The sequence below is a fragment of the Schistosoma haematobium genome, chromosome 5 (genome assembly GCF_000699445.3).
Source record: "Schistosoma haematobium chromosome 5, whole genome shotgun sequence".
Taxonomy (NCBI): Eukaryota; Metazoa; Platyhelminthes; class Trematoda; order Strigeidida; family Schistosomatidae; genus Schistosoma; species Schistosoma haematobium.
In genome coordinates, this window is record NC_067200.1 from 8,309,654 (window position 1) to 8,425,180 (window position 115,527).

A 115,527-nucleotide genomic window follows, 5' to 3' on the forward strand; every position below is an offset into this window, starting at 1 on the left:
TACTCGCTGGAAAATTTATCAATGATACTCAGCATGAATTTCTTAAAAATCGTTCTTGCATGACATGTCATTTTGACTTCTTTAATTTAGTCTATTCTCTACGTAGCCAAGGATATCTAGTCTTAGTGCTATATCTGGACATTTCTAAAGCCTTTGACATGGTTAGCCACCATCTTCTTATAGTTAAGCTCGCATCTTATATAGTTCAAAATCCTTTGCTTGCTTGGTTTGATTCCTTTCTCAGCAATCGACATCAAATAGTTAAAATTAACTCTTCATTGTCTAACGCTGTCCCTGTTAGAAGTGGTGTAATACAAGGTAGTGTCTTAGGTCCTTTGCTCCTTTTAGTGTTTATGAATGATATTTGTTAAAGTTTTTGTGTCGGTTAGCCCCTTCTATATGCAGATGATCTTAAAGTAGTATATTCATTTTCTCCACGTATTCTAATGTGCAAAGTTTGTGCTCGACCTCTTCTGGAATACTGCACGTTTATTCTTAGAAGTGCGCGCATAAAGGATAAATTAAGGCTGGAATCAGTACAGAGACGATTTACACTTCGTATTCTTGGAGTTGATTGTACCTTAACTTATAATTCTAGATGTAATAAACCTGAGCTAGACATTTATGGGAGAAGAGACTCAAACTAAATCTTATCTTTTTCTTCAAATTACTCAAAAAAATATCATTCACATCCAATCACGTGATTCAATACGCAGAAACTTCTCATTATGACATCCTTAATTCCTAGTCACTAGTGAAACAAACTTATTCTAAATCATCTCTTTATATGAATTACTTTACCTGTAAATTTTCTAGACTCTGGAATAACCTACCACAATCTATCCGCACGATAAAATCATTCCCATTATTTGTTCGCTGCATCGATGCATACTGCTCCTCTGAAAATGCATTGAATGGTCTAGCGCCTTTAAGTGTATCTCATTCCACAAGTGATATTTTAGGAACCTTAAATGTTTAGCCATTCTTATTACTGAATTCCCTAAGTAAAAACACCTACTTGCTGTCACTTTATGTTAACACCGTCTCTAACAAGTTTGACTAATTTGAATAACATCAACAGTATATCACTGTGTCACATGCATTTTGGTAGACCTGATTGACATATTTTAGTAATTATTGTTTTGTTGCTCCGTGCTCTCTGTTTTCGTTTTAATTTCTCTAGTTGTAGATAATTATCATTAATTCGATCTGGCACACGAAATGACCCTAATTACTCCGTTCATAAATCAACAGGCTGTCCATTTAAGAAAAATTAAAAGTCCCCGGCTGATGCACTGGATCGCTGTAATATATATACTACATAAACAACTGCCGAACTAGTATACTTAAAACTTTCTTTTATCACATGTTTGTTCTGCACGTCTAATGTTATTATTTATATCAAATTGATCATGCCTGTAAACTGGCGTGAATTCTGTAATTATTATTATTTTTCACAATATAAATTATTATTATTATTAAGTTTTTAATCATTTCTGTACGCTGATATCAAGTTTTAATATTCATGATTCAGTCACACGGAATTGATTTTAGTCAATCTTTTTAATAACAGTCTCTCTACCACAATAATCTGTTAGAAATTCAATTGATAGTCAGTACCTGATATGGACACGTAATCATTTAAAAGGCATGTGTTATGTAACCTTCAATGGGTTATTGAAGCCCACTCGTTGCAAAACCTGTAAAATATGTTTGCATTTGATGAAATACACAATTGTTACTTACCTACTTAATAAATCAATGTCCATTGTCCGGATACCATCAGCAACAGCCTACTGTGGGAGAGAATAAACCAGGTTCCAGATGAGGAGGAAATTAGGAAAAGATGTTGGAATTGGATAGGAAAAACATCGAGGAAATCATCAAACTGCATCACGACGCAAGCGCTCACTTGGAATCGTGAAGCGAAAATAAGTTTTAAAATTCATGACAAAATTATTACGAAATGGATTTTAGTCAATCTATTTTATAACAGATTCTCTCTATCACCATAATCTATTAGAAATTCAGCAGGTTTGGTAGATTTAACAGATATAAAGTTATGCAATCGGCTAATTGTACAACCCTGTTAGGTAAATATGTGAATTATGGCACATTCTGCCACTTCCGTTGCCAAATAACTATTGTGTATGCAAACGTTCTATTCATTCCCTAGAAAAATGACTTCAATTCTTATGATCATTTAAAGAATCAATTAAGCTCATTGGTTTTATTATGTTACGTTTCGGCAAATTACTTTCTTAACACATGTCTCTATTCGTGAAATTGTTTTCACTTTTCCCTGCTTTTGGCTTGTTTTTACGCTGTACTAGACGTTTATGGACTCCAGACACTGGTGGATCTAACCTACCTGCATTGAATGAATTACTTCGACCATTTAACATTGAATTGGGGTGAGAATTTTCTCATTCTGTTCATCTATCGTTGGATCCTTCGTGATTATCATTTCTATTCCATTCTTATCAATTATTGATAAGTGAAAAATATTTAGTTTAACTGCATCGAATTGTAATCAGTTCAGATATTAGTCAGTCTGTCATAATCAGCATAGAGCGTAGCACAAATGTTTGTTTGTGTTGAAATGTCATAATCACGAGCAACAGTATGTTTATAGAAATGTTTTACATTTCTTTTCATTACATTGGAATGAGTAAGCGTCCAGTTTAATTGACAGCTTGTATGTGTTGTCGCGCGGACTATATTTATCATGGCTGTACATCAAGGATATTATTAAGGGTTTGTGACCAGTACATAATGTGAAAGACTTGCCTTCTAACAAATACCGGAAGTGTTTGATGGCTAAATAGACAGCCAACAATGCCTACCGAACGTGCCTTATTTTGTTCGCGTCTTGTTGAGTTTATTTTGAGAAAAACGCACGGGATGCCATTTTTGATTGACACGTTGCTGAAGTACGGCACCTAGTACTATCTTAGAGGCGTCGGTCGTTACTGCTAAAGGTGCATCAACCTTTCATCGTACCAGAAAGGCCTCAAAGCCTAAATCGTTTTTCAACTGTTCAAATGCTTAAATTGCTTGCGGTGTCATCGCCAATGATTTAGCGCGTCCCCTTAATACATCAGTTAGTGGTTTCAACACTTTTGAATAAAACGTTGGTGAAAGTTGATCATCCAAAGGAAAATTCTTAGTTTCTTGAGTGAATTGGTTCAAGGATTATTTTCTATGACTTGTGTTTCCTCAGGAAGCGGTTTGATAATTATCGAGTACGCATCTTGCAGTTTTAGTTTGAGCCACGAGTGTTTTCCAAAGTTTAGTTTGTTTATTTCATTGAACACATAAATATTGCTACAAAAGGGAACCGAATACATATGCGCCACACAAATCACTTGATTTGCATGTTGGCTATGATACTGCCCGTGTGATCAAACCGAAGTAGGTGGTTATCTTAGGGGGCCATACTCGAAGCCTTCGACCTAAAGGTCTGATCCACAAGGCAGTGGAACAGTGTCAGGAGATGCAGTCCCATGATAGTCGGTGGCCAATAGTTGGTTCTTACGTCATTTGTTCCCTCAGAATCCTGAACCGCATATGCACCATTAGTTCAGAATCAGGGTTTTCCAACTCCCTAGGTAGGTCCTCCATATCCACCAACCCTCTTAAAGCGCCGGACATTAGCTTTTTGTCCCCTCAATTTCGTGAACAACAGCCCTTTTCATTTTGCTTCTCCACAGTAGTCTGCATCATGAGTAGTTCTGTAGGTCTTTATCTTCTATTTCATTTTTGCTTACTAGTACTACTAGGTGCAGAAACCTGAGTAGGAGTATGACCCATATTAGTTGTTTGAAAACCCGGTCTCAGTGTTTGAGTCGAGTGATGTATACAATACTCCGAGGTTCCCTATCTACCTTTACTAGTGGTCCTGGCTGTTTAAATGTAAGTACTAGCGGCAATCCTATTACTGTACATGTTAGTCAAAAGAATAAAAGTTAGGTGATACGCAAGATGTATTATGTGGTACTACCTTAACCTGTGTCTCAGTGTCGACTAAGAATCGACTTCCGTTTCTTTTGCCTGTGACATATAACAAACGGCTGTCTTGAGAGTTGACTGCAGTCACCACTAGTCGTCAGGCTTGACGTTCTCTTTGCCGTGTGCTATGAAATTTACAGGGAGGAGCACTTGTTTTAACTGGTCTGCCGTACGTTCCATGGTGCTAACGAATACTATGTCTGGTGGTGCTTGGGCTACAACGTCTACGGTATCTGGACCTCCCTCTACACTTGAAGTGGTGGGAATTCAAAAATTGGAGCTGGGCTATCTGTTAGGTGAGTGTGTCGATCGTTTGTCATTACTCGGTGATCTCGTCAGTTTCGTTTGTTTGTATATGTGATACCCAGTGTGTTCTAGTCCACTCGTAACTTCTATCGGCTATGCCCGCTAGCCTATCCAAATCAACACCATCGTCTTCAGTTGCCAGTATTTGCTGGATGTTTTGCCGGATACGACTGAGCCACAATTGATATAATCGACGTTTATCTACTACACGATCCCCCAATTCATCTGTCATGTGGCGTTTCGTTTGAGACGGTATGTGTTACCTAGCTGTGAATTGGCTAAAAGTTGGTCAGTTGTCTGCTAGCCAGTGAAATATGTAACACGGATGACCTCTCTTTTTAAGCAATGGTATGGTCAGTCTGGATACGGCTTTTAAATGAGGTCAGGCACTTGATCAATAACGTCACCCACAGCAACGAGTTTGCGTAACTAAATTTGGTACTGTGACTTGTGATTCTGTTTGCAACAAAAAGCTTTCTAAGCGTGCAAACCAGAGTTCAGTCTTTTGAGGGTTAAGGACAGGTAAATATGCAGAGATGGCACGCTCGGAAACAGACTAAGGTGGAAGGCCTGGTGGATTTCCTGGTAACATGATACGAATAAATAATAAGAATAGCAATAATAATGGGCTGATGATTGAAATATACAATATGAAGGCTTAAAAAATAAAGCATGAAATATATATAAGAGGCTCACTGAAAATGAAAATTTCACTTTGGGTTTAAATATGCGATATACATCAATTATTCCAAAGGAAGGATGCATTGAGTGAATTTATTATGACTGTCAGTGAAATGCCAATATTTGTAACAGTAATTCCTATGTGAAATTCTTCATGATATGACTGGAGAATATGCAGCAGACGTTGTAGCGTAATGCGTGCTCCAATTGCGGGTCACTTACTTTGTTGAGGTGACTTTCCTCTATATCTGACTCCAATAAATAGTATCCCCTTAAATGATTATTTAACCCAGGCTTAATCGCCTGGTATAATTATGGATTTACTTGAGATTATTCAAAATCCAGAACACCAGTTGTGGGGATAGTTTATTGTTAAAGATTAGTAAAATCCGCAAGCATGCAGGAAGCAGGCACATAGGGAAACGAGTGGGTGTGTATGTCAATGTTAAATATCCGTATATAATCATGAGTGTTAACTGGTTGTGGATAAATTATTGATTGATTGTGTATTACAACCAATGAGAGAATAGATTGTAGATGTTACAGCCTCTCACACTAACAACCATGCGGTTTGGTCTGATTGTGTATAAACCAAGTATGTCTGAAATACATGATTCATACAGTGGAAGCGGAGATTGCGTTCTGAACTCAAACGGAAAAGCTAGGCGAGAAGGACAGAAAATAGCTGCGAGTTGACTCTAGTCTGCTCGTACTGGTTAACGTGTCAGTGGTTAGGCACAGTGCCAAGGTTGTATAAGTCGGTGTTCTTGCTGGCAAATTAGTCGCATGATATTCGACGAGGCTTAGGACATAACAAGTAGGATAGGCAATGCACACACATGTGCTCATATGATGACATTCAAAGTGTTAATAAGAGACTGATTGACAAGGTCAAAATGCGACTAACTAAGAATAAGTAAACCGATCGGTTTCAATGCTAGAATAACGCATGTAGGCCTGACATACTAGTTTTGATCTTTCCATTGTTTCTCACATGCTCATCCAATTTTTCGGGTTTTTCATTTTGACGTTTACTCCATTTTCTTCCATAACATTTTCGTAGTGATTCTGCTTTCTCTGCAAATTACGTAATAGGACATCGAACTGACAGGTTGACGTGCTAGTCGTGTGTAATAACGCGTTAAATTACATTTCGTTTTAGTTTGAAACTATTTTCCGTACGTCCATTCATTAGACGTTGAGTGTATTGGATTTTGAAGATTTTTTATTCTCGTACTGTGTTTCGTCTGTATTTTGTATTGTTTTAATGTTAGTTGACTAATTGTGCCCCAACAGTAATATCTCAGACTACATCCAGGTTCACGAGGAACACTAGTTCCTGAAGGATAGTACGTACAGCTTACCGAAGAGTACCAACTAGCATGAGACGTTAATTCAGACTGTCCTCTCGACTAATTGTAGCCATCTAACTACAAAATATGCGTTTGATGTTGAGTCACTTAAACTAAGGGCCATATAACAACTTCATTGATTAAATTAAGTTCATTTGTTCAAAGACATCCACCAACAGATACTTTTATTCTGCACATTTAAACCAGCTTTTAACGCCATACGTATTTCATGGTCATAACGTGTTACAATGCTTAATTTGTGAGTGAAAACATCTAACGAAATCACTCTACTCTATGCTGAGGTTTTGATTATATGACATTTTACGTTTCTCAAAACAGAAAAATCACTATAAAACACTCATTATGATATAGTATATTTGAAATATTCTGCATTTTTGTCAGAATCAATACACTACAATGCTTTTTTGTTGAATTCCATGATGAATTTTATTTGAATATAGTGAAATTGCAAAATTTATAAACAAGACAAAAAGTGCAGATTTTGCACAAACAAGGAGATTTCACCGAATTCACGTATTCGAAACTTTATTGCCATAATTTGATATATGTTACGTTCGCGTTATGTTATTGTCGTTTAAGAATTTGTTCGGATGGGAGTTTGCGATGATTGTAGTTGTTTTCCTTGATGTTTGAATTTATGATTGGGCTTGAGGTGGACCACCATTGCAAACTTGATAGCATTTAACACTCACTTCGTCCTGGTAAAAGACTCCTCAGTAAAGCCTCACGGTTCGATAGACGAAACCGATGGTCGTTAGTTTGAGTTCCACATGCGGTATCGTGGATGCGTGCTTCAGAAGTGTCCCATTCTATGACGAAACGGTCATCCAAGTTCTCAATAGTGGTTAAGCCTAAATCGACTGATGAATCCAACGATTAGGAATTTATTTTAAAATATTTTCTACGATGTGATCTTCATATTGTTACAGTAATGAATGGCTTTATTCTTCACAGAGAACGTCATTTATGCTTGTTGCACAAAATTACTTATTGAGCGTGAAATCGTGTAAAAACAAATCGTTGTATGAACAGAGCTATTTTTCAGAGTACTTTACAATGTCTCACATGCATTCAATTTTTTTAATTAGTTTCCAGGTTGAGTATTTCTCTGTACATCCCCTTCCATTGAAATCGTGGACCGATTTAATTTAGTTCATGATTGGAAACCAGGAAGCACTGGTCGATCATTTCGTACTATTATTGGACTCTTCAGCAGTGCTTATACACGATTGCTTTATGTCCACTGGCCACGGCTTCTCATTGGAATTCGGGAAATTTCCTATTGACTCTAGTCACCACTAATCACATAATAATTGCTAGTATGGTGTTGATGACATATCATCGATTCATGTACTACTTAGATCCTTTTGCTACTATTCTTAAAATTTCACCTGTGTGTTATGATTTGATAACATGTTTTCTCTTACATTATTTATACTTTGGCTATATGTGATTGACTGACTGACTGACTTATTGTTTCAATATGTTCTTATGCAAATTTATATGTTAGTTGGTTGTCAATGTAATTTGTCTCAAATTCAATAGATTGAAAGTTTAGTTCTAAATATATATATATATTGCTGTGAACAAGAACACATGTTGGGGACAACCAATTTATTCTTCAATGCAAGATTACAGCATATCTTCGCACAATATGAGGATCACACATTCAGTACTACATTTGCAACACTTCCATCAATTTTCCTTTAGATTCTGTATGACTCTTTCAATTCGTAATTCCTCTTTGTTAACCTTTTTTGTTTTCTTCAACTCGATTTTCTAAGCCTTCTTCTGTCGATCATTCCACTTCTGACTGGTGTTACATACTACTTATATTGAAAGATATAAGTAGCATACACCACAACGTATATTTCAATCAGATCTTCATCGCATGTTCATCAGATGTATTTGTCACATCACCGTTTGTCATGATTAAACTACTAAATATATTTCATGTTGTTAACGCCGTTCGTGTGAAATCAATTTCTGCACTCCCTGTTTCCTAGTTGCATACCATTCAGGTAGCAGTTTAAGAAAATTTCCTAGTCAAGCTGTTGCTCATTATACTGGTCGAACTGTACTAGTAAAGTTAGTCTGGTCGATATTGGAAATCCGTTTATTCAACATGTCAAAAAGTATTTAACCTCAAACGGTAAGTGAATATTCTCAAAATAGTAGTCCATGTGAATATATAATTGACAACACCAGCGCCAGCGTCTGCAGTCTGATTCGTTGACGTTATACATTTTCTGCGCCGACTAGACCCACTGAACAGATGGACGATTTGAAATGAATAGAAAGGTTTAATAATCAAACCGAATTTTAATGCACACAAATCATAGACATTTTCGCGTATACCTAGTTACCTTTTGCAATATTATATAAATATTATTAATATATATGCGCCACACTTCATTGTTGCATTTGTGTGAGAGCTGAGATAATTCCCGGGTGCTAAAATTAAAGCACTTGGTTTTCTCAAGGAGCACTCCGCAAGTCTTTGACCCAGGTATCAAGTCCACAAGGCAGTGAAGCAACGTAAGTAGATGAGGTCTCGTGGCATCCTATGACAGACAAAAGGTTCATACGCTATTTGTTTCCTCTGGATTTTGTAGCTTATGTGTACCATGGGTTTCTAATTAAGATTTTCCAACTCCTTGAAATGGACTCTTTGAATCCACCAAATCGGTTAAAGAGCCAAACATTCGCTTTGTTTCCTCTTGGCTTTGTAAACAATACCAAGACCTTCAATGCGAGTAGTCAGTGAATAGAACTTCTCTAACTGAGAGCGCTTAACATCCGTTTCGTCTTGGAATAGGACTTGTGAGCAGCGCGCATCCATAATTATTTGTCACTTACAAGGACGGTAAAACACATATCATATATAATGGTAAGTGACTGTGAAATAGTCTTCAGTTTTTCGTCTTTTATACTTATCCTGTTGTATCTAATGCTCATCTCCAGTGGTTAAGTATCGCTCAAAATGTTCTATTTCTTTTTTCTCTCTGTAAATAAAGATTGCTTTTGGCTGTTAGATGCATTGCTTCAATTCTCAACCAGTAGTATGGAACGAATACCACGAATTTGTTCAATCCACCTTTTCTAATATATGCTTTTTTCCATATTTGAAAGCAACTGACTAAACGTTTTCGTGTAGGCTGGTTAGCAACTGAACCATCTTTATGAGTAGTTTGGATTGTGATCAAATATTTTGTTGCTTGAATTCTCTATATTGTTTGACATATTGCCATCTATTTCCTATATGAACACCAATATAATGTTATTCAACTAATCGAAGTGAAGCATATTGAAAGGCGTTACCCTTGATTCTTCATTTATTATGAGTTACGTATTCTTAATAGTTATTTTCTATTTACGCTTGACTTTATTTGTTCCTGTGGACGTTTCTCACTACCAGATTCCGGCACTTTGAAAGGATAGTTATAAAGGTACCTGTAAACCAACAGATTGTAAGCCATCTCGTTAACCTATTAGCGTGTGGTAGTAGCACAAAGTGACATTCATATATGACCTAATTTCAGTGGTACCTGATGGGTTACCTTCGCACACTTGAAGCTTTTTCGTCATTGACATCAATTCTTGAAGTATGGAGAGATGTTCGGCCTTCATGGTTGACCCTTTTATGCTTATGCAAAAAATCTGTATCGCTCCAAACGCTGGTTGGATTGAGAGAACATTTTACTGCCGTCACACTCTAGTATAGTTGTTAGTACAGATTCACTCCCAGACCCTGATTCACTGATCTTAGTCTTATACCTCGTCAACTGACCTATCTCATGTGGCATAACAAAGAAAGAACAATTATTTCAGCCAAAATAACAGGATTTTGTTATACTCATTACGTAAACCCAACCATCACAAAAATGTTCTCGTTGGTAATCAATACATCTTTATAATCACGCCTGAATTCGATCAGTGTTTATGTTTTTCTCCTTTCGATTTTATTTTGCTAGATTCTCAAATGAATCTGTGTAGTAATGTGATAGGAAATGGATGGAATTTATCTACGTTGGATGCTAGTTATATAACATTTGAAGCTTATGATTCTATGAAACCATGTTATACCGCTCCAATAGTTTACGCATCGATAGAGAAAGATGAACCGAATGAGTAAGTCTGAATTATCATTGTTGTTTCTGTTAAAGGGTTATATGGAGTTAGCACCTACGTCAAGTGGTATCAGCACACAAGCCTGCACAAATGCATTTTTCCAATAAATGCAAGTGTATTATTAATATTTTTGGCTTCATTCAATATTATATTTTAAGTAAAACATAGAATTCTCAGCATTTCAACAAGTCTCCTTTTATTTCGTGTTCGGATCTGGTGATAAATACTGAGTTCTATCCAGTTAGATGTTAGCAGTTCTGCAATTAACATCTGGATAATGTCGATTATTTTTAATGCCTATTGCCTGACCACCCCAATATCTCCGCTCGTAATGCTTTGCAACCTGACCAGCGAAAGATGATAAGCTTCTCATAAACGCCGCTCATTTGAATATATCTAGATCGAAGGAACAGGTTGTGATGATATATTTAAGCAGGCTGCCTACAATCACATGTCTGTTTTCTCAAACAATAGAAGTTTTTCTAAAAGCATAGGATTTGGATCTTAAATTTTCGAGGACAGAATTTGTCTTTGTTGTTAAGGTTTACCCATGGATATCCATCGACTTCATCAGTACTGCTTAGGAGAAATAATCTGCATAGGTGGCCGGGTTAAAACAGTAGTAATTAGAAGTTATTCAGTGTTATTTCAATTAGATTTTTCACTGGTTGTGTTCTGTCATTTGGATGGTATATGGTGAAGACGAATTTCGGGCTGTATATAGTGGAAAATCTTCTCCAGATATTTTCTTGATTTCGCTCAAACTTAAATTAAATGAAAAAATATTATGATCACGTGTTTCATCTAGTTTCTTCGACAATTTTGAAATCATTACAGTTATACTTCAATAAACTGACTAGATATCTGATCGCATCATGAATATTTCGAATTCCTATCAGTATGAATCCCGTCTTTCCTGAAATAAGGCAAAAATATTGTTTTATCTACATAGAGAAGTGCCTTTCATCTATACCTTTTGCTATTCGAACTTTCTAAAATAATTCTGACTAAACCAAACAGTATTCCTTCAGTCTCTATTGAAAACTTCTGCAAACGCTCACTATCAATGCCTTCAAAAATGCTATTGATTATGGAATTCTTCTTGACTTACAATGCATTCTCATAGAACGCCCTGACAACTAGCTCTCCGAAGGTGAAAATGCCATTCAAACCATCTCTTCAGAAAGGCATTTGCTATCGTATTCTGCTTTCAACTACACACAACCTTTTTAAGACAGGCGTCAGCTACTCTAAAATTCGAACCATTGTTTCCAAACATATGTGATGGGTGACCACTTCCAGCAGTGAATCTTGAGATAGCGCATAAAAATGAGTCAGTGTCCAAGTTGTAAGCATCTACAGTGTGAACAATCAAGTAAAAAATACAGCTATATCGTTTTTCATAGACTCGCTTTCTCTTGACCCAAAGTGGTCTAAAATAATATAAACCAACAGAATTGAATGACGGTTCGTAATCTTCCAAGCGACGTTTGAGTAGTGAAGCCATAATCTGTGTGCACCACTTAATATTGAGTCTCATGCATAAGAAGCACCTTTTCAGAATTCTTCGGATAACTTTCAGAGTCTTAGTAATCCAGAACACTTCGTGAAGACTGTTCAGGGTGTAAGTAATACAAGAGCTGTTTATTTAGAGCAAATATTCTCAGCATTTTCGACCAGGTCTTACACATATTAAATTGATGTAAACATGTGTCCAAATAACTCTCCACTGAGATTTTGCCTAGTTCTTCCGCAAACAAATGCTCTAAAACATTGCTCTCCTTCTTGAGTGAATTCGGCTTGCCAACTTCCTTCTGCCATAAAACGTTCGGTCCATGAAACCAATCATTTCGTTCAATGATATCATCTAACTACAGTCCACGTGAAGCATGATTATCAGGAATCTGTTTTCCTACAACAAATCTACATTGGTTCGCTGTAGAATCTCTAAATCTTTTGGTTGTGTTTCTTACACAATGAAGTATGATTAGTGAATCCGTCCAATAAGTGACAGAAGGGATAAAAATAAGCAATTGTTGTCTCATGTGTTTTCCAATTCTAGCACATGGTACAACAGCCAATAATCCCATTCTGGGAATAGATAAGGGTTTCAGTGTGCGACCCTGGTCTTAGCTGATAGAAGGGAACAATGAACTTGACGGGAGACATCTTCGAAACGGATATAAGCCATAACACCACATGCAAATTCCAAGGCACCTGCAAAGCAGTGGGTTTTAGTAGCCACTGGCTTGTAGGTTTCTGGTACGAGACGTTTGGGAAGAAACAGTTCACTTAGGTGCCCAATACCTCCGAGCCATTAGTTATTTCACAATAGGCACTATCTATGAAGCTATGTATCCCATGCTAGATTTTGGCAACACTTATCTTGAAAAATAATCTACATGGTAAAACAACTGAAGATAAAATTCACCTTGAGTCGAATATAGTAGGAGGTAAATACGACGAAACGGTTCTCCTTGTATAAGTCGTCACACATTTGCACACTCTGAAGTAGATTTTATACGTTTGAGCATCAAACTCGCTTCCTAGAGTCCTTTCTTTTCTATACATAGTCAAGCAAGCATCCAACATGAAGTAGTTTTTCTAGCGCATGGTTTTTTAGGGTTTCTCCATTCTCTTCTCTTTTACCTCATATGGCTCACGTAAATTACACCCTATCAGTTCTTCATCGACTTTGTTGTCAACTCTTGAAAGGGTCACACTGTGCAAGTGAGACCACGATGCTATCCGAGATGTTATTACTATTTTACGTGGCACTGTTTGTCTCTCGAGTAACCATACTTCTGGAATTCTGAGTGGTGAAGAAAATCTAAAGAAAAAACCTCTAGTTGAAATGTGGAATAGATATCCGGCGTTTTCAATAAAAGCGTGATGGACTCTCCCGCTAAACTAAGCCTTCTAGCTCGATCTTCCGAAATAATCGAAGCGTATAAGCCGCTATCTAGGAGAGCGCAGATCTGTACCAGTCCTTCTCCATTTTTACAAATACAGGCATTATTGTAAATGCTACTTGTCTCTGTTCATGTTCAGCACTTCCCTTCGTACAGATTTGAGTATAATTGCAGCAATTACTATTACTATCTCTCCGCTCTTCCCGTTTCCTGTGTGACATGGTGTAAATTCTCCAGCCAAATGCTTCAACGATACATGACCCCGGTGCTTGACAGTTTCTTGATATTTGGTTCGCCTTAAAACAGAAGATGCACAACCCTGTTAGTGCAAACTCCATCTTTTCATTAAAATTCTTATCTCTAGACAATTCACATTGGTCTAAAGGGTTGTTTTCAGTATATGACAACCTAAGAGTGTTTGGTCATATGTGTGTAACAACATCTGACCTACTCTTGTTGGCGAACGACACTCTTGCCTTATACTCTGAATCGAGATGTTTTTATGCACCAACAACCGAATGCGTTTGGTCAATATTAGAGGGATCTCCACTGACAAATAATCCGTATGTGGTATAAGCAATATCCGATCGCTCTTTCAAAAATTCGCATAGGTTTCTAAATAAAGGCTCTCTACCCGCCTTAAGAATCACACATGTCCCTTCCATCGATGTGTAAAGGGAGTTTTAAGAACATACTCCCGATGTCTTTGTAGAATTCAGATCGGATAATTAGTTCTTCTGTGCGAATATTATCTCACCTTACGACAGCCTTCTTATTTGAGCGAGTCACGACGAACAATAGTAGACTCAGCTTCATTGTCACAACAGTGAATCATATAGCTCAACCAAAATCAGGTTTCAGCACTTTCACCAAAACAGTCTTCGAAATTGCATATGAAACTCTAATAAATCGTGAGATTACCATCAAACTTTATAATCTCCCTTAGTAAGCCTGAAGCTTTAGATATCATTGTCATCCAGCCTTTTCCAGGAGAATCGCCAACAGAAAGTGAGTCAGAAAAACACTTGTACAGCATCCCCATATCAGTCCTCCAGGTAGCCTTTCCAACTCAATTTCTCTATCTGTCTGAACTGAGAGTACTTTAGCTAACTCTAACTGTAACAAGGGACCCATTCAGTAGCCGTTCCATTCAACTATTTATATTACTACGATCTCCACAAAACCGATTCCCATCATAGGGTTTATATCAAGTAATCAAATGTAAAAGATATTCATCTGTGCTTATATTCATCACGGATGAGTATAAACATGGTGTAACCGAACGCCTTGTCTTCACATTTGAATAATATTCAAAAATATCAGTAGTATGGACACACGTTCATTAACTTTCTCCCACAAAACACTTTTCTCACTCTCTTCATACACTAATTCAAGGATTTAACTTCCTCTGTTAGAGACATTTTCCAACTGTTTTCGTGCTTATTTCGTTTTGTGAGGTTCATTGTTTAGAACTATTTATTTTAATTGATCCACCTACTTGTTTTCTCGAACTGCTAAAATCTACACCCTACATTTAAATATTTGTGCTTCCTCCTGGATAATCACTTGGTATGTCGATCTTATCTTATTCTCCAATTCGAATGATGGACCTCTAGATAGATGTGGTTTCAGAAGCGAAAACAGCAAATTGACAATTTGTGAAACCGAATGCCAGTGTGGGTACTGTGACTAACATTATGCAGCCATTCATACGTATCATTGTATGAAGTTCAAATAACTGCCAAAAATAAGTAAGATTATATCATATTGATTTCGGAATTAAGGTTAACGTGTATTTGGAATACAAAATACTTGACGATTTTGATATAATTTTTATTCAACAGTGTTTCTACATCTAAACTAATTGATCAAAGAAGGTAACGGAATCTGAAAAATAATGAAGTAAGAATTTATTATATTTAAATTATTTCTGCCTATTGAGATTGAAGTCATACTCAGCAAAGAATGAACTAACGACGGCGGCTTTCCTACACAGAAGATGAGTGCAGTGATTTATATTAGAAATATATGACTAGTTCGTACATATATATAATTTGAATGCATTCAGAACAAATTGGGTTTTCATACGCTTTGTGACTCAAAGTAAATCAATTCTCCAGAGAATAAATGACCTAGATAAATTAAACGAAGTTTAAATAGTTCAAAGTGACAAATCTAGCCGCCATTCATCCCTCTTTAAAATGCTTGTGGCTTAAACTAGTATCAAAGTAGTGAGCAGAGGATGTACATGTGCCAATAAGAAACTGGTCAATTGCAGTCCTAAACACCAATGATAAATTTCAAACGGACAATACGAAATGAATTAAAACCTCGCTCCAATAAACAGGCTAGTGACTACCTAGACTCGGTAGGTTAGTGGATCACGCAATCGTTCTTGAAGTCACTCTCGGAGTGAACATCAACTACAAGATGCAGTTAGATCCAGATGACAAGTCCCAAATAGGATGAAGAATGCAACCGAGATTCCACTAAGGGTCGCCATCCACTTATACACATCGCTTCACATATGGTTGTATACAACTGATAAGAATACACGAAATATGATGAATTCATATCATTCTACCTCAATAATTTTTCGACTTTATTCAAATTCATACAGGTTACCAATTGCATGAAATTTGTAATTACTGTCTATTAATAATATTGAACACTAGAAATTTTTCGAACAATTAAATTTGCTTAATAAATCAAATTATTGATGCTCTCACGCTACCAAGCTATTCTTGTCCTTCGATTAATTTCCACTTTCGAATCTACGATCTCCTAGAGAATGATATAAATGTACATAGGTAATCAGCAGGATTATATACTTGTAGGCAAATCACATCTATGCGATATAATGATAAGTGATAAGATACTACATCAAATGATAATGTAAATGAGCAAAGGGATAGTGAGAAAATATAAAGTTAAACTGTCAAGATGTTCAAAAGTTCGCAAAGATGGTTTTGAACAGTTCACTTGATGATGATTCTTATCACACACTTGATTTAAATAAGCTCACTGTAGTATGAATAACGTGAGTGAAACTGATTTATCGTCTAAACAGATCAATATGAAATCAACAAAGTTTGTTGAAATATACAAAACAAATCAACACAAGGTTATGATGAATAAGGAATCAGAGACTGAAGGAAAAGTGAAATTCTCTTGACTGCAAAGTTGAATAACATAAGACAATAATCCGTATTGTCAAATCCATAAAAACGAAGTGAAATCAATGAACAACAAACTGGAATATTAAGTGAAATGCTGGAAAATTCGAATGCAACAAACTGAAGTGACTAGACAGACTATTGTTAACACCTAACAAAATATGATGCTACATGAATCGGCGAAGCCTACGACCATCAGTGAAGTGATCTGGCAGTAGCATATTCGAACTGTGAAAGAATCATAGCCAGTCGTATAGAAAAGTATGGAGTTCTGAGTAGTTCACATCAAAAACAAAGTTGCCTTAAGAAATCAACGCAAATTCATGCAATGAACGTGCAGAAAGGGTAATGTTAAACATCACCTTTATTCATGTATCACAAGGTCACAAATATTGAAAGTCATCCATCTATGTTTGATGGAGAAAACCATCGACACTGAGATGTGGTTGAGGTTTATTTTCTAGCACTATGTCAAGCTCACATGTGCCATTTTAGCTTTCGGACAGACCACTTTCTTCACTCTTCTTGAGTCACATTTTGAGTTTGTCTATTATCGGTACGTTAACACACTGACTGCTTTTAATATGTGTACATAGCTTACCCTATTCACATTACATTAGTTTATGTTTGTCAGGTTATAAATATTCAGTCACGTTTTATCAGAACCAGTTGACGTCCTCTCTCTGCTTTCCCACTTCTTTCTCTAAATGTCTGTCTGGATAAAGTGGTGCTTGAAATAAATTCATCCAACGAAATCCGTATTCGGCCTCTTGTTATGACCTTCGCACAAACGGGGTTAGTCTAGGTGATATACATAGTCAAATTTTAGATCTATTTTCTTGGCAGATTTGAACGTTCATCCAAGTTGGAGTCAGATTAAATAGTCATTAAACAGCTACTTCGATTATTATGGTTCTTCCATTTACTTTTGAGGGTCTATGATTGGAAGATTATGGAAATCTGTGTCAAGATGATCAGTTGGGGGTGTTTCAAATGTACGCGATTGTGTTCAATCTGTTTTGTCTAATGAAACGGAATCTGAAATATTGAGTGAAAATTTGACAACGTATGTGGATAGATATTTGAAACATACTGTTGGAACACATGTAAGTGTCGTGTCAATTACTAAACAGATACATCTTATCGACGATTGTATCAACAAACGTATGCATCCTTCCTCTTTTAAATGTTTAACACTCCGCAATCCGTGTTGATTTTCACTCATAATCTCGTAAGAGGTGATGCACATGATATCTGTGTTATCACATCATCCAACGTCAATATATCGGAACGTAGAAAAAAACTTACAAACATGAACTTAATCTCATCACATTTGCCTCTACAATCAACATGGATGTCAAAAAGTCAAATGAATTCAAATATGCGATTTGGTCAACAAACTAGTTTTTCATGCAATCGCTTGTCCAGCAGAATCCATGTATCTCGATTTTTTCAAAGTAATGCCTGTATTGTGTTTTCAATTAAATTCACTGGTGAACAAGACCCCTTCCTTTAGAAAAGTCGCCACGAAACTACGATAAAAGTTTGATAATGTGAATGAAGCACGAATTCCACGTGCGTCGTTAAAACACACCACGATCGACTTGCTAAGTCTGCACTGCCATACGTGAACTTGAAGACAATGTTGAGCGATCGACTTAAAATACTGAGTAGCATCAATCACAGAAAACCGATTTTGTTCAAGCAACCATTGGAGACCACCAAGCACAACACAGATGTTTTGTTCTAGTATGAGACTACTCAGAAGTGCACACTTGTGACTTCAACGCGGATCGCACACGCGAATTTCGTGTCGCCTATCGAGCACAAAAACATTCACCACAATTCACACACATATATTGACTAATAAATTTATATTCATTTCAAATACTATTGTGTAGATCAAAACAGAGTGAGAAGACTTGCCCTACTTCATTTAACGTCTTATGTTAAGTCAGATTTGAAGTTAGACAGAGCAAACAAGAGATTAAATCCAACTTACTAATACTTGAGTTGTTCATGCAGTCATTTATATGAGGTTGAACTGAAAGTTAAGAGAATGAAAATCATCAGATTCACCGTTCAGTGAATATCGTCATTCAATCGAGCGTGCTATACTTACAGAATTCATATATGAATGAGCATTTTCGCTGTTTTTGGAATTCTAAATTAAGAGTAGAAAAAACTGACTAAATTTGTCAAAAGGAGAGAAAAATTGATTTACTGCGGTTAAGACCATTAATAAAATGAAAAACAATAAACGTTTATTAAAATTATGAAACGATTAGCCAGAAAAAATGAGTATACTTCTCTCAGTTGATAAATTATCATCACGTTAATACAAACTATACACCATCATTGAATTGCTCACAAATAATGTAAGCCATCTATTAGTGTTCCGTGTCAAGTGAGTTGGTGATCAATGAATGTTGACAGTAATTAGATGACGAAAGTTCGTCTGTTCTCTGTCCTGGGTTCTTCAGTAGAATGTTGTGAGTGTCGGTGTCTACGTGCTCACTTTGAAGCTGCTTCGCATTTACTCGTTTGTAATAAACTGTCATATCCACTGTACTGGAATCCATATTAATCAGTGAGGATTTGATAACGCATTTAAATTGGTATTTAAAATGAATTCCTCAAACATATATGGATGCCGCATTGTCTCCGTCACAGTCATTGTCGTGAAATTACAAGTGATATCCGAGTCATTATGAAATCAGTTATTAGAAGAAAGTAAAAACCATATAATCGAGGCGTTTTGTCGACATTTGCTTACCGAAAGAAATGTCCCCTGTAACACCTGGATCATTGTCATCTACAAATGTCGGAACAAACAACACTCAGTTCGTGTTCATTCTTGTTATCGCGTGTTTACGTCGAAAGCATTCACTTTACAATCATTTCTGTAGTTAAGTAGCAGACAACTGACGCATAATTACAATTCAATGCATTGAGGAAAAACTGAAAACTCGGTAGATTTGTCCGGTTCATAACCAAATTTGTGGTTATCCATAAAACATTTGAACTCTCATAACTTGTTGATCGTGGCCGATTTCCCAACAGCATCTCCACACATTACATCAATAAGCGTAGTCTACATTTTTCGGTTAATGAAGGTAGACATGTGGGAGTGTGAAGTGCATAATTTATTACGTTTAATTGTCCATTTGCCAAATTACATAAAGCTTGAAATAAATCACTATCCATCCTGTTTCTTAGGTTATTGCATTGCACTTTCTCTGCCTACTGAAAAGTATCCACACTGCAGTCACTTCATACCATCTTGTCAGGAATACAGATACATAAGTTTATTCCAAGGCGTGGTTTATCTGAACGTCATGTATTATGATGCGTATCTTCATAAACCTCACTTCTCACTTTATTTAACGTGTTTCGTAAGTCATGATACACCTCCCCATAGATTCACGGCATTTATGTAGCTGATTGCTGATGTCTTTTATTCCATGCTGACATATATGCGTGCGTGCATTTGTTGTAACTGTATTTCATATGTTGACTTCTAGTAAGGCGATGTTCACGAATCCTCGTCAGTTTCTCCTCGCATATTCAATGCACATGTGTATCTGTTTTTGACTGAACCTTTAGATAGATAGATCGATTTGTGTGTGTCGATTCTCCTCAAACAAAGTTGACCAAATAAAACATCATTACAGTAATAGGGAGAAATTCAGCTTACGATTATCGGTGACATTATTTTGACCAGGATGACTGCCGAAGGCTTTAAAATAATAAATCGAAAAACGATGGGTTCATCAAAATGTCGACAAGATTTATTCATGCTATTCGTGGTTGGTCACTACTAATCATTGTCCACAAAAGCTCTAGACATTGACAGCGAAATGCTGTTTCAATTTTTCAAAACAAATCGAGTCGAATGTTCGTCTGCAGTGAGAGAGACAATGTGAGGTGAGAAACGACGCTCACATTGACTTCCTCCTCTAATCTGACTTGCGAATGACTTTCATTCACATTGATTAGAAATATTTTCACTCCCCTTAAATCAATAAGTGAGCTTGATGTAAGCTTCCTCTATTATAACGATTATTGGTGATTCCAGAAAGTGACTATCGAATGTGTGTCACATCCTTGTGGTCACCCTACTTGAAAGAGTTCTTGATACCTGCAATATAATAATTGAATGATGCTACACAGCACCTTTAAACATGACCTAATTCGCTATTGAATTGTTGTGAATTTTATACACACAGTTTTTGTCACAACCTTCTCATATGGACCTACTTGGTGTATCTTGTTTTTGTTACCAGAGATTTACTGGATATTTGGATCCTATCTCACATGTGCTAAACATCCTTGCATGTTTACCTACTTTTAAACCATAATTATTTGATCGGAAAAAGCAATATATTTGTTGAGCCATTATCAAATTTTTGAATCAAGTTGGGCTCGTTGAACTTAATTAAAAGTGTTATCATGACTTACACATCTGGTGAAATGCTGAGTTCACGTCATTTTCACCAACAGCTAGATAATTGATAGATGAAGAATTGTTAGAGCTGTTCGAATGTGAATAAGATTTATTTACTTGTTTTCTGTACAGTGGTATTTTGTAGCAAATCGCATTTGACACTTTTCATCTTCTAGTTTAAATAATCAACCGATTTTGTTCAAGCAACCATTGGAGACCACCAAGCACAACACAGATGTTTTGTTCTAGTATGAGACTACTCAGAAGTGCACACTTGTGACTTCAACGCGGATCGCACACGCGAATTTCGTGTCGCCTATCGAGCACAAAAACATTCACCACAATTCACACACATATATTGACTAATAAATTTATATTCATTTCAAATACTATTGTGTAGATCAAAACAGAGTGAGAAGACTTGCCCTACTTCATTTAACGTCTTATGTTAAGTCAGATTTGAAGTTAGACAGAGCAAACAAGAGATTAAATCCAACTTACTAATACTTGAGTTGTTCATGCAATTACCTTCATATATTTCTTCTGAGTATTATAAAAATGAAAATCATCAGATTCACCGTTCAGTGAATATTGTCATTCAATCAAGGATAAAGTACTTACTCAGTGTAATAAACATTGTACAGAGTGTTTCTGAATCTAAAGCCGTATTAAAAAAAGACGAACGACGATTGGAATTTTCATAATGTACATATTTTTAAAATGCCTGTTTGCTTCACATCTAGTTATGCGTTGAATTCTATCAGAAAGCAATCGTTTAAATGAAACACACTTAACGTGGATCGCATTTATGCATCTATCAGCCAGAACAAATGCGTATGCTGTGTTCAGTCGATCAGGAACCATAGACATTCATAATAAAATACTAAAAATTCTATATCGTTGAAAGCAAAATTTCACACTTATGATATTATTCTAGGATCTCGACTATTGTTTTGCACTCATAATTTTAATATATATATGGATCGTTATTATTAATGATCGTTACACTCAAACGTGTTCATACATGAAAATAACAAAATCACAACATATGACCACTTTCGTCTGACACTTGAAATCCTAGAGCACTTGCAATACCTGGGAAATAAAAACAACCTTCCGTGACACGTTATGTAGACTGATAAAAATCCTGTGCGACATAACAGCGAAATGAATTGATTCTTTAATCCAACTAGATCTGACAACAATGATATGGTGTATATTATCGAGCATCTTCATTCACGATTTCCCACTTCACATGATATTGTGCTAATTCTAGCAGTCATGCCTAACGTGCCACTTGATTTCAGAGAGAGTGTGACGAAAACACATCAATTTCATAGGAGCAATACAACATCAATGAATTGCTCACAAATAATGTAAGCCATCTATTAGTGTTCCGTGTCAAGTGAGTTGGTGATCAATGAATGTTGACAGTAATTAGATGACGAAAGTTCGTCTGTTCTCTGTCCTGGGTTCTTCAGTAGAATGTTGTGAGTGTCGGTGTCTACGTGCTCACTTTGAAGCTGCTTCGCATTTACTCGTTTGTAATAAACTGTCATATCCACTGTACTGGAATCCATATTAATCAGTGAGGATTTGATAACGCATTTAAATCGGTATTTAAAATGAATTCCTCAAACATATATGGATGCCGCATTGTCTCCGTCACAGTCATTGTCGTGAAATTACAAGTGATATCCGAGTCATTATGAAATCAGTTATTAGAAGAAAGTAAAAACCATATACTCGAGGCGTTTTGTCGACATTCGCTTACTGAAAGAAATGTCCCCTGTAACACCTGGATCATTGTCATCTACAAATGTCAGAACAAAAACACTCACTGCATGTCCATGTTCATTGGATATCGTCTTCGAAAGCTTATCATGTTAAGATGCATAAACTTCGTGAAAACAACAACCTGTGCTGTCAACTCAACGTTAGACATTGACTTGTCGAGAAATTCTCTATTTGCATTTGGAGCTTGTAATGCATAATGTTTGCGTGTATATGACTACTTACGTACGAATTTGTGCACAAATCAAATTTATAAAAAGGTTTTATCAACCAACCGTCGTTGAATCATTGTCAGTATTTACAAAAAACAATTAATCCTGAATGGTCATCCAACTAATTCATCAGTGTAATACGGTGGTAAAATAATAATAATACTTACGGAAGGCGTTTGTTCCTGCGTTTGTGTCACTTTCATTAACAGCTAAATCATTCACAGACAAAAGCTTGTCAAATGGTTACAATGTAAATGCAGTTCATCCTCATAATTGTTAGAAACTGATATTTTGTGGTGAATTTCATCAGAAACCAATCGTTGAAATAGAACGCATTTAACATTATTCTGATTAGTAATTTTAATGGCAGTGATGGTAAGAAGACTAAATTTGTTCGACTGATGTAATTACATAATGAGAAACAAACATTTAAATGCTTTGAACGAGTGTGGACGTTTTCTACTACATATCTACATTGGTTATTCAAATGTCTACCTCAATGGAAATGAGTTTGTCGAATTTATATTTTGATTTACAAATGTAAACATTCGTCAGTATTTTTAAGCTGTACATTACTGGAGAAATGCCTGTTCTTCTTTTCGCCTGGAATCGGGATGGTGGAAATTAACTAACGTTAGTTCTATCATGTTATACAAATTCAATAGATCAGAATATTGAAACAACTCACAAACTTGAACTTACGTCTGTCAAGATCACCTGTACGATAAGCGTGAATGCCTAAAATATAAATGAAACGATATCTTTTCATATCATCACACTGAAAATTTATGTCATCAGTTCTATCGATAACATGTTATGAATTAAGATTAACTAAATCAGTAACATGAAATCAATTAATTTCACTTTCTTTGTTATAAATCACTCATTTGCACACCGATTTGTCCAAATAACTTGTAGGTATTTTTGTGTCCTGCGTTAGTGTCTTTTGGCTCACTAGTGGAAACTTAAGTTAACAATGACAATGATGATCATAATGATAAAATGGCTGAAAACGGTATTATGAATGTGTAAAGTAATACGAATTGGTACTCTCCACCACGGGAACAAATGACGTTTGGATGTTACACTGTATGTGCAATTGTAATAAATCAGATTCATTTGTGTAGATCAAAAAGTGTAAATTTGAACTACAGCACACAAAGCAAAACACGTTTACTTCAACGTACACATTTTTTCAACTACATATGTTGAAAATCAAGAATAAATCAGTCAATAGAGGAATTGAATGTGGTTCATTCAAAGTAACTTCCTTATCGACGATGATACTTGGGTCACATACACAATCATATTTGTAATTAAGCTTCACACAAACAAGTCTTCAATAAAAGGGGTGAATGTTGTGCCACTTTGTTAAACGTTCATGAGTCTGTCTTAAGCATTAGAGTATCCAATGCAAGTTGTAAACTGACTTCAAAAGTAATGGGAAGTCATCATTCATGCAAAGAAAATGTAGGGGGTGAATAATGTGCCATAGAATCAAATGAATCGTTTACTAACAAGTCATGATAATATTTGATAAATTTGAAAGATTACTTAGAACTTCATATGCATGAGATAACATATATCTCTTTCAAGCGGAGAATTATGACTTACAAGAGCCTTTCGATGAAAACACATTTCTTTCAAAATATTTATTATATCCACTATTGCCTTGCTGCTTATATTTAACGATTGTTTGTGAGAACAGTTTCATAACGCTCATTTGCTGAAAGTAGTTGAAGGTAGACTTTAGAGCATCTTAATTCACCTACATTTCAAATTGGTTGGCACTGGTTGGAAAAAAGTAAATGTAATCCACAAAGTACTACTGATAAATGGTGGACTTGAACCAGCATCACACTACATCAATAGTTTACCATTCACTTGTTATTGGCAAAAAATTACTTAACCATGAAATTACATACATTAACAAGCAACACTTACCGGTAATACTGGCAGTAAACACAATGGCTAAAAGCAAATGTAAAAGATTCGCATTCATTTTACTCGGTTTGTGTCGTTCTGTAACATTGAAATTCTGTGTGTGTATATATACCTTTTACTCTGGCTAAATGGAATGTAAAATTCACTTAATCAGAAAACGATTCGTTGAATACTTCTGAATGTGTGTATATGATGTGTTTGTATGTGTCTCTGTTCCAATAAGAATACATCCAGGTGTAAATGCAGATAACTTTTAATTGATTACAGAAAATATTTCTTCTAACACATCAAAAGTCATAGTTGAATAACAATTGCATGCCAAATATAATTTTCACCACGGACGTCTTTTGGATGAAATTCGTACTGAGAAAGGTCTTGACATCACATTTCATTAAATTCCGATTTCTACTAGTAATAATGAAATGAAGGTGAGTCGTTTATTTTCTTTACCTAGATTAGCAATACTTGAGTACCAGTTACGGATTACGTCTTGTTATTTATCCATTTCCGATAAGATTAAGCGAGGCACATGTTGAATAATTTGAGCGAATTATTTTTCATCATGGTCTGATATAAACCAACCACAAATGAAGACTCTAAAACAATGGAAGTCCTTTATTTTCAACCAGAAGGGAATTTTTATGTGACAGTATCGTGCTGACAAAAATTAGGGCAATCGGAATTCCTGTTTAGCCACCTTGTTCATACACGACGCATAATACTCCTTACTTCATCACTGATGAATGTCGGCTTACAGTGATACGTCCGTGTAAATAAATTAGGTGCGAAATAATAATTGTAAAACTAATACTTTTTATTAGATAATTATGTTGAAATTCATTTTATGTTGATAAAGTAATGTTCTGTGAAGAACGACAATAAAGGTTCCTACAAAGAGAATATCTGAACCGAGATGTGAAAATAAGTTCGGTTAAGATATCGTTTATGCAAAATAAAAAGTCTCCTCAGCATTTACAACATGTTAACATGATTACTGAAATAAACACCAATCACAATATGTTGAGTATTAACATTTAAGTTGGAGCTAGTCTACAGGAAATCACGAACTTAGATTTCATGCTATTTGACACTCACCAACATAGTATGACAGCTCTGGAGGTTTCGATCTTCATGAGACTGATAAATGCGCACCTGAATAAGTTATACAGACAATTAACAAAATAGCCTATTAAAACGAACGAGAAAACAGATACCTTGTTGAAATATCTAGATGACAGGAACAGGTAGCACTCATATTCAAGCAGGTCGCCAATGTAATTGAAATTACAGACACACATTGATAACCAGTGTAGATAAGCACTAAACGTAGTTAGACTATCATCTGTCAACTACTACAAACGTGCAGATTACTCAGATGAACAGACTGAAATTCCTGCTAAAAAAACTAAATTAGTCACATTATTATCAGTAGGTCAGTGAGGACTGGATAATTAAAAACGCGTTCTGTCGTTAAATTAGTTAAATCCGATCTGTTTCTCAAACTCTGTTTTAAAGCAGTCATTATGGATAAAATTTTGAAGACTGACTTCCTAAAACGCCTCAACATATCAATTGATTTTCCAACTTTCGAAATTTCTCATTGCAGTTACACATGAACGGGAATTTTATTATTGCATATGACTGCATCAATATTTCCACTGTCAGTCGTGGTATTTAAGGTGGCGTCCACTGCAGATAAACATTGTACACATCTGTCGAGAAGGGCTGAAAATAAGGCTTATTCGGACAACTAGAAAGATCCACCACAATTTCAATGTGTTAAGTGTATTTACTTTATAAGTTATTCGACAAGTTTATCCACACATGTGATATATGTGATATACAAAAGGGGTAAAAGAAGAGGATGTTGATGATGATGTGTGAGCGCAATTGTTCGTATCATGTGCTTGCACTTTGGTCAACAGTTATCTTATTTATTCATCTCTGTTTAAATTGAATCAGTATATGTGACTCATGAAATCGAATGATGAACTTCATCTTCTGACTAAAGTCATATCTCACGTTCGGATGGATCTCAATTTCAGAATATTGATATTGTACATATTTCAGATTTCAGTATAAACAAGACATAAATTTAAATAGCTTATCCAGTAGACAAATGTTATTGACGTTCGTTAAGGACGATGAAATAAGGTCATGGCAATCTGAACTTATAAAGTGGGTGTAAATTACACTACAGTTTGAAGCAAATGTGCATATCTGTGGGTCTAGAATTTGTTATCGAAACTCGAATCCACACATTTCAATTCAAACCTTCCTAAAAAGATCAAACTTTGATTTCCAGTTTCAATGTCGATCACAATGCGACTTTACGGCAAGTACATGTGTGAATATGTACATATCGAGTCACTGATGCACACTGAACCAAATGCTTAGAATGATGGTGAAAGCCGATCGAGAATTTCAGCAACAAGGTGATACAAGTGTTTTCTGTCAATTTCTAGTTATCTATTTTCCTGAAAATGTTTCTCAACACTGCTTCTTGTAAGTAAACTGCATTAGTCAGACTGAAATCAATTGTATAGGCTGCATAATGCAAACTCCCTGATGAAAACATCAGCATTCTGAATTATTAGTTATAATTACTCTGTTTTCAGTTGAGCCTTTGTCATTTCATATTTGATGACTTCGTTTGATTCCTGGTCATCAGATTAGAGTATATACCACTAGCACTATCGGTACAGTACCATCTGAGAAGTTCAAATCTGAGGGTCAGTAATGCTTTTGTCCTCATGCAGTCTCCACCCCGTTCTGCAAACACGTAGTGATGTCTTTGTAATAAGGCGTTCTCCTCGTCCCTCTTTATCGGGGTCGCGGTTCTGATCCGCATGTAAATTTTTAATGGAATAGTCTGATCATTTTGGTGTTTCCACCAGATATAATCACAATAAATTGAGTCCTGAATAGTCTGTAAGGTATAATGTTGTGTTCGTAGCTGTATTCCTCTTGGAAACAGTGCAAGATGATTCCACAATCAATGTTCAACTTTCTACCAGAATCTTGTGTGCTAGTTAAGTTGACGGGCAAACTAGAGGTCTCTAAATATTCTTCTTAGTTTTTGAGCTGATAAGAGCTATGCCAATCGCTGTATCGAGTTGAATACAAATACTTCTTACGAAGTTGGTCATTGTTTAATTCTGCCCTAACAACATACAATTATATAATTATACAAAAATTTCATGTTTATAATTTAGTTAACAATAAACAACCATTTATAAAAACTATTCAGTAATTTTAAAAAAGAATTGACCCTCAATATTCTAAGAAATCGGATTATCCATTAGAATATATTACTGTGTAGGTTTTGTTGTGAGAATTTTTTTGCAAACTTCCTTTCTTTTTTTCATCTGTGTATCTGAAGTCATATACCAGGGTAGTCATATAATCACGTTCTCTGCCGTTAATGAGTTTAAACCAGAATTAATTAAACATTTCAATAATACGGTGTGCTAATAAATCACCGTATGTCAAGGTATGAAAGAACAAAATATGTGTCGTATTTGATATGATTTAAGTTCATAATAAATAAAAACACTGTTTTACATTCTTATGTGAATAAACAAGAAATATGAGGTAACTGATGATCAGTTCTAAAATTGACTTAAATATTAGAATGAATTGAAGGAAGTTAGTGTTGGCCGACTGTGGAATACACTTTCACAAATTCAGTACATGAATAGTAAATAAATATACAGTGACTGGACACATCTGTTAATTAACGAAGGATCGAATTGAGCGAAGAAATTTCCTTTGAATTAGTTTTTCATCATTGCTCTACACTAATATATATAAGTACGATTTACAATAATGATATAATACTCATCTAGTGGATACATTACGTAACAATTACATAGTGAAATTTAAATTAACATTGAGTAATTGGCAGAAAGAGGATTGATAATTATCAAAGTAACTATTCGAAGATCAAGAAGTTGCTACGTTGCGTAATATAAGAAACAGAGAAGGAACAGAATTTTTTATATTGGATGGTCAATAAAATAGTAGTTACGTAAGAATCAAGGGATGAATGTTGAAAATTTATAAAGTTCAAAAACAAAATTACAAAAATTTTCAAAAAAACCAAATGGAAGAAGTGTGAAATAAAGTTCTGTTGAAGGGAATCTTATACCGATGGCAAAGTCAGCGAAAGTGGTTGTACAAATTTCTTTTGTATGCAGAGGTTAGGTTTGTGAACATAGATTGTGATGGCTTCCGCAATGTGCAAAAGGCGAACTCGTAAACCATGTGGCAAATTAGATGGGATGTTGTAGATAACCTTAAAAGCTTTATTCAATTCAACTTGATGATCTGTGTCAACCAAGTGAAAGATAATAGAACTTTTAATCACTTTTACCTGTCCTTTGCTTAACCACGACGGATGATGTTCTGTAATACGATGACGAACTTGCCGAATTGTACGCCGTATATAACTGGCTCCACAGAAACAGTTGAGTTGATAAATACACATGGATGTGGTGAATTCAGGCGGTCTGTCTTTATTGGCCGTCCTTATTTTGGGCTGTTTGTAGAAGATAGCATTTAATCTGTCTGGAAAACCGGGAATTTTCACTATATTGAAACGTTCTGAGCAAACATTTGCGTTAAAGGTTCTCAACGAGTATCTGAAGTATAGCGCAAGGCTCAGTGAGGCGATGACAAATGTTGATTTTAGGAAGGAGTGCATAGAAACCAACTTGTATCCAAAACTGTATTGGAAATCTTTACGTCACTCTCGAGTTCGACCTTAACCAAATCGATTCTCTAAACTCATACATTGTCGAGATGGTAAAAAATATGAACGAGAAAATTTACGCGGTAGGAGATCTCCCTGATAAATTAAGAGAACAATATCTGGACTATGTTGAGATGGTTGTTAACTCAAGAAAAGAAAAGAAAAGAGTAAAACTTAAGAAAAATCTAAACAAACAGATTCCAGAAATGAAATTTTCTTCTAATCCAGGTCAGTACGTACACAATTTTTCTAGTGTTATGCTGGATAAAACCGAGTTAGAAGCGTTATCATTAGGCCCTAAGTTTTGTGACTTTAAGGAAACAGTCAATAAAATGGACGTTGAAATTCAATTCGAAAATCTTTGTGCTCAAACGGCAGAACCAGTAACTTCATCAAAAGATAATGTCGAAAGATTTATATCAACACTAGTTGACTGTTGCTTTAAATACTTAGATCATGAACATAACACGAAAGGGATTTTGACGAAAAAACATACCGAAGCTTTAAGAAAGCCCTTTAAAGTGATAAAAGCAAATTTCAGAAACTGGCTGTGAAGAACGACATAGCAGATAAGATTGAAAAGCAATTAACAGATTCACTGAAAGAAATTAAACAATAAGGTTTTATTTCAGAAAATTTGTTCGAAATGTTGAAACCTACAGGAACGATTACACCAAGAATATATGGCCTGCCGAAAACAAACAAAAGTGGCTTGCCCCTTCGACCAGTATTAGATATGAATAACCCAGCGTATCATACTATAGCAAAATGGTTGGTGCAAATTCTTAAACCATTACACAAAGAAATTGTCAAGCATAGTGTCAAGGATGCCTTTGAATTTGTTGAGAACATAAAAAATCTATCAGTCAAGAATAATTTCATGTTATCACTTGATGTATCATCCTTATTCACTAACATTCCACTACTTGAAACGATTGATTTTATTTACGATGAACTAACAGTGAGGTGCATAGAAACTCCAAGTCCCGCATCCGTGATAAACAGTTAATTCTTAGATGCGCAATGAATTTCTAATTCAGATTTGACAACGAGTACTATAGACAACTAGATGTAGTTGTCATGGCATCACCATTGGGCTCTCTACTGGCTGATATTTTCGTAGAGAAACTGGAAAATTAACCAATTAAAGGCATAATTAGCCATTTACCAACTTATTATCGCTACATAGACGATACTTTCATAGTATCAGAAAAAGAAAATGATAAGGACAATTTACTTAATATATTTAATAACGTTCATCCATCAATTAATTTTACATCAAAAGATGAACAGAACAATAGCATATCATTTCTAGATGTCCAACTAACTAGAAGAGAAGACGGAACTTTAAAAGAGGGGTACACAGAAAGTCAGCAACAGGACAATACACTCATTTCTATAGTGCAGTTGCAATCAGATACAAAAGGAACTTGATAAAGATGTTGACTCATCGTGCCAGAATGATTTGCTCGGAAGACACCATTGAAGATGAATTGGTTAATATTCGGAACTTACTAAGTATGAATGGGTACCCTAGGAAATTCATCGACAAACACATGATGAGTTCGATCAGATTAAACATTTAGGAAAATATGAATGATAAAATGTCAAACTATATCGTCGGAGTTCATACATTTGGAAAAATCATTTGAAGATCTTATGTTTGATTTCATTTTGATGAAATTTGTCGGGTAAATAAATGACTAGAAATTGACAGATAACATTTGTATTACCTCGTTGCTGATATTCTCGATCTGCTTTGATCATCATTCTAAGCACTTTGTTCAGTGTGTGTGGGCGACTCGATATGTATATATTGATCAAGGATGTAGGAGTATTTATAGACAATTTTCTACGTAAGATACCGAATGTTCGTTGGTCGGGTACCATCAGCAACATCCTACCATGAGACAGAACAAAGGAGGTCGCAGATAAGAAGGAAGTTAGGAAAAGATGTTGGAAGTGCATAGAACACACACTGAGGAAATCATCATACTGCATCAGGAAGCAAGCACCAACTTCGAATCATGAAGGGAACCGAAAAAGACGAAGGCCAAAATACACAGTGTGCTAAAAATTGGTAGCAGACATCAAAAGGATGAATAATAACTAGAAAAAAGAATGTCTTGGACAGAGGTGTATGGAGAATGCTGATGAGCGGTCTATGCTTCTTCACGAGGAGTAACAGCAGTGAATAAGTAAGTATGTCAGAGGCTAAAAGTGAGACGAGTTTTACGTTGAATTACAAACAAAACATATCCAGCAAAATCATCACAACTTTAACTGGTAAAAACAAATTATAAAATTATGTATACATTGAAATTGTTAAGAATATTTAAGAATCTTCAAGTCTTAGAGCGTTCCTGTTATTAATGAACGGTTTCAATTGCTTCATTGAAATGTTCAGTTAAAAGTTGATTGATTCGACTGTGTATTACTTAAATAATTTGATATAATCAAAGTTAGACTACTTTTAGTAGACTCATAAACCCTAAAAAAATAACCGAAAATCATTGATTGATTTATCAATTAATTAATTGAATAATCGAATTTACCAAATTATGTTCGAGGTTTCTAAGTTCAAATCCACTTGTCTAAAGTAGGCTTACTTACAATTAAAATTTAAATGATAAATATCTGAAACTCAGATATTTACTTATTCGCCTGATCTCTCCATTAGTCAATGAATCATCCCAAATTATGTTAAACATTACTTCGAAGGCAACTGACATCAAATACTGACAACCTATGAATATGTTATATTATGGAGAACTATGTTGAAGATTACAAACAATAAATGTAATACTGCCTATATTATTAATATTATTATTATTATTATTATCAGAATGGGTTTTGTGGAGATTTTAGAAATTTCACAGGTTGAAATCAGAGTCAATTGAACTAGACCACCATGGAAAACCTGGAAGCACTGGAAGACAGTTTCGTCCTAATATGGGACTTCTCAGCAGTGCGCATCCACGATCCCGAACCCTGCGGGATTCGAACCCAGTACCTACTGATTTCTCGCGCGAGCACTTGACCAATAGACCACTGAGCCGGCATCCAACGGTGTTAATGTCTAACCTCAACCAATCCACGAAGTTGCGCTACCGTACACCATTGTCTTCAGTGAGTTCCTGTCTCACGACAGGCCTGGTCTACTAGTTAAGTGCTCGCGCGAGAAATCAGTAGGTACCGGGTTCGAATCCCGCGGGTTCGGGATCGTGGATGCGCACTGCTGAGAAGTCCCATACTAGGACGAAACTGTCTTCCAGTGCTTCCAGGTTTTCCATGGTGGTCTAGCTTCAATTGACTCATGATTTCAACCGGTGATATTTTTTTATTATTATTATTATTATTATTATTATTATTACTCACCATATTCAGTAGTCAATCAAATTGTTGGAATTACCTACATCATGTCATTAATAACTAATCACCTTTAATTGAATAACTTATAAGTAATAAAAATTATTGATTAATAGGTTTTAATTTAATATTCATTTATTTAATGTTATTAGAAATCGATACAAAATTTGATATCCATCCTAAAGGGTGGCGATTAAAAGGGTGAGCATGAAAAAAAAAGAAACGGCGAATATTGAAAAAGATGATTGAGTATCGAAAGGGATGAAATATGTTCATTTTACTCTCTATTTTGGAAGATCTTCCTAAAAAGAACAATGTTGTAGAAAGGTGATATTGTAATGAACGAGAACATTGGCGAGGACAACTAAAACAGAAAATGTATTTCAACACATAACTACAGAAACTATTAGTAAGATATAAGAAACAAACAGTAAATGCTTCATTTGCAAAATGTCAATCAATTGTCTTGGACTTGATTATTCCTTCGTTTCCACATCAATCATTCTCTGTTCCTATTCTCTTTTCGTAGATCTTCTTAACCTTTTGCCGCCAGACATTTCACTTTCGATTGATGGTACATATTACTTACATCTGTCAACATCAGTAGTACATAACACTGTATAGAGGTATTACTCAACTTATTGGCACTCTCCATGCAAATATATTAAAACTTATTGATGCTCTGAAAAAGAGAAAGAGTCTAAATAGATTGAGAATAAAAGAGTCTGCTGCAGAAATCCAACAGCAACAAAAATCTTAAAAAGAAAATATAAGGAAGTAGCAGTACGTATCAAACTGGTTGTAGATTATTATGAAAGTAAATCAGTAGTAGACTATCTACGTGGAATAACACATAACTTTTTGATTTTATAAGAAAGTCATATTTTGAGTATTTCAAACTAATTCAAACTAAAATTCACCAAACATTTCTTAAGCATTTTCGAAACATCCCTCTAAATAGACTATCCGTTAGTTGTTTGAAATAGACATACGAGATAACATGACCACAGCAGCAATTTGAAAGACTCTCTCAGTCTCCCACATTGTACGAGTATTCCATGCACCTATATAAATGGTTGCTCTGGATGTCAGAAGGGGCATCAGCCTCGTGACTTCTGAAGGAACTCGGTTTTCATCATGAGGCGTCATAAATCTTCTAAATGAAGACCTTCTAACTCTCAGGGCAGAGTTTAAATGAAATTATAATCAAATAACTATTCAAAATTTCTTTAGTGAAGATCTTTTAACACAACGCTTGACTATAAAACGCAAAGTATTTTCACAGTTAGAATCATGAGTTGATCTATGCTAGGCCACCATTTAAAAACTCAGAAGTAATGGACAACCGTTTCATTATTATTATTATTATTATTATTATTATTATTATTATTAGCTTTATTCAATATTATATTTTTGGCACAATATAGAATTCTCAGCACAAAGTACTTCAACAAGTTTCCGTTTCTTTCTTCTTGGTCGGTCCTGGCGAGAAATATTGAGTAATCGCCAGTTAGATATTAGCAGTTCAGTAAGTGAACATCTGAATAATGTGCATTCTTCTCGTTGTATATTGCCAGCAACCACATTGCCTCTCATTGAGTTTTTTGTAACTTTGACAACGAAAGGTTGTACACTTTTCAGAAACGCAGCAGGATAGGTTATGCGATTAATAAACATAATGATATATTAAAACAAACAAAAATAGATAACTTGTTGAAATATCTAGATAGCAGGAACAGGTAGCCCAGATGCTCAAGCAGGCCGCCCTTTATCCTAGTATATGACTCCTCAACAGTGTACATCCACGATCCTGAACACAAGAATCGAATCCAGAACCTTCAGTCTCATGATTGAAGTTTAACCTTTAGACTACTGAACCCGAGCAACTCTTCATCTATTGCTTGAAGTAGATAACTGTCTCACATTCCCACTGGTTATGGCTTCTCATTAGAACTTCAGGAATATTATCACCACCACCACCACCACCACCAACAACAACAACAACAACAACAACAAAAATGTATAAGAATACAAGACAATATGAGATGATTTCACAGGTTGAAATCAGAGTCAATTGAAGCTAGACCACCATGGAAAACCTGGAAGCACTGGAAGACAGTTTCGTCCTAGTACGGGACTCCCCATCAGTGAGCATCCACGAACCCGCCCCCCGCGGGATTCGAAACCAGGACCTACTGGCCTCGCGCGCGAGCACTTAACCATTAGACCACTGAGCCGGCATCCAACGGTCTTAATGTCTAACTTCAACCAATCCACGAAGTTGAGGAGTCCCATACTAGGACGAAACGACCGTCCAGTGCTTCCAGTTTTCAATGGTGGTCTAGCTTCAACTGACTCATGATTTCAACCTGTGAAATTTACTAAAATCTCCACACAATTCATTCTGACAATATGAAATGATTTGTACAAATCAAAACGTTTATTTTTTTTCTTCAAATTATGTATACAAACTAAAATACAAATACTTAACTAAATGAAACATTCCCTTTTAATGATAATAATGTTTTGTTTTGTTTTAATGACTACATTCCATTTACAAAATGTTCAAATAAACTTATCCTAACAATCATATTTCTTTAGTTATATACTAAAAAATTCATATGGAAACAAAGTTCTGCTTTTCTTATTTATTAAATAAAAGTAAAAAGAAAGAAAAAACAGAGAGGAAAAGAAAAGAAGAGAGATCAAAATACCAAAAAACAACAATAATGAGCATGAAAAGAAGAAAGAAAAATGGACGGAAAACTATTCCATTCATTTCAATGATGATAGTTTTTCTTTCTTTCTTTTCCCTTCCTTCCTCCCTCCCTCTCTCTTTCTTTCTGTCTGTGATATTTTTAAATGATAAAGGTTGGACCTCTATGAAAAAAATTATTATCGAAGAGGAATAATGAGTTTGTGAATGTACATGTTAAATGGAAAAACAAAAAGAAAACAGTGAACAACAAAATTCAACTATGTAAATGCGTTGACTTTAGAAATAAATAGTTTAAATGGGTTAAAAATGTTTGTTTTTTCTATGGAAATGCATTTTTCATTTTGGATAATGTCATACTATTTATTTGATGACTGTGTGTGTGTATGTGCGTAGGTGGGTGGGTGCGTGGATTAATTTTCTTTTTTATTCATTCTGTCCCATATCTTCATCATCTTTTATAATGTCAATTTCTAGTTCTGGTACACGATGACCTAAAATATCTTTTAATGTGAATTCTTTGCCAAGTTCTTTAATTTTAGGATTTGTGTAGAATTCATCATTTTGAATAGTACTATTATCTTCTTCTTCTTCTTCTTCATGTTCCAAATCTATATTACGGAAGGATTCATCATGTTGAATATCACCGCTATCATCATTATCATTATCATCATAGTATTCGTTATTATCTCTTTTTAATCTGTTACTTACATTAGAATTATCATCATTCTCTGAAATTTGACTACCAGATTGAATAGGACTATTGTTTGAATCAATGTTGAAATTATTCAGTTTACGATACAATCCGAACTGTAGTGATTGAAAACATAACATAAATGAATTTGTTATCTTTGATATTACAAAAGTGGACAGTTAGTAAAAGAGTTTAGATAGCTAATCAACAGTTCTTAGTCATTCAGTGATGTCTAGATACAAAAACAATAAGTTACCAGATTTTACAACTTTAATGTGTATCAACAAATTTAGGTAGTCTTATGAAAAAAGCTACATCAGGCAGCCTAACTGAATGTCTTCCAGTCTCATCTGAAAAAAAAACTTAATAAAAACAATATCTTGCTCCATTTCGTCACGCGTGGTCAACAATGCTCATGTGCTCAATAAATCTACATCATTTAAAATGATGTAAAGTATGCCATTTTTGTGTCTGAATTTTCGTTTATGCAAAAAATTATTACTTATTTATTAGAACAAAACGTGATAAGAATCTAACTCATAACAATTCTGTACACTGATATATAATTGAAGGCAGACATCGAAAGAATGAATCACAATCGGAAACAACTGGAAAGAATAGCTCAAGATAGACGTGGACAGAAATTTCTGGTTGGCAACCTCAGAAGTGGATGTCAATAAGTTTATCACTAACAATTCTTTTAATAAACGCTTATTGTTCTGTAGTTTCCGTTTATTTTCTCTTCCAAAGACGATGAAGTCAGAAAATAAGACAACCAGTCAACTTAACACCGAGTTTTGTCACAACTTTCATGGATGCTGTGATCAGTGATAGCCGAAAAAGGATAAGTGTTTCGTTAAATATAAGAGAAACTGTTATCGGATGGAATAAGATTGACAATGAGTCATATATTGTTTTTTTAAAACGTTTATAATCTCATTATAAGGTGAGATGGTAGTGGCTAACAGTGGAATCCAGAACACGTGTTTCGTCCTATTTGAAACGCGTCAGCTGGGTCCAATCGCTAAGTGGATAACGTGATGGCATTTGAGGCGAACGGTGCTAAGTTCAAGTCTCAATGTAAACGTCTACTTTGGGATTCGGGTACATCCAGATGACCAGTCCCAAATAGGATGAAACACTCGTCCTGGATTCTCCTGCTAGTCACCATCCATCTCCACTTATAATTCTTGGGACTTCAGGCAATATCGAGGCAATCCTCACAGTATGCACATATGCTAATAAGTGACTGATCAATTGCAGTCCTTAACATCAGTGAGAAGATTCAAGTAACTAATACAAAAATGAGTTTATGCTTTCAGTTAGTATAGTGACTGAACAAGTTATGCATATATAAGCAAAATATAGATTCATTATTCATTAAACTACGTACACTGAGATTAGGAGCTTAATACTTGTTGAACAAATACTTAGTCAAGATTTCCGTGATATGGAAAGCCACTATTAATTTATAGAATTTGTTCATCTTGTATTGATTACTTGAATCCTTCAATTGATGTTTAGGATTGCAATTGATCAGTCTAATTTTAATAAATGTACATTTTGTGTGGTTTGTTTCGATAAAGCCATTATTTCACAAGCATTTTTGGACAGACATGGTCAAATAAAGTCCTAAATATCAATGGTAAGATTTAAACAACCAATACTAAATCAACTCCACCTCATCCTATTGCACATGTTGGTGGCTATCTGGACTCAGAAGCTAAATGGATAACGCAATGACGTTTGAAGCGAACCTTACTGGGTTTGAGTACATTTATCTGACGAGTCCTAAATGCGTCTTAAATTCCACAGCAAAAAATCATTCATCTTGCATATAGATGATAATGAGTATTTATTATTTTAAGAGAAAATTAGAAAAATGGTTAAAACAGTAAAACGAACGAGAAGTTAGAAATCTCAGCATTTTTTTTTCCCTCAAAACTAACTTTACGCTTGAATTGACAAACTCTTAAAACCTCTGGTTTAGTTCATTTGAAGTTTATTGCTTCAACAATGTAGAGAAAATTCGGTAAGAGATTCCGCAAAGATTCATGTCACCTTAGTCAATGATATTAAAAAATCAGACATTAAAATGTTTTCGCTTTCCGATTTTGATAACTAACTAAGGTGTTGTTTAGAAAAGAGCGACCTTTATGCCTCTGAATTTGTTAGGACCCGTGAAACATAATGAATGGTAATTTTACGATCCTTTTATGGACCAATACTAAACGTACAACTTTATCGTATAATTGTTAAATAACGAAACTATTCATATTCATGTTCCTCTTTTTATAAGCTTTATTTTCACTCATAAACTATTATTATATGTTTTACCATTTTTGAGTTATACCCAGTATATTAATTACTACCTCCCTCATTCACAACCATATCTGGCTAATTCTTGTACAAATGTTGTTTCATATTTTATTGATACGTTGTGGTCTGTTTGATTGGTATATAAACTCAGTATGTTTGAAATATAAGGATTCATATCGCAGAGGCTGAGACCTGTGTTCTGGACTTAACTGGCTGGGCTAGGCAGGAAGCAGGGTCAACCAGGACTCTAGGCTGCTCACACATGTTTTACACGTCATCGATCCGATCGATAAGCCACTGCTCTTTAATCGGCGGTCACAAGTTATGACAGAATTAATCTATTCTATTACGATAATAACACTGATAGGTACCTCATAATGAGACAGTCAATCTTGTTATTTAACTTACATCTAAACTACGCTGTTGAACCAAACGATATGAAATTCGTTCTGCAGCAGTACGATCTACAACAGACGATCGTGATTCATGATTTTTACTCATATTTATATCTTCATCTAATTCACCAGGTCTACAAACTCCATGTTCATCACGAATAAATGCACGTTTCTTTTCGGATTTTCCAGATTTTTCAGATTCAATTCGATCATTTTCATCTTCTTCGTCAACTGATTCATTGGTTTGATGTTTTGTATCTAAACTGCTACTTCTCTGAACTGATGAATATATTCATAAAAAGTAATATCACGTAAATACGCCTTAGATAAATAAAACTATAAGAATTATAAATATTATGGAATTTAACTGAGAAATCCTATTTATTACAACAATCAACCAGTGAACAAACACATGGTTAAAGTAAGCCAATTAACTTCATTGTACAAAATTACACACTGCATTTGTAAAATATGTAAGCAATACATTGAATTTGATTTTTATTTATTTGAACACATAAATACTGGCCAGGTCTGATCCACAAGACAGTGGAGCAACGTGAGGAGATACAGTCCCATGGTAGACGGTGAAGAACGATTGGTTCATACGCCATTTGTTCCTTCAGGATACTGGGGCCCATGTTCACCATTGGTTTGGAATCAGGGTTTTCCAACTCCACTAAGTGGACTTTCCGTGTCCACCAACCCGAGTAAAGCGCCGGACATTCGCTTTTCGTCCTCTCAATTTCGTAAACAGCATCCCCGCCATAAGAAGGCAATGAGTAGGACTTCCCTGGCAGAGGCTTTAAACGTATGGCCGTGTGTGAGCATTTCAAGAAGGAGAGCGGACACTCCCCACTTTCGGCCGTACCAGGGCATTTGGGGTACAACTTCCTTGAATAGTCTCTTCCGAGATTCATCATTCTTAAACTCCAGTTGCTAATTTGACTATTTTCGTTTTTTTCTTCTGTTCACAATTTTTTCTGCTGCAGGTAAGAATCCTACTCCTAATATATACTACTTATATCTGCCCATATAAACAGCACACACCATAGAGGTATTTGAGAAAAATTGAGAAATATCAAATTTCAATTGATGTATGATGTAGATTTGTTTCATTTGCCCTTCCATCATTAAAACTATCTCAGATAGCTATCAAAGAATTGATTCTTTATCGACATTATAGTCTTCTCAAAGATCATTTCTAATGCAGTATACAGAATGTTATCATTTCACGAGCTTCTAGTAAACGGTGGGGGGGACGTTTAAGTACAATGCGACTATTTATTTATTTACTGATTATGATATTCAAAACTTGAAATCTTCTGATAATTTTTTAACACAACTTCATTTTTATAGACTTAAACACTTGGTAATTCAATACATTTCACTGTATTTGATAACTTTGTTTATTGATGCAACATTCACCTACTTTCATTTATATACAAAGATTGTTTGAGTCTTTCCACTGTTGATGTTGATAACTGTTGATGATTAGTCTTATTTTGACATATATCCATCCTGTGTAGATTGCCTTGATTTTACCATTAGGTAACAAGCATTTATAAACACATATGAATAGTGTTGAGTAACAGAATGCAGGACGCGTATTTTGTCCTCTCTCGGAACTCATTAGCTGGTTATACCTGTATTTCAGAGTTGAAATTCGTCCTAGAACTAAAACTTCATTGAAAAAAAAACCAGGAGCTATACTGAATTACTAGTTAGTTGGATAACGTGATAACGTTAGAAGCGAACAATTGAAGATTCAAATTCCAAAGTGAATATCAACTCTGGAATTCAGGTACATTGAGTTAATAAATCTCAAAGAGAACAAAACTCACTCCATGAATTCCATTCCTAACTACTAATCATTCCTGCCTAAAACGTTTACTTAATAATTCCCACCACTAATAACATTAGTAAATCAGTTCATTTATTTGGTAAACTAATCATTCGTTTTATTTCATTGATAGCATTATGATTAATTTACCAACAGTTTGTTGTGTAAATGTTACGCTTCCTTTATTTCCACAGTCATGTTACTTATATTAAAAAAAACAGGAATGTCTGCAATCCCAACAATGTTAAAGGAAAACATGAAGACTAGTCAAAAAGAAGAATTTCTAACTCTTTATCAAAACAAGCCTCTCTAATATGTCATCATCATTTACATACTGATTTTTATACATACCTAAGAATCTCATGTGTAACAAAAAATATATATACAGTTATGTGTAAGAACACATTGAATGTAGTTCATCTGAATCGATACAAAGGATATAAATATCACTCTGAATAAACATTCAAATAAATCATATCCAACGAAGTTCATAGTGAATTGATAAAAGAATATTGAAATCAAGAGTCAATTGAAGTTTGACCACTATAGAAAACCTGGAAGCACTGGACGGTCGTTTCGTCCTACTATGAGACTCCTCAGCAGTGCGCATTCATGATCCCGACACCGTGAGATTTGAACTCGGAACCTATCGGTCCACAAAACCCCTTCTGGTAAAAAAAAATATTGATCTAAAATAGGATTACCATTTAACTTTATAATATAACAGGCACAGATTAATGGGGGAGGGTTAAGGCTCAAATTACATTTTAAATATGTGAAGTAATACTAACCAGTTACCTAAATGAAATTAGATAGAAATTGAGATTTCAGAATACTTCTTAAACTATGTATTAGATGAAAAAGAAATTTTTTTTAATTTTATGCAATTAATTATTGATAGTTTAGTATCTATGCTACTAATGTGTTTCCAAGTTAAATTCGGATATCTGGATGAATTATTCACATATGATATACATATAAAGTTAACAAACATTAGACAACAGATACTGTAGTGAATGAGAACACAAGTAAAGATAACCAAATGAATTTGAACATAAAATTACAGTAAAATTTGAAAACTATGTTGTATATACTTCCTTTATAAAATGGTAATCAATTATCTCAGACTTGATTGTTCCTTTGTTTCCACACCAATTATTCTCTGTTCTCGTTCTCTTTTCTTCAATCTTCTTGACCTTGTGGCATCAGGCATTTCACTTTCGATTGATGATACATACTACTTATATCTGTCGATATTAGTAGTACACATCATAACACATCTTATCAATTATCAATACCATTTGAAATATGGGAGAAACTTCCTTAAAACAAATTTTGATCAACTGTTCTTAAATAAGTTACTTGCTTAGATCATACAAAAAGAGTCATATACTATCAAATAGCCCATTGTATCGGAAAGCGAATGTAAAAAACACTAAAAAGAAGTTTGTAAGTTATGCTTATCGTAAATGATAAATAAGAAAAGAGAAAATATTCAGATTTATGTAAGACTGATTGACATAATACAACATGACAACAAGTACCCACAACAGTATAAGAAGAACTAAAAATATGGTATGTAAAATAAGATTGAAAATAGAATATAAAAGTTCTTGAAATAAGAAGGACAATAAGACTATACAACGAGTAGATATATCTGTGGGATTGCCAATAATTCACAAAACCTTGAAGCTAGTGCTAACTATAATCCAATTTATTACAACTATATAGATTAGGTCAAACACAACTCTCAATCAATTTGTAAATCGATAGTACAGCTTGGTTCGACCACTAACAACTATACACCAGTTCACTACAACTCAACATTACATCACATATCGAGATGGTTGGCGACTACACATATGTAACACATATTTCAACAACCTCACATGATCGACATTCACTAACTCACCAAACGATTCACCATTCTACACAGTATCTGTTTCTTACCTCACTATTGTTCACTCAACCATCCCAACATACATGAGCATTACTTCGAAAGCATTTGACATCAAATACTAACGACTCACGAATATGTTGTATTATGGAAGACCATGTTTCAGTCACAGTGGTAAATAAGATTAGATCGAACTCGAACTGTTCAGTACTACACTTGTCTATTGATTAACGAATTGACAAATTCCGAAGGTTATAATTGACTTAAGTTAATCAAACACAAGTGGGTTTTCTGAAGCTTATTCCAAATTACTACTGATACTTAGTCACTTCGGTTAACTTGACATTCAAGATGAGTGGAGTAGTTGACACGGTCAACTGTTTTACTTTTGATTATAATTCTAGACGTTGATGTAGACAATTCCTGTGGTTCTATTTTAAAGTTTAGACGGCGAGAAACGCATTTCAATTATTTCTTGATTGTTATTCAAGGTAACCAGAAGATTGAAGCTCATTACATCTACAGTCTAATTAGGCGAGTTTGTCGTTAACTTTCAGAACTTCAATATTTAATGTTAGAGAAGGAACAGTCATTACCAGAATTGAATAAAGCTAGTCTAATGATCCATTGTATTTCATTTTTTAATATACCAATCAACATTATAAACTACTAACTATATGTTAAAAACTTGACTGATCAATTTCAAGTTATTTGGGAATAAACTGTAATAGATACTTTTATAGTCACCATTCTAACAAATCCAATAATGATCATTTACACATTTAAATTATAACTAACAATGAAATCGAAGACAATCGTTTCTTCATTCACCAGTTAGATGTACCTGCATCCTATAGAATGTATCAGTTTCTTAGAGATTGCAATTATGACTTTTTGATGAATACTAATTAGCGCATAGCATCTACATTAAATAAGATTTTCTAAACACAGATTTCAATCATATAACATTTAAACTTAATGTATTCGGTATCATATCACTTAGACTAATAGTAACCAGATTGATCAGTATTAAAAGATTATCCAAGCATAATAGTAGTTAGGGTAATTGATCAATTTTTCAAGAATTATAAAAGATTAGAAATCAATATATCGATAAATGATTTAAAGTATACTACATAATCATATTTACTAGATTACACATACTTTCAATACTTAAACAATGACAAATGTTCCATTGGAAACAAATTACATAACATTAAAAATACAAAAAAAAACTCCCCTAAAATTACCATCAAACTACATTGAAAAAAACAAAAAAAATGAACTAAAAATTTCTTTCTGATAAAAACGAATGGATTCCTTCTAGTTTGTTTTTAATGTTGAAAAAAAAGGCAATCAAAAATCCTTTATCAATCAATAAAATGAGTTTTTGTTGTAATCTTACAATTTAAATATGGACAAATGTATAAGGTTACAACATTGGTTATTGTTAGAACTTGTGCCCGCCAACTAGAGAACAGAGATTTATTGATCGGATCAATGACCCATAAAACTTGTACGAGTAGTCTAGAGTCTTTATTGGTCCTGCTTCTTGCCTAGCTTAGCCTGTTAAGTTCAGAACATCAATCTCATTCTCTGTGATATTAATTAGGTATTGCAAACATACTGGGTTTATATACCAACCAAACAGACAACATCGTACCATAAAATAGAAAATAACATTTACACAAGACTTAGCCAAATGTGGCTGTGAATGTGAGAGACAGTAATTGATAGACTGGGCACAACTCAAGAATGGTAAATAGTATAACAATAGTTCATGGATCAAAATAAAGCTTATGAACACGAATATGAACAGTTTAGTTATTTAACAATTATACGACAAAAATATACGTTTAGTATTAGTCCAGAAATAGATCCCGACAGTTAAGATTGATTATTTTCATCGGGATATAATAGTTATATTGAACACCAAGTAAGCCCAGGCCAGCTTGTTTGTTTGTTTATTCTATGAATACAATGTGAAATTGATAATAAACTTTTATTGACCATATAGAATCAGCCATAATAAACACAATGATAATTAAGAATTAATTCTATTAGCATGCTAAAGTTTATGTCATGATTTTCATTTAGGTAACCAGCGAAAACCAAGAGAGATTAATCTACAAATCAAAACTAAGACTTGTAGACGTATTGACGAGCGATTAAATGACAAAACAATGAGTTTACATCCCGTGGTTTATATATCTAAATCTAAACTATTACCGGCATTGCTTAAAGGAGAAAAGAGAACAGAAGAGATCCTAATACAATGTAACGAATATTTCAAGTCAGCATCCGAGAATCAAACAGAAAACCTCCATTGTCACTCCTAATCGTTTAAGTTCTAGACCACTGAACCGAAAAACAAAGTTTTATATATCCACCTTTAATTAATTTACATTACTGCACAACTGTCTTGCAGTATTTAAAATAGATACCTGTCTCATACTTGACATGATTAAACTCAACTGTTCACAGCTTCTCAGTAGAACTCAATGTTATATCTCGACGAGAATTACAAATGGTAACTTTTAAGAACTATTTATGGACCAATACAATACACATATTTTTATTGTATAATTGTTAAGTAGCTAAACTATGCATATTCATATTCCTCTTACTATAAGCTTTATTTTGACCCATAGACTATTATTGTACGAATTACTGTTCTTGAGTTATGTCCAGTTTATTATTTATAGTCTCCCACATTCACAGCTACTTTTGGCTAGATCTTGTACAAATGTTATTTTCTATTTTATGGTACAGTTTGATCTGGTTGGTTTGTATATAAACCCAGTATTTTTGAAGTACATGATTTGTATCGCGGAGGCTGACATTGGTGTTCTGGAATTAACAGGTAGAGCTAGGCAGGATGAAGGACCAATAAATACTCTTAACTGCTCATACGAGTATACGCGTCATTGATTCGGTCGACAAATCAACTATACTCTAATTGACGGAATCATTACGTTATATATAGCCTCACTGTAATTTTCTTTCAGAATCAATACATATGAGAGTTGAAGTTTTGTAAATATTTATAAACTAGAATACATCATTCAACACTATGCATGAATCCCATTCATTATGAAATTTATATTCAATAATTAGTGTATTGGAAAGTATTTCTAACCAATTTAAAGAGATATTAGGAATATATACCATTGTATATATTTTGGTATTATTAAATCTAATTGTGATTATTTACGATAGAAATTGTAGTTCATATTGATTTGCTTTTTGAGAATACTTTATGGTAGCAAGCAAGAAACTATGTGGTTAATCCAGGACATGTCTACATCAACATCTAGAATAATAATCAAAAGTAAAACAGTTGACCGTGTCAACTACTCCACTCATCTTGAATGCCAAGTTAACCGAAGTAACTAAGTATCAGTAGTAATTTGGAATAAGCTTCAGAAAACCCACTTGTGTTTGATTAACTTAAGTCAATTATAACCTTCGGAATTTGTCAATTCGTTAATCAATAGACAAGTGTAGTACTGAACAGTTCGAGTTCGATCTAATCTTATTTACCACTGTGACTGAAACATGGTCTTCCATAATACAACATATTCGTGAGTCGTTAGTATTTGATGTCAAATGCTTTCGAAGTAATGCTCATGTATGTTGGGATGGTTGAGTGAACAATAGTGAGGTAAGAAACAGATACTGTGTAGAATGGTGAATCGTTTGATGAGTTAGTGAATGTCGATCATGTGAGGTTGTTGAAATATGTGTTACATATGTGTAGTCGCCAACCATCTCGATATGTGATGTAATGTTGAGTTGTAGTGAACTGGTGTATAGTTGTTAGTGGTCAAATCAAGCTGTAGCATCGCTTTAAAAATTGATTGAGTGTGGGACTTCGTAAAACTGCCTAAAGAATTATATAGCTGTTTGTCATGATTCATAAATTTGTTCGGTAAGAATTAGATTAATGATTGTTGATAAAACGATGTATTACAGTGTATATTCAGACACGTTCACGTGGAATGTAAATATCACTGAATGAATACTTAATTAATAGAATATCTGGCAAAACTCTAATTTGTGGACGAGCCAGTCAGAAGCATTTGAGGGATTTCAAGGTCACTACGCCAATTTCAGTACCTGATGCTCATGTACGATCGGTTTTCAGCGAATTTTAGAGAATACCTGACTATTGAGCGGCTACAACAAATGGGACTAGCAAGAAGTTCTTTTATTTGTGACTGAGGTAATCAAATGACTGCAGTACCGTGTTCAGACTACCGTGATAACATTGTCATTATGTTAGAGAAAGAAGTCTGCTTAAACGGGAACCTTCTTTGCTCGATCGCGATTGAGACGAAGACAAACCATGGTAAATGTTGCAAAGTGGATTATAAAAGCACCAGTAACACTGGCTGCAGTATTTGCAGACGTTACTGAAACTTCAGCCATCCATTAGTATGAGTTTTTTCAACAGATGAGATCATGAGTCAATTGAAACTAGACCAACATGGGAAAACTGGAAGCACTGGTCGGACGTTTCGTCCTATTGTGGGATGTGTGCAATGAAAATGACACGTTTACACGGGTCGTTCGGAGGAGATGGGAGTATTGTTGAAATGGATAAAACAGTAAATTGGAAGACTGACTAAGTAGAACTTCCGTAAAAATACAAAATGTTGCTTCAGGATTGGGTTGCATTGACACCCGAACTAATGATAGGGAGTAAAGTAAATGAGCGTGTCGATCGCTTCACTTATCTTGGAAGTCTCATCAGCTCTTGTGGTCTGGTGTGTGACGAAATTTCAGCACGGATCCCAAAGGCTCGACTAGCTTTTATCAACTTGCGTCATTTATGGCGTAGGCGAGATATCCGTCTATCAACCAAAGGACGTGTTTACTGCGCAGCAGTTCGTTCCGTCCTACTTTATGGCAGTGAAACATGGCCGGTAAGAGTAGAGGATATCCGTGGGTTACTGGTATTTGGTCATAGATGTCTTCGAAATATTGCTCGTACGTCCTGGGACCATCGAGTAAGTAATGCAGTTGTTAGGAAACGGGTACTAGGTAAAGATGGCAAATCAATTGACGAAGTAATGAAACTTCATAAGTTGAGATGGCTGGGACATGTGTTACGTCCGCCAACCACTGACCGCCTCGATGTGCGATGTTTTGTTGTATAGGAGTAGGTTGGAAGAAAGCTAGGGGCGGCCAGACCAAAACATGACACAAGTCCATGAAGTCAAAACAGGTAGACTGAGTCATATTGGTAGGTGTAGACTACCTGGTTGGGGACCGCGAGATGATGGCAACCGATATTTAGAGACCTTGAATGGCATGGCTCAAAAACGTTTGCAATGGCGCAGGCGTATACACTCTTTGACTTTTCCCAAATTCTAATCTCCTGAATTCTTCATGTCGCTTTTTTATCATTCCGAATTTATTTCCCTGGATTATACTTTGTGAATAACATCTTCAAACCATAATCATTACGATTACTTCTTATACTTTTACTCCTTCTACCACTATGGGATTTGAATCGACCATTGTATCACTGTGCTAATATGGTATGGCGACTCGAACTGATGTACGTACGTACGAAGTTCTACGTTGTTACTGACTGACTTACCAGGCTAAAAGAGTTTTTTAAGACCCTATAACGTCTCAAGAGGTCGACTATTATGGAGCCATATGGATGAGTTCCTATACATTATGCACTACGATTTCAGAACCTCTGATCCTCTTTCAAACTTTAATAAGTTTTTTAACCATCTAAAAAAAGAATGTCAACTTTAATTCTTTAGTTTTTTATAATATAATTTTACTTTATACTAACTGTCTTTTGATTGGCTAATATTTCTCAAGGTCACTTGAGACTCGTTCAAAGGTCGTCCATAAATTAGAGTCTCCCTCAACTCTTTCCTCGAATCATAGTGTATCACCGAAGTCTAAACCTAGAAAATTTCAGATTTCGCAACTAGCGTTTAACTTCCAAGGCTTTACACTTCATACTTAAATAAATTCGCTACATAGTGAGCCTATCACCGAATACTATTATTGAGTAACTACTGAACACGAAACTAAGTTTTAGTTTAATAGTTACGGTTTCTAATTAGAACTCTTGAAATCATCTCACGAGTTCAATCACTAATGAGTAAGTGATTTTTGTTAGCATAAAGAGTTTCCAGAGATTTTTAATCACACTGGATAACCTGATGTACAGTTTTTATATAATGCATAATTTCTATTTACAGGTGTCTTAAAATTATTTCCGCCAGAATGAGGGTTTGTGAGAATTGTAGTAATTAAATGGTTGAATTCATGATTCGATTCAAGTTAGACCACCCTGGAAAACCTGGAAACAATAGACGCCCGTTTCGTCCTAGAACGAGACTCCTCAGTGGTGTACATCCACTCCATGGTGATCTGACTTAAGTCAACTCATGAATTCAACTATGAGATTAAAATTAGTTCTTTCTAATATATTTTATTGTCCATTTAAAAATTTCGAAGAAATTGGATAAGGTAGGCAAAAATTACATTATGATTGGTTGTTTTATGAGGTTCATTTTTTATGCATGTTACATGACCAGCGGAGTTCAACCAGGTCTATTGTGAGATAGTAACCCACTGAACAAAATAGTGGACAGCGGCTCAATTTCGTGGATTGGTTGAAATTGAACACTAACACCACTGGATACCGGGCGGCTCAGTGATCTAGAGATTAAACGTTCGCGTGCGAAACCCATAACTTCTGGGTCCGAATCTCGTGGTGTGGGGTAGATGCGCACTGCTGAGGATTTCCACACTAGAATGAAAAGGCCATCCATTACTTCCAGGTTTTCCATGGTGGTCTAGCTTTAATTGACTCGTGAAATCAACTATTAAACAATATATTTTGTTCGCTATAAAGCTTCCATTTGTTAAACTATCCGATCAGTCGGTCAGTAAGTTTAGTCATATGAAGTCTGTTTGGTAAAAGATCTATATGAAATATTTTATAGATAAGTAAATAATCTAATTATCTTTGTAATTTGACGAACTGGCTGTTACGTAATAAGATTATAGTGTTTGATAATTTGTAAGAATCATTTACTTCTCTACAAAACAGTTATTTTTGTGTAAGACTGAGGGTTCTAAGTTTGATTGTCAGCTGTCACACTACATCCAGTATAAGTAGAAGACAGAAAAGATTAGATAAGTAAATCATTGAAGTTAATATTAACTTCAACAGTTGAGAACATGAGTAAATTGAAGCTAGACCAACATGGAGAACCTGGAGGTACTGGATGGCCACTTCGTCCTATTGTGGGACTCCCCAGCAGTGCACATCCACGACCCTGCCCCGCGGGATTCGAACCCAGGACCTACCAGTCTCGCGCCAGGCGCTTAACCAACTAGACCACTAAACCGGTATCCAACGGTGTTAATGTTTAACTTCAACTAATCCATGAAATTGAGCGACACATCCACCATTGTCATCAGTGAGTTACTATCTCACAACTGACCCAGTTGAACTCCACTGGTCACTGCTTCTTACTAGAACTCCAGGATATATATCTTTATATTTGAAGTGAAATTTAATCATTTCAGCAATCAGATAAATGTCACTAATACCGATTTAATGACGATTACGTAAAACTGTACACTGATCGAAGTTATGAATGAAAGTCAATCAGGATTAACTTAGAGGTCTGAATGTCGTGGGTTCGATTCCTGCTGAGATAGTAGATAAGCATTCTTGAATAGCTAAACACTATGATGAAATGATAGTTTAATGCTTCTTAGCTTTCTAAGGTTATTGAATTAAAGTTGATTTTTTAGTGTGAACTATAAAATTCTACAATCTCAATCCCACCCCCTTCCACTGAATTAAGTAACTACTAGGGAATTCAATATCAAGAATAAACACCTTTCTAGTGTTTAATTACCTGAAAATAAGTATTAAGTCAATTTAAGTCTAATAATGAGGTGGGTTTTTAAAAAAATCAAAACAAAACAAACATTCATGATTGATTTAATAACCTCCTAAATTATACTCAACACTGTTTAAAATAAGTATCTCAGTTAGTTAATCCAGTTATAGGTAATGTGAATTTTTAAGATGTGAATTATTCTCTTAGCTTTGTATAGTTTAGTTATAAAGCTTTCATTGTCTTTCTCGATAATATCATCAGTTATTAAGTTTTCTTTACAAATGACTAATATCTTGTTTTGTTGACCCAGAGTTTGGTTGGTAATTGTTCATTGATTTGTGAACTTGGCATGTATTCAATGTTGTAAATGAACAATTCATTATCATGGGTATCTGTAATATAATCATAACTCATCATTGTACTTTTTTGGTTGATCGGCATTCTGTTCACTTAGTTTAACAATTATAAATTTTAAGCAAGGATGGATAATGGGTAGCAGTGGAATCCAGGACATGCGTTTCGTTCTATTTGGGACTCATCAGCTGGATGTACCTACATCTCGGAGTTAATGTTCACTCTGAGACTCGAACCTAACACCGTTCGCTTCAAATGTCAACACGTTATCCACTTAGCTTCTGATTTCTGATAGTTACTTCCTTGTGCAATGGGGTGAAGTTTAGATTCACTTGTTATCGTTTACTACAATCTTCACATTGATGTTTAAGACTGTAATTTATCATTCTCTATTGGCAAATGTACATTCTGTGTTAATCGCTTCAATATTTTCATTTTTAAGCAGAGGTGGATGGTGTTCAAATCTAATGGTACTGTGGTTCCAGTCCTGAAGTGGTTATCAAACTTAGCAACCATGTACATACAGCTAACAATTCTTAGATAGTACGGAACGCGCGTTCTGGATTCCATTGCTAACCACTATCTGTCTCAACTTAGTTTTTTTATGTGTTCGACATACTTTTAAAGGATGATGTATGTCATAGTTCAAGGGTCAATAGTGTCCAAGTCTTCCGTTTACTTGAAATATACAGAAAAATCGAAATAAAACCGTTATAAACAAATCATTAACTAATGTCAGTCAGTGATGTGATATAAAATATTCGACTACCCCTCTAATCCTACTATACTAATATTAGGTGTATATTTTTCTTACGGAGAAAATTCCACTCGACATAAATCAGTTAAAATATTCATGAAATTTCGAAATATTTTCTACTTTAAGTTTGTTATGATGTGTGCTCGACTATACGGATCTACTGACTTCTGTGAATCTTTCAAGTATAAAATAGAATGAAACATTCAACTCTGATTCTACTGCTAGCCATTATCCAAATTAAGTCCAAAACAGGACGAAACGCGCAACCCGGATTCCACTGTTAGCCACTAGCCATCTTTGCTCATACACTATTTTAGTTTAAAAAAAAAGACAATGTAGATTTCAGTTGTTTATTAGGTCTTCTGAAGAATAAGGCTGACAAAAGGATTAGTTATCATCCCTAACAAAAGATTATTCAACTATGGATGAGGATAGACTCCATTCTTGTTCCCAATTTAGACCTTACAACTGGCAATCTACCGAAATGAAGCACGGACTATTATTTACACTAACATAATTCATAATGAAGAGCATGTTTCGTTCTCTGTCGAGAAAAATGTAAATACCACTTAATCATGCTATGGACGTGTCAAGTATAGTGCAGTCAGATATTACAGAGGAAAAATTACAACTTAGCAAAAGATATACCTCCAATTATATAATAACAATTATTTCAATATCTACAACTGAGTGACTAAATAAACGAAAACATGACCGTAATTACTGACTACGACTGACTTATATTACTTGGAAACGTAGAGTTTATCACCAGCCTTAAAATACTGACGGATCTATCATTTATCATCTGGTGAAACTTAACGTCTTTTATCGTTTTGTTCATGCGAATAAGTAGACATTTTGCCACTGTTATGATTACTACTACTGTGTACTACTACAACGTAAGAACTGCTAATAACAACAATACTAGTATTGTGGTGTGTACGCTACTTATGCTAACAGATATCAGTAGTATGTAGCAGCAATCGGAGATCGAATACTTGTTAGCAGAAGACTACTGTGAGCAGAAAAGGAAAACAGAATGCTTACTTACTTACTTACTTACACGTGTTACTCCCAGTGGAGCATTGGCTGTCTTTCTAGTCCTACCCAATTGTTGTTCATTTTTCTCATGTCTATTTCCATTTCTCGGCGCAATATGTTCTTTCGCCTTCTACTCCTCCTTTGGCCTTGCGGGTTCCAGGTGAGGGCTTGCATTAAGACACAGTTGGGTGCTTTCCTCAATGTGTGTCCCATCCACTTCCAGTGCCTCTTCTTGATTTCTCCCTCCGCTGGGACCTGATTTGTTTTCTCTCACAGTACGTTGTCGCTGATAATGTCTGGCCAACGGATCCGAAGTATTTTGCGTAGACAACTGTTAATAAACAGTTGTATCTTCTGGATGATAGCTTCCTTAGTCCTCCAAGTTTCCGCATCATACAGTATAACTGTGTTGGCATTTGTATTGAAATTTCTGACTTTAGTGTTGGTCAACAGTTGTTTTGAGTTTCAGATATTCTTCAAATGTAGATATGCTGCTGTTACTTTGCCGATCCACACCTTCATATCTGTATCAGATCCACCGTACTCATCGATCATGCTGCCTAGATATGTAAAGGTTTTTAAAATCCTCTGAAACTTCTCCGTCAAGTATGATTTGATTGATACAATTAAAATAAAAACTGAATTGGAAGAATCATAAAGTATGTAAAGAATAATCGAAGGAAGATGTGCAAATAATGTGTTTATTTTTTTGATTGGAATCATGAGTCAATTGAAGCTAGACCACTATAGAAAACCTGGAAGCACTGGACGGCCGTTCCCTTCTAGTAAGGGACTCTTCAGCAGTGCGTATCCACGATCCCGCACCCTCATTAACGCCATTGGATGCCGGCTCAGTGGTCCAGTTGGTTAAGCGCCTGGTGAGAGACTGATAGGTCCTGGGTCCGAATCTCGCGGGGTGCGAGATCGTGGATGTGCACTGCGGAGGAGTCCCATACCAGGACGAAGACGTTAATTAAGTAGCCTGGACATAAACAATTCAGTCTATCAGTTAGTGATTTTATGGACTGATATTATACATTGGTCCTAGTGTCCTTCAGTTTTTCCCATTCGGGCATATGTAGCATATCTCAATTGCCGCAGATAAAGATTCACGACCTAGTCAACTTGTTTACTATCTTTACCTTATACTTCATGTTTAATATTACCATTGTTCACTCAGTTGTTCCACGATAAGTGAGCTATTTCCAAAAATAGCACATGTCTTCAGTTCTCATTATTTTAATTTCGTTTTATTACTATTCATCACTTTCTGTTCCTGATTTCAAACTTACTTTTCCAATGTGATTTCTTTTGCTTACATTTTCACGAAAACTTATTTTGTGTTTCAAAGTTAATACTGATATGAACAATAGCAATTTGAATTCATGTTAAGTGGTCGGAGATAATCAACGAGAAAAACTTTTCAAGAGGTATATCCTGGAGTTCTAGTAAGAAGTAGTGACCAGTGGAGTTCAACCAGGTCCGTTGTGAGATAGTAACTCACTGAAGACAATGGTGAATGTATCGCTCAATTTCATGGATTAGTTGAAGTTAAACATTAACACTGTTGGATGCCGGATCAGTGGTCTAGTGGCTGAGTGCTAGGGCGTGAAGCCAGTGGGTCCCGGGTTCGAATCCCGCGGGGGGCGAGGTCGTGGGTGCGCACTGGTGAGGAGTCCCGCAATAGGACGAAACGGTCGTCCAGTACTTCCAGGTTTTCCATGGTGGTCTAGCTTGAACTGACTCATGATCTTAACCATTGATAATGTGTTTATTGTTTGATTTTCATACTTTTTACATCAGACAATAAATCAATTTCCTCCATCTTACCTAACTTGAATTACAGTACTACTACTATTATCCATCATTATCTCTCATTTTAATTCGTACATTTTAACTACACTAAAATTTATACTATTCCATTTTAAATTAAAACAAACAAATAAAACCAGACAACAACAGATAGATTGACAAAATATTTATTATGATTGTATCCTACCACCACCATCACCCCTGACAACGACAATACAAAAAAAGACAAAAATTTGATTCCCTATCCCCATTTAATTTTTTAATTATTCAATTGTATTAAATGGAAACAATATTGGAATGAAATTAGAAATTGTGACCAAGTAATTCCATTTGTATTTGTTGATCTGTACGCATATCAAGTTCCATTATTGTTTTTCTCATTTGAATGCAACAATTGAAAATATTAGGTTTGAATTTTTTATAAAAATGATCATTGGAATTGATATTACTGATAATAATAATAATAATAACATTCATTTTGTATTGTATGTTTGTATCTTCCTATTGATGTTTAGGTCTGAAATTGATCAGTCTCTTTTATTGGCATATGTACATTCTGTGAGGATTGCTTCGATATTGCTTTAAATCACAAGAATTATAAGCAGAGATGGATGGTGGCTAGTAGTTAGTCAGTCAGCAACAACGTAGAATTTCGTAAGTATGTACGTACATCAGTTCGAGTTGCCATACCATATTAGCACAGTGATACAATGGTCGATTCAAATCCCATAGTGGTAGAAGGAGTAAAAGTATAAGAAGTAATCGTAATGATTAGGGTTTGAAGAGGTTATTCAAAAAGTATAGTCCAGGGAAATAAATTTGGAAAGAGAAAAAAGAAAAAGACATGAAGAATTCAGGAGATTAGAATTTGGGAGAACACAAAGAGTGTAGGCACGATTTTGAGCCATGTCATTCAAGGTCTCTAACAATCTGTTGCTATCGTCTTGAGGATCCCAAACAGGTAGTCTACATCTATCAACATGGCTCAGTCCATTTGTCAATGACTTCATGGAATTGTGCCATGTTTTGGATGAGCGTTTCGTCTTATTTGAGACTCATCAGCTGAATGAACCTGCATCCGGGATTCCATTGTTAGCCACCATTCATCTTTGCTTATGATAATAATAATTATTATCAGTATAGGGATTGTGGAGATTGTTAAGTTTTTGATTGCTAAATAAATCATTTTTCAGTTACAAGCACATTTGTTTAAATAACTGTTATACACCTCTTTATTTCATTAAGGCACTCAAAGAATAATTCTGGAAGTATTCTGTCCCCTGAGCTGCATGGTTTATTCTGGAGGCTTTCAAGGTCTTTCTAGACAAAATCATTAGCATTTACTTCAACAGAACAACTTGGTCGTCAATTGTGGAAGAGTTCTAGTAGCTCAAAGTTTTTTTCTGAACTTTGTACTGATGGTGCAGTTTAAAAAAAAACAATTAAAGCTTTACAACAGAACCATCTAGCTAATAGAAGACAGTACATTCACAACTATCATTCTGAACTATAAATATTCACCATTCAATTATTAGCTCATCTAATATATGCTGGAAGTGATACATCGTGTAGTATCAATTTTAAAGAAACGAAAACTCTATAAATAAGCATAGATCCATGTGAATACACTTTGTCATTTGATAATAGATATTTTGAAGCTAGATATATGAAAGTTGATATCAGTAAAGTGAATAAGAATTTAGACAGGTAAATTGACAGTTATATAGTTTAATTTAAACAGTGGATCTGATGGAAGAATTCAATTTTTTGGCATTTTATTAAAATAAACAACAATATAGTTATAGACAACAAAATGTTATTTCGTTTCAATGATGAGACTTTTCACTGGTAGAATGTAGTAAAATTGTGATATTCTATTTAAAAGTAGTACGAAAATACAGTTAGTAGTATATTTTTATATTTGGACTGTAGACATCAACTTCCAACTGTTTCATGTTAACACACAAATCTGTCGTACTTAAAGTACAAACGGGAGGTGAAGATCGGAATTATGAAAACAAGTCTTATTTCTTATGTTAGATTACGTGTATGTAACCTAAAACGTTTAAATTGATTAAGAAAAAATTATTCAAACCATGAAAAACAGCCCATCGTTTTTCTTAAGTATTCAAGGAAGTTTTCTATTCAACACAGATTGTATGAAGACTTCTTAGTCTTAATCTGAAGGTTTTTTTTCTGAGGACTTATTTAGGAATCATATCAGTCAGACAAGATATTGATTTGAGTTTAAAAACAATGGAACTTTCTGTTATAAATTATAGACATATTTACAGTAGTAGGTAAACTAATCAGTGAATGATCAACTTTTGTCTAAATTTATATCGATGGAACATGCACCAAACATCTTTATCTGCCATACACACGAACGTTATGTATCGGTTGTAGTTCAAGATGGGAGTTATGTTTGAATGACCAGTTCACTAGTTATGTTAAATGATCGTAGTTTTCATTATTAAAAAATCTAAAACATTATCGACTCTCTAAGAGAGTGAAGACTATATGACTCAATAATCAATCGTAAACAATATGGAGTCTGCAATGCATGTGAAGTATTTCAGATCGCAGAATGAAGTATTTATTAAGAAAAATATCATCAAGTCTTAATAAAAGTATCAATCATGATGGAAATTTAGTTTGAAATTCTCTCAGGAAAAGTGTAGTTGAATGCCACACATTATATTATGGAAACGGTCAAACTTGAATGCAACTGTATTATTGAAACTGATTTCTACTTCCATCACTTAAGATCTTCATTCATTGGTCAAAATTGTTATAGTGACTTCAACCACAAAACATTACTGCCACATAGGGAGGTAGATATCATCCACTATAGTCACACAGATTCAATTTTATTTAGACTGATAGTCTGATCGACCTTATATTAATCTTGTAGTCCCCATAGTACTCGTTAAAACGGTTGATTTAATCTGTAAAAACTGTATAATTCAATGAGTATCCTCTTTGAATAACCGTTATGATTTGATCAGTTTCCTAAGGGATTTCGTAAACTTTCACAGTAAATCCCACCATCTGATTGTGTATTTACTAAACAAACTATGTATTTAATGATGACTGGAAAAAGCCCCCAATCAAACATGCATATGACGATAAAATAAAAATTCTTTAACAAATATTAAATTACGTTTTTTAACAGCTGAATCCACGAGTCAATATAAACTGAACCACCATGGAAAACGTGTAAGCACTGGACGGCTGTTTTGTCCAAGTATAGGACCCCTCAACAGTGCGCATCCACGATCCCGCACGCAGGACGCGAACCTAGGACCTTTGGTCTCACGAACGAACGCTTGATCTCTAGACTAGGACGTTTTAACAAAACCTCGTAGGTATTCCAAACAATATTAACAGTTGCTAATGAAAAAATATGAGGCACACTTATAGTATAGTTATGTGAAAATTTTGACGATAATATACATTGTGAGAAAAATAATATCAGTTAAACAACTGAAGAAAATCAAACAGATGTTCAATGTCCACTGTTTTTTGTAGTTTACCATCTGATATCAAATTGTGTTGAATAGTGTATTTAAATGTAAGAAATATTTGTTGAAACCATATTGATTAATAGTGGAACTGTGATTGATAACATGTTTGTTCAGTTATTTGAATTTTATTAATCTAGTTACGATATAGCCAATAGTCTAAGTCACTCAAAATCTCGGGCACTGTGTTTTGATGCTAGATGGTTGAATGTCGTTGGTAGAAAAGTTCACGCTACCAATGTTTCATCCTAATTATCATTCATCTGTAAAGCGTACCTTTATTCTTAGGGAATTCGGTACTCCCTATGGGATATGAACGTCCGGTCACGAGCTTCACAGTCTGAGACGTCACAACTGAGATATTCATCCCGTAGCTGTCCCATAATAAAACTGAAACATTTACGTTAATGAATTATTAAAAATGACTAATGTCATGTGCATGATTCTCTAATGTAGGTCTAATTCCATCGATCAATTTAGTTTGGCCAGTAAATCGTGACTCGAAATTGTGACTCTGATAGCTTAATGGTAGCGTCTCAGACCAGGAAACTAGTGAGCAGAGTACAAATCCATCAGGGTACATCAGTTCACTCAAAATTTCAGGTACCTCTTGTTGATAAGTGTCAACTAGCACGAAATCTAGACAAAGTAAAGTTTACTGCTAAGCACTTTCAGTCACTTGTTTTCATTTCAAATTCTAGTGAGACATTTCATGATAGATGATGCTCACTTATATTAAAATTAGGACAAATTTGTTATGCTATGAAAGTTAAAATTCCTGGATTGAATCAATGGTAGAGTCAGAGTTGTCCAATTCTGAATTAAGTCAAAGCATATGTTCATTACCTCAGAGATTTCGATAGATTTTCATTTGATAACAATCCTAAAATATATACAGGTTTGTCAAATAATAGGAACATACTACTAATAAGTGGACAATAGTGATATATACGATACATTTGTGATGAGTAACGATTTTCAACGAATTTCCTTTTGTTTTCAAACAGGAACTAATGTTCAATAGGAGAATGTTTATAATCCTGTTTTGTCGAATAATATAAAAGCAGTTACGTTTTGGCTTTAACAACATATAAACAACTTTTCTCCCTCTAAAAATTGTATGTTGGTTAATCTGGATTACAGAAAGAAAATTCCCTTTATCTACCAAAGTTTTACCAGTAAAACAGTAATCATTTTGACATAATTATCATGATTTATAGCCATGTATCTGAGGTTTTATTCAGCTGGTGATTTATATGCTACATGTTTTGATTCGATAGAAATCGTGAATTGATTAAAGTTAAAAATATAAACTCAGTAGTCCAAAGTTTAAGTATTCAGCGACAAACCTACAGGTCCTAGGGTTCAGTCCCTCGTTATCATGGAAGCACAATGCTGAAAAGTCATATACCATGTTTACAAAGCTATCCAATGCTTCCTATTTTTCATTAGTTGCTTATCTAAGATCAACCCGTTATATCCAATACAAAATTACCAAAAACCCTGCATACTAATGATAAAAATCCATCTTTGTTCAATTCTATGTTGAATATCTCTTTAACTGTAGCAAAACCATCATAGCATAAACTTATCCAACATCATATCATTTTTTTTGTTTTTTCCGTCCCTCAATTAGGAATAAGTCGGTAAATCTCTTTTCTTTTACATATAACATCTCTCAAATAGTACTTGTCAAAAGTATCAAACTACTTATGAGTAACTTTTATGATCAATTAATAATTTTTTCTTTGGTTTTTCTCATCGGTATTCATATATATTTAAAAAAAGCCTAGAATAACTCAAGAAATACAACTATAATATACTAATCAAATGAAATATACGGAAATATATCTCTAGAGAGAATTTTTGTTATTCTGAAGCAGTGGATCAGTGTACCTAGTAGAGTAACATAGAACTTGAAATACATCTATCGATCAGATTAGGCTGTAAGCACAATCATAGGAACAATTATTGAGAAAATAAACAGACTAGAATAACATTATCAATAATAATAGATCATTTAAGTAGATGAAAAGGTGAATAGGAGGGGAAAGTAATGGCTTTTAAAATCTATTGATTGAGATCAGGGTAGAAGAGAATGCTAAATGAGCTTCTTTAATAAAAAACAGTCCTATTTTTTCTGGATGTATGGGAAACTTCAGTATTGTTTAAAAAAACGGAAGTTCAATCATTGACTTTGATAATTTTCTATCTACTTTGTACATGACTTCGAAATCTGAGTTTGTTATAATCGAATGACGAACCATGTTCATAAAGTAGTTCAGTTGTGAAACTCCTTTTTCACCTCTTTTTAATTATACTGGATAATTTTTTACAATCTTTTTGAATGATATGCACACCAAAATATCAACTCTTTACAGCAAGATGTCCAGAGTTATTCGGCTTCTGAGATCAATTTTTATGTAAAGTAATCACCTTGGTACGAAAGCTATTGGTACTTTTTGAGGTTTTAACTTTATATTGTTGTTAGTGAATCTAAATGAATGCCTTCGTTTGATAAGTATTTTCCATAAAAGTTTAAATACTTGTGTCTCAAAAGATATAACTAAATTACTCTTCCTATTAATTGGGACTCAGCTTCAGAAACGTGATAACTGACTGTTCTATAAGAATTGAAAAAAAATCATCCAGTTAGATGATGGCTGAAGGTAATCAACAGGAAACTCTGAACCCGGGTTTTGTGCTGCTTGGCACTCGTCAGTAAGGTGTACCTGTAATCTTGAGGGAACTGATGCTCCCTGACGGATTCGATCCCGTGTCACCCAGCTTCCCAGTCAGAAACGTCACCACTAGGTTATCCGGACCGTGACCGACCTCCTGTAGGACTGAGATGTAATCACAATTGATTGATCACTGAGTGATGATCAATGTCATATGTGTCAAGTCCTTCTTAGTGCAGATCGACCCGGCCCGGATAGCCCAGTGGTAACATCTCTGACTGTGAAGCTGGTTGACACGTGATCGAATCCGTCAGGGAGCACCAGTTCCCTCAAGATTACAGGTACACCTTGCTGACGAGTGCCAAGTAGCACTAAACCCAGGTCCAGGGTTTCCTGTTGACTACCTCCAACCATCATCTAATCTCAACATAATGCACGCAATGTCGAGTTACCTAGACTAGTGGCCATATTGCAACTTGGGCGATAGCATTCGATCTGCACTAAGAAGGACTTGACACACATGACACTGACCAACTACCCAGTGACCAATCATTTATGAAGATTATCCAGTATAAGTGAAAAGAGTTGAAAAGGATCTATAAGGAGTCTCACAAATGAACACCGTATAAACACGGGTCATCACGTGATTATAACAAACTCAAATTTCAAACTCATGTACAAAGTAAACAGAAACTTATCAAAGACAATGATTGAACGTCCGTTGTTTTAAACAATACTGAAGCATCCCATACATTTTGGAAATATGTGTACTGTATATGCAAAGATAAATAATAAATTTATTCTATTTCGAAGCTGTGTTCTAACAAACTGGAAAAACATCATGGTAGAATAACAGAGATTAATCTGATACAAAATATGTGGTTTGACCAATTTCAGTAAATTAGATATTAATACTCCAAACAAAATAGTAAATTATATTAATGTTATATTAATGTTATAGAATTAAACTGATCAGACTCTATTAGCATATGAGCATCCTGAACTGACTGCCCTAATATTGACATTTATTCACCATTTTTTATTTATTTATTTATTTATTTATTTGAACACATAAATATTGGTACAGAGGGGCACCAGTTACATATGCGCCACACAAGTCTCATTTGATAAATGTGAGGGATGTGATACTGTACGGGTGGCTAAACTGAGGCAGGTGGTTTTCCTAGGGGGCCACACTCGGATCCTTCGACCTGAAGGTCTGATCCACAAGACAGTGGAGCAACGTCGGAAGATGCAGTCCCACAGTAGCCGGTGACCAACGATTGGTTCATACGTCATTTGTTCCTTCAGGATACTGGAGCCCATGTTCACCATTGGTTTGAAATCAGGGTTTTCCAACTCCCCTGGGAGGACTCTTCATGTTCACCAACCCGGTTAAAGCGCCAGACATTCTCTTTTCGTCCTCTCAATTTCGTAAAAAGCATCCCCGCCATAAGAAGGCAATGAGTAGGACTTCCCTGGAAGAGGCTATATACGCGTGGCCATGTGAGAGCATTTCGAGAGGAGGAACTGTCTCTCTCCACACTCGTCTCTACCAGGGCATTCGAGGGCAATTTTTATGTACGTTTTGTTTTTTTTATTTAGGTTGGATAGTGGCTGTCTGGACTCAGTAGTTAGGTGGATTATGTACAGGCTTTTGTAAACCAAAAGTACTGGGTTTTGAGTCTCAACATGGACATCAATACCGGGATTCAGGTACAATCAACTGACTGGTTCAACAAAACTCATATCCTGGATCTCACCCCCAACTACAACCTAACTTTGACTTAGACTTGCGAGTTTATAGTTGTTAATAATTGTAATATACGATAACGTAACCGATTAATATAAGTGAGTGAATTTCTCTCAATGAGCAAGAGCTTAGATTTGGGAATAAGTAAGACTGCTTTGTTCTAATTACATCTAACAAAACAAAGAGATCTCTAACAAGTTTCTCTTCTGTACCAGATAGGTCAGATCAGAAACACTTGATACCAATAGTGTCTGGAAGGAAACCAAGATGGTAGTTATTTTGCAGTTATTGTGAACTATAATAAGATTCCAATTCCATATCCACTATCCATGATGTAATTGGTTATCTTTCATCTACATCTGTGCTATAAAGATGGCAAATCGGCTAATAAGGTTGTAAACCTTCACACATTGAAGTGGTTAGAACGTATATAACGTATGCTTAGATATTGCCTACCAAAACAAATAATTTTATCTGGCGGAGTACATCGGAAGAAACATAGAGACGGCTAACCCAAGAAACGACATTAATTCATAGAGTTATTGATTTTCCGTTTAAGTCATGCTGGTAGATGCTGACTATCTTGTTAGTGTCCGTGTGATAACCACGAGCAATGGATGAAGACACTAAGTAGCACAGAGCAGACGTATTCACTTTCTATCTTCTGCACCTTCAGTCAAAAAATTCTTTAGTAAATATCTTTTCGCTCTCTCTTTTCGTACAATGTTCTCAATACCTAGTCTTTCTCATTTGTATTTTTACTACGCTACTGCCGTTTCTTTGACATTCATTTTGTCAGTTTCACCTTGTCGAGTAGTAAGGTACAACTTAGGCCAGTGTACATGTTTTCGATGTGCGACTTTGATTATTATTGACTCCATAACTGACACATTTTATAACTCATTATTTATTTGAACACAAACACTGGTACAAAGAGGGACCAAATACATATGCGCCACACAAATCATTCGATTTGTGTGAGGGCTGAAAGACTCGCTTGATGCCCAAACCGAAGCAGGTGGTTTTCTTAGGGAGCCATAATCCGAGCCTTTGACCTAGAGGTTAAATCCATAAAGCAGTGGAGCAACGTTAAGAGATACAGTCCCATGTAACCGCTGACCAACAATAGGTTCATGCGCATTTTGTTCCCTCAAGATCCTGGAGATCACGAGCACTACTGATTTGGAATGAGTGTTTTCCAACTCCCTCAGGTGCACCTTCGGTGTCTATCAACTCGGTTAGAGCGCTAAACATTCACTTTTCGTCCTCTCAATTTCGCAAAAAACAACACTCCCGCCGCCGTGAGAAGGCAGCGAGTAGGACTTCCCTAGTAGTGACTGTATACGAGTGACCATGTAAGAACATTTCCAGAGGTAGAGCGGACTCTCCAAACCTTCAGCTGTATCAGAGCATTTGATGCTTGCTAGTATTTTACAGTTGGTGGTGACAATAATTATATCAAATGTTCCAGTCATCTTAAATGATAAATATAAAAATGTTTAAGAATCGATTGATTACAACTAGCATGTACTAGGTTATACTCAATTGATAATTCCATCATATATGACGAATACGCTTTGAACCTATCAATACTCTTCAAACAGAGTGAATTCATTCTATTCAATGTAAAATATTTAATCGATTTCATACATTTCAGTATTCACCTGAAGGAGTTAGATTTTTTTTTATTTTTAAACTATCAATAAACTTCTTTCAATTCTATCCGGTCATTGGTGGTTATAATAATGCGAAAAAGAAAAACATCAACCATGAACTACATTACTTGCTCAATTAATTTTCTTCTATTTCGATCAAAATGTTCAACTCTTTAATTAGAATGAAACAAAAAGGTCACATTAATGTTTGGTTATGTATATACTTAACCATTATTATTATTGTTGTTAATGATGATGATGATGATGATGAATGAAGAGAAAAATGTTGATTTCCCTCCTAAACTTTACAGTTACCTACTTCTCCCTCACTTTCTTTATTTCTCTGTAATTATCAGTTTTATTTTTCCCATGTCCGTTAAACAAGTTTGTTTGTTTGTTTGTTTACCTAAAACTTAATTATAATTCATTTTGTGGTCAGTGAAAATATGATTAGCTCTGTTGAATGACAATGTTGATTTTGAAAGAAATAAATCAATGGTTTATGATTAATTTACTTGAAAATTATCCAAGCACAAGGAATCAAAATTGATCGAATGTTATGATTTAACCCTACCTTATGAAATCAAATGATGGGGGGAGATATTGTAATTCAATGACGTTCACTAGTGTTGTCAAGAGAATAGAGTTTCAGTTATTTCATGCTATCATCAGGTTCGAATTTTCAAATAGTCAGTTCAAATAAAGATTCTCGCGTTTGCGGGCGAGACTGAAGGCCCTGGGTTCGAATCCCGCGAGCGGGATCGTGGATGCGCACTGCTGAGGAGTCCCACAACAGGACGAAACGGCCGTCCAGTGTCGTTACGACTGTTCTATTTTTGTTTGGTTTATTGGAATATACAGATATTGTAAGCAGTTAATCTTTATCATAACATTGGGGAAATTTGAATGAAGTATAGTTGTTCAAGGAATAATAGACAGTTAATTTTATTCTTTGATAGTGAAAGTACTAAAATATTAAGTTTTATACTTTTTTTCACATGATCAGTTCACTAGAATAAATTAAATATGACATGAACAGATAGTTTTTCTACAGGCATTTTGGATAAGTGGAGTCATACAATTACTGTTTTTGTATCATTTCATTCACCAAACGCGGTCTCTCTATACAGTAACGTACAGACGTACGATAAGTATGATCACATAGATACGTTGTATTTAACTATGTCATTTCAATGTTGGACAATAAAGCTCAAAACGTTACTATCTAGTTCAGTAAATACACCAACCGAACATTGAATACTGTAACATGTGGAGTAGACGTAGATAGAGAAAAATCACAAAGATACAATTTGACAGAAATAGTCACGTATTGAACTTTTTAAGGAGTATGATCCGTATTTTCAGAAAATTATATCTTATCACTAGTCCCTCTACAACACAAGAGGATGTGACCTAATTAATAATGAGCTAATCAAACAATTTGTGGACAACAGACCAGTGTTTAGAGATGTTTCAGTTGCGTGTAATCAAATTAATCTTTATATTTATGCTAAAATAGAATATGATTGAATCACATGATCTCAGAATCATAGATGTGAACTACTGAAGAGTATTGAGATAATTGTTAAGTATTTCCTCATTTCCAATAAGTATCTAACTTACAAGTTTAAAGAAATTCACTTGTATTGGTTGTTTTAACCTTTCTACTGATGATTGAGACTACAATTGATCAGTCTCTTTTGAAATATATCCATCCTATGTGAATCGTTTCAATATTCCCACTAAGCAATAAACATTTAAAACAGAGTTGGATGGTAGCTGAATAGGCCAAATAGAACAAAACGTGAGTTTTAACATCCATTGCTACCCACCATTCAACTCTGTTTACAATCCAAAGAAAGCGGAATATTCTTCACTAAAAAAATAACTGGTAACAAGCAATCATCCTTAGACATAGGCTAAATAGATTTTGGTAAACATTTATCATAAGCAAATTAGCTTAGATTAAACATTTATATCAACTAATCCAGTCAATCTATTAGTTGTCTTCTTGTTTATATGATTAATGCACATCTGATGCAGAAGTGAAAGCACAGATTCGTAAAGCAAGAGCAGTATTCTTTCCTTTGAAGAACATTTAATACTCAGAACACTTGTCAGCCAACACCGAAATCAGAATGTTCAATACAAACGTCAAAACAATAATTAATGTATTTTTTTGTTATATACCATTGAGTAGAAAAACTGTATTTCTAAAGTTTCGTGACTTAATTAAAGCTACTTATTTAAAGTAAATAAATAACCAGATTGAATTAACATAAGTTTAAACATATTTCTTCCCAGTGTTGAATGTACTTGGAACTATCAGGTCAAACTTCGGCATTGATACCTACAGTTCTATTGTACAGAGTTGAAGAACTACAACAACCATAATCAAAAACGTACTACTATCTATAAACAGCCTTCTACTCAAAATACTCTAAATCCGTTGGTCAGATACTACCAATAATAACTTACCCTGACTGAAAAACAAAGCAGCTTGCAGCTAACGAAGAAACTACGAAAAGATTTCGGAGGTGGATAGAACTCACATTTCAAAAATCATCAAATTGCATCACAAGGTAAACCCTAACTTGGAATCCTCAAAGTAGAACGAAAAGAGGAAGACCAAAAGATACAATGCGCCAGCAATTAGAGGTAAATGTTAAAAGAATGAAAAGCACGTGAGAAAAACTGGAAAGGAGAGTTCAGATCACAGGGGGGTATAGATAGTCGCTTGGTGGCTTATGCTTCACGAGTAAGTAATGTTCAATTTTTCAAAATAATAATAATAATGATAATAATAATAGTATATTCAATACCACAGTTATGAAATTAAAACATTCAACGAACTCCCATTTTTTACCTATATATATATAGGGTGTCGTGGAGATTGCTGAACTGTTTTTCCACAGCACGGATTGGCTAACTAGATGACCACCGAAAAATAAGAAGCAATGGACAGTTTTTTTGTCCTAATAAGGGACTAAGTTTGTGAATCCACAATTCTTCTAAAAGTCAGATCTCAAACCTTCAAGTTCTGTGGTGACTCTATGGATACTTAAAAAATATACCTACCAAAGTTTTCAACAATGATAAATTGTTATCTACCAATATTTGCATATAATTTTAATCAGTTTTTTTATTCTTTCAACATTCTTTTACCTTCTCATAACATGTCAAATGTATACATTTAAGGTTAAGCGTTCGCGCGCGAGACTGAAGGCCCTTGGTTCAAATCTCGCGAGCAGGATCGTAGATGCGCACTGCTTAGGAGTCTCACAATATGACGAAACAGCCGTCCAGTGCTCTCAGGTTTCCAACGGTGGTTTAATATCAATCAGTTCATGATATCAATCAATAAAAAGTTCACATTTTAACTGTAATAACTATTACCAGTTTCATAAAACAATAGATGAGAAAAAAAAGTAAACTAACAACCAATATACTGAATCATTATACAATGTTTTTATCAGTAATTCACTTAACAATTACACCGTAAACTTTCCAATGAAGTGTATAAGTATATGAGGTTAACAAAAGATATGAATTAATCAAATTGGAAACAACTAAATCAATACTGTGGAATTTCACTACAATCAAGGTTCATTTGGATAAATAAAGAAATAAATAAATGATCTAAATGTACATTTTGAATTGGGAATCATTTTAATGGTTAACTGATTTTTCATTTCTTTTTAAGGATACTTTATAATGTAAACGGAGACACAACAACAACAACAACAACAACAACAACAACTATATCAACTGTAAATATAATCCCCACATAAACTCTATTCAAGTATACACAAATACATCTACATACTTCCAATACATTTCAAGTAAATTAAGTTTACATACTACATAATGAATTCATTCATAACCAAGACAAAAGATTTATTCATCATTCTCAATAAAATATAATTCTAAATAATTATAACACAATCTAGGTTAATTTCATACACTTAGTTTCCTTTATCATTTTGAATAGAGTAAGAACAAAGATTCTAGTAGAATAGCATGAATTCATTTTATTTTGTTTAGTTCTCGTCAGCTGTTTACAAAATGGGTTTATATTATATCTTGTGGTGTTGTGCCCTATTAATATATAACGTAATGTGATACCAGCAATTAGAGGATAGTTGATTTGTCGACCGGATCAATGACGCGTATACCCATATAAGCAGTTTAAAGTCTTCATCGGTCCTTCTCCCTGCCTAGCTCTACCTGTTAAGTTCAGAACACCAATATCAGCCTTCGCGATATAAATCATGTATTTCAAACATACTGGGTTTATATACAAATCAACCAGATCAAACTGTACCATAAAATACAAAATAACATTTGTACAAGATCTAGCCAAAAGTAGCTATGAATGTGGAAGACTATAATTAATAAACTGGACATAACTCAAGGACAGTAATTCGTACAATAATAGTCTATGGGTCAAAATAAAGCTTATAGTAAGAGGAATATGAATATGCATATATGTATTGTATTGGTTCTTAAAAGTTACCATTCATAATTCTCGTCGGGATATCACAGTTTAAATTACTTACATGAAAGTGTTTAGTCGGAAGTTATGTTGGAGATATATTAGGATAGCAAGGGTGTAAATAAATTTAATATAGTGAATATTGTAAATATATACCTTATGTAAAAGAGAATTCTACAACATTGATTGTGACAAAAGTTCAAACGCCCAGAAACAAGTGATTACATAATGAGTAAATGTTGATAGGAATAAAATGAGTAAAGTTCATTTAATACGATTACTAATCTGGAAGATAGTCAAATAAAAGCTGAATGATGTTTTCCATGATGGTCTAGCTTCAATTGACTCATGAATCCAACTATAAAATTACTGAAATCTCCGTAAAACCGCATCTGATAATAATCATCATATGCTCACTAGTGACTGGCCTTAAGAAGTATTTCCTGGAGTTCTAGTGAGAAGCAGTGACCAGTGGAGTTCAACCGGATCTGCTGTGAGATAGCAACTCGCTGAAGACAGTGGTGGACGGTGGCTCAATTTCGTGAACTGGTTGAAGTTAGACATTAACACCGTTCGATGCCAGCCAGCTCAGTGGTCTAGAGGTTAAGCGTTCGCGCACAATACCGATAGGTCTTGTGTTCAAGTCTGGCGGGGCGGTATTGTAGATGAGCATTGATCAGGAGTCCCATACTAAGACGAAACGGCTATCCAGTGCTTCCAAGTTTTCCATGCTGATCTAGCTTCAATTGACGCATGAACTCAACTATAAAATCACTAAAATCTCCACAAAACCCCTGCTGATGTAATAAATGAAAGAAAGAAATTTTTTTTAAAAAAGTTTAAGATGCAATGAAGGAATGTTTGTCACCAAGGCAAGGGAAGATTAATAACCATCTCCTTTTGAACAAATCAATTAGATTTTTGACGCCTGATAGTAACGGCTTGAGAAAACCTCAGAAGACTGGAATTTGGTTGCTTACAAATCACCTTGAAAGATTGCATGGTTAAAATAATCATTTTCCACAAAGATATATATATATATATATTAATATACATGTATTGAAGAACCAATTTCAGAAAGGTTATTTTTAGGAAATAATCTTTGAATAACAAAATAAATTCGTTGATCTACATCAAATTAAAACTATATTCATCTAATTCAATTAGTTGAATAGAAAACATTGAAAATTGATCCAATTAAAATGGAAATGAAAATGTTCTGTTCACATTTATTTTGAGAGATTCAATCCAATTATTATTATTAATAATAATATGTGATTTGGTAGAAATGTATGTCAGTCTAAGTTTAGAATTAATTAATTAATTAGTAACTGATGACCAATATGATGTATGTTTAGTCTTTTAATGTTAATCTAATTCTTCTACTGACCAGTAAAGCACAATAGTAATAATGTATATTGCGAAACTGAATGACTTTGATTAGTCCATCAAAAAGGGATTATTTTGTATAACAATTACAAGTACATCTTGCTGTTAAGTGTCAAGGTGCTTAGATCAATAAAATCTTTTTCAATGGTTAAGATCATGAGTCAGTTGAAGGTAGACCACCACGGAAAACCTGGAAGTACTGGATGGCCGTTCCGTCCTGTTGTGGGACTCCTCAGCAGTGCGCATCCACGACCTCATCCTCTGCGAGATTCGAACCCAGGACCTACTGGTTTCGCGCGCGAGCACTCAGCCACTAGACCACTGATCCGGCATCCAACAGTGTTAATGTCTAACTTCAACCAATCCACGAAATTGAGCGACACATCCACAATTGTCTTCAGTGAGTTACTATCTCAAAACGGACCTGGTTGAACTCCACTGGTCACTACTTCTTACTAGAACTCCAGGATATACCTCTTGAAAAGTTTTTCTCGTTGATTATCTCCGACCACTTAACATGAATTCAAATTGCTATTGTTCATATCAGTATTAACTTTGAAACACAAAATAAGTTTTCGTGAAAATGTAAGCAAAAGAAATCACATTGGAAAAGTAAGTTTGAAATCAGGAACAGAAAGTGATGAATAGTAATAAAACGAAATTAAAATAATGAGAACTGAAGACATGTGCTATTTTTGGAAATAGCTCACTTATCGTGGAACAACTGAGTGAACAATGGTAATATTAAACATGAAGTATAAGGTAAAGATAGTAAACAAGTTGACTAGGTCGTGAATCTTTATCTGCGGCAATTGAGATATGCTACATATGCCCGAATGGGAAAAACTGAAGGACACTAGGACCAATGTATAATATCAGTCCATAAAATCACTAACTGATAGACTGAATTGTTTATGTCCAGGCTACTTAATTAAGGTCTTCATAATAACTGTAAACAGAATTAGGGGACATTAGGTGACATGACCCATTATGCATCGTAGATCAAGAGATTCATTCTTTCTTTATCTTACTCTACACCTTAAGTCTTACTAAACCTTTATATATGACTTTTTATTATGCTTTTTAAACCACACTATCATCGCTAATATGGTCATCAACAATCATTTCTCATACATCTTGGTAAATTTTATCTCATATTGTGCTAATGTGATGTAGCAACCTGGGTTAACGTACAACTGTACCATCCTTTTCATTGATCATAAAGAACCGGACTACTGACTTTAAATAAATAACTGAAAATCACAGCTCCTCACTGAACAATTATTTTATTCTGGAATAGCACAATAGACTAACGTATAACAATGAACCTGCCAGGGAAAAAGCCAAGTGCTAATGAAAGTGTTTACTTCGTTATTTACTTATACCTGCTACCTCTCGTGGAGCATTTGATGTCGACCAGTAATCTCCAACCTACTCTGATCTGAACTTTATTTTGCAGACGTTCCCAAGTGCCTTTAATTCTTTCGATATCGGCCTCTAATTGCTGGTGCATTGTGTCCTTTGGTCTTCCTCTTTTCGTTCTACTTTGAGGATTCCAAGTTAGGGTTTACCTTGTGATGCAATTTGACGATTTCTGCAATGCAAGTCCTATCCATTTCCGGAGTCACTTCCTAATTTCCTATTTAGTTGTAAGCCAGTGCCAATGGGAATCAGAGGGTATTGGACAGTTGTATCGTCATAAAATAGGACTCCTTGGTGGTGTGCACCTACGACTTCACTAGAGATCAAGCACAGGACCTTCAGATCTCAAGCCAAAAACCTGACCATTAGAATCACTATGTTGGCCAATGGTTATTTAATTACAAATCAATAAAAACAAGCAATAGGCTTCACACAACACATGAATATTATCAGTACATTTTTAATATTAACATTCTTACCAATAATTTTGGTTTTCTGAATTGAAATGGGGAAAATAATGAGGCTTGTTTAGACAAAAGAGAGGTTTCGATTAAACTTAAGAGGCATATTATGACTTCTGCTTTGGGCCACATTATTGTATATCTATCAACTTACTTGCTCATGTCGAGCAGGTTACATTGGCCGCACAAAGTGATCACTTTCTAAACGCATCTCAGAAGACTACCCGGCATAGCTTTTAAAAGGAGAATGCAAATAAATTACTAGTTCAGATTCACATGATGTTATTTACTTATATCTTTCCATTGTTATTTAGGACTACAATTGATCAGTCTCCTATTAGCATATGTGCATACTGAACCGATTGCCTCGATATTGCCTTAAGCCACAAGCTTTATAAGTAAAGACGGATAGTGGCTAGCAATGAAATCCAGGGCGCACGTTTCTTTCTATTCGGGACTCGTCAGTTGAATATACCTGCATCCCAGCGTTGATGTTCACTCAGGGACTCAAACCCAGTACCGTTCTCTCCAAACGCTATCGCATTATCCACATAGCTACTGAGTCCTGATAGTTCAATACAAGAGCATTTCGATGAACTATGAACACATTGCTCTGAAGGAGTCTTTTTTTAAAATAATCTCCATAGTCAAAGGAATTAGAATCAAAAACTTATGCATTGCTGAGGTATTGACAATCCTCACCAACTCAAGCCCAACTCTGCGTGCAAAAACGATATGTTCAACCTCTCATCCTTTACTGGCCTTAATTCCCTTTTGTTTTGGGTTTTCATTACTATTATTACTATTATTATTATTATCCTTAAACAATTTTCCATGATTGTTATTATTACTATGACCTCTATGTTTTTTTCGTTCTTCATATCTATCAAATAAACAATTATTTTTAATAATTCTAATCCGTATATTATTTCCATCCCTATATTCTTCTCTTACTCCATGATTACATCATAACCTCATTTTAATAATAAAAGTTTTGAGTCGTTTTATAATACAATCTATTCTATCCTTCTATAGACAAATATATTTACCATACAACTATAAATACAAATATTTACAGTTGAAGGAAATGATTCCGTTGAAAAGAAAAGAAAATAATTTTCGACGAAACTCTAATTTGTGGACGAGCCAATCAGAAGCGTCTTAGAGATTTCAAAGTTACGGCGCCAACTTCAATGCTTAGTGCTAACGTACGATCGGTTCATAGGGAATTTTGTACAAAACATGATAATTGAGCGGCTATAACAAATAAAACGACGAGACTATAATTTGTGGACGAATCAATAAGGTATAAGATAATAGATCTCGGATTTTAACGCGAAAGCCTTTCACCCATTTGGCTAAATAAATTTCTGGCATTATAGCTTATGTCAATTCATGATGAAAACCCCATATATAATTCCTAACTAAGGCAAATTACGACAATTATTGCAAACTGGGTAATAAAACCACCAGTAACATTGGCTGCAGCCAGGTACTACAATATATACGGATGTTTGGTGGGCAAGCTGTTGCTTCAGGACTGGTCTGCGTCAACACCTGAACTAAGGATAGGGAGTAAGGTAGTCGAACGCGTTGACAATTTCACTTATCTTGGAAGTCTGATCAGCCCTAATGGGTTGGTGTCTGACGAAATCTCAGCACGGACTCGAAAAGCTCGATTGGCTTTTGCCAACTTACGTCACCTATGGAGAAGGCGAGATATCCGTCTATCAATGAAAGGACGAGAATACTGCGCGGCAGTCCGCTCTGTTTTAATTTACGGCAGCGAAACATGGCCATTAAGAGTAGAAGATACTCGTAAGCTACTAGTATTTGACCACAGATGCCTCAGAAATATTGCTGGCGTCTGCTAGGATCACCGGGTAAGTAATAGTGAGTTTAGACGCAGGGTATTAGGGAATGATGGCAAATCAGTTGATGTGGTTGTGAATCTTCATCGACTGGGATGGTTGGCCACGTGTCACGTATGCCCGAACACCGATTACCACGACGTGCAATGCTAGCCGGTGTTTGGGATGGTTGGAAGAAAGTTAGGGGCGGCCAAACCAAAACGTGGCATCAGTGCTTGAAGTCACTAACTTCTGTTCTGAGCCATGTTGGGAGATGCAGACTACTTGGCTGGGGTCCGTGTGACTATCGTAACCAATGGTTGGAGACTCCTGGTGATATGTCTCAGAATCGATCACAATGGCGTCGGTGTATACACTATTTATCTTCCCTTAAACTATGAGATTAAAATCGCTTCATATCTTTCTTTCCACGAACTAATTCTTTCTTCCTGTACTATATCCTTATATGCAATCTTTCTTTTATATATTACCACCATTGACCTAATTACTTTTATGAATCCGGTGTCCATCTTGTTGTGTTAATGAGGTATGGCAACTTGGACCGATGCATAAATGTGCCTGGTCCTAAGTTGTAGCTGACTGACTGACTGACTGTTTGGTGGGCGTACAGACTCCTCCATAGGTTTGGTTATGTGCATCGTGTCGTTATCTACAAATAGCATTTTGTGCACTTAACAACCGCAGTGCACATGAACAATATTGAAGCTATGTGGTCGGAGCTGAAAGAGTTTTTGACACTTTATCATGGCTCCAGAGGCCGACTATTCTGTAGCCGTATGGATGATTTCATCCACTTTATGCATTACGATTTTAGAACCTCTGAACCTCTTTCTAACCTTGACAAGTTTTTGAACCACGTATAAGAAGTGTATCCACTTTATTTCCTTGGTTTTGTATTTTTACTGTATACTGACTGTTTGCTGATTGGCTAATATTTCCCAAGGTCATTTAAGATTCGTTCAAAGATCGTCTATAAATTAGAGTCTCGCCGAATTTTCTTCCCTGAATCCTCTTTATTCTTTATTCAATGATATAATGGATCATTTTAACTATGTATTCTGTTATTTCATTTAGAGATGTATGTGTGTTAGTAAACTTTGCAAATGATAATTATTTTGATAAGTATTTTAAGAAAGTTTACAAGTTCCCATTGGATATTAATACCGTAAGAAATGTTAAACATACTTATGAATGAAGATGTAATAAGATTATAGTAAAGACTATATAGAAGTAATTAGTGACAATGACAATGAATCAAAACATGGCGGAATACTTTAATGATTTACAAACGATTAAATAAATGAAAAACCCTTAACTTTAATCAACATGATCGTTGCTGCTGCTTTGACGTGGTGGTCGGACTTGCTTATCTTGGTGAACCAATCAAGCTATACTGGTTGGAACAATCGTTCCTCAAAGTTCTATCATACTAGACAGGTCGGTTGAAGAGCGGCAAAACTAAAAGCAGCAAACCGAAGGTCCGAAGGCGAAGTCGTACTGTCGACTGTACAAAGGTGTGACAGCAGTAAGGTGTTTTCTTCAGACAACCAGCATAACAGCAATGCTGCCTCCCCACAAGGAGGGGTGGGGTTAGGAAAGGTCAACCCTAAACACGCACACCTCGCCTTACCTCACAGATTCCCGTCCCCGGCGATAAGGTCCCAACAAGTACGGAGCTAACATGAAAACTGGTCACAAAAAAGGTCGTAAGTGACCGGCCTCAAGCAGTTGTTTCCTGGGCACTGCGGCCACGCTCTCAGGTCACTAAAACCACCTCTAACCCAATTTCTTTTTCAGGTGCCTCCAGAAGAACCCTTCCACGGTGTAGGCAACCGGGAAGTTACAACTTCCCTCATACTTCTAACAGTATTCAAGATCACTGTAACTTTTATCAATTTCTTTCAAATATCAATTTTTATGTATGAACAGTGGAATTACCTGTTTGATTAACTTCAAGATTATATGTTTACTTCTAGACAATTAAATACTGAAAAACGCCACTTATTGATATGATGGAAAGAAAAGTCAATTTCCGATTGACTGACTCATTATGAGTTTAGTTCAAGATTACATCCGTTTCGATTCAATGTAATGATTACTCAACGTAGTATTTGTTTTCTTTTCTTTTCTCGTATGATATTTTATTCTGTATAATATGGGATATTCTTGTATTCCATTGACATGAATTACTGTCAGTCTGTGATTTGTTATGTGATTTCATCCTAATTATTAATCAAAATGGGTGTACAATCAATATATAAATAAGTGTATTTTCTACTAGTCGTCGTCGTGTTTTGGGGTTAATAAATCATCACTTATACCAGTCTTTATGTTCTTACATTCGCGTCGTGGGAATTGCAGAGGTCCCTCATTCCGAGTATAAGTGATAAGCGTTTCCGACATAACAATCAGCGACGACGAGATACAAAAAGTAGCATTAAAAGAGCTAAGACAATAAGCATTCAACGACAAGTTATAACACATATACAATTGAAGTTTGGTTTAATAGATGATATTCAAAATTTTACACAATGCTTCATTAATTAGCTCAGTGGATGACGAGTTGGTGTTTGAAAGAAAATAGACTAGGTTTGAATTATAGTGTGAACATCAATACTGGAGTAACAGATACATTCAGCTGATGAATCTTAAATAGACATAAAACGTGTCCTCTGAATTCTACTACTACCCAATAATTAATTTTACACCTTTAATAATATGGATTAAAATAACTTGGAGAATTTGAAAAATTCTCGAGTGAAATAGCATAATTAGACAGAATTTCAATGTTTATTTGAATCAATTCTACGAAAGAAAGTAAATATAAGTGCCAAATAAGAAAATCTGCGAGACTATAATTTATGGATGAACCAATCAGATTTGGGATAACAGGTCTTGAATTTTGACGTCAGTCAGTCAGCTACAACTTAGGACCAGGCACATTTATGCATCGGTCCAAGTTGCCATACCTCATTAACACAACAAGATGGACACCGGATTCATAAAAGTAATTAGGTCAATGGTGGTAATATATAAAAGAAAGATTGCATATAAGGATATAGTACAGGAAGAAAGAATTAGTTCGTGGAAAGAAAGATATGAAGCGATTTTAATCTCATAGTTTAAGGGAAGATAAATAGTGTATACACCGACGCCATTGTGATCGATTCTGAAACATATCACCAGGAGTCTCCAACCATTGGTTACGATAGTCACACGGACCCCAGCCAAGTAGTCTGCATCTCCCAACATGGCTCAGAACAGAAGTTAGTGACTTCAAGCACTGATGCCACGTTTTGGTTTGGCCGCCCCTAACTTTCTTCCAACCATCCCAAACACCGGCTAGCATTGCACGTCGTGGTAATCGGTGTTCGGGCATACGTAACACGTGGCAGTTTGCCATAAGCTCTCACTCGACTAGTAGTGCTCGGGTAAAGAGCCTTCACAAGGTTTATGTACTTCTGGGGTACACCTTTCAATGACAGACACTGCCACAGAATCTCGCGGTCTATCGAGTCAAATGCTGCTTTTAAGTCAAGAACGACCACCGTTGTCGGACGCCGATAAGTATGCCTATGTTCTAGAACCTGACGAATGGTGAATATGGTCGATGAAGCCACGACTAGATCTGAAGCCAGCTTGATTCTCTCGTGTTTGCCGTTCACGAGTCTTAGTTAGGCGGCTTATAATTATCGAGACTAGTATTTTAGATACTATACTAATTAAACTAATCCCTCTATGGTTGTCACAGGATGATTTTAACCCTCTCTTATATATTGGGACGATAAGTGATTGTGACCAGTCAGGTGGAATAACGTCTAACTTCCAGATCTTAGCTAAAATATTAATCAACCTAATCGCTTAAATTGGACCATCATCCTTAAAGACCTCTGGAGCCAATCCATCTGGACCAGCTGCCCTTCCTCGTTTCAGATTAACTATAGCCTTTTGAACTTCAGCAAGAGTTGGGAGACCTACTTCAATGTTCCATTCACACTGTCTGGGAATGGAGGGAAGTTGTAGAGTAGCTGAAGGCCAGCTGAACTGTTCACTGAAATGTCCCGCCCATCGTTCTGAACGTCTAGACTGAGAGCAGATGAGGGTGTCGTCTTTTTTTAATTTTGACGTGAAATTCATCCATCCATTTGGTTAAATAGCGTTTTAGCATTTTAGCTGATGTTAGTTCGTGATGATAATCCTGAATTTAATTTCTAACCCTAACCAGTAACTGTAAACCATAAGCCTTATTTAGCCCTAGTGAGTAGGTGAACGTTCTCAAGGTTACTTTAGTATCGCTCAAAGGTCGTCCATAAATTATAGTTTTACCAGAAAATTACTTTAAATCAATTACAATAAGGCTAGTAAAAAAAAGTGATCCGAACACAGTTAAGACTTTGTAAAGAATTGAGAAGAAATATTTCTACCTTAGATTAACTGTTCAATTAACTTCAAAGTAATAAACTGATTCAATCAAATGATTTTCAAATAACAAAACAGTCAATACTAGTCTGTTTTACTATGATTTGTATATATCACAATAAACTGTTCAAGGTGGAAACTACAAAATTCAACAATCTCCTCGAATACCCTATGACGATAATAATCATGTATTTGCTAGTGATTAATTTCGAAATGTAATTATGGGTGGTCTAGTGAATAATGCAGTTCAACTATATAAAGTGTAAGATAGTTGTTTATTAAATGGAATTGGAAAACAGTTGAGCAATATCATAACTAAGGTTACACACATGAACCGTTAGATCTCCATTCAGTGGTCTGAAGGTCAGGCACTTTCTAAGACGTTTGAAGGCATCGTGCTTAGTCCCTTCATTGGGGTCACTGAATCCCATACTAGGACGAAACAACTGTCCATGACCTTGCTCAGAGATTGATCACCCTCTAATGAATTAACACAACCCCGTTATATCAGTTTTACACTCTGATGATGATTCAATCAAGTATTTATAAAAGACCGTGTGTTACAGGATAGATAAACTTTAATTATGCACTGAGAATTCCGCTGAAGACAGTCAATTAAAAAGAACGGGTTCAACGAGCAGTTTCTAATGGATTTTCAGATAAGAGTAATCGTTATTCTGAATTCTTAAGACATTCGGGATACATTTATTACATAATGATGAAAACTCTTCGCAAATACAAAAATACTACAATTTCTTGTACACATAGTTTTCTCTATCTCTAGGCGGACTAACAATAATTTGTTTGTTGTGAAACATCTCAGCTAAGCGAGCATCAACACTAATATAGATATCACTGATCACAATCCCCAATAAAACGATGGAGATTTCTAGATAAGGTGACTGCTATGCGGCAACATGACTTATTTCCAATGGTATTAATCCACATGGACAACCATGAATATAAGTTAGATTAGAGAAAAGTTAAAACCCTAAGAGTACCTACGAATTTCTAGAGGTATACCACCCAGATCAGGTGATAATCTACAAACACATCGACATAAATCCAAATCATTGACCCATACAGAAGAGATCAACCAGTCACACAACCATAAGTCAACTAAAAAACATTCGACAGGGATACAAGGACAAATGAAAACAACAAACCTGCAAAGATAAACAAGGCCTCCAGAACAAAATGATGTAACACTTGTCGTATGACAGAAAATTTCACTTCTACATGAAGTAGACGCTAATAATGTGTTGTGAAGAATAACAATGAGAGCTTCTTAATTATACTAACTAGCTCAGAGATTACAATACCCCTAAAAGCAACAATAAAAAAGAGCAGAAATATTTACTAACTGAATACAGTTCCTGTTTACCAATATACAGACACAACACATAACAATAAAACATGTGGACACATCGACAACAGCAAACAGCTAGATATTTAAGAGTAAATAAAGTGGAGAATGAATGAAGTAAATGTGTGAATGGTTTTTTGTTCTGATGGCAATTAAACAATTGCCTATGAAAACGGAATAGGAGGCGGGATTTCCTAATCGATCTTGTTTGTTTTTTACAGCATATTGGATATCGCATAAATTTTCTTGGCACATACATACACACGAAAGAAACATGGTGATAGGTTAATTTACATGTTAGCCAAGAAAATGATATTTTGTATTGTTTGGCAAACAACACCTTTGACACTTATTGATTTTTTTGTCCCAGTAACAATAAAATTGATGAGAAAACTTTTTGACAAATAGTTCACACAAAAAAAGTCTTCCTATATTTTATTATGAAATATAAACAAGTTAAAATAATGAAGAAGTAAGTTATGCAGAAGGGAACTTATAGTTTAAGAGTGAACCAATGAGGTTCGAGTTAGCATTTTCAAAGTCATACAGTATCATGCAAAATGGTTGTTGACTACGGATTAAAATCTGTATGGGATAATTCAACAATTTCTGAGAGTTTGTCTTTTTAAATAAACAATAATATGTAGTCATTGATAAGTCACTTTATTGGCTAAACAGCTTGACATAAATATATATGGGCCCAAGTTGTCATTTGACACGTACAACAACACGAAATTACCAAAATTAGTAGTAAAGACATCAAAATAATAGTATCAGTAGTATTAACACAGGCTAAACAATTAGGATATGGTTTAAGGGAACAGAACAAGAAGATATATACGAAGGACCGATGCTAAGTTTTTGTTTGGCCATCTCTAGCCATATTCCAACTCACTCTTACATCAGCTAATATTCCCTGTTTACGTAAGCAGTGGTTATCATAAGTTTGAAGTTTGCCTTACGATAACCCAGTGTCTAATATATATTGTTTGAATATCGTTGAATCCTAGTTTATAACTCATAAATAGCTTTAGAATTAATACTTAAAGCGATATGGGTCGACTGTCAAAAAAACGAGCCCAGAAAAGCTCTAATTCTTCAGATAATGACAATTCTGTTATTACCTATACCCCATGCTCTGCTACTCCGATAAATATTACTCGTTATCTCTAGGATTCTTGAAAAAGTTATAAGTGATGAACTTTGCAACTATTTACTCGCTGGAAAATTTATCAATGATACTCAGCATGGATTTCTTAAAAATCGTTCTTGCATGACATGTCATTTTGACTTCTTTAATTTATTCTATTCTCTACGTAGCCAAGGATATCTAGTCTTAGTGATATATCTGGACATTTCTAAAGCCTTTGACACGGTTAGCCACCAACTTCTTATAGGTAAGCTCGCATCTTATATAGTTCAAAATCCTTTGCTTGCTTGGTTTGATTCCTTTCTCAGCAGTCGACATCAAATAGTTAAAATTAACTTTTCATTGTCTCACGCTGTCCCTGTTAGAAGTGGTGTAATACAAGGTAGTGTCTTAGGCCCTTTGCTCTTTTTAGTGTTTATCAATGATATCTGTGAAAGCTTTTGTGTGGGTAAGCCCCTTCTATATGCGGATGATCTTAAAGTGTTATATTCATTTTCTCCACATAAGCTGAAAAATATGCAAAATTGCATCAGCATGGAGCTTAAAAAGGCAGCACAGTGTTGCTTAAAATGGTAACTGGAGCTTAATACGGCTAAATGTGGATGGATATGCTTCGGCGATACATCACTCAACCTAGACCTTACCATAACTGGAGAAGTGGTATCTAGGTTACATACAGTAGACTTAGGACTTAGATACTCCCAAGACTTGACGTTTACAGAACAGATATTGAAACAGACCTCTAAGTCTTAACGTCTTGTAGGTTACATAACTCGAAACCATTATAACAATGAGTCACGTATTTTAATGTGCAAAGTTTGTGTTCGACCACTTCTAGAATATTCCACGTTTATTCTTAGCAGTGCGCTCATAAAGGATAAATTAAGGCTGGAATCAGTACAGAGACGATTTACACTTCGTATTCTTGGAGTTGATTGTACCTTAACTTATAATTCTAGATGTAATAAACCTGAGCTAGACCTTTATGGGAGAAGAGACTCAAACTAAATCTTATCTTTTTCTTCAAATTACTCAAAAAAATATCATTCACATCCAATCACGTGATTCAATACGCAGAAACTTCTCATTATGACATCCTTAATTCCTAGTCACTAGTGAAACAAACTTATTCTAAATCATCTCTTTATATGAATTACTTTACCTGTAAATTTTCTAGACTCTGGAATAACCTACCACAATCTATCCGCACGATAAAATCATTCCCATTATTTGTTCGCTGCATCGATACATACTGCTCCTCTGAAAATGAGTTGAATGTTCTAGCACCTGTAAGTGTATTTCATTCCACAAGTGATATTATAGGAACTTTAAATGTTTAGCCATTCTTATTAATGAATTCCCTAAGTAAAACCACCTGCTTGCTGTCACTTTATGTTAACACCGTCCCTAGCAAGTTTAACTAATTTGAATAACATCAACAGTATATCACTGTCACATGACACATGCATTTTGGTAGACCTGATTGACATATTTTAGTAATTATTGTTTTGTTGCTCCGTGCTCTCTGTTTTCGTTTTAATTTCTCTACTTGTAGATAATTATCATTGATTCGATCTGGTACACGAAATGACCCTAATTACTCCGTTCATAAATCAACAGGCTGTCCATTTAAGAAAAATTAAAAGTTCCCGGTTAATGCATTGGATCACTGTAATACATGTACTACCTAAACAATTAGTGAACTAGTATACTTAAAACTTTCTTATATCACATGTTTTTTCTCTACATCTAATATTACTATTTATATCAAGCTGATCATGCCTGTAAACTGGCATGAATTCTGTAATTATTATTTTCAGAATATATAAATTATTATAACCATTTGTCCATGATGATTTACTACCGCACCAACTGATAATTAGTGAGTGTGATCTCTTGTGAAGTCTTGAATCTTATATAAGGATGAAATAGATATTGAAACCCCTCAACATTTGGATGGTATTTTCAACTGATATAAATCCGTAGCAAAAAACCATTCATAAAAATGAACGTCATAGTTCTTTCATGTAAATTTAACCAGTCAGTTGGGATGGTGGAGAACAAAACTCCACCAAAACCAGTCAGTTTGTCAGTTAATTATTAACTTCTTAAACCATTCTAATGTATAATTAATCAGCTTTCTATTTACAATCTGATCCGCACTTACAATATGAAATAGTTATCCGAAAAGTGTGTTTGAAATTTTGAAGTTATTGATGTTCTTCAAATAACTGATTAATAATTATCACTACCTAGTAATCATAATAACAGATGTTCGTTTAAGCGGCTTTAAGCAGACATTACTTCTATGAAGGTTAGTAGACTTATACAACCGACTTCAAATAATCCCTAAAATTTCAACGAGAATCCGTGACCAGTGAAATTCAGCTTTATTGGGCGTTAGACAAATATCATGGAAACGTATTGGAACAGCAACAATTTGACGTAACAGAAGCTGAAAATAGGAACAACCGAATTCTAACTCACTGATCTAAATGTTGGCTGCTTACCGTGAGGCCTAAATGTCTTGAATTCGATTACTGGTGTGATTGTGGGTATGTACTACTTACGAATCTCGTACTAGGATGAAACAACTGTCTAGTGATTCCAGGTTTTTAATGGTTTTATGATTAAAGTCAGTTGGTAATGTAAAACGTCTAAACTGAAACTACAATCTAATCGTTTAAAGTTTATTCAACATTAATCATTGAACAAAATCTCACTCCAATATTGTTTAGATCCATATTTACTAAAACTGAACGATCTAACGATAATAATACAACACTGTTCTTTCTTTTTTAATATTAAATGGCGTTTATACATGAGAAATATATATAATCAGATTATTTACGTTATTCTCTTTAAGTAACAGATTTATTTTATCTCTTGACCATCTGGAATAGTTATAAACGCATTCATTTTAGTAAGTGGGTAGAATTTCCTGTTCCTGTATTATAAACCCTATCGTTCCTATAAATTTGTTGTTTATTTGTTTGTTTTTCCCATATATTGTAAAAAGACATTAGGTATGCTAATCCATAACGAAGATATCAACATATAAATTACAGTAACCCTGACAAGCCCCGTGATCGAACTATGATAATGTACTCACTCAGTGTGATCCCAAATATTGTAAGAGGTGTGTGGACAGTTGTCACGTCACAATTGCTCACACCAACAAAGGATAATTCTTGAGGTACCAAAGGAGAAACGTGATTAGTAATGGTCTTGGAAATATTAGGTCATGATCACAGAGATCAAGAGATAATTGCTTAAGGCCTATCACAGACTGACTTTTTGCAAGTAGTCCTTGATGATTGGCTCTATGCTACAAAAGACTTATAAATGGCGATGAAAAACCTCGGAGCAAAGTCAAGTGTGCTATTTTTAGGAAAGACTTTCTAATACCCTCCGTCCGTTGTGATAAGATACATCTCTAAAGAGGTTGGTCATCTCAGAGAAATGCCATCCTACCATTACACTCTAGTACAGTTAGCAGCACGACACCAAAAACCTATACGCCATATAAATGTAGAGACAATACTGTAAAGAAATAGAGTATGGAAAGATTAAAGGAAATTAAAGGAAATAAGTGAACAAGAATACTGTACGATAGAAAATACAGCTCAATTAGATGTACAACCGAAAAAAACTGTTCATAATTAAGTGAGTTCCTATTACCCTCGTGAAGTATGCTAATACTAAAGCACCATCATCATTGGCTTCTATTCTCAGCCATATTTGATAACATCTCAAGCTACAGAGTTTCAACATCTTTAGCTTCCCAATCGATGAGCTGTGATGGACCGACAGGTGTCATCGTTACATAACACTCCTTTTTACCACTGATTTATATCATAAACTAACCATGACTTCACTTTTCTCACCGTTCTAGTGTCGTCAATTAATAACCGACCTTCAAACTGGAATAAATCTCACACAAAGTCCTTGCGAATATACCATTTGTTCTAAACTTATCAATATATATATATCGCTAAGTATCCAAACAATGAAATGAATTAATTTATATTTGTCTTTGTATACCAATTATTCATTATAGTTGACCAATCCAATTCCTTTTTCCATCAATAATTATTAACAAAAGCAACAGTAATGGTAGTAGTATGTATGGATAGAAAATAAGAGAGAAAGTAGTCAAATAGTCAATCCGCCTATGCTTCCCTACCTCTTTTTCCACTTTTTATCTCGAAAAAGAATGAAATTTTACGAAGGTGAAAATAGTAAATCCAAAGGGACACTGGACCTTATAGTCTATTACTATTAATTTACTTGAAATTCAATAGTATATTTATGTATATATTCAAGGCAAAGTTCAAATCACCTCCAAATTATTTTCTTTATGTTTTGTTTTAAAATATTACCTCCCATTTCATGTCACCTATGTCATTCATTTATTCATTAGAAATGATTAAATTTATAATAGGTAAGAATAAATTAATAAAACAAATCAACAGTTGATAGAATAAAGGAAATTGAATCTTAACTGAGTACAAAGTGAAAAATAGACAATAGGTTAATGAGTCTGTTGCATTGATTTTGTTTTAATCTATGATTGTCACATTACTGAATGTCATGAATCTTATTTGATTAACTATAGCTAGTATGCATAGATTCTGACGAAATATTAATATTCTAACATATTTTAAATGAGATTAGTCAATTACAGTCTTTAACGTTAACCATGGAAAAGTATGAACCCTTATGAATTGATTTTTACTTATCATCTAACCTACTAGCTATTTAAACTCTATAAATAATGAGTTGATGTTTGAAGTGAAAGGTGCTAGATTTGAGACTTAGAGATAATATCAATATTCTGGAATCCAGGTATACCAAGCTAACCAGTTTCAAATTCAATGAGAAATCTATCCTGGATTACACCATTAATCGCAAACATATTTTAATCAATCGTTGAAGTTTACGTTTATCTTTATTACATCACTAAATTTATTTATGTAGGAATTTTTCACTACTTCCGTGATTTGGTTTTGAAGAATTACAGGTTCTGAGTAGCTGATGAAAACCTGGAAAAGTGAAGTGAACTCACGTTCTTTCGTTGTCGTTATTTATTTTCAAGCTCATGACGAAAAATATGGGAAAAAATCGGATGAAGTTTTAAACTTATGATGGAGCAGTAGAGGTTGAGGTGATTAAATTACACATTTGCAACCCTATCACAAGGGATGCTGAGATTAAACTACAATTTACAGTAAAAAAGCAATAATATCGACCGTAACCATCAATACTAAATGGGTACTTTTAATTGGTGATATAGCTATTGAGCATCGTTAACTTCAATAAGTGATTATTTGTCGTCTCTCCTGACTACCACAAAGAAATAAAGTAGAACTTAAACAAGATAACCGTAGAAACAGTGATTTATGGTCGAGCCGAACTTAATACACGAATATTTATATGTATACATATATGTAAAATATTTTCAGCTGTATTTCCTGAGCGGCGCACATTTATAGGACTGATAACCATTACAACCAGCAGTGAGTATGATACATGTAGACCAATAGTTGAATATTTTAAATTCTAACCAAAGAATAATATAACATGATGACCATCCAATGTTGTGTGTGATTACTGTCTCACTTTCAGAACGACCAACTTCATCATTCATGAATTCCCGAAAGAACTTTGATAATTCATCTCATAGCAAGTCACTGATGAGCACTACATATTTCTTACTGATTACGGTCATCAACAAACATTATTTGATAAATACTTTATACGACTCATAGACTTGAAAATAAGCTCAATAAAAGTTTGGTTTATTGATGTATAATAATTCTGTAGATTTTGCACTATTATTTCAAGAGGCATACCACCAGTTGAATGGTCTTTAACTTTTAGAATGATAACTCCAATTATAAAACTGATAGAATGAAATTCAGTAACGATTAGATTATTTGCCGACAAGCTATAAACCTAATCTGTTTTTAATGTCTGTGATTGCATCACCTAACTGTTCCTATCTTAATGAATGGAATCAAACTTAGGCCTGTAATCCACTACATGAAAATCAATTTTCATAACCAATCATTCACAGCTTCATAGATAACGATAGAAATACTGAAAACCTAAATAAACAGCAATTCAATTCATCGCAAACTATCTCGTAATTTGTTGGCACTATATGTGCTGACAAAATGAATTATCAATCCAGAAAACAGTATTACAGCAATGAGAATACAAACAACATAAAATGGTTGTACGCGTTTTTCACTACCAATGAACTGTTGAGAAATATCTCTAGCCACTTTAAGCAAAACAGTCATTTAACAAATATTGTAACTGTATAAGTTACATAGATGTTTAATATGCGAATTTGAATTTCAACAGCGAAAAGCTATGTGAAAAACATCGCAATAACATGGGAATATTATTCTTTCAATATAAAAACTTTTTTTAAAAATACCCAATCTACTGGACAGTATTTTGGTAAAAGAAAACCTAAATACTTCTGTGTAACCCACTATAATCACAACTTTAAATAATAAGTGTGTTTATTAACCATACGACATAAATCAAGTTCATGAATCAGTGATGTTAAACTGGAATGATAAAATGTTCAGCCTACTAAGTAATAGAGTATTAGTAACTTAGAAAGTAAATAAAACTATCTGTATCAAATTTAATAATTGGGAATTTCACATCATAAATGAGTATGAGTCAGGAAGTTAAATAAACTCCAAACACAAAAGCGAATTAAACAGACAGAAAATATACAGAAAAAATGACCATTCAGTGCTTTCATGTTTGAATTTATGATTTGGTACCAAACAATTACTTCACTCTAAGCTATCAAACTTACTGCATTATTAGATTATTAAATTTCACAGAAATTTATTGTATGAAAAATATTCAGTTCCAAAGCAAGTTTGTGATTGGCATTCAATAGAAAAGATTGCTAAATATCATTTCTAATTGATTATTAAACAGTAATTGACCACCTAGTACCATAAAACTTGGAATGTAAGCCATAATATTTGTGATTTAGTATGTTTCTACCGTCTATTTATTAAGATGTAACCCACATACTTTATGGACTGTCTAGATTATTAAGCTTTTTTAATACTTCAACAATACAGTGAACTCTCTCAGAATAGTATTCCTAATTCAATATGAACACATTCAATTTGCTTAGATGTATTTCCAAGTTGCCTTTGAAGTTTATTACCTTGCAAATTTGCCACACAGTCATAACTCAAATTGTTTCTGATCTCAAACCTCATTAGTTCGCTTAACGAAAGCCGAAAAAGTGATCACATCACCGTCCAAATAATTCTAACACTCTACCTGTATATTAGTACAATAAATAAAATATATAGGTTGTCTAGTTACGTTTGATAACCTTTTTCCCAACTATTCAACTAAGAGAATGCCTGTACGCTGAAAGCTTGACAAATAAAAATAGAATTGTAGTTACACACAACTAGTGACTGTTCAGAACGACGAAAATATCATATTACCAACATGGTATCTCAATGTTATACTCACTGGTATCCTTGGTTTAGATTAAGTAACTTCTCTCCAATTTATGTGCAAGACAGTTAAAACTTTAAAAAGACCAACAACAGAACACTATCTAAGATTTATCAGTCAAAATAAAACTTTGATACTTGGAATAAGTCTAAACTCAAGTGATTTGAGGCTAAAAGCTCAGGAAAAGAGTTACGTTTGGGAATCGGATCGATAATAAAGGTAGTTAGTACAAAACTAACATGGCTTTCACAAAAATCTATTCCTCTACATTATATTAACGCAACTGAAGGAATGCTCTTCCTCTCAGGAAACGACAACATAAAATTCTTGAAGACAACCGTCAAGAGTCGAAAGCATTCTAACAGTATCTTGAGTAACTGCCTTCAGAAGACTGCAGTCAAAACCGACTCAAAATTTTCTTATAAGTCGTTTGGTGCCAAAAATGGTTCCAGCAAAACTGTCAGTTTCAAGGATGAGCTACGATCTCGAACTTTGTATACGTAATGGTTTTAATATGCATCGTTGCTGCATGACATAAGCATTAACACACGTCCTCGTTGCACATTGATAGTGTTTGTTGGTTTCACCAAAAACCGAACATTTTGAGAAAAAATACCATCGTCAACTTTGCTTATCAAAGCTAACAAATACATTCAGTGAACAATTATAGTCTAGTTTTCCTGTTGTTAAAATAATTGGTCAGATCATCTGCCGCAATACATTATAGTTGATTGATTTCACTTTGAATTAAAAAAGCAGCATACGACTTTGGTCTAGATACTTTTGGTTCAACAGTTCAGTACCAACATTTGGGAAAACAAACCAAATTAAGAAGCACTTGTTCGCACCATACCTTAAGAGGTATATAGTCATAAAAACGTACACATTGTGAGTAAATCTTCTGTGTACTACGTTTTTGACATCTTACCTCTTAATTTAATTTACGAGAAACAATGATCTGTCACATGGAAGACTGAAACTCAAAGGGTAGTATTTTATGGCTCATGAACCGTTGTTCAAGCACTGATATTTGATTGACCAGAAATCACAGTACCCACAAGTCACCATCTTAAATGTGTAATAAGATTAAAAAATAAAATTCCTATTGACTGCAATGTTTCAAGCTCTTTTTTGGGAATATAAATGAAAAGAATTACACAAATATTTCTTATGAACCAAATATAATTGTAATCCATGCACAAACGTCTGAAAACAATATAAGAACTTACTATTCACACCTCTATTCTTAAGAATACTTTTCATATCTGCGAATTGTTCAGCTTCCAACAGGTTTATTCCTAACTGAGAAAAAGTAGTAAGTCCTGTTTAAGGCTAAATTTAAAAGTGACGTAACGGAAAAACATACATGACCTTGAAAAGCTAAGCACTGAAACTAAAGTACAGCCAACGTCTATATTAATTGACCTGTGTTAGTCATTTCTGAAAATACTTCCGTACAAACAGATTATGCTTAATTCTGTTGGTAGATAATGCTGGTAATACTTATTTGAGTCAGTCTTTTCTTTAAGTTGTATATTATCAATGTAAGTGGTCCATAAGATGACTGTAGTTTTCTCGAGGTGAACGAGACTTGTGTGACCTCCTAGCTTGCAGTGAATTTAACCCTCCCAATTATTGTCTGGCGTGGATTACTCTCTCATGATATTTAGATACTGTGACTGCTTTGGTGATCGAATAAAATTAACGTAACGTTATACATGAAATGTATCAGTTTCAATAGATTGGAGATAAAGACTACAATCGGTGCCGCATGGGCCAGAACTTGGCTTGCAAATTTTCCCTCGACTATGGTGAGCATAGGTTAGTTGTTCGACATTCTGTGACCTGCATACTTTATGATAGACTAGGGCTCAATGATATTTCGTTGGCCCCATATGGTAATCACCAAATGTGAAAGACGAGGCCCTATAATGATTCTTATTGACTGAGGTATGAAAATCATTCCCAAGCATAATGAATGGACATACTGACACCAATATTCTGAAGATGCCACAGGTACTCAGTGTTTGATAACGCTTTAACCAGTAACACCTTCTAATATGAAGCGTACAAACCAAGTGAAATCAAAAGACAGAAGCGATGAGGTTCGAAGATGTATCTGATAGGCTGTCAATATATCGTGGATCGTCTGATCTAATCTGGCTAGCGACTGCAGGGGTTGTTGAGCACGGCGTTCCCACTCGTGATTTGGTGCGGATACATGACCAAGCACCTACAGCTAAGTGAGTACATTTGAACTAATGTGGTCAGCATCCAATGTCGAAAACTTACAGAGCTATTTATTTTGGAGATTTATTTACCGCTACAATTCATTTGACACACTCGAGAGTTCTGTCATATTGTTAGCTTGCTCATAATCATCTTTTAACTGCTAACAAACTATAGCTTGTAATCAGTTCGCTGACGGCACTGTTGTTTCGGCTAATGTTTCATGTTCGTTTTACCAAGCGTTTTGATATTTTGAGTCTATCACATTCAATGATCATATTCTTGTTTGACCGTGTCTGATATGAATGACCTAACATTATCTGTTACTTGCTGTAAACGTTTGCCGTCTTGAACAGTTAACCCTTACCTCGAAACTACTTTATTAGTGACATTTTTCATATCCTTACATGAGAACTTCCCTACTCATTCTGAAGTTGTCATAATATAATTTTAATGTTTTGACACCGTAATGATCTATAGTTGATCCCACGAGTTTGCCGTTGTAGCGGTAAATGTGGTTGCTAAAGAACGAAGCGTTCAAGAATATTTGTACAAATATTCACCCATTTAGCACCACTCGTCTGCATTGCTTATTAGGGTTTCTAGTGTTACTATATTAAATATATTGTTCATTTTCGATTTTATATATCTGAGCTGAAGTGAACACTAAATATTTCTACCGTCCAGATCAACTGTGGGTACCGCGAATTTTGGAAACTAAATTTGGACTGGGCTCATGAATTCGGGATTCTAAGTGGCTCTCACTTATCTAGGGTACAAAAACTGAAGTATCTTCGTTGGGGTATTTGGAGGTTTGGAGTAGTCACTTAAGAGTGCGAAATCTTAAACGTTGCTACAGTTCCAAATTTAGATATTTTTACATCATGGCTAATATGCGTATCTGGTTCTTCTTGCCAATGGACTTATAGGAGCGTTATTCTAATGATGATGTATTGGTGATTATTACTGCTACCTATGTTTACTAAACAATTTGACTTACCAAGTTTTAAACAGATGAGATATCAAAGGCCAGTTTTGATGTCACATGTGACAGCGCTTGTTCAATATCTCAATAGTTATACCGTAGGACACATTAATATAAATAATTCCAAAATTTTCAAAGTAGTCTGATCAGCTTTCGTTTCTGTTTTAATCTCATTTAGCCTCTGGCCCTTGATTCCTGTTTGATTAAAATGCAGGATGTGTGTTACAATCACCAGTCTGACAAAATAAAAGAGTCAATTCGGGACACTAGACCTCTTATTACCTAACACCTAAATGACAGTCTTAAACTCCTGATAGTACGTAATCGAAATTAAAGTCTACAGACAAGTCCCGGAGATTCTTCTCAAAACTTTCGGTTACTTTCTTGATTCATATTGAACCACTCGAAGCACACATTCTTCCACGTATCCCTGAATTTGCATCACGCTTCCTTGGTGGAACGATAACTGCTTGCATGCTACAACCATCCGTTTGTTATGTGACTTCCTATCTCGTTACATAAAATCAAGGCACAATTACATAGCAACATATGCAGCAAATAAGTATGATTATGAGTACAAAATATACAAAGTGATAAAAGCGAATGATGTCATTAGGCTACACAGCCACTGAGTTGCTGGGACAAGTTCATACAGTCAAATCTGGAGTATATCAAGTTACCGAATCCCTAAAACGCCTAAAAAGATGGTAAAAAGAAATGTTTTTCAGACGGACAAGAGATATAAAACCGTCTTTGATGGAGTCATGTCCTCATCTGGATGGCATTTTCGAAAAATTTTAATTGTTCTACCAAAAGTCGTGAGTACAGAGAAGCGCATCTAATGCTCCTGGTGTAAACCATCTAGTCTAAAGAACGAAACTCCAGTAAAATCATTAACCTACTGACAGGTCTTCGGAACAAGTTGTCAGTTAACTTGGATAACGATAGTAAAAACACCGGTAGACAAACAAGAGCGTGCGACGGATACAAAAATAGGGATGTCGACAGGTATACCATCGATGGAGCATCCATCAACACTAATGATGACGTGTCGAGGCTCAGCACCATCATTACGTCGACAGTATTAGACTCCCTAAGCAAACTCGGGTCTCCCAGCTCAGGGTCCCTGAACACAACAGAGGTTCCCAAAAACCCTGTGGTTGATTCGACCCATGTTAAGAGAGCCCAAAAGAACCAGGCATCACTGCCTAAGCCGAACAACCCAAGTGTTGCTGTACGGAAAATAACTGGTGACTTGGCCGCACAGTCTACCCCCAAGACTGTTCGTCCGGTCAATAAAGAGCCCAAGACTCAAAAACGCGCACTGACCTTCAAACAACAAGTTATTAAACCTGAACCCATCGTGAAACCTGGTAAATTAACAACAGTTCGTGACGATTCTCTCATTATCATGAACCTCGTTGACAATCCTGACCTTCCTCTCAGTCTACAGGACAAAAACGACAGGATGCTCTGGAGTGAATTGAACAAGAAGCTCGAACTTCCTAGAATAGAGCATTTGACGGTCACCCGGCTCACTCGAGGAAAGGATTCTAAGCATCTAAATCACCCGAGGCTTCTCCGAGTAACACTTAAGAATGCTACCGACGTAGAGGACGTCTTGCTAGCAAGTCACTTACTGAAATCAGATGGTAACGTAAGAATATTGCCCGACATACCGTACTCTGAGCGCAATATCATACGAAACGTCCCTAAAGAATCTCGCGAGAAGTTCTTCCGCGGAAGAAACATAATTGTCCAAGGTATACCGGAAAATGCAGACCCTACTCAATCGAATTCTGACATCAGGGAATGGAAATTCATCAAACAGTCCTTGAGGCTCAAACACATACTGACTCAGCATGTGACGAGACTAGCCAAGAAGGACGGTGATCTTAGACCCCGTCTAATGATGATAACCTTCCCATCTTCCCACATGGCAGCTGCAGTTCTGGAAGCATTCGTGCCAACAGACGTCGATTGCCACCTGGAATCCACATGCACCTGGATAGGCCATATGAGGCTAGGACCAAGCACAAAGGCAAGTTCGAGCTGACCATTCCACTTGTGGACTGTCTAAATGATAAAAAAACGTGTAAATGACAGGGCCTACCACCTCGACAAACCTCATGTAGGTGGGCTACCTGTCCATTCACATAAGGCTCATACAGAAAAACAGGACGAAGCTCATGCGTTCCAAATTGAAAGCATAAACTGCTTATATATGAACGCCGCAAGTCTACCAAACAAACTGGATGAATTACGTGAACTTAGTAACGCTAATAAGGCCCGTTTGATAGGAATATCTGAAACCTGGATATCTTCTCAGTTCTCGGACCAAGAGTTAGCATTACTTGGGATGACTTTGTTCGGCAACGACAGGAAAACAGGAATTGGGGGTGGAGTAGCCATATACATAAGTTCTTGCTTGGATGTGCATCAAGTTCACAACCTCGAGTTTAACAATCTTGAGGAATCCATATGGTGCTCTGTTAGATTGTCAAGTACTTCGAGGTGTCTAGTCGGTGTCATTTACAGGAAGCCAACTGCCGACATCGAGTACGATAGTCGTATGCTGGAAGGACTATTCCACTCTACGCGTCTCGGTTTCACACACATCCTGATTCTAGGGGACTTTAATCTCCCTAGAGTCAACTTCGCGGAACACACGTACACTGGAGGCGACAACTCAATTGAAGCTCGGTTCTTCAACCTCATCGATGACTTGGGCTTATATGAAAATTTGAGGTCGGCAACTCGTTGGAGAAACAGTCAGACACCATCGTGCTTAGACTGTGTATTCACAAACGAAGAATTCCTAGTTGACAACCTCTCAATCCTGGCTCCTCTGGGAAAGAGCGATCATGCCGTCATAGCCTTCAGTTTTGTTATCAAAACTAAGCTAAGGTATCCCAACAATAATTTGCGTTGGAATTTTAAACGACTGAATGTGCCAGCTCTACATGACTATCTACAACAGGTGGTTTTGTATGTTCACCCTCAACTCGATGTGGATGGTCATTGGGACTTCTTACTACACACGCTCTTATGTGCTACAGACCATTCAGTTCCTCAAACGGATCCCAAAAGCTGAAAGCCACCTACAGTAATCAAGAACCGTACCCTTCACCTGCTAAGCCGCAAAAGGCACTGTTGGGCGGAATACAAACGAACTGATAACGACGGAGCGTATAGACAATATAAACATATCAGGAACATATGCACGAGGGCTATAAGAGAAGACAGGCTTCAGTACCAGACAAAGCTTATGGACAAATTTGCCTCTAACCCTAGAAGCCTATTCCGTTATGCAGCCTCTCTTCGTCAAGCCAAAACAGGAGTTTCTCAACTGGTAGGTCTTAACGGCCCGACCAACAACGATGGCGACGCCGCTAACCTTCTGGTGGCACATTACTCTCAAACATTTCAACTGGCTGACATCAACTTTACTGACGACAGTTTCATCTGCAATTCCACAGGACTCTCCGAAGTAAACCTAAGCGCTGACTTGGTGTTCCGTAAATTGCAGCACTTAAGACTAGATACTTCTCCTAGCCCGGATATGGTTCATCATGCTATACTGAGGGAGGCAGCCTCAATCCTGGCAACGCCGCTTAGCGTGATGTTCTCACACTCGCTAAGCCGAGGCAAATTACCGGAAAATTGGAAATTGGCTCACATCACACCAATTTTCAAAGGTGGTCGATGCAATGAACCTTCAAGTTATCGGCCGGTGGCTCTTCTGTCATTACCTTCAAAACCCATGGGGTCCCTGATATGCGACGGTTTAAACGACTATCTACTGTCCTTAAATTTCTTCTCACCCCAACAGCATGGTTTCAGGAAGGGTTACTCTTGTATAACCAACCTGCTGACTGCGGTGGACAGATGGACAAGCATCCTCGATCGCAAGGGAAAGGTTGATATCATTTACCTTGATTTCTCAAAAGCTTTTGATAAGGTTAACCACTTGTGTCTTATCAATAAGCTCAAACAACTAGGTATCAAACCACCTCTAATCGATTGGCCTACTTCATACCTAAAAAATCGACACTTTAAGGTTAGAGTTAATTTAACTTTATCTCAGGCTATGGAATGTCCTAGTGGGGCCCCCCAGGGCTCAGTACTAGGACCTCTTCTCTTCTTGATCTACATAAATGATCTTCCTCAACAGGTAACGTCAGACTTATTACTTTTTGCCGACGACGTGGAACTTTGGAGAGAGATACGCAACCAAGACGATATACAGGCACTTCAGGAGGATCTGACTCGACTTCAAAGTTGGGCAGACGATAACGGACTTACCTTTAGCACTTCAAAGTGTAAAGTAGTCGATCTGCGACATGTTGCAAACTACAGTTACAACTTAGGAAACTCCTCTCTAGTAGTATCTCAAGTCGAAAAAGATTTAGGAGTCGTGGTGCCCCATGACTTAAAGTCTTACGCTAACTGTGACAAAAATGCCTTCCGAGCAAACCTTGCACTAGTAACGTTGAAGCGCATTTTTGGACAGTTTGACGGACGAACTTTCCATACAATCTTCAATAGTTTTATCCGTCCCTATTTAGAGTACGGAAACATAGTACTCCCCCTCACTCCAAAAGGACAAGGTCACTTTGGAGCGTATCCAACGGCGAGCCACGAAATCAGTTCGAGGACTCAAATCTAAACCTTACGAAGAACGCCTCCATTCACTAGACCTTTACCCATTGGAGTATAGGCGCCTTAGAGGTGATTTATTAATGGCTTATAGTATTCTTAACACTTCTGGACATCCTCTTAAACACCTACTTAAGCTTAGTTCGAATAATAACCTAAGGGGTAACACCCAGAAACTGGAAACACAACATGGCAAGACGGAATGTAGACACAACTTCTACTCCTTAAGAGTTGTCAAAAGCTGGAATTCGCTGCCGGCCGAGCTAGTCCAAGCGACTTCTCAGGAGTCCTTCAAGAGGCAACGTGACCTATTCTTAAGGACCAAGGACAGCATCATACTATGATTTACCAATTTCTTTTCCTCTTTTATTGTTAACATACCTAGGTTCCTGCCTGGAGGATTTGGTGATCCCCTGCTACTAGACACGGGAGCCTGTTAAGCGAAAGCTTCTTCTATTCCATCCACAACCATTTGAACCATTTGAACCTAAACTACCAATCTCCATCGTCACGCAACTGTGTTGTATGGTAACCCCATCACATGTCTTGGAGAAGTCCTGGAGGTCAATATTCGCTCGACATTTGTGTTCCGCTGAAAGAGTTCAGTTATCGTGGCCGCACAATAGTTTTCTATAACATGATATACTGCAAAGATAGCCATGCTGGAATCCGAATAGAATGAAGTTATTGCATATGTAAGTCCGGATACGAGGAAGAGGACTCATCAACAGTAGTATCTCAGACTTTTCTAACGATTCGACCCTCAAACTTAATGAAGCTTACATAGTTATGAAATGCAAAGTAACATATATTAATTGGAGCGATCCAGCAATAAGAGTGCTTTAAGATCTACCCAACAGTTACAAGTACACATATGCTGAACAATCAAGGTACTATAAGATCAAGATAGCCACTTCGTGGCATTCAAATACAAAATGCCCTCCGCCGCTTTGGCCCATCAAGGTCGTGTAAGCACAGTTGAGGTAATTTTAACTTGTCCCACCGTAACAGTATTAAGAATCATTACATATGACGTTAATAATGTGAGTCTGTTTTCCCTATTGCAGGACAACAGACTCACATTAGCAACGTCATATGTAAGGATTTTTAATAGCGTTACACCACGATGCCACTGGGTCGTTGCCCACCTAGCTACTCCTTCAAACCTTTTAGTGCGTCGTGGTTCTTTTTATGTATGTAATATTTATTTTTAATAATATATTTTGCTGTAGTATTCTCTAAAAGCCTAGTACAAATTTCTTATGTTGAATTCATTAACTTGTTCGTATTATAATACTATTATAATAACAATGGTTATATGAATTATTTGCTGTTGGCTTAAACGTAGCACACATTTCGTGAGCACGCAGTCTGTGAAAACGATGGAGTCATCCCTTATGTAGATGAATGTAGGTAAATACATTTGATTGCTATCGCTCGTATTAAAAAAGTCTATATAAATGTTGCTTAAGTAGCTAGTCTACAATACTACAAAGTTGATATTGTGGTCTGTCGCTATGCGGCACTTCTAACTGGTGGTTATACGATAAAATGTACTACAGTGCATTTTCCCTGAATAATTTGGAAATTCGAGGAAAATCCTCAGAACTGAGGAAAGTTTGGGATTGATGACGCATTTCAACAAAGTGTTATGCTGTTGCTTCTCTAGGAATGATAAATGTTTCTCCAAAGATTGGGTGTTGACGATATTAAATACTGTCTTTGTTTAATGACGTCAATAGAAAACTAGTGACAATATTAAACGATCCAAAAAAGCCAAGTGCACTTAAAAGAGCAATACCATATTCAAAATCCAGCGAAAGGCGTGGTTCATCTCCTCTACTGTCATCATTGCTAAGCCATATCACTTAAAGGCACGGAATATAGTTGTCTCACAAATCGTGGTCAGTAATGCTGTCTATCAAAATACTATTTGATAGGTAATCTAAACCATTCTGTGACGAAAGTATAATTCGTACAGTATCCATTCTACTAGTCCATCACTAATAGTGTTGCTGTAGGGCAAGTGTTTGCAAGATTCAGCCACAAAGTCTCACCTGTTTGCTGTAATACTTCCTTTCTTGACCAGGCGATATGATCTAACACTTGTCTATATTGCAACAATCACTAACTATGAACCTCATTTTGTGGTTGAATAAGATCAAGCTACTTTCTTGTTTCTAGGCTACTTTTTTAATTAAACCACTACCCAAGTAGTTCTTATTTAACTAGATCAACTGTCTTGAAAGTCCAAGAATTTTGTGGAAATAATATTTTGAGATAAAAGGTGGATTGTTTTGCTAATACTTTTTAGTTTCATTTGCTAACATACCATCTGTCCTATTTCATTACAGGTTTATAGCTCAAAGCTGCCCAGTTGACTAAATTTTGATGTCTGACTTAGCAGTATGCCGGTTCGCGTACGATGGGGTTGTTACCGCAGTACTAAAAATATTGGAATCGGATGGCGAAAAGTCGTTTGTTGACCAGGTTTTATTGTGAACTTTTTAAACTCTGGACTCAATACTTGCAGGCTGGGCGAAATCCTCTTCATTGGGCGGCTTGTGGGGGTCATTTAGAGTTGGTAAAAGTTCTTCTGACTAGAGGTTTCGATAAAGATTGCAAAGATCAGGTAATAAGTATGTTTAAGTCCACTTGAATACTTCTGGTTTTTCATTTATAAAAAATAAGAGTTCTTTTTCGGTGTATTAAAAAACAGTGGTTTTAGTAGTACGTTATTTTGACAAAGTATACTTGCTCTATCCCCATTAAAATATGTTAGTTCGCTAGTCACTCCTTACTTTTAACGAAACTTTCATCTCACCATGATATAAACAACTCTTGTAGTGAGGAGGACCTAGTATTATTTAGGCTCTGTCAATATTAATAGTCAAACGTCAAAAATGCAACTCATCAGCACTAACTAGTCTAAGATTAATTTTTGAGTGACAAAATATTTGGTTCGCATGTCTTCATAAGCCAAAGCAGGAACCTCATTTTTGTCTTTTTTCTGTGAGAGTTGTGATACTGTATGAGCATATAAACTACAATAAATGTTCCTCTTCAAGCAAATTCCATGCTCATTGATCTGATTTGTGAACCAGTTGCCCACTTTTCACACTCGTTGAACTGGAACCTCGTGAAAGCAGTGTATAGGATAACCCCTAGAGACTGTTAACGCTCAATCATACAGGGATATTTTATAAGAGATCAGGTTCCACATCTAAAGCTGTAGGCAATTTTTGATGGTTAATAATATAGGTGTTCATGGGAAATTTTCATGCAAAGTGGCAATAATAGGTAGTGTTATCGAGCAATTCTACTGTCACTACTCTTTTTCAACTTCATTATAGGTATGCTGATGGGAGTGACTCTGCTTAGCTTCAACCTTTTCAGGATTGTTTTTCTGTTTAGATATCCTCAAGTTTGATAAAATTGTTGACGACACTTGAGTCTTTCACAAATATGTTTGGTATGTTATCAGCATTCATGAATTTTAAGATCATTTAAAAGGTCTGTATCATCATAAAAAACATTGTAGATCATCATATTTTTCATCTATTATTTTATTTAGTCTAACTGGACTCCACTTATGATTGCTATTTCCGCTGGACGTGGTAATGTAGCTTCATATCTTATAGAGCAAGAGCATGCTGATGTAAATGTAATAAATTCGACAGGTCAGTGCTGTCTTCACTATTGTGCTTCTAAAAATCGTCTTCAGGTGAGTATTTTTCCGTATATTTTAAATATATTCACTGCATTATCATGTGCCTTATGTATATAAGCTTTCTCATTCGGGGTCCTATCTAAAATATAATTTCCATATACCTAGCTATACTTATTTTAATTATGCGAATCTAAATAAAAATGTCATTCCTCACTAATATAGCTTGATCCGATCACTCTAACGCATCGTTCTAACCAATTATTAATTGAACCTTCGTCAGTCTGAAAGCCTGTTCGATTCCATAAAGGATTTATTCAAAAAGCAATTTCAACAACCTTATAGAGCTGTATGTCATACAATGATGTCTGAGATCCGATTCGATGGTAACTGTTAGTGCCTAATTAAAGTTTGGCCGGTTGAACTGCTCCCGATTCTTTTCCCCTCATTTTCATTGTAGTCATAAATAGATCGCATCTTCCTAAATCCTTTAACCTAACGATCAGTGACTTCTCTAATTATTGCTGTCCTTGTTCAGTATTAAAACGAATATAGAAGAGATATCAATATTTTACGGTATCATGAAAATAGCGTGTTGGATAAAAGTGGAGACTTAGTCTCCCTACAAGAAATTGTCTATGTCTACTATTGCATAGACGTTTCGGAGTCCGACCACACTTGAAAGTTACATCGCTGCTGTCGAATTTCTACTGGTAATTCTTATAATAATAATAAAAATAACTTTATTCTCTTTAATAATTCTTGGTGTCCAAAGCTGATGTTATTCTTAATTATACTAAACGGACAAGTTCAAAATTACATTCCTAACATTATTTTTCCAGTTAGTCAAACAGCTATTAGATGCTGGTGCGAAACCAGACGTAAAAGATTGGGGAGGAGTTACACCGCTTCATCGTGCAATCGCTACAGAAAACCTAGATATAGCCAAACATCTTTTAGACCATACAATCACTGAAAATGATGTTGGTAACGAAGAAGGCTGCAATAAACTGTTTTCAACGCTTGTTGATTTAACTGACAAACAAGGCCAAACACCTCTGTAAGTTTTCGCTTATAAATAAACAAGAATCCGTCTCCGACACTTTCTGTTCTTTTTACATAACTATCATCTGCTAAGTTGTGTTTAGCATCATGTTATTCTGCTATACGAATAAACAGGTTTTTACTGAACTTGAGCATAAAAAACAAATGTTTCGTACTTTTTAGCTTTTGTATAATCATCTGTTTGTCTTTACTGACAATTTATTACTCAAATAATCCGGTTATCGACATTTAAACACATGGTTTACATTTACATCGATTTATTACAAAGTTCTAACACCGGATTGATTGTTTGGGACAACGCTATTACACATCCCAGTTCATAAAAGTCATTACTGTCTACTGGCACTATAAATATTCTAGTAAATCAGTCATTTCATGATAACATAAACGATAAGCTTGTCGGTTATTAGTGTCTCGTCTCATTATATAAAATTGTCAAATTCAAGTCGTCATCAAGCGTGATTCACCATTCAAGTATATACAGGGGAAAAATAAGAACGTAGTTACGCCTAAATGTCTTTGTACGTTTGTTGCACATCTAATAACTAGTGGTTGCGTTATCGCTTCTCATTTCATCTCCATAATTCCATATTATTTAGGGTGATACATCAATTTGTACTCAAATGATTGTAAAATCCAAAACAATTAGTAACGCTGTACAGTTTTATTTACAATTTATCAGAGTATTATTTTTATTATTAATTGAGAACATGAACCGACCAATGTTAGATCACTAGATGGCCGTTTCGTCCAGGTATGGGACTCCTCAGCATTGGGCGCATAGTCGAAGGTCCCCGGTTCAAACCCCGCTTGCGGGATCGTGGATACGTACTGCTGACGAGTCCCATATCACGACACAACAGCTGTCCAGTGCTTCCAGGTTTTTAATCATGGTCTAGCATTGATCAGTTCATGACCTCAATTAAAAATTGGCATTCTCCACAACCATGTACTGATATTATTATGATTAAGTAATAAACTAGTGTCAATCCTAGTTCTAATAGGTTTAGAATAATAAGTTTTCATTAATTTCACTCATCATTTAGTATATTATATATTGTAAACCATAAATAACATTTCGTCGCATTACCATATCAAAATAGTCTGACTCACTAACCGATTTTAGAACTATATCACAAACTCTTAGCTACATTTTGTTTGAGAGCTTTTGATTCTTTTGTTGATTCAGCTCTCCAAACCGGTTGGAGTAATGTTCAAGATTGTCACGTATTGATTAGAACCAACCACTAAACTTCCATCGTTTCGTTGTCATGGCTTCATTTGTGTAATTATGTTGTTAATCCTACCGGAAGTTTGACAAATCTTACCGTAGTTGATAAGTATTAGAATAAAAATAGTCTTACATATGGTAAAAGTCCATTTCTTAGGAAATGCGTAAACCGTATGATTTTACTTATTTATTAACATGTCAAAAACTAATCCGCATACCATATACTTTGATCTGAATAGTTCAGTAATAACACGAATATGTCTGAAGGTCGACTTCATGAACCTATGACTAGTTATAATGTATTTATTGTAGTTTCAGTGAAAAGCCTCTCATTTACGAGTCATGAAAACGTTTTATTCTATGGTGTAGCATATCAACAAATTGCCAATTCATCTACAAATGAACTGGGATATGATCATCCACATTTTCCATTCCATGATTTAAAACTCTCCTTCCAAAGGTGAGCAATATAATACATATTACAAATAAGATTGTAAAGCCTTGGTAAAACAAACAGCTTAGTTAATGTACTCGGTTTTAAACTGACAGATCGTGTTTCGAACTTCACTTAATTTCCCTTTTTGGGGTAACTGAATGGTATTACTAGACGTCATAGAATGGGGCTTAAAATCGAGTTATAGAGGAAACAAGAGTATGTATTCGCATTTCCGAACACGTTCCAAAGAATTTCAGACTGAAATGTACAAGTCTAAACAGTACAACAACTCAGCATTTGACAGGCGGTATATTGTTGGCGTTAACAATACATTGCCTCGGTAAATCCACATTTTTGATTGAAATCACCTTAATTGCTTTTATTTTGTGCGGCAATCTTCGCTAGGCCAGGTTACTACATCCAAGCTAAACTGATGTGTTGTCCGTTTTTCACTAACCCAATCGTCAAAACTTTGCGAAATTTCTATAGTCATTACTTAGTATCAAATTCTAGACAGTTACCAAATCCTCGCTCCACATTTTCTACATATACCTCCAAATGTTCTTAAATCCTTCAAACCCATAATAATTGCACAAGTGAGATTACCAGTTTCCGGACTGCCTCACCCCTGTTTTTGAATTCCATCTTCGAACAACCTCACACATGCATTATAATATATACACAATTGACAGTCGTTATCATTCCATCACTGATCTTTGTTACTTCATATTACATCTCATCGTTACACTAATACGAATACAATCGTAAAGAGCTGAAGAGAAACCACGAAATATGAACTCATTATTCTCTCAATTGTCATTTTGACTTCATTTAAATTCATAAAGAAAACCAACTAGTCAAATATATTTCTTGTAGTATTTTGTGGTTTTTAGTTATTAGTTAAACTGTAATACGACTGACTAGAAAAACTGATAAACTTAGCTTTGTAATCGAGTCAAAGCTTAGAGCCACCGCTGTCCAGTTGTTAAACTAGCTATCGTAAAACATTTAACTTTTTAGTGTAGAATTAATTTTGCTCATACACCTCTTTTTACTATGGAAAAATCACATTATTTCTTATGCATCAATACCATATGTCTTTTTTACTTGTTTATTATAGACATTATGCATGCGAAGAAGGCAATTTCCAAGCCGCAACTTTACTAATGAATTATGGTGCCTCTATAAATCATAAAGATACAGTAAGTCTACTGAACGTATAGGCTTTTTCTCATATATTGATCATCTGGTAAAATAATCTCTATTATTCCTGTGTAGATAAGTGAACACACCAAAAACGGTTCCGAGATTATCGAGATGAGATATGGATGTTTGACCCTAAACATACTAGTCAACTAATATTTTACGGCTAAATATATGAAGTACCGTACTACAAAAATCACATAAAGATACTAACTGTCAAATCAGTGCAATAGTAGCATGAAAATGATTATTTCGTGAATCTACTACCAAACCCATTTTCGCCTTTTAGTAGTTTACACTTCTATCATATTGTAGTGAACACGAACACCAGTGGGGACAATCGAATGTATTTAACACAAAATTACAGGACTTGTTAATAAAATCTAACAATCATAAGGTAAATGCTTAGTTTGCAAAATGTCCATCAATTGTCTTAAAATGGCTCAGACTTCATTGTTCTTGCATTTTCATATAAATTGCATCCTGTTTCCATTCTTTACTGTTCGATCCTCATGTCTCTCTGTTGCCAGACCTTCTGTTCACGACAAACATACTACTTATGTCAATATAAGTAGCACACACCACAATATAACATACTTTACCCAGTCTTAAGCGAGAGTATGTGACACTTTTGTCGAACAAGATTTCTTCTACAGTCTGTAATCCCTATACCGACTAAAGGCAAGGTAATAATAGTAGACTTTAACTAAAGAGCTGTCTGTCTCTACCAAATGTATGGTACGCACCAGACTAATCTAAAAAAATCCTGTCAACTGTAGTGTTAAGGTTGATATCAATTAAAAATAATCTGTGGGATCTGATGTATTACTCGAAAATAACCCGTGATTTATGTAGTTACTATGAGTCTGTGACCTAATTGTGGTTATTATCATTTCATCCCGGCAATCAGGTTATGTCCATGCACTTATCTAAAAAGTCCTCCCATACATCTATTTGTTGAGGAGAGTGAAAGCAATTACTATTATGTTGATCAGTGTTTTGAAGTAAATATGCACCAAAAGTTGTGACGTACTGGTTTTCGTCTTATTTCAATGATAAGTCACTAAATATTAGATAACAACCAGACGTTTTTAGATTGATATCCAATTTTAAAACGGTGTCAAATTCCTATAATTCTAAAAAGTTCAATTAGGCTACCTGAGATATCACTATTCTTGGTCATCGACTTTAGTTATGTAATACGCTTGTACTTTTCCAGATAATCACAACCGTACTGTGACTAATTGCAAAAACCTCCAATTCATGCATAAGCACTTATCTATGAATACTTATCTCGATTAAGCTCAACGTCATGTCACTTTAGATACGTCTGCCAGTGTAAATTAAAACAACTTATCAAAACTATCATAAAATATTTCTTCCTTGAAACGTTATTTAGTGTCTTAATCTGTTTTCTGAATTCCGAAGATGTTAACCCTACTCGATATAATGAATCTCTGTATCCTAGTCACAATTTTTACTGCACATCAATCCAAAGCTTCGATCATCCGTGCCAAACATACCTAAAGACAACAATATAAGGATTATTTATCCACATAGCAAACAACAACTGAATTCTTGGAGTTACCTAACAAGTTAAAACAGATATGATGAGTTATTGGTATCAGCATAATCTTTAAATAGTCAGATAGAAATTGTTTATTTACTAGACGTTCTTACTCCTTCACATCGACACATTATTTTTCACTACCATAGCGTAATTAAGCACTTCTCCTTTCTAAGAAGATGAACGTTGTGACGAAACTCCTAGTAAGTACATGAACAACTGCTAAAATAGAACATGGGGAACCGACACTATAAAGGCCTTTTTCAGGCTGTTTCCATAGAGTTGACGGCCGTTACTCGAGATCTCCACTAGCACACCAATGTCCACGGCTGACTCCCTCAAAATACTAAAGCCAAGACTTAAGTAACTTACATGTAAGATATACATGGGTCAAAGTACCCTGCCGCAGTATCACCGAATAGATTGGCTTACTACATAGTCAGTAGCTCGTAAATCCTAGACTACTTGTTTTGTTACATGCGTATTTGATTCATTTTGTTAAATCAGTCTATTATGTGCTGCTTTTTTAGGATGGCAGAACACCCATAGATGTTGCCCCGGACCATTTGCGAATGAATTTGTTAAAACTATTGAAAGCTAAATAAAAAAAATAATCTTTTTATAAATATTCGTTTATTCCCAAATAAAAAACTATTTTGTACGTAAAGTCGATGTAGTTTTAGTACTAAAGTAAAATGCAGTATCTTCAGTTTCGAAAGCATCCACCGGGAAAAAGTGATCGAGATCCTCCTATTTTGAAGATAGGAATACTTGTTCCTCTGGGTATCATCATATTTGATTAGTAGGTTGAATACCCAGAAGCCCATTCTAGTTTTGAAGGACAATTCGTACTGCTGACTACTTCTAAATAAACAGCACTTACAGCGAGGTGATAAATGCGGTTTTCAGGACTCCACATACTTGCCTACCAAAATCTCCGTACAAATGATAAAGCACTCCAAGGTAGAATTACTACAACATAATTACGCAAATACCTAGTTGCAATATCGTTCTGTGAAGGACCGTAATCACTTCACCTGTTGAGATATTCACAAATGGGGTTTATTTTGCCAGGTATCCGAAGATCAATATTTGTACAACCATTTAATCACAAAGGCGAGTTATATGCTGTTAGTTGAATCAGCGTAAGCTGCAATTTGAAAGATTTCACCAAACTGTCCTACCAAAAGGCTAAGGCGACATGTACAGCCATCATACGCGTTGATTTCAAATAAAAGCTAGACCGGGATGTAATACTTTCGTAAACTTATCCCCATAATTATGGTTGTGTATACCAACCGGACTTTGCTGCCCGCAGGTACTGACTTTTGGCTTCGAAAAGTTGACTATGCATTCAGTACGGGTAGTACTGTTGGTAGTAATATTTGAAGGTAGAAAATAATGTTTATTCTGATCTACATATCTTCTGACGTGTCTAGCTATCAGTCGACGTGAAAGAAATAACTAAGTTTTTATGAGCTAAATTTGTGGGTAATGAACCCCAGGACTTGAAACAAACTAGGGCGCAACGACGACTCTATACTTTATAGTCTGCTGAAGCAGCAACGATATCGTTGAAATAGACACGAAACATACCGAAGTCACGATTCTCGGCTTAATGAGGCGTCTACGTATACCGAACGCAAACAGTAGATGATCGATATAGGTTGGGTTAAGGAAATAGGCACATCTTGCACATACAGTACTTACTTAAAGTGACCTCGTCATAATTTGTGCTTTTTTCCAGACAGCTCGCATCATTTTTACCTGGCTTTTTTATTTAACGGCCGAACAACAGCCACATGACTTATGCTCCTATTTTACATAACATCAAACATTATGCCTTGACAAGGAGCTCAGTACCGCACCATTTAGGACCAGACGAAGTAGACTAGGTTTCCTCGAAATTAAAGCCATTCTTACATTTAACTAATTGTAGTGGCTTTTCTTTGACAAAAACCCCCACATAGTAATCATATAAGCTAAGTAAGGCTTGATATATTATCACTAACGTTACGATTCCCTTAATATATAAAATAATTTCCTTGTTCAACCTGGCGAAACCTAGGCTTCTAGAATTATGATAAGTCGGCCAGAAACAGGGCAATATCGAGTAAATGCACACTGGCTTGAACTGCCACATAAGCGGAGAAAGATAGAAATCCCCATAATGGGAAGTGGAGTTGTAGCAATATCCAACTAAAAGGAGATTACACACGATTCAGGGAGAATTAAACTGCGTAATATAACGAATAGAATAAGCTTCAACTCAGGATTTAGGGTTAGTAGATGAGTAAGAGTACATGATCCACTGGGGTTGGTTTTGAACAGTACCACCAACTGCGTACGGAAACTGAATGGACCTTAAATAAATACTACTCTCGGGGGGTAGATGTACAGCGGCACGTAGATAATCCTTCCGGGCTACCAAGTCTAGTTGTTAACCACTGTAGGGTGTCAGATCTAGTCAATTAACAACAAAGACAAGTTTGAAGAGAACATATACATTTGGCTATCAAATTAAATTCTAAGGTTGATTTATTACTTCAACTACCCACATAAATGTTGGGATCATAACCATACACACCGTCTCTTACGCCACATTTTCTAAAAATCAAACTTAAAATATGAACGGATACTAATTGGTTTTCCATCTTTCCAGTTTGTTACTTTTACATGCTTCCCAACTCGTTTAGATGCATCGACCTTGTGTTCACTTTTCAAGCATTCTCTAACAGCTTTCGCACAAATTGAGGAGTATCTTATGTAACTGGAGGAAGTGACTACATAATAACAGATACAACATACTTTATTCCTGCTAACCTCCACAGTGACATTGTGTGTAAACGCCGCCAATGTTAGTTGATTCTTAGTCAATTGTCCAATGACGAATGACCGCAAGTGGTTCAGGATGCAATGGAAGCTTAACGGGTTTTCGTATCTATTAGCGGTGGACCACTGATGCCGTCAGGTAGGATCCTAGGTATATTTAGTGATAAAAGAGAAAAATACGAGTAATTTGTAGCAAGATACTCTCCTTAATCTTTAAGATTGTATCAAGTTTTCTCTTGAAGGATTCTCGAGAAGTCGCTTGGAATAGATCAGCCGGCAGAGAATTCCAGCACTTAACTACTATCAAGGAGAAGAAAATGTGTCTACGGTCGGTTCTGCTATACTGTCTCCAGTTTCTGGGTGTTACGGCTAAGTTTCATATTCGGATTGAGCCTATGTAGGTGTTTAAGGAGATGCCCAGAAGTGTTTAGGATGGTATAAGCCATTCGGTTGTCGTCTCTCAGACGCTTATACTCTGATGCGTAAAGATTCAGTGATTGAAGGATTGATATTGAGCCGCCTAAGCGTTCTATTTACCTCACACCTCTTTCAGGGCACGCTGTTTTGGATCAATTTTCAGATGACAGCAAAGTTTTGTGATGGTTGTAGATTATCACAAATGGCATCGCATCAGTGAAGTTCATATCGTTCGACTGCACACGGGGAAGATCAACATGATTAGGATTTCCTTTTAAATGAGCTATTTCGAGGTGAAATCCTAATGAATCTCGACGAACAAAACACCAATATTAGGCGGTCGAATAGGCTTGACTGGATGCACCGTGTTTGTACTCCTGATTTCGCAGAAGTTTAGATTCGCATCCAATGAAGTAGAAAAAAGACCCACAAGTTGAAATGTCGTTTCGTTCAGGAATTGTTCTACAGCGTATCCAACTTCAGTTTTTATTACATCGACAATACCGAGTGACGCGAATGTAAGGGCATCAGTTCACTGTGGTACGTTGACAGCTAAGAGTAAGGCTTTCAACTGTCGGTTGTATAGTTTTACCGACGTGTTCGTCTTTGTGGCAGACAGTCGTTTGGAATCGTGTGATTCCTAATAGTTTAGAAAGACAACGCTAATGGTTAACTTCGAACTGGCGTTCGCGGTTTGTAAAATAGTTGAATTGCAGTACATGTCTGCTGTCCATCGTTCGACGTAAGCATTAGCCATTGTTTCAGAGATAATTTTCTTGATGGTTACTGCTTACAGTCACCGACTGAAACGTTCTACATACGTCAAGGGATGAGAGTTTCCGTTTAAATCTGGCAAGGGTCCTTCCAAAGCAAGATTAGCATGGTCAAAACGAGCTTCGGAAATTTTTAATGAGCCTATAGAATACTTGTGTCTAACCGCCTTAGATTTCTGAAAGCTTACATCGGAACATGCTCACTCCCTCACGTCTTTATTCATACCAGGCTAGCAAAATCATTCTACTGTGGGCCTGATGGTTGCTGGAACACTTGGATGAGAATGTTTGTGCAACGTTTTGAGACGTTGCGTCGATAATGTTTTGGGCACGATTAGGCAATCTTTACCTGTAGGTGTCACATAGTAAATTTTCCTACCTGCTCCCATCTTTTTATTACGTAGTTTCAGGGTTGTCGATGATATCAGTGCCTTCTCTTTGAAACAGCAAGTTTATGAAGGCCGGTTTCTTGAAAACCGCTCAAGGAAGTTATACGTGGCAAAACGTCTGCAATTACACTGTTTGCCAGAGAAATATGTTGTATATATGAAGTAAGCTGCGAAATGCTGTCCGCTTGTCAAGACTCAAGCGTAGTACTTATCTAAAAACGAGATATGAGTAAAAGTGAGAGATTTTTGGCCGGTGAACAGAATGAATTTTCAGCCTTTGACAGAGCGTTGAAAGTGTTGTACAGAACAGTACATAGCCAGGTGTTCCCTACCTCAATTCACTGTCTTGCAACCGTCTCGAGAAGAATACCAAAGATTATCATTATTATTATCCACAAACATCTTATGTGTACATAAGTGTTGTAAAGAAATCATTTTAGGTTTATTCACAAAAGAAATAATACACAAGTCTAAATTATGGTAACGTAATATTCGCCATATGCAAAAAAGAAAAACAATGATAGAATAATAAGATTATAATAAATGAGGTTCTGAGTAATTGAGAAGAATATTGAGTTGACTCTAAAGAAGGAAAGGAAGAAAATAAGGGAATAGAAATGAAGAAAACGCGAAATACGTGAATAGTTTACTAAACCTGTTTGTGAACACAGAACAACAATGAACGACCATGGATGTATCGCCAAATGAATAGAATAAATAAGAAATCAACTTACTATTGCAGTAAGATGTGACGGTAGAATACATGTTTATGGAGTAATGGTTTGAAGTGATTCAATGAAAGTCTTAATAAAATGCAAAGGATATCCAAATATAAATAAGCATGAGTTATATATTCATAGTGAAGATAAAATGAGTCTGGAAAGTTAATTTAAGTGTAATACAAGATATTGTCTTAATTACAAACTTCGGAACATCAAGAATGATATTTATTTGAAAGGAAAAGAGAGAGGGAATAGAAATGAACACCTAGTGAAAGAGTTCAATCATGATAATAAGAGTGTAAAGAGTATCGACTTCTGTAAGAGAAGAAAATGAACAAACCACTCTTACGTCATTGGTAAAAAAGAAAGATCTACCATATTGAAAGGGAGAACACACGTCATTGATTAAAAGAAGAAAGCGTAGTGGACCAATTACATTTTTTGTACAGCCCCACTGGTTACATTCACAGGCTTGGAGTAGCCAGATCCAAAGCGAATGATCTGGTTAAGTTCTGCTAAAAGCGATCCGAGCCAAGATAAGACGGAATTCCGCATGCCACATAGAGAAAGTTTTAGGAGTTTGTGCGGGACAATTTTGAAAGCCTTACCGAAATCGCAGTACAGAATTATCAGTGACTGGCCATCATCTCTTCTCTGAGTAATTTGACCGAAAAATTCGTGGTGCGACGTGAAGAATGAGCATTTAGTCACGAGCCCGCATTGGGCTGAGCTCGTTAGACTAGCGGAAAGTAAAAATGATAATAGCTGTTGTGGATGATTATTTCCATGGTTATTGATAGCACGGATGTCAAGTTAACGGGCCTATAGTTACTAATATCACCAAATGATCCCGCTTTGAATCTAGGGGTGATAAGGTATGTTGCCCATGCTGATGGATAGATCCCATATTCCATAGATAGGTTGAAAAGTTTCAAACAAACTAGTGGGAATTATCTACTACCATATTTCACTAATGATGAAGCGATCTCTTCAGGTCCGCCGTTATAAGAGGTTTTCAGGGCACCTATGGCCTGCTTGATGTTGGTGGATATGAAATCAATTCTGGACAGACGTCTAGATGACAACATTGGAAACATATTGACGGAGGTTTTGGTTTCAGTGTTGGAGCATTGCGAGAAATGCTGACTGAATTGTTGATAAATGGTATCAAGGTCGTCGACAACGCCGCCGTTAACTATGAAGAATTTAGTCATGCTAAGAGAATTCGATTTCATACGGGATTTAAAAAGCCAATATATTGATAACTCTGAGGTTTTATTACCTAAGGTTTTATTTTCTATAGTCATAAGATACTTGCATTTAGATGTACTAATTCTGACAATCAAGTTAAGTGTACTCTGAAGTCCATACACGTCATGATGCTTGTGGTAGCGATATATGGGTTCTCCTTTCTAACCTCCTGCCCGACTATGACCCACGACCCAGCCTATAGATTTAGAAACAACGCATATACACTACTTACCGTAAAACACCAAAAACAAATGCGTTGTGAGTTTTTACAGTACGGTATAGTTTATTGTGGAACAGGCTGCCAATGCCTATCCGCAACTGTGATACGTTTACCAGATTCAAAAAGCTAATAACCCTATTTCTAGACTCCAAAGAACTTCAACATTTCCTTGAACTCCCGCCCACCGATGAGGCACTTTATTACGGACCGCCTAGTATCTAGAAGGAACAAAATTATAACAAGTTCGACTGTTACTAATAAGAATATAACCAAATCACAGAATATATGGCTTATCCTTTCCTATTATTCGTTGTTTATTAATCATGGTCTTATGCTCCTAACCCTAGCTTTCAGTTCCCAAAACTCTACAGGTTAAATGTACATTATTCTTCCTAAAAGTCATGCTTTTTTTTCTCTACTGCAAGTAGACAGATAGCTCAATCTTATGGATGCTGATCTACCAAGGCCGATCATACAAAGCTCAAAATTTGGCCACAAAGTCTTGTGAGTTTCTCAATGCTTTATTTGTCTTACCCTGAAATTTTTTTCTACAATTTTATACCCTCTCATATCCTTTGATTTGCTATTAGTCCTTACTTCTTTAAACCATTAGTTATTTTCATAGTAGTGTGATATACTATATGGACATCTAACCCATAAAACAGACTTTTCAACTATCTGATTTGCTTGTAACATGGACCTAATAGAGACAGTGTATTCCAACTATGGGCTTTGATTAAAGCAGTATTCATACTTACCACAAACTTAAGAGAGCCTAACATCACAAAAGGAGGGAGGGTGGCGTTACTGACCAGCAAACATGATGGTGGGGAGATAAATTCAATCCACCCATGTCTGTAGGGCAGAACATTTTGTTTAATTACGGCTCCTTATGGTTTAGTGGGATGTTACGAACTTGAGGTATCAATGCTGATTTATCATGCAAAATACCTCATTAAATCGTGTTACGAACGTTGAGTCGGTTTCACTTCCTACTCAGTAATCCTATTACAAGCAAACTAGACAATTCGATAATATACGAAGTCTACTCAAGACCCCATGATACTTAAAAAAAATAATAATGCAAAAACAGATGAAAAGGGCTCCAACAGCTTCGATAAAAAAGGAAGATAGTCAATTGTATATCACAATACTGTTTTTAGCACTATATTTTATGACCACACATAATCTCATACTTTCAGCTCCTTTCTGAACCCCCTCCATTTGTCAGTTGTATGTCCACTCATACTTTGTTTACACTTATTTTCTCTAACCTATTAAAATGCTATTGCTTAACAAATACCTTAATAAAGGAAAATTAGAATGAGTAATCATGCCTTAGACATTCCCTCATGAATATTGGCTACTCTGCCTCTCGTGTTTTACCTTACTTGCTCCTTCTTTCAGCCTCCTTCAGATATGGAACTGGTGACTTCATCCTGCACCATCCTTAAAGCCTTAGATATTCTGAAGGGACATATGGTTGCGATTTCTAGAAGCTCCCACCTTCAATGGACCTGTCCTTGACCATCGATTGCACATTCGCAACGCGACTTTCATGAAGCGCGTTGACAGTGATACTGACCAAAACCATCTACATTCATATCTTTTAAATTATCAACCCAGCTGAGTAATTTACTACAGTGGGTACTGTAACATTTGTAAAAATTTTGATCTTGCCTGTAAATTGTCATGCCTCATGTAACAAACTGTTATTTGAGAGTAAATTATTGTTATTATTATTATTATTGTTATTATATAAATGTTATGACTAGTTATCCCGCTATCCGTTGCACAGCTACTGTAACTGGGTGTTACACTGACAAAAATTTGAAATGTTTTATCCGATTCGTCGTCAGCACAACTATGTCAAAGTTCTTAGGAGGATGGATACCACTTTCTTCTGAGTTTCGAACTTTGAGGAATTCAAGAGGATTTGTCAGTGGTGGCATATTTGTAAGGTTAGATGTCCTCTTAAAATCGAACCTAGTTTTATGACCTTCAGGATTATGATGCGTTTTCGAGTTTGACGCTGGTGGTCTGTAACCAGCTCTTCCTGCTTTTCACTGTCATGCTGTTCTATTTGCAAGAATCTTAATATTCTCGGAAATCTGTTTTATCTCATCGCATTGGAGAAAACTAGAAAGTCACTGGTGTCTAAACGAGTTGAATTTCAACAGGATCGGTGAGTGCATACTATGGTAACTTCTTTTTAATTTTCTTACATCACTGGCTCTAAGCAGATTATACTTGATATTTTTAAGGGCATATGTGTCCGGTACATTGAACACAAGTGCACTGCTAGATCATTTTATTCTTAAAAATACGTCTGAAGCAACACGATCTGGGAAATTATTTATTTCATTCATCTGATCTGGAGTCTCCGTGAGGTTGGGTTGATGAGATACTCAAACGGATTGAGAATGTTCATGTCAACTTGCAACTTTCTTATACCGTCCATGTGGTTGTCATCATTGTTTACCAACAGAGTCTTCAACGTGTCTGGAATGGAGACAACTGGTATAAGCTTACCTGATTCCAGGTGAATGGAGTAGCTCGTCTCGTTGAAACTGTCGGGAATCGTGTCAGTGGTAGTGTTAGATTATATCGTTTTTCTACGTTTGGTTGGACGCCTATGAGCAGAGGATTTCGTATTTTTGTGACATGATAATAAGGTGATAAGTAGCAAATGATCGAACATAATGTTGGAAATATAAATGGGTGAATAAATCAGAAGCGAGGGCTCAAGATAATCTAGAACTTAAAGCTTGTTTTTGAGACAAAAGTGAATGTAACGTAAGGACTAGTGAAGGTGTGAAAAACAAGAAATGAGAATGGCAGGAAGATCGTAGTATAGATGTAGTATGTCAGTACAACTGTGAATGCAAAATAAGCGCACATTGTGTAAATATTAACATATATAACACATGGAAAGATAGCTTTATAAAACTAAGTCATTCAGAACTGTCAGTAATTATTATCAAATAATCGAAGTTGGTACGGTGTTTGGTACTGAAAGCCTGTATTAATTGAAATTGGGTGTGAAGAGATATGTATTTTGAAAGATTACGGTCATCGAGGATTATAATGATGCTTTATGACCAAATATATTACACAGGTTTTTGGATACAAATATTGACCAAAAACTATAACAGACTTATCGAATTGGACAGGCAATTTCGGAAATTAAATGAGTAATATTATCCAAATACAATTCAAATTATAGTACATAAAATAGTGGTTGGTTAACCCATTGATTTAAGACTTCTCCTATTTCTTAGTCGGATGTGTCTCATGCAATGTTAACGGGTGCTTTTACGTCTTAGTGTATGAGCATTGTTGCATTAACGA

General features: G+C 35.4%; 3 protein-coding genes across 6 annotated transcripts; 1 reads left to right on the forward strand and 2 right to left on the reverse strand.

Annotated features, from left to right (window-relative positions):
* Positions 1-14,971: 14,971 nt before the first annotated feature.
* Positions 14,972-25,518, reverse strand: MS3_00000683 (uncharacterized protein). The gene is made up of 10 exons (XM_051208358.1): positions 24,988-25,518; positions 23,746-23,781; positions 23,211-23,252; positions 21,659-21,694; positions 21,539-21,580; positions 21,052-21,093; positions 20,288-20,329; positions 18,713-18,754; positions 18,593-18,634; positions 14,972-16,198 (listed from the first exon to the last, which is right to left on the reverse strand). The coding sequence occupies exons 1-10, from the start codon at positions 25,043-25,045 to the stop codon at positions 16,170-16,172; spliced, it is 411 nt and encodes a 136-aa protein (XP_051064822.1). The 5' UTR covers positions 25,046-25,518; the 3' UTR covers positions 14,972-16,169.
* Positions 25,519-35,420: 9,902 nt separating this feature from the next.
* Positions 35,421-89,876, reverse strand: MS3_00009090 (uncharacterized protein; the record flags this gene model as incomplete). 2 transcript variants are annotated; one of them, XM_051217426.1, is made up of 3 exons in its annotated part: positions 89,760-89,876; positions 39,247-40,937; positions 35,421-36,635 (listed from the first exon to the last, which is right to left on the reverse strand). In XM_051217426.1, the coding sequence occupies exons 2-3, from the start codon at positions 39,337-39,339 to the stop codon at positions 36,252-36,254; spliced, it is 477 nt and encodes a 158-aa protein (XP_051064823.1). In that variant the 5' UTR covers positions 39,340-40,937; positions 89,760-89,876. The 2 variants fall into 2 exon arrangements, with proteins under 2 accessions (XP_051064823.1, XP_035589872.2); XM_035732992.2 differs by having other exon boundaries at positions 36,252-36,635; positions 39,247-39,512.
* Positions 89,877-97,350: 7,474 nt separating this feature from the next.
* Positions 97,351-106,200, forward strand: ANK2_12 (Ankyrin-2). 3 transcript variants are annotated; one of them, XM_051217428.1, is made up of 7 exons: positions 97,351-97,596; positions 98,758-99,035; positions 99,978-100,127; positions 100,913-101,130; positions 102,679-102,826; positions 103,923-104,004; positions 106,103-106,200. In XM_051217428.1, the coding sequence occupies exons 2-5, from the start codon at positions 98,868-98,870 to the stop codon at positions 102,710-102,712; spliced, it is 570 nt and encodes a 189-aa protein (XP_051064824.1). In that variant the 5' UTR covers positions 97,351-97,596; positions 98,758-98,867; the 3' UTR covers positions 102,713-102,826; positions 103,923-104,004; positions 106,103-106,200. The 3 variants fall into 3 exon arrangements, with proteins under 3 accessions (XP_051064824.1, XP_051064825.1, XP_051064826.1); XM_051217427.1 differs by lacking the exon at positions 102,679-102,826 and having other exon boundaries at positions 97,360-97,596; positions 98,758-98,893; positions 98,937-99,035; XM_051217429.1 differs by lacking the exon at positions 102,679-102,826 and having other exon boundaries at positions 97,378-97,596.
* Positions 106,201-115,527: the final 9,327 nt, after the last annotated feature.

Bases quoted from the DNA above. Each gene is read 5' to 3' on its own strand.
- MS3_00000683 (XM_051208358.1), bottom strand. From the start codon at position 25,045: ATGAATGCGAATCTTTTACATTTGCTTTTAGCCATTGTGTTTACTGCC. The intron at 21,695-23,210 runs GTAAGTATTATT...ATACGGCTTTAG, and splicing joins CGCAGGAACAAACGCCTTCC to ATTCAGAAACACTCTGTACA. The intron at 18,635-18,712 runs GTAAGTATAGCA...CTTAACTTTCAG, and splicing joins CTCATTCATATATGAATTCT to TTCAACCTCATATAAATGAC.
- ANK2_12 (XM_051217427.1), top strand. From the start codon at position 98,795: ATGTCTGACTTAGCAGTATGCCGGTTCGCGTACGATGGGGTTGTTACC. The intron at 98,894-98,936 runs GTTTTATTGTGA...CAATACTTGCAG, and splicing joins AAAAGTCGTTTGTTGACCAG to GCTGGGCGAAATCCTCTTCA. The intron at 104,005-106,102 runs GTAAGTCTACTG...CTGCTTTTTTAG, and splicing joins CTATAAATCATAAAGATACA to GATGGCAGAACACCCATAGA.